Source organism: Leptosomus discolor, chromosome 11 (genome assembly GCF_034619465.1).
Source record: "Leptosomus discolor isolate bLepDis1 chromosome 11, bLepDis1.hap2, whole genome shotgun sequence".
Lineage (NCBI taxonomy): Eukaryota > Metazoa > Chordata > Aves > Leptosomiformes > Leptosomidae > Leptosomus > Leptosomus discolor.
The window spans coordinates 24,073,703-24,187,326 of NC_141401.1; the positions used below are offsets into that span (position 1 = coordinate 24,073,703).

General features: G+C 40.8%; 4 protein-coding genes across 5 annotated transcripts; 2 read left to right on the forward strand and 2 right to left on the reverse strand.

The window, feature by feature from the left end:
• Positions 1-14,745: 14,745 nt before the first annotated feature.
• Positions 14,746-23,874, reverse strand: MCEE (methylmalonyl-CoA epimerase). Of its 2 annotated transcripts, XM_086471672.1 has the most exons (3): positions 23,844-23,874; positions 18,538-18,878; positions 14,746-15,305 (listed from the first exon to the last, which is right to left on the reverse strand). In XM_086471672.1, the coding sequence occupies exons 1-3, from the start codon at positions 23,872-23,874 to the stop codon at positions 15,153-15,155; spliced, it is 525 nt and encodes a 174-aa protein (XP_086327798.1). In that variant the 3' UTR covers positions 14,746-15,152. The 2 variants fall into 2 exon arrangements, 1 of the variants encoding a protein (XP_086327798.1); XR_015183827.1 differs by lacking the exons at positions 18,538-18,878; positions 23,844-23,874 and adding an exon at positions 16,341-16,372 and having other exon boundaries at positions 15,279-15,305.
• Positions 23,875-25,618: 1,744 nt separating this feature from the next.
• Positions 25,619-33,547, forward strand: MPHOSPH10 (M-phase phosphoprotein 10). Its single transcript, XM_086471415.1, has 11 exons — positions 25,619-25,695; positions 26,408-27,056; positions 27,940-28,088; positions 28,504-28,678; positions 28,976-29,117; positions 29,526-29,593; positions 30,313-30,450; positions 30,679-30,789; positions 31,028-31,135; positions 31,683-31,913; positions 33,337-33,547. Exons 1-11 carry the CDS (start codon positions 25,619-25,621, stop codon positions 33,484-33,486), a joined length of 1,998 nt encoding a protein of 665 aa, XP_086327541.1. The 3' UTR covers positions 33,487-33,547.
• Positions 33,548-34,890: 1,343 nt separating this feature from the next.
• FAN1 (FANCD2 and FANCI associated nuclease 1) lies at positions 34,891-61,750 on the forward strand. The gene is made up of 13 exons (XM_086471292.1): positions 34,891-36,233; positions 41,392-41,532; positions 42,566-42,761; positions 47,647-47,880; positions 48,376-48,507; positions 49,758-49,866; positions 50,593-50,712; positions 53,035-53,199; positions 54,153-54,321; positions 57,970-58,073; positions 60,153-60,347; positions 60,548-60,676; positions 61,516-61,750. Exons 1-13 carry the CDS (start codon positions 34,937-34,939, stop codon positions 61,651-61,653), a joined length of 3,129 nt encoding a protein of 1,042 aa, XP_086327418.1. The 5' UTR covers positions 34,891-34,936; the 3' UTR covers positions 61,654-61,750.
• Positions 61,751-62,742: 992 nt separating this feature from the next.
• MTMR10 (myotubularin related protein 10) lies at positions 62,743-105,299 on the reverse strand. Its single transcript, XM_086471293.1, has 16 exons — positions 105,240-105,299; positions 103,733-103,793; positions 90,146-90,282; positions 88,936-89,008; positions 86,880-87,022; positions 76,406-76,496; positions 73,838-74,012; positions 73,345-73,432; positions 73,084-73,172; positions 71,979-72,109; positions 71,787-71,856; positions 71,525-71,595; positions 70,478-70,647; positions 68,959-69,129; positions 67,855-68,037; positions 62,743-67,311 (listed from the first exon to the last, which is right to left on the reverse strand). Exons 1-16 carry the CDS (start codon positions 105,297-105,299, stop codon positions 66,712-66,714), a joined length of 2,313 nt encoding a protein of 770 aa, XP_086327419.1. The 3' UTR covers positions 62,743-66,711.
• Positions 105,300-113,624: the final 8,325 nt, after the last annotated feature.

A 113,624-nucleotide genomic window follows, 5' to 3' on the forward strand; every position in this document is an offset into this window, starting at 1 on the left:
TCTTATCTCCTGGGCCATAACGTGTCAAATACTTCTACATAATTAAAGCCACACTGATTGACTGGCTAAGAATATCACAGTGGTAAGTTTCTTTTTAAAGCTGCCTTATCTCTAATCAAGAGTTGTCTGCCAGTAACACAAGATTTTGCGCCTAAAAGACATTATATATATATCCACACACACATATATATATAAAAATAACATTCTTTTCTCCTCCATAGCCCAGCAATAACCAGAAAATATCATTATACCCTGACTGGCCTTTGTAGTGCTAAATCAGAGACTATGAAGGATGGCAAGAGGCACTTACTCAGGTAGGCAAAATGCACATTTTCGTTAAGTAATTTAACAACTATTTATATTCCTCCCTCGATATAAACCTTTATTGCACTACAGAAAAGAATCTTTCCGTATTTCATTGATTCATCTATCTCAGCTGGTCATGCTGAAGCATGGCCAGCAGGTCGAGGGAGGTGATTCTCCCTCTCTACTCCATTCTCGTGAGACCCCACCTGCAGCGCTGTGTTCAGCTCTGGGGCGCCCAGTGTAAGAAAGACATGGACCTGTTGCAGCGGGTCCATAGGCAAGCCACGAAGATGCTCAGTGGGCTGGAGCACCTCCTCTATGAGGACAGGCTGAGAGCGTTGGGGTTCTTCAGCCTGGAGAAGAGAAGGCTCCAGGGAGACCTTACAGTGCTGAAAGAGGGCTACAGGGAAGGTGGGGAGGGACTCTTGATCAGGGAGTGTAGTGATAGGTCGAGGGGTAACAGTTTCAAACTGAAAGAGGGGAGATTTACATTAGATATAAGGAAGAAAGTCTTCACTATGAGGGTGGTGAGACACTGGCACAGGCTGCTCAGAGAAGCTGTGACTGCCCCCTCCCTGGCAGTGCTCAAGGCCAGGCTGGATGGGGCTGGGAGCAACCTGGTCTGGTGGAAGGTGTCCCTGCCCGTGGCAGGGGGTTGGACTGGATGATCTTTAAGGTCCCTTCCAACCCAAACCATTCTATGATTTGTTATTACGGCGGGGTTTATTTAGGAAAGAAAATTAAAATTTGCTGAGGTCAAAAACACATGAACAAATTGGTGACAAGGCTTACGACTTGTCAGGTTATTTTATATTTTAATGTACTGTTAACAGTTCATTCTTTTTAAATGCAAATCTGTTAAGGGTAAATTTAAATATCAAGGCAAGAAATTCTGGTAGCATGGCAACAACATGCTATGCCGCATAGTAAGAATCTGGAACCGAGGCAAGTCTTTGCTTCTTTCCTATACTGGATCAGTTTATAAGAGTGGAAATATTTGTGTTCTTTGGGTAACTGCTTTTATGACTATTCCTACATTAGTAGCTGTAGTGGTCTTTGAAACTCAGGACAGCACAGCAACCATGTGAAACCTAGTAGCAGTCCGGATGGCCATCCTTTATAGACAGAAAAGCTACAGATTAGAAGAAAACACTAAAAGGAAAAGGAAAATATGCTTAGTAACAGTGTTTAATACAAGACTTCATTCCCAGGAGAGATTTGGTGTGGATACAGCAGCTCTGAAGCAATCTTGCTTCTGAACGAGAAACAAGCAATCCCGTCTCCACGCACTCTCCCTGATGTGTTGAAAAGGCATCTCGCTTGGCTTATTGAGTCTGTGTTTTGAGGGCTATTTTAAAATTTGACTAAACCAAAAAGGTGCACTTACTTCCACTGAAATGATATTTTTGTGGTAGCTGGTATTAGTGATTCTAGAGAGTAATGCCAATTGCTTGATGTCATTTCACCCTTGGTGAGAAGGACAAAAAATAATAAATTAAAATCCTATGTCATTCCAGAACAGAATCTGGTCTGTGCAACACTCATTCTCTTCAGTTTCTCCAGTAACTTCAGGAACAAGGCAGTAGGAATATATTACCATTTTGCTGGGCCAGGAAAAGGCGAAGTTAACTAGCACTTCTGAGATTCCCTAGAAAGCCAGGCTAATCAGTAAAATGCAGCAGACAATCTTCTGATTCTGAAGGGCACAGTGGGTGACAAAGTCCACTCAAGTACCTTAGTTTCTGTCTAGTGCATGAAGGCAGTAAATATGTGGAGGGCTGTGTGGGAATCTTATTTTCTTTCTCCCACATAAAGATCAGCTATTTCACTGAACCTGCAAACTGAATGCCAAACACAACTACTCCTTCTGGGAGGTTCTTAGAATACTGTTTAGATAGGTGCTGTCCTTGTGGAACAGGGGCTTCTCACCCTATGTTACAGCTTGTATAGAAGGGGGAAAAAATGCTGTTTAGAAATACTTGTCTAGATGGTTTTTGAAATAATTAAGCATCAAAAAAAGACAGGCACAGAGCCTGAATTTTCTGGTTTATCCTGAATGCAGACAACACATTGATGACTTCAGAGTCTTGTGTTTCATACAATTTGAGGCAGGTATAACCTTGATGGAATTGCACCTAATGTGGTGCATCCAGGCTCCCTACTTCTACCTAAACATTCACTCTTTGGGAGCTTGCACTACTAAAATCCCTGTCACTTCCTCTTCCTCCTCAGGGAATTTTCATCTACAGGCATACCATTATCACCACCAACAATACAGATGTAGTCTTGTTTCCCCTCCTCCTTCTTTCCTTCCTTCCTCCCACGTTCTCTTCCTTTCTGATACACTAATTATATTTCTCTAATCAGTTTAGAACTCCTAAAGTCTACAGGTCTCTCCCTTATACAGACATGAGCTTTCTCCAAGTTTTATTATCATAACCGCTTCAAAAGCGCCTGCCCTGTCACAAATGTTTTGTGACAAGAGTTGGTTCCACCTGGCTTTTGATGCACTTTGTTTCCTCCTTAGTATGAACTGCTGTAATGACTTAATCTTCCCTGTGACGACTTCTCGGTGCTACAGGGTCACTTTGCATGAGATCAGTAGTCTTTCACATGGCAGGATGCCTAAGGAGTCCCTTCCAGAGACCCTTAAGAGATCTGTCTATGTGATTCTCCCAAAGATTAGCATAGTATGTTTGTGCAGAATTGCAGTGACATTGTCACTGATGGCTGTTGCTAGTTTGTAGTGCAACTAAGGGCTACCTCAACTGTCAGAACGCCAAGATATGCAAGGTCTTCTCCATTTATTCCTATGCTTCCTTCTTCAGCAGCTTATCCAGAGAAGCAGACCACGCAGTGATCCCAGAGGATCATTCTGATGTCTTTCCTAGAACCTCAACTGAATGAAGCTCTTTCTGTGGACTCAGGGGAATGATGAAAGTCTATACATAAAAATATGAATTCTCCATCTCTGTTTATGTGCTAAAATATGAATTTTCTGTTCAATTTTTACTGGAATTACTACTTCACTAAATCCCCCAGAGAACCCTGCAGTGTCATGCTAAGATAATCACTTGGCTGTCACTCACAACAAATCCAAAGTGGAACGACTGGAAAACAGAGATGACTTCTACAGTCACTGCAAGAAAAATACCTTACTGGAGGAAATGGAAATGAACGCAAAAAGCCCCATGTTCCTGTGTGAGACAACATCACTTGCCATTCTGGACTACAGTGGTCAAGCATCTAGATCTGCACACGCACCAGAACAGTGTCGCCACTCATGGTTAGTGTTACAAAACTATTACGTTGGGTTGTGAGCTGTTTATTTGCTGTTTTCTTTTAAGAAGATGTTGCCATACTTGTGACAGTAAGAAGTAACTTGCCTGCTATGACCACATTATGAAATCTTAGCTACATCTAACTACTGCACTCAGGTGAAAGAATTTCACTAAATTCTTCAAGGATTAGATCCTGTGAACTCTTAACACACAAAGACAGATTACATATAAAAGAGAAACTTGCAAGGTGAGGCCTGTCTCTTGTAGAAACATTTCAGGAATAAAGCCATCGGTTTTCACTCCTTGAAAATTATCAGGGTTATGGTACAGTTGACATGGGGAGAGGAACTTCTGCAAAGACTGTAGTTGACAAGTGTGTCTGTGAGGGGGATCTCTCAGAAAGTAAAAGGAAAGACAGAGGTCTGGAAATAATGCTAGCTGGTGACATGCTCACAAATGTTCTTAACATAGGTATACAAAACAAAGTTCAAAAACTACTTTGTTCAATTAATAGAATGGAAATATTGAACCTGCCTTTTAAGTAATAAAACAATGAGTTATTCCTATGTAGCTGAATCTTCATTACTAAGTCTGTAACTAGAAGGGCTATTTTCTGAAGGAAACTTCATCTTAATAATTCAAAATAGACACCTGTAAGAAGATACTCCTCCATGCAGCTCCCACTGGTAGTCATCTGCATTGCAGAAGCACTGCTATTTGAAAATCCTTATCTCGATTCCAAACCTCACACTGGTCATAATTTACATATTTCTCCATTCCAAGACTTTTTGTATACCTTTTGCTAACCTTCCTTTCCTCCTCATTTACTTCTGTTTCAAAAGAAAACTATCCCTTCATGCACAAGTATACTTCAGAGTATGCATCTCGAGCAGTATGTCATGCAAGCTTGTAATCTGAGAACAATGACATTTCTTGTCAACCCTACCTACAGGGTTTTTAGTTCTCCCTCTTTTGCTTAGGTGGTACCTATTAATCCCAGAGTTTTCCATACCAGTCTCTGCTCAGCTCTAACTTACTCCTCTTGAAGTGCAAGTCACCTTCCTCTGCTGCAGCAGGTGAATGAAGACAGTAATTACTGCAACGAAAAACGAAAGGAATGTCATGTAGTCAGATGACAGTAGTACATTTACCTACAAGCATCAGAAACAAACAGTTCACTCCTTATGAGTTTTTACCAGTTGTATAAGACCTTTCTTCTGGAAAACTATATCATTAGCCAAGATGAGACTTAAGTTCAGACAACACTGAGAATTGGAATGAAAGCACTCTTCTCATGGATGCCATGATAAAGCCTAAGCGTGGCATGCTCAGCTCCTGCAGGCAGCACAAGCCTAAAGCACTGAACACTTCAAGAAACACATGGTGCTTTCTTGAGCTGCTTTTCACACAGCTCTCAAGAGAAAATGGGTCCTCAGGAAAAAAAATAATCTTATACTTTAATGCTCTCTCCAGTAGACTAAAAGCATTTCCAAGTATCCAAAGTACTTATAATGAACCTTTGACTCAGCAATTGCATGTTCTGTAGAGCATCTAAAAACTAGTGAATTCTGATTCTGCTTTCAGCTTTTCCTCTTAACTTGTGAATTGCATGTGACTGCACCAGTGCTTTATTTTCTCCAGCTATAAGAACTACCATTATGTCTCTTGCACTAATATTGCAAGGCTTTAATTACTCAGAAGAGTGCCAGAAGATACTATGTAGAAAGGTTCTTGCTTGCAGAACGTATGTTCTTCCTTTTGTTTATTAAAATAAAAATATTTCAAGCAAGTATCTCCTCCTTGGGAGGCTTAGCAAGGTATCACTTTGTAGTAACGCACCGTTACACAGCTAATAGAGGCCAATGTATCACACTGACATTATATTCCATCTTCTCTGAGATGCACAGATTAGCCCTAGAACAGAAGCTCTCGTTCTTTCTAAAAGAATTCTGACTTCTGGAAACATGTCTGCTTCTTGTACCACATACGGATAGGCACAAACATACAGCTGTTCATAGGCTCATAGAACAGTTCAGGTTAGAAAGAATATCGGAGGTCTCTTGTCCAACATCCTGCTCAAACCATCGTCATCAATGAGGCCTGATCAGGTTGCTCAGGGCATCTTCCAGTCTGGTCTTAAAAGCCTCTAAGGATGGAGGCCACACAACCTCTCTGGGCTACCCCTTCCCATGACTGTCGTTGCAGCGCATCCAGTCTGAACCTCTCATTTCAACACTTTCTCTTATTCTCTGCCTCATACCACTGTGATGAGTCTGGCTCCACTTTTCTGAAGACCTCCTTATCAGTACTGGAAGGCTGCTGTTAGGTCCCTCCAAAGCCTCCCCTTCTGCAGGCTGAGCAAGCCCCACTCCCCCTCCTCACAAAGCCTGGCCTCCAGCCCCAACCACTTTGGTGGCCACTGTGGAACTCCAGTTCATTAACATCCTCCAAAAACTGGGCACTATTATAGATGCTGTCTACCGAATGATGAGTAGAGGAGGATAATTACTTCCCTTGATTTACTGGCCGCATTCTTGTTCACATGGATCAGGATGCTCCTGGCTATCTTCATTGCCAGGGTACATGGCTGGTTCATATACAGCTTGCTGTTCACCAGAACTTCTGGGCCGCCTTGGCAGGCCTGCTCCCCAGCCTTCATCATTGCAATGGCTTAAAAGCATGAAAGCATTGCCTTGTTTATTTAAACACAGATTACAAGCGAAATGGATATAAAAAGTCTGCAAAAGCACCTAAAACCTGACGTGTTCAAAGGCCACAAATCAAGATTCTGTTCCGGACAAACCCACGATGTTCCATTCTTCTCTCTGTGAGCTGGTAGCCTGGAACACATCACTTCTTGCTAGATTTCTCTACCTTCAGCACACGAATATATACTGGAAAAGGTTTCAACCATAGTATTTTCACAAATTACTTCTTACCAAACATTCTTATCAAAATGGCTGAAGAGATGGTAAAATTATGCTTCTTGAAGTGGTTTCTCATGTTCACAGCCTTAAGCAAAGGTCACTTTTTAAAGACCTAGCTCTTTTTTAAATTCATACCCAGTCTCCAACCTGAACTGGCATTAACCAAGTAACTGCACACAAAATGTTTTTCGAGATCCTTCCTTAGTCATAGGACTTTGACCAAAAGAGCTGAGCAGCTATGGCCTTTTCAAGAACACTTTCCCTTTACAATCAGAGGATCAAGGGGAAGCAATAATGCAGCAGCTGACAGAGGCCACGCTGCATTTTTTAAAATAGCTTTAGATATTTCCAAGCGCAGATACAGGCTAAACTATCAGGGAATTTAGGTTCAGAAAGCCTGACAATCAAGGTTTACAAGGACAAGTCTGCAGCCTGAAATCCTATGAGCCCACAGTGAAGTAACGACAGTGGCTTCCCCTTCAGTAGTTTAGTACTCATAGAACAACATATGGAAAGAAAATCTCTTTGATCCTTGTCTGTCCCATACAGAAGAGAATCTGGACTATACAGTAATAAATTACAATCTCACACTTTAACATAAACTTCAGTCTTATGCTTTTCAACATACAGATAACCAGCACATACTGTATTTTTACTTAACTGGCAATAAAGAATCACACTAAAATTCCTCCCTTTTAAAATTACCTTATGTAGAAATACTATTGCTTACACACAACTACATAGAACTACTATAGCAGTTGTTTCTGGTTTTCAGTTCTGATGGTTAAGTAATGAAGGATTCTTGGGTAACAGGCATAATACATGAAACGCCTTTTCTGCAAACAGATTTCCCAGTCCCTCCTGGGAGATTATAGGATGGCCTTAACCAGATAATACAACTGAAACACTTTTTTACCCGAACTGGTCACAGTAATTTAAGACTTTTCTTAAACATCACTGCAATGCCCATTATCTCTGTACTATGAACGTTCTATGATCTCTTGTCTTTATTGAAATTTCTTTTTCCGTATGCCCTCACTAGCATGCAACAACCATCAAAACGACACTGAGGTTGCAAAGTATGTAAATCTGAAAGCGCAGACTGCTTTCTTTGCCTTTCCAAGATGCAGCTCCAAATGCAGCATTCCCTTCCTCTCCCCCGCCCCCATCCCTTTTGTTGTGGCAACACAACACCCCCCCCCCCCATATTCGAAAAACTGTTCAAAAAGGGGAAAACAGACCATGCTATAATGCCTCATGCTGTTTGTTGCAACTAAAATCGAGTATTCTTAATTGAGCGGCTTTTTCCCTCCCGACCTCATGATGAGGAGAACGGGAAAAGAGTGGATCAAAAGCTTTGATCCATTTGCTACAGCGGTTGCATGAAATCAGAAACAAATACAAACTCCTGGCGGTGCTGCGTTACATGAGGGCTCCTCTCGCGTTTCTTCTGGCTCTACGAAGACAGGCTCCCACCGACATGATGCATGTGTAGCATCGCCAGTCCCCGCATCCCCGAAAGCGGACGCCAAGGCACGGCCGAGGTGAGGCAGGCGGGCGGGCGGGCCGGAGGGCTGGCGGCGGAGCGGGTGGCGAGCCGGCAGCGCGAGGCACCCGCGCTCCCCATCGGGCAGCCGCTCTGCGGAGACGTCGCCAGCTCTCCGGAGGCTGACAGGAGGCGGTGGCGGCGCGGCTCCTCAGCCGCCGCCTCCCCGCCACAGAGGGCAGAAGAGCAGCTCCGCGCCAGCGGCGACATGTGGGTGTGCGGCAGCCCCCTGTGCCGGAGCCCCCCGCCGCCGCGCCGCCGGCCGCGACCACACCGGCGGCGGCGCCATGCCGCAGGGGCTCCCCTGCACCCCGGCTCCCCGTCCCCGTGCGGTTGCCAGGGGATGGGGACGAGGCGGGGGCAGCTGCTCGCGGGGCGGGCAGCCCCCAGCCCCGATTTCGAGGGGAGCAGCGTCCGCGCTCGCGCGGAGCGGGGTTGGCCGCGGCATCCCCTCAGCGCCCGCCCGGCCCCGCGGGCTCCGCGCTCCCCTGAGGGCACCCGCAGAGATGCTGCCGCCCCACCCCCGGCGGAGCCGCCGGTCCCCGCAACGACACCGGCCGCCGGTCCCCCGCCTTGCGCCCCTGTTCCTTACCCCTGCTGGCAGCAGCGGGGCCGGTCCCCACCCCGCGCCGCGGCGGCGACACGGAGGCAGCCGCAGCCGCTCTTTTGTGTGCCTGCCTCAGCGCCACACACCGAGACGGCTGGGGGCCCGGGAAGCTGCGTGTGAGAATACCGCCGGCCGCCCGGGAACCTGCATGGAGCATAGCCCGGCCACCGCGGAGCCTCAGGCGGGGCCGGGCCGGTGGCGCGCGGAGGGGCGGCCTGGAGTTTCCCGCCTCCCCTCAGCATCGCGTCTGCCCGCCCGCCCCGGGGCGCTGCCCCCACCGTGTAGTTGCCCCGGCCCTGCCTGCCAGCCTTCGTGCCCCGAGGTGCGGGCGTCGCTCTCCGCCCACAGGGTCCTGCTCAGCCTGCTCCCAGCGAGGTTGGAAGAGACAATGGCAGAACTCCCTGAGCTGCCTCACAGAGGGCCGGTGAGGTGATGCCGTGTTTGTACGACCCCGAGTTTCTCACAAAGGGGCACAAAAAGTGGGTGGCTTGGTGATGTGGACTAGCCGGTCAAATACGCTCTTCCACAGACATGGAAGGCCAGCTCTGCACAAGCTTCGTACATGCCCATGGAGGAGCTTGCCCAGAGCTGGACGCTGAGGGGGCTGACTGCAGGGTGCATCACTCCTGCACCCCCAGCCTGCACGGTGGAGCACCCCTTCAGCCTGGCTACCCTTCAGGAGCCCCTCAAGCAGCAGCGGTAAGGAGGTATGGTTACTGGAGGCCTCCCGTCCTGCTGCGAGGCATGGGGAGGCCACCCTCCCCCGGTGGTCTGTACACCTAAGGACCCTGCTTTGGTGTGGGCCATAGCACGTGCTGTTTTCTGTTGAGTCTTAACGTGCCATTTTTCTGTGAAGCGCATTCCTGAATGCTTGCTATGTAATCTTGCTAGTTAATGACCTCAGGTTTCTCTGTTGCTTGAGGTGCTTCAGTGCAACAAAAATTGAATTAAACGCCAAAAGTTTTAATGTTACAGTGGGGGACAGCACAGGACTTGGTCAGAATCCATTATACAGCCAGATTTATGAGAGGAAATCATGATTTTTATGCATGCCCTTGTGCAGATAATACATAGATCCTCCCATAAAGATTAAAAATAGAAGATGTGATGTGTAATATTTAAAAGCTCACTGAAGCGGGTTTCTCCGAGAACGTTTCTTACGGTGAATGATAAACATAGTTGGCTCTTCAGGCCTCTTATTAGAAACTACTAGATCTTTCTACTGCAGCTAGGTGGTGATTATTTTGTATATAAAGGCAAGTGCTCTTAGGCAAATTATGACAGGACTTGCTTATCCAAGTATGCAAATTTGAGACTCATAGCTATTCTTGACTGTAAAAAGTAATCTTTCTCATGACAGCAAAAGTGAAAAGCTATCCTAATGTGATATATTACATTCCAATCAGCTAGATATCAATGTTCACTGTAACAGCTGTGTGCCCAACTTGGTGTGCTTTTGTTTGCCCTGGGGTAGCTATACCAGTTGCACAGCACTGAATCAAATTCCATGCACCTCAAAGGCCCTTCATGCAAAGAGCATTTTGTGGTTTTTTAATTCTTGTTTTTTGTTTATTTGTTAGGATTTCTGTTAAGATTCAATAACTACAGAGGAGCCATTTGCTACTAAGCACCTGTTTTCTGTCACATTTTTCTATGGTGACTTTTCTCCTCTGTCCCTTTCTGTATCATAATTACTTGACTGATTTTGGTTCTCTTTTGTAGATAATGAGAACTCAAACATTACATAAACTGTAATGCATGTATGTTTTACACAGAACTACAGCAAGTTATATATAAACTGTAGATGGGCTGTTCAAACATTTGGCAAATCATGTTTTAATTTATATTATTAATTCTCAAAATTGTTAACTTGATGAAATAGCCTCATGTACATAAGGAAGTTTTCACTTTCTCAATCAATATACCAAAAGCAGTATTCCCAGCTTGATAGGGCAGGTATGTGTTTTCTTTTTGAAGTTACTGCAACTAGAAGTATTGTACTGCAACTGACTTCTCAAAGACTGTAGGGGTCCCAAAGGGAGTGGGATATATTTTTTAACTTCTTAAATTTAAGTTTCTAACAAACATTCTCCCTCCACCTCATTTTGGAGACAGTGACTCAGATCATTATTATAGAAAATTACATAGCAAAATGGAAGGTAAAAATAAGGTGCATAATATCAGTCCAATAATGCACCTCTCTGCTACTCTCCAATTTCTGGAAATAATCTTTTCCATACAAGCCAGCCACAGATGCAGAAGTAGGATATTCCCCCTATTTAATAAAAACTGTGCATCATCACATATGCCTTCAGAGTACTCACAGTTACTTCAGAACTGTTTTTTTTAAACCATGGTTTAAATCCATTACTGAAAAAATGCAATGTTAAAAATAAGTAAAAATCTTCATTAAAAATCTATTTTATAGATTTTAGTACCTATTTGCCATTTTTATGTTAACAAAGCATAACAGTTAAAAGATCAATTTAGATTACACCTAGAAAAGTCATGAGGTGCTTCAAAATGTATTACTTTAAAATGTTTGAGAACTCTTCCTCATTTGTGAGTCTATGCTGTAAACTTTGCAGTTAACAATGCTGTTTAACAATATGCAAGACAGTGCAAATGAACATGAAACTAGATAAATGACATCATTTTATAGAAATTTAAGGATTATACCATCCCAGGAGGCAAACTTCCCTCCTTCACAATAAGATAAATTTACATTTAACAAAATGTTCGAACTGCTTTGAAAATGCTTATCAAAGGTGACAGATTTTGCATTCCTAAGAAGGTGAGGTCTTCCATTTTAAAATGTCCGCATTGGGCCAATTAATTTATATATTGTTGTTAAGTCTCCATTTCCACATTAATCTTGTATGATTGATGTTTCAAGTTTAAACTGTTGGATACCTTTCAGTACCCTTATGAGAAGCACCAGGGCTACCATTTTAGGTATTTCTTCTGTTTCACAGTCTAATAATTTGGCCAACATGACAACTGCTTTGGTAAAATAACTGATTATTTATTGAAACAATTAACTCTTAACTTTTTATCTTAATTAAGAGTTCTTGAGTCCAACAAACCCAAGTCAGATCACTACAGAAAGAACTTGAAAGAATGAAACAAAGCACCAAGGAAATAATGTAGACCACCTACTGTAAGTACCACAACTAGATACTGTAAACATCTGCATGTTTCATGGTCCTTCTCTGAGACTTCCTTGATCACACCAACTTCCATTCACCTATCTCAGCAATAAAGTCCAAATCCAAGGACTGTGCTTAACAATAGACAGCAATGCTTCTGCATGTGCATTAAGAAAGTGTTTAGTGGTTTGTTTGTTTGTTAATACAGGTGAATTAATTGCAGTATAAGCATGACAGGTCCAGAGTTTTTGCAGACTTGCAAAACTCTTTAAGGTTAGCTTTTAAAAGGCATGTAGTTAGTTAATTTCTCAGCTTTTGGAGTTTGCTTCTAGATTTGTCTCATCATACGGAATGGGATTAATTCTGCAGCCTGTTCTCCTCTCACCTAGGAGAGACTTGAGGGTTGCATAGAGGAAGTCAAAAAAGATATTTTTGCATCATTTAATTATGAGCCCTTTAGCTGCCTGAGTAATGTTGATGGAGTCCAGAAAAATGTGTCATCTGCCTTAGACAGCATAAAATGGGAACATGCTTGAGCTCAGAGGGGAAAAAAAGGCACATGGAGAGATTGGAACAGGGAACTTGCACTTGACAAATGACCCATGCATCTTCTGAAAAGCTTGACATTATCAGAAAAGAAGGTTTCACTGTACCTAATAGAAAAAAACCAAACCCAAATAGACATTGTCAAAGCCTAATTCCCTTCAGAGCTAATCAGGCTCCAGTTATCTGAATCACTGTACTTCTTTGCAGAAGTTGTATACTGGTGTAACAGGGGTATATCATTAGGTGTCCCTCCACTGGAAGAAACAAACCACAGTTCTCTATTGCTCCAGTTTCTATCCCTGAATTTTCACTGTTTTTCTTGATGTTATTCTCCTTTTATAATCATGGCAGTGACAAAGGGTAAGGCCCATGTATCTAAACCCCACCCCTTAGAAAGTCAGAAGAAAGGGTAACCGGTGAAAGCTGTCTTAATGTGAAGGACTAGAAGTTTGTTGCAAGTATAGGGGCTGATCCTGATCTCACTGAAGTCTACGGCAGTTAGGCTTATAAACAGGAAAATTCTCTCAATGCGTCTTAGCTGTCTTCAGATTCTTCAGCTGTCCAGCTCTCTTGGCTGTTCCTCCAGAGGTGGAAATTCTCGTATCTTGTAGCACATACCCAAGCAAGTAAGGGGGTCTGATCCCACCAAATGGTAAGAGCTTGTAATAAGCATGCCCCAGTTGTGGGTACTGACTAATTTTGCAGACCTAAACTCTCTTTTTTTGATGGTTTGGGTTTTTTTGTTAATATCTTGACTTCCACCTTAGGAGGAGTCACATTAAATGTATAAACCATGAGGGAGATAGGAGCATGACTTAGTTACGATGAAAAAAACACATCAGCTGACTTAGTGCTAGGCAACCCCACTGCTGTCAGGAAAATTGCTGGTTACTACCTAAAAGCATTTCAAGTCTCTTTCTGCTAATAAGATAGGGAGGACAATGAGGCAAGTGGAGTATTGTTTACTCAAAACCTCCATTCCTTATTACTGTATCAAGCTACTACTCCGAGTGTATTGAAAGATGTCATACACAAAATTCCATCTCCTTCAGACAGGACAAAGAAATGGAATATGAACCTAGGGAGGACTGCCCTGCTTTCTGTTGCACATAAAACTAAGGGTATTAAGTTCAAAGACTTCTGTTCAATTACCTTGACATGTAACCAGCAAGGCTGCTAGTCTTAGCATTCCTGTGCTAGTTTTGCAGAAAAGATGCCTCCCTGTCTTTGAAGGAACAGAAAGACAAAAACAATGGCAGAATGGCAGAATCATATTTCAGGAATATCAAATCATCCTGCTTTTCCATCATAAGCCTTAGGATGTCTAAATGCAAACAATTTGGAATTTAGATCACAAAGTACCCTCTAAACAGTGATTTGATGAAATGCAAGAACACTGCAGAAGACTCTATCTTTCTTAAAATATGATGGAGTATTTATTTTGAGTACAAAACTATCTCATTTAAAAAAAAACACATGGCTTTGAAGAGGTTTTTCAGACATAAAATTAATGAGGAAGCATCAATGTCTTTAAAGCCCTGTTTAAATCTCAAACATGACACAGAACACAAATAATTCCATTTCCATTAAGTAAAAATTCTCCTAGACTAAAGTGAACTTACTTCATATCAAGCTGAAACTAGTCACTGTATATGCAGAGATGTAGGAAAATCTAAAATTCAGATTGTGGTTTGGCTAGGAAAAAATATTACTTTTAAGGATTAAGAAAACTAGAGAAACAAGTCTTCGATTTCTACAGCTGGCATGTCAAAACAAACCTATAAAAGAAAGTATCAGGACAAACACTGCTTGGTTAACGTACACCAGTAAAGTGAAGACTGTCCATGAATAAGTCAACAAACTGTGACTGCAGTCTTATCAGAAATACGAGCATGTTGGCATGCTCTCTAATGTTAAAGACAGTGTACATAAGCAAGACGTAGGTGGCTTATGTTTTCCACTGATTTTGTAAGTCCATTTGCATAGGAAAACCATATTTATAAAGTAAACTAAAAGCTTAATCACTATTTGTTCAGGTCTCTCCCAGATATCTTCCTATGGATAAAGCTTGAAAGATAAATATTCGATACCTGAAAAACTAAGATGTGACAAGTACCTTACAGTCTCAAATATATTTCAGCCAAATAATTTTTCAGGTACTTTTCTCGCATTGCCTGCATAGCCACAGAATCCATAAAACAAGTAAATGACGATTTATGCGTGGTATCGTTACGCCAAGGAAAACTTACTTACTGATTGCAGACATACAATAACATAAGGATTTTTTTATTGCATGAACCAATCAATCAGTGTGAAGCACAGATGGTGAATGGTGAAAACAGAAAATACAATGTTAATTTTTCCTTTATTTTTAAAGGGAATATCTAAGTATATTGTTGTCACTGAGAAGTGGGTCTCTGTTCTGAAATGTGGAACAAAATCATGTGGGTTGACCTAGAAACTGTACAGTTTCTGTGGTTACAGAGGTAAAAATCATGCTGCAAACATGAGGCAACAGAACATAAATTAGTCACATATGTAACTTGGCTCATGTATTTGTCTTTAGAATCACAGAGAATTCAAGAAATGTCAACATATTAATTCTGAAAATCTGATCAACAACGACAAAAAAGAAAACGATCCGAAATCTGTAGCACTATTTCAGTACTCAAAAGCTGTACTTGATCCATGGGAACTACAAGGAACTTGTAAAGACCAAATACCACATCAATATTCCCAGCACCAGTAACTTCACAACTAATCTATTGTTTTATTTATAAGTATTACAGCTCAAGCTTGCTCAAGTTCCACAAGGACTCCATGGCAATCTTTAGGGTGAAGAAAAATCACAGGTTTGCCATGTGCACCTATTTTTGGCTCTTCACTCAATATTCGTATCTTTTTTTTCTTCAGTTCTTTCATAGCTGCTTTTATGTCATCAACCTTATAAAAGAAAAATACGGTTTGCACAAATTAACATATTACACTGTATTATGCAGATTCTACATTTAGGAGCAATAATATAATTCCTTACTGAAATGTTATTTCTAAATTCCAATATAATTCTGAAAATAAATTAAAATTATAAAACAGTTTTAAAACATCTAGTCTTAAAAATAGAAAACCTACAGAAGTTTTATAAGTTTTATTGTTTAAATAGATTGTACTATATTTAAGAAATTATTAAACAAAAATCACTCATGCACAAAGCCCATTGATTGTTTTTATGTTATTACTTTATAAGGACTCCATAAATAATCTAAACTCTGCATTACTATTACTAAGATCATATTGCTTTCAAACTATCAATAACTAAAGAAGAATGCCTCCCTAATTGACAGAACACTGACTCAGATGCTGGTGAAAAGGGAGGGCAATGGACAGAAGGTAAAAGGAAAGTCCCTTTTATATATATATATATTCTCTGTCTGAGTAGGTTAAGCTTCATAAAGTTTCCTAAGAAAAACCTTGGATTTTTCAGAAACATACCCAGAATATGACCTGGTTTTCCTGTTGAACTTAATTATAATAGCCATTAACATAACATTTCAGTACAGTTTCCTGCAGAATACATAACTAACAAAAACATGTCTATGCTGTATAGTGTGATCTTAAGTCTGATGTCATATCATAATAAAATTAGCACTCAGTTTAGCAAATCCAAATCTAGGTCAATAATCAATAAAGACCTAGAATTAAAATAGCAGCATTGCTATTTTTCAAGACAGAGGTATCTGGACCTAACTTGGTGAATAAACTTGCATGATGCCATTGGAGGGAAAAAGGAAATACCGAGCTTAAATTCAGAGGAACAGGCATCAGTTAATTCCTACTCATTTGCAACAGTCTTGTTCATGAAAATTCTGAACTCACTACAGTTCTTCCTACACATAACTACCAGTCTGCAAAAAAAAATAAAACAGAAATGACTGTCAAATTTTATCTACAATAAACCAGCACATGTAATGTGTGCCATACCCCCTCCAGGTTGCTTCCCCAAGGAGAAATGCCACTGCAGCTGCTGCTCCTGTCCTGCAGAGATGGACAGAAGAAGAACCGTGTCTGGGCTCAGCTGGAATGGATTACTGCATCCCCGGGGAAGCAGTGAGAGTAAACAGAGGAAATCCTGTGGGTTTCTCTCTTACTCCACCACTTGTCCAGCGTGCTTTTCATTGCAAGTATTACATGCAATTATAGCTGGTCAGGAATAATGTAATTTCTTCTTAAAACGCTTACTTTTGTCTGAAACAAATTCCCAATCAAAACATGTGTCTAAAATTTTCCTTTGAATAATAAGACGGAAGGAAGAGATTAACAGCATTTTGAAAAACTTGTCAGGCTTCCTCTCCTGTATGGAAAGAATTTTTACAATTCAGCTTTTTGCAACAAAATTGTTCATGGAGATATTTCTACAAAATATTTTTTTAAATTTCAAATAAACAATCAATTTATGCTTAAGTTCTTTTATCATTTTTCTGAAAACTGTTTTTGCTCAACTTCAGAAGATGACATATATTTGAAATTGTAACACCTTCCATTCTGAGAATGGAAAATTGGAGGAGGGAGGTTAATGTCTTTTTGATTGACTATGGTAGTGACCAAATCTGTTTTCAGTCCCACTTCAACAGCAGGACAACACTGCATTGCTTTTTCCTCCATGTAAATTAGTCTATAAGCTTTCATTTGTTTTTTACGTGACAAACATGAGGGACTTAAGACAATCTTTTTCTTGATTTTTTTTTTTTTGGTAGAGAATCTATTAGTGAGTCACAAGACTTCATTTAGGAAAATCTGGCTGCAAGTAGCACAAACTCACCTGTTTAATGGAAATTAACTGCTAGATTATGACTCCTAGCTTGCCTGTCCTACTGTATACATTTACAAATTTTCTTTTTTAACACAACACTTCTACATTGTCCAACATGGTTTAATTGGCATGTCCCATTTTTGTCAATTTTCATAATTAACAGTATGACTTCCCTTGACAGCCATCTTTGCTTTATCTGCAACAAGATCTTCTCTCATACAAAATGAAGATCTACATAGAACAATTCAAGCTGGTAACAAATATTTACTGAAACATCTTAAAATGGATTACATATACTTGAAACCCTTGGGAGTTTTGAGTTCTTTTTGCTGAGAAATGCCTACAACTTCTTTCTCTTGTACCTGTAAGTAAGTACCACTGGTCTTACAGAGGGCTGGAGGTTTTTTCAGTCTTACTGCAAATCACTTCTTACTTCTACACCCCTCATTTCCTAAATTCAGCTGAGGTTTCTATATCAGAACTGCCTAGCAATACAATTTAAATAGAATTAATTTTCTTATTATTGAACATCTGCAAATTGGCAAACTCAATGTAAGAAAAAATTGCAATGCCTGTGTGTACACAAAATTTCTCAATTCTCAATGAAAGCATGCAACTGCGAACTGGTCTTTATAGATGTATCTGAAACAATTATTACATCAGTAATCCCATTACTTTTTATTATTACACTTTGCATGAATAATAAAGCTTGCAAGACTCAGATCTGCAAGATATTAAAAACATATATCATAGCAGCATGAAATTCTGCATCAAACATCTACACTAAAACATGAGTATACTAAATAAGATAACTACTTTACCCAGCACCTTTACATCTTGTGTACTTCCAGATCAATCTGTTTTTGATGGACAAGGAAGAACAGGACAGAAGAAACTCTGGACTCTTTACTGCTGTTTGGTAAGTATGACTGACAATCCTTTTTCACTTCTCTATACGATTACCAACTAAGTATCAAACAGGAAGAAACTACTGAAAATCTAAACTATGCCTTATCTTAAACTTAAAACTCCATCTTTTTCCAGTGTATGTCCTTTCACTGTCAGGAAGTTGACACCTGTCAAATATACTTCACAAGCCTGGGCTTGTCCACCTTCCACACTTAACCCTCCCCTCCCCAATTTTTAATCTTTACAGCATAAAAGAGGAAAAAAATTATCACATCACTCATGAAATTGAACTATGATTTCCAAAACAGAAAAAAAGCACATTTAAGTCTTCTTCTTATGCAATATAAATTCCCAGAAATATGACAGCCTTATATACTCGTTCTTGACAGAGGTCAACCTATGAAAAAATTATGCCTACTTTAATATCTCTATCTTAAATGATATATTGTGTTAAAATACCTCAATGCAGATATGATGCATTCCTCCAGTCTTGTTTTTTTGCAGAAAGCTTTCAATGGGACTTTTCTCTCCTAAAGGATGTAGAAGTTCCAGCTTGGTATTTCCCAGCTCCACAAAAACAGTGTAGACACCATGTTCGGGAAGAGCAACAGTCTCGCTCACCTGTGCTCCTAACACATCTTTATACAAGGACTGAGCTTTCTCCAAATCAGGGACTGCAATTGCTACGTGATTAAGTCGGCCCAGCTTCCACAAACAGCTTGGAATATTTTGTGAAAAGGAATTCGACGATGATAGAGTTCGTACAGTGGGAGCTGATGTCTGCAATCTGGTAAGAAGCCCTGAAAAAAAGGGAATAGCACCAATACAATGCTTTTGAGAAAGTACCAGTATCTGCTCGTTCCCCTTTTAATGGGGCCTAAGTAACTCCTATCTTATAAGCACACAAGTGTGCAAAGCTGAACATAGACTGAGACCAAGGAAAGAATAATTCTGTAGTACTACCAGCTCAATGAAAATTTTTTTCAGAGACTACATAATTATTCAGAAGTATTAAGAAAAAAAAACAAACACAAATATGGTGTAAATGCTTACATATGCCTGCTAAAAAAAAGGAATACATGGCCAAATGTAATGGTCAACTGTATAATGTACCTAACAGTGACTTTTTAAGTTTTCAAAGCTTCTTACAAATTATAGAAATTAGGATATGCCTATATATCTAGAAATTATAACAAACAAACAAGAAAACCCAAACAAAACCGTGGACAGAACTGATACTGCAAGATCCAAAAGAGAAAAGACATGAGCTCTCAGCTCTCAGAACTAACTCCAGAAAGGAAAGAAATGTCATGTTACACCTGAGGTTTAAGGAATCCTAAAATCTCCTGAGTTCGATTTCTTCTTTTCTCTTTCTACAATGATTAAGTCATTTGCCCTTCTTACTTTCCACATGCCCTACAGGTCTTATACTTCGTTTCACTGATCTGTTTCAAGATGCTTAGAAATACTTCAGTTCTAAGTACCGTGAACAGTATCATGTCCAACTGACCAGTAATAATTAGGAAGATTATCTTTAAAAGGTCAAAATCATAATAGCTTTTTTAATGTAACTGGTCCACTGACTTCAGTGTGACTTATAAAGAAAAAGAGTATGATTTGTCTCATCATAAATGAAAAGGTAATTATAAAAAAATCCTGGATGACCATATGACACAAAGATAAGGCTAACAAGTAGACAAAAGATGGAGAAGTCATGGAGGAAATCAGTGTCATGAAAAGCTGCTTAGCTATCTACAGAACTCTTCACTAACTGCTCTGACAAGGCAGTACTGAACTTTGCACTGTCAAATTGCTGTGATGCTCACAAATAGTTCTAGGGTTGCTTGTTTTGTTAAAAAAAATCATGAAAAAAGAAAATGAGGATACTTACAAATGACTTACATTAGAAATTAATCTGTCAGAGTCTAGAACCTGGAGAGGTTGGGGCTAGGGAGAAACTGTGATCCTATCAGTTGTTTCTAGCACCAGAATTAGAATTAGATGAAAGAACATATTCATAAAAATTTTAATTTCATGCCAGTTTGCTTCAGGCCATGTCAGAATGGCCTAATTCCCAATGCCTCAAGGCCAGGCTAGAGGCGTCTCAGCATTTTGGAAGTCTTTGAGGCATTCTTAGCTTTAAATTCACAAATGTGCTATCGTGATAGGAGATTGTGCAAAGGATGCACTGAGATTCTGGAGGCTTTGAAATACACTGAGGACAGCCTGGCTTGCATTTTTTCAGACTCTTTGTACTCTGTAAGGTTAGTGGTAGCTCTAAGGTTGGTAGTAGCTATAATTAATCAGCTGTCTTCACTGTATGAAACTGAGAACTACCATTTCACAGGGATTCAAGACTCTACAGCTATCAGTTAATTTTTCTTCACAAAGACAACTGAGGCAGTCCTTAAATCTAAGCCTTTCTGAGCATTGTGCTGTGATGGAAGTGTTTGTGTGTATGTGAGACTTAAAATTACAATGTGCAACGTACATACTTCCAAAGCCTTAATATCACAAAAGTAAGTCTATTCAGAATCTTGTGATAATACTGAATCAGCACCCTACATTAAGTATTTCCAGAAACTTGTTCAGTTCTGCAAGTAACTGCCCTGGAATATTTCTTGCCAGACTTTCACACAGTAGATGCTGTCATCTCCATCACAGTCAGAAGTTCTGGACAATTCTTTTTCACTTGTTGCCTTCAGGCTATCTTACTGGCATAGTAGAGTAACTCAGTATTTCCAAGTACTTTCAACTTTTTACATGTTAAAAAAAATCCCCTAGGAACTTCTACACAGAAGAAAAAATCTTGGTTTCAAATGTCTATGCTGAAACTATTTCATAGATAGACTTGCCATATATAGACTTGCAGCTGTATCAGGATGAACAAAGCAATTGCCTGAGGAAGCAACACTATGCAATACTTATAAGGTACAAAATAAGAAACATATAGTATCCAGTTGGCATAATTAGAGGCATGGATAATGAACTAGACTAGAGTTTGACCAGATCACCAGAGTAAATAATGTATTAAAAAAATTTTTAAAAAAATCCAAACCTGCCATACAGTCTTTTCTGTCCACCTAAGATTCTACCTAAGTAGCTCTGTTTCCTACAATAATTTACGACCTGATTGAATTCTTGCTGAAGCAAGAATACGCTTCCACTTAGAGGAGGTCAGTATTCTCCAAAAGAGAAAAATCCTTTGAATGGACCAGTTACTGTATCATTTGTTGTCTCCTAGAGCCTTTTATTGTTTCATTCCTTCTTCCAAATATTAACAGACCACAGTTCAGTAGAAGTACTACTAATGTAGATTTTTAAAGCAATATTTACTGGTGGGAAAGGCTAGGATTTTTCCCATTCTTTTTGACATCTCTCATCTGTAATTCTTGCTGTACATCACACAGGGCATGTGACTACATGGTTATTATAATTTAATTTGTATTTTGTTTGTTTTGAGGTAAACGGACAGAAAGTAGACACACTGTTACTCAGCTATTACTGAAGCAATAGCAAAAATAATAGAAAATGCTATTTCTGTTGGGTTCTGCCCAAGAAATGTTTTATTTTTATGGTGTTTCCTGGAAAGATAATAGATTGAAAAAGGGAAGTACATTCCTAGGATTCTTGTAAAGTCAAAGATAGTTAAATGCCCACTCATATGACAATATTATTTATGCATCTCTCACTTACCGGGCTGGGGGTAAACTCTATTTTTCCTATGAGTATGTAGCAGCAGAGGACTCTTCTTCATTCTATGAAGTCTTGTAAATTTTTCGTAGCTCTTGTCATAGGCATATAGAGCTTTAATTTTAAACCCATAACTACCAGTACGAATTGACTGAGATTAATCAAAAAGCATTTGTTTTTCTTGCATTACACAGATTAGTAACTATATAGATCAGTTATTTAAAATTCTAATCTTCTTCTTCTAACCCAATAATCAAAAGATGACCCTACAGTGAAAAAGACAGCTTTTCAGCACACTTCAGTTTAAAATCCCATCACTTCCATGTTTCAGGAAAGAAACACTTATATTTATGCATATATCACAAAACTAGTCCTATTGACTGTTGTGGCTAAATTCTTCAATCACAAAAGCAGTTCCCCACTGACTTACCAAATTATTCAAGTAATTCTTAACTTTCTCCAATGTTAAAAAAAATTACTTTCTCTGCTTCTTTTGAAGTCAGTGGACACTGTGACTAAAGCATCTATCCAAGTATCTGACCTGCTTGAAAAACTTGCACATGCTGACCAAATTCACACATGCAGTTGCTTCTCCTGGTATATACAGCATTTGTCCCTACTGGGGGTTTTTTAAGACGTTATTTTTCAAACACTGACAACCAATCAATTTTTCTACATGTTTTGTCCTTTAGACAAGATTCAGCTGACCTGGCTCTCATACATTATTGCTGGCTTCCTAGCCTCACTGATACTGCAGAATGCATGTCACCTTCTTCAGCTTCATTTGAAGAATATTCAAAAATTGCTCTGTTTGGGTTTTATTCTATTAAAGGTTGACTGATCTACTACTATTATGCACATCAGATTTTAAAGATGTGCAGTTGTACCAATTGAGACTTACATTCTATAACATTATGAACATGAAGTAACAAGTCTGAAGTACCACATAAAACAAGATCCTCATCCTTCAAATGTTTCTTCATAGGCTTGATGCTCCTTATGTGGGTCAGTGTTCATTGACTTACATGGCTAAGTAATCCAGCACAAGCCAAATCCAACTGAATTCAGCCATGTTCTCCATGGGGAGGTTGCAGTAAGAACCACCTTGTCACTGGGCACTGCTCTACTGTCAACCATTTCAGGCTGAGAAAAACTGCCAAGCATGGAGAGGATGCTGTCGCCACAGGGAGTTTGGCGTATAGGGGCTGGGCACTAGCTCTCTGGACCAAATGGAGAAAAAGGGCACAGTCTGTCCATTATAAAATCCCAGCAATTTCGAGGTGGCGTTAGCATCTTGGACACTGCCAGCCAACAAGGCTTGGGTCATCCATAGTGCTGCTCAGCTCTGTGCTGGAGGTGCCTTTTGGGAATCAGATGGGCTCCACAGGTCCTAGAAACTGAGTCTCACTTTGCTGCAGCTCTGATTTCTTCCATCAAAGTGCAATTATACAAAGGTGTTTTCGTTCCCAGTAGCCCACTGATGGATCACTGACACCACTGAGTCTCTCGTTCACTTTTCTCCTGCAGGCTATGGCTACCGAGTAAAATAGTGTGGTTTAGGTAAAGTGAGTTTAACCTGCACTTACTTACTGTTAACAGAGTGAACAGTCCAGATAATTATAATGAACAGGAAATGATTTTGCATTTGACCTCCAAGTTGTACCTTAAAAAGACAAGTTCCTTGCACCTTAAGGCTGGAGTTTGCTGCATAACTTTATTCTAAGCTAGATAATGTCAGTTGTTAATATGTCTGTCATCTGGATCAGAAGACCTTGTTTTCATCTATAAAAGCAGTTCTGCTCTGTTGTGGCATGTAGGGCTCTCACGGAGAGCTTCGGGCCCGCTCCCGCACCCCAGGGCGGGCAGGGGCGGCGCGATCCCTCCTGGCGGCCCGCCCGGCCCCAGCGCGAAGCGGGCCGGCCCGCCGCAGCAGGACAGAAGCTGCAGGCCCGGGCGGGCACCGAGGCCCGCGAGCGCCCCGTGCCGTGCCGTGAGGCCGCCACACTCCTCATCGGCCCCGCCGCCGCCCGCCCCGCCCCGGCCCGCCGCCGGCCCGCCCGGCCCCACGTTACCGGCCGCCGCGCGGCCCAGCGAGGCCGCCATCTCGCCGCCCCGCCGCTCGCATCCAGGCCGGCCACAGGCAGGCGGGGCCTGGCCGCGGGGGAGCGGCCGCCCTCCGCCGTCACCGTGGCAGCGGCCGCCGCCCCCTCGGGCGCGGTGACTGGCCGGGGCTGTCTTTGCAGGACGGGCGCCACCAGGGGGTCTCGGTACGAGGCACCAGCAGTGGCGGTGGCCGTGTCACGCCGAGGGGCTGGTACGCCCTCGCCGGGGCGGGTGGGCGCGGGTGCCCGGGGCCTTTCCCGGAAGGAGGCAGCTCCGTCGGGCAGGGGCGGCCGCGTTGGAGCTGAAGGCTGCGCCTGGCTGCGGGGAGGCAGCCGTGCAGCGAGCCTGAGCCGTGCCGCTGTGGGCTGCGGGCCTCAGTAGGGGCAGTTCAGGGCGCTGTGTTTGAAAAAAACAGTGCAAAAGAGGCCTGCTATAGCAAGGGCATCTGAAGAGAGAGTAAGTTTTCTGACTAAAGCGTTATGCAAAGGAGACTCGGGACAATGAGCAATCTGTCTTCTGGTGCTGCATTCCTGTTGTGTCAGAGGCATAGGACATTGCAGGTTGGGGTGATACATCCCAAATATGTGAACAGCTTGTGCTATTTAAAATCTGATAATATCTGAATAATTAAAAGTGCAGATCAAAATCAGTGGTCAAAATGGGTATTTAAAAGCCCCGATATGTGACACTCTCTGCTTCCAAGCCAGGTTGTAAGGTGCCAGATATGTTTATGATATCCAGGGAAGCACAGATACAGGTCATACTTGTGCCTGTGCTGGCTGGGCCCTGCTCCACACAGAGCTTTTTTGGAGGGTGCAAAAGGCCAGTGAGAGGACACACAGAAGTTGCATAGTAGCGCTTTGTTTTCTGTGCACTGAAAAGACTTCTTTTTGTTGGTAGGTCAGAAACGTGAAAGCAGCAGAGGAACAGCAGAGATAATAGCAAGAACAAAGTTAGAAGGTTGGTCACAGTCTTGGATCCAGGCGCTGAACGGCCTCGGACGGCTGGGAACGGCAGCGGGCAGGGTGAGTGCAGCCCTCGGGGGCAGCCCCTGCTACGGCGGTTTGCAGCATGGGGGAGGAATGGATCGTCTCCAACTGCAGCAGCATCTTCTTCCCACCGGTCTGTGGGTGTAGTGCTTAATTTTGCTTTATAAAATAAGGAAAGTATGTGATGTGAAGTAACAAAACAGTTGAAGAACACTGGGCAGCACTTGCTAATCGTGCAGGCGTGTGAAGGCATGCCTAATGAGCTGGGAGCTTGGAGCCGCCAGAGAGGTAACGTTGGGCATTGTGCTCACTGAATCAGCTGGAAATACGTGGTTCCAAAATAGCCCTTGTATCTAGGTCAGGGAGACAAAACTGCAAAGTAAGATGGCTGTAGCTTTACTGTATTTAGAGGAGGTTTTTCAGTGCCGATGAACATCCCCATCTAGAGCAGCACCACGCTCTTCCAAGGGGAAGAGGCAGCAGCCATCAGGAGATGACTCTGCCACACCCTGCCTAGGAACGCGAGCAGGCCCACCTAAAGAGGCGGGTGGGACATGGATAAACGACGCGGCGCTGTGACAAAAGCACGGGCTGGGAAGCAGAAACGCTCTCGGCTCGGGAGGCGTAAAGCGGGGCGGAACTCCCGTGCGCGGAACCTCGGCGCCGGCCGCGGGAGCCGTCCGGAGGGGGAGGGCTCGGCCAGATGCCTCGGGAGGCGGGGCCAGGGCGCTCCACGCGCCGCGGCCCGGGGGAAGATGGCGGCTGTCAAGGGGCTGGAGACGGGCCTGAGGGTGGCGGGCGCCGCCGCGGCGCGCCCGGAGCGGTTCCTCAGGTACTGCGGGGCTGCGAGTTTCCCGGGGGACCCCCATGCCGGCCTCCGTGCTGGGGGGGGGGGGGGGGGGGGGAGGGGCGGCGACTCGGCCGGCGACCCGCCGCTCTCCGCGGTCGCAGGGCTCTACTGAAACACGCCGTTAACTGTGTCGAGGCCTGGCTGGGGCTTTGGCCAGGGCTGCAGCAGTGCCTTGGCGCCTCCTTCGGCGTTCGGGAGTTAGGAAACGGAGGTGCGTTTCTGCCGGCTCTGCTGGAGCGTTGGAAGCTCTGGAGAAAAAACGGAGGGAAACTACCCAAATACAGAAGCTGAGGAGTAAGGCAGTGGAGGAAAGCAATTCCCTTTGTAAACCTCAGGGTCTGTAGTTTGGGTGTTGGAGGTGTTTAGTGCTATACTGTACTTCCGCAAAGCATCTATCAAGATACAATACGATGCAATTGTAGAAGGGTGGAACGTTCTGTTCAGCTGTGTAATGAATTATAATGTCTTCAATTCTAGGAACGTTTAGTGGCAGTGTTCTAGCAGACGTGTAGAAAGTTAAGCAGCAGCAGTAATTGTTGAAGGGTGCTGTTCTGTGGCACAAAAATACCTGAGTGTGACCACGCGTTGAACTTAATGGAAGGTATAAAATGAGTGAAAGCTAATGAATTCTGCAAAATAGAAAATAAAAAATTAATATTAACTGTTGTGTGCTTTTTTTTTCCCTTACTCTTAGTGTGCAAGATGGACTGGCTGCTGACTTCAGAGCATTAACAAAGACTCTATATGATTTGAATAAAGCTCTGGGAAGTAATATAGTTCGTGGGGGTCCTCTAAAAGAGCTGGTGCTTGAAAATTTTGATGAAGAACAGATTTGGCAACAACTAGAGCTCCAGAACAATGCAGTTCTTGATTTCTTCAAGAAATCCATTGCAAGGGATGCCGAGGATGAAGATCTTTGCCTCCTCTCAGACCAGGAAGAGGATGTCTCTGGTGCAGAGACGAGCAATGACGAGGAGTTGGAAGACAACATGGTGGAAGTAGAAACTGAAGAGAAGAATGTTTGTACAAAAGATAAAACTAAAGCTAAAGAAAAGCAAAGTAAACTCAGAGAAAGCTTAATGCAGAAATACAGTGATGAGGATTCTGATATTGACTTCGATATAGAAGCAGTGGAGCAACAAACTAAAACAACCAAGGAAACCACGTTGAAAAAAATGGGAAGAAAATCTATAGTGGATGACAAGTTTTTCAAGCTGGCTGAGATGGAAGCTTTTTTAGAACATGCAGAGAAGGAAAACAGGGAGGAGGAAAAAGATATTAATTATTTTGAAGACATCATCTCAGATTATGAGGAAGAAGAGTCTGAAGAAGCTGAAGTCAAAGTAAGAATACCAGTAAATTAATTTTCTGATCTCTCTTTTGCTTTAAATCAAGATCCGATATCCATTAGAGTGGCTATAAATTGTTAAAGTCTCAGTAGAAACTACCAAGTTAAATTCAAGTAGATGACTCATGATTACTTCTGAAGCTTTACTTTAGTAATATTTGCCATGAACATCTGAAACCAAAATGTCCTGGTGTAGGAGCATATACCGTCCTGCTATTGCAGTCTGTCTTTAGATGGGTCTTGGGCTTTCGTGTGAATGAAGGAAGAGATAGTATGTCACAAGAAATAGGTGACCTTGTAGAATTGCAGACTAGGTGACCCAGCAAGTGAGAAAGATGTGTTGCTCAGCACTGACATCTGGCAATTGGAGATCACTGAGGTGACTGATGCAGAGCAAAGGGCTTTTGGTAACTTCTTTTTCCAGGGGCATGACTTTGTAATTCTGATTTAACTGAAGTTGCTGAGTGAATGTTTCAAAATAAACCTTTTATTATTTGCTCTTAGCAGAGGTTCTCACTAGCAAGTAAGAGCTATGCTGAGGGTATAAGGGAACACGTATGCATTCCAACGAGTAATCGGTAAAATCTGCTACTCTTTGACTTCTGTGTATGTTGAAGTTGGAAGTGAATTTAGGTGGTGGAATATCTTGAATACTTGTAACACAGATTAGTTTTACTAAGATGCACTTCCACATGTTAATGTTTCACTAAATTGGGCTACTGTTGCACAAGTAGTGCTATTGCCCAGGTGCTAAAAACTTTTTAAAAGACAGGATACCCTTAGGCTTCTGTCCATCTTAACAGTTTTGGTTTGGTTTTGATTTTGTTTTTTTTTGTTTTGTTTTTTTCCCTCTTTCTTCCCCCCCCTCCCCTCCTTAGCCGATTAAAAGCTCTAGAGACTTGACATACAAAGATTTCTTTGATCCGGTCGATGACAATGATGATTTAGTAGCTAATGATGTTGAAGATGATCAGGAAGAGGAAGCAGACAGTGCTATTGAAGAGCAGAATGAAGAAAGCATGTCTGAGTAAGTATGTGTTTGCAGTTAAAATGTCCTTGTAATTTTACACTGAAGTGAAATAGAAAATAAAGTGAGAATTCCAAGCTCACTTTGGTCATGGTTTGCCTTTCTCTGTTATCTGTTGTATGGTCATGGTTTGCATTGTCACCTTATTTAGAAAGTAGTTGATTTAGTTATCTTTTGAGTATTGTCTCCTGATATTTAACTGAATAAATAATTTAATAGCTGTAACTTCAGTTTTTGAAGGTTGTTTTTAATATATAGAAGTTTCCATAGTGTCCCCTGCCTTTAGGTTTCAGTGAAAGCCTATTGTATTTCTTAACTATGGGTTAGTTGTAACAGGTAAATGGCTGAAATATTTTATGTAAAAACTTATAAAGTCTTTTCAACCTTTATTTTATATTAAATTTCAATGTTACAGGGTTGAGGATGTGAATGAAGCGGTAATGGAGAATATGAGAAGTAAAGAAGCCTCTAAAAAAGTTACTTTTAGTTTGCCAGATGACAGTGAAACAGAAGATGTTACTGAGATGCAATTAGAGAAGGGCATCGATCCCAGTGAAATAAAGTCATCTTTTGAGAAGAGACAGGAAAAGGTAATTGTTTTTTTATTTTGCTAACACTTTGAAACAGTGGCCAATTTTTCTTTTCTTTTTTTTTTTTTTTTTTCCTTAAGTGATTGTGTGATGTGTTCAGAGCCTGGCAAATATGAAGAGGCTATTTACAAACTAAGGAAAACAAAGTAGTTTGTCTGCATCAGATATGTATGCAATCATATACTACCTCGTCTTTATATGAGAAGGAGCTAGAAGTGCCCGAAATAACTATTAATTTCTTTCTTTCGGTTTACTTGTGAGCTCTATGTTTGAAACTTAGGAAATTGTGTTTTTCAGATGAGCAAAAAAATAAAAAGTTTAGAGGAAGAGTTGTTAGAGGAGAAACCTTGGCAGCTTAAAGGAGAAGTGACTGGACAAAAACGACCCGAAAACAGTCTTTTGGAGGAAACAGTGCTTTTTGACCATGCAGTCCGAATGGGTAAGTAGCAAGAGAGGGCTTTCTTGAAAGCGTGTTGCATGTCATGTTGGTTTTTCTTCTCTTTGACCTTGCTGAAAGCAAGACTAAGAGCAGGGTAACAAAACAAGTTAAACTACTTGGTGTGTTTTTGAGATTGTGGTGGAAACTACAGGAAACTATCATTTTTTTTGTTCATTTTTAACTTAACTGCAAGTTCATTAATTCGGTGGCAGATTCAGTCATTACGAGCCTTACATAATATGAACAGTCTTCACAATAGAAGAAAATGTTGTTTACTTACTTTGCCTTCAATTACTACATTTTTGTGAAGGCTTTGCTTTCTTTTTCTGTTGTTTATTCTTTAGAGAACAAAAAGTATTCCTTACTGGAGAAACATTAATCTTAAAATTCTTCTCTTTGTCCTCTCAGCACCTGTGATCACAGAAGAAACTACATTTCAGCTTGAAGATATTATTAAACAGAGAATATTGGATGAGGTTAATACTATCTTACTTGTTCCTCTCTATTTTGTTCATAGACTTGATTCACAGGGCTCATTGCAAGGATGAGTTTGAAACTCTTAAAATGTTAGGTGCAGAGTTATTTTAATCTCTGCAGCTGGTGGTTTATTCTTGTGCCTTGATGAATATGCCTTTAGATTTCTAAGGAGGTCTATTTTTGCATGCCTGTTATATGCTAGGTTTAGGTGCATTTCAAAAAAAGTGAGCGTTTGCAGATGAAACTGTAAGGAGTTTGTTTGGAATATAATACCAGTGTGCAAATTTTTGTCTATGACCGTAACTGTAGTGCTCTGAGCATTCTGAATACTAAATGAAACTCAGTTGTTTACATATTTTTTCTTAAAAGCCACTAATAGAAGATTTGTATCCCACAGCTAGTTTGAGGCTTATTTTTAGCTAAATTTAAAAAATTGTTACATACAGGGGAGAAGTATTTAAGTACTTAAAAAAAAATATACATTTGTTATTTGTTATATAATTTTTGCCCTAATCCACTAAAAATAAGCATAGAGCTATAAGTTTCTTATTACTTTTTTTCCCAAATGAAAACGTGAACCTTAATGAGTTTGTGGGAAGCCACATGCATGAAGTAGTTAGTGTGTCAGATAAGTAGTATGAAAAATGTTCTAAATAAGCTGTAGCACCTGTTTATTTGGCTGTGGCTGTATTTGGTCATTAATTTGTTACTTTCACAGGCGTGGGATGATGTAGTACCGAAAGAAAAACCAAAAGAGGAGGCTTTTGAATACAAGAAACGTATCACTTTGGATCATGAAAAGAGTAAACTGAGTCTCGCCGAGATCTATGAGCAAGAATATGTGAAACTTCACCAGGTAACATAAGCGGTGCTTTTCCTTTTGGTTTGAAGTTCACACCACGCAATCATACATGTTTCTCCTTAGAGTGCTAACTCTGCTTTCTGCTTGGTGGAAGTACGTCAGTCTTTCTCTGAGTGTTCACCAGTGAAATGGCTTTGAATTGTGTATTGTGTTGTTACCGGTCTTGCTAAAGCGAAATAGCTTTATGAATGGTGTTGCAGTAACATTGTGTAATTAATGCAGCAAAAGACTGAAGAGGAAGAAAATCCTGAACACAAAGAAATCCAGGAAATGATGGATTCACTCTTCCTGAAGCTGGATGCACTTTGTAACTTCCACTTCACACCCAAACCAGTAAGTGCATGAGTTTCATAAAGTGGGGGTTTTTCCCCCCTCTTTGAACTGGATACTTTAAAATGTATTTGGGAAATGGAAAGTAAAGTAAACATTGATTGTTACTGAGATTATTTGTATTTCATGTTAGATGCACTATAATTGCCTCTAAACAGAACAAAATATTTAGTGTCTTCAGTTAGCTGTAAGCTGCTGTGAGATGATGTGCTCGATCCTGAAAATGTTTCCTTATTTCTAGCCTGTGCCAGAAGTTAAAATAGTTTCGAACCTTCCAGCTATAAGTATGGAAGAAGTAGCACCTGTTGCTGTTAGTGATGCTGCTCTCTTAGCACCGGAGGAGATCAAGGTAAATATGAATAAAAATCATGTAAAGATCTGGAGAGGATCTGTATTGTTGATAGAAGGGCCTACTGGCTGCCAGATCAAGGAGAGAATCCTGCCCCCTCTCACCCTGGCTTCCTCACCTTGTGGACCTTCTTGCCTAGTGTTGGTTATTGTTGGGGTTTTCTGGGGGGAGGAGGTTGGTTTTTGTGGGTTTTAATAACTGGAAGGAGGGGAAAAAGTTAATTTTGATTGGCTACACGAGGCCATAATATTGTGCTTCAATTTTGTTCTTGACTATTATGTGATGGTAATTATTTTCCCAACATATATAGGGGTATTTGCAAGGGGAAAGCTAAATGACAGTAGGGAAGAGCACTTAGTGTGTCTTTGATCAATTGTACAAATCTCACTTCCCAACTTTTGCCAGTTTTTGGCCTTTGCCTTAATGCAGCGTCGCCCTGAGCTGGCTAAACACTTGAAATAATGGAAACGCTAAGGCAGATTTGAGTCCTCTGAAGTGAGTATTTTCTTTTGCATGCTTATGGATCTAGAGATCTTGTTCTCTTTAGGAAAAGAACAAAGCTGGTGATGTAAAAACAGATGCAGAAAAGACTCCCACGGACAAAAAACGAGAACGAAGAAAGAAGAAGCTTCGTAAACGTATGAAGCAAAGGGAAAAGGAGAAACGTCAAAAGCTTCTTGAAAAGATGAAACCAGAACAAGGCACAAAGCTCAGTAAAAAAGCTGCTGCAGCAAAATTAGAACGGCTTACAAAACAAGGCAAAGCATCTCTGCTCAAAGTAAGGCTCTCTTAAGTAGTCCTGTGTAACCTGGAGCTTCCCAGCTAAAGAATGTGAAAATCCCAAGGACAGATAATACTTAGCTGGAGGGCAGAAAGGGAACTTTATCACAAATAATTACAAAGTTTAGGGTTTGTTTCCCTCCCATTCCTCTTAGCGCAACTGCAACTCCTAATCTTTCTCTATCCCCTCAAAAATTCTCGTGGGCAGGTAGTACATCTGCTTACTGCCCAGCCCGTGTTACCTTACTTACGTTGGAGCAGATATAAAAGGTCAGTGTATCTGCTGGAAAGGAAGAAGTGGGAGGGAGATCTGGAAAGGGCAGATGTGTACTTGTCCCCCACCCCTTGCTGTTACTTTCCCGTGTATTCTCTTGAGCTACAGTTTTGAAAAGACTATTCGAATCCATACTTGCAACTGGCTTATGCAAAGGGGTGTTCAAGGGCTTGTTAGTCCTGCTGTTGCTGATGATCCTGACAGCATGATGGCAGCATGGAGGCCTGAAAAAATACAGCTTTGGTTGCATTTTGCGGTGACCCCCTTGTTTATAATGGGTATTTATGTAGATGGTATTGCTTTAATTGTGAATAAGTTACAGCTAAATGGTTGTTGGAACACTTAGCAGCTTACTCAGAGTGTGAAATATATTTGAACTTGTAAGCCAGGTCATCTTCCGATATGGAAAAATGTGAAAAACTGGTATGATAGTTTCTTTATATCAAATTACATTTACAAAGCAGAAATTATTGTTTGCATCCGGTACTACTTTTTAATGTATTTCAAAGTTCACAAGGTGGTGTTCCTGCAAATGCTAAGACTTCTGCTCTTATTTCTTGCATTTGAGATGTTCCACTTTAATCAAGTGGGACTACTTGCCTGCGTAACCGAGGATGAGGTTTCTGTTTAGTTCTTTCTAAGCTTTGAGTAACTTAAGCTATTTCAAAATAGAGTACTCCTATTTAACTTCTGCTTCTTATTGTGGAGCCTTCTTTATAATCTCATCAGATTGATTTTGTTTTGCATGCTAGAAAACAGTAAACTGGTGTGAAGTTTTAAAAATCTCTGAAGTTTTGCGGTATTAGAAACTGTAGGAAAGTGATTACCGCTGCAATGTGCATGCTTACCCTCTCGAAAGGAGAGCGGAACACAAAGTACAGATACGTAGTTGTAGGTCATGAGGTGCAAGGATCAGTTCTCGATGCCTGTTCTTACCTACCGCGTTAATTGCTAATTAGAGAACGTACTCTTCATGTCTCTAGCTAGCAGGCAGGAGTGGTGTAAGAATGCAGTGAGAAATATCCTTTGAAAATCAATTACCAGATCTTTTTTAAATCGGATACCATTATAGGCAAGTAACTAATGGTAGTATAATGGTACCATTCATACAGTTCTTGGTTATAACGAATATTTTGTTCATTGACAGGATGAAGGTAAAGACAAGGTTTTGAAATCATCCCAGGCCTTCTTTTCTCAACTACAAGATCAAGTAAAAATGCAAATCAAAGACACAAGCAAATTAAAGAAGAAACAGAGGAAGCAGAAAACCCTCTCTGTTCATAAACTGAAATTGTAATTTACCTTCTTCTGTCAGTTGCATCTTGTATATATTAAAATGTTTCTACGTGAATGCTGAATTTGAGCAGGTTTTATTCTGTGTTGATCTTTAAAGTGTTCCATGAATTTCTAAGGGGATGCAAAGACGCTTTCCCTTAGGTTTTACTTTTATTTTCTACAATAGAACTCTGATTTTTTTGTCTTTTTATTCCAAAAAGAAAGCTTCTTCCCAGGGGCAGGTACGTAACCATGTAGAATACTTGATACTTAAAGCTTTGGCTGTGCCATTGCTTTAACCTCTAGTCCATGGCTTTTATGTCGGCTGCTGGGCTGGCACTGTCCGTACTGTAGGGACAGCTACGTTGGTGGAAGAACAGCAGGTGTAGCCTGGCACTGTAAAGGGGGTATTATCTTTCAAAAGGGTGCTTGTCAAACAGGGAGGATACACAAGCTTTTTAAGCATGCAGGAACTCGGAGTAAGCAAATGGTATCTTTTAACTTAAATAAATTTTCTCAGGGTAGAAATACTTCGGTATTTGCTCTTTTCTTGGCCGAATGGAAAAAAAAAAAAGTTCCAGCTGCTGCCCTTCTACTTCCTCTTTCTGAAGAAAGCTCACCCCTGCTGTTCACCCGGTGTTGGAAAGGAAAGGGTAGAGATGGTTAAAATAAGATCTGGGTTCGTCCGTGTTCCTCAGAGTGCCGTACCCACGTTCCGCAATCTGCTCCCCAGGTCTGCCAGCCGCCCTCGGCGATGCATTGCTCTGGCCTGCCGGCGGGGCGGGCGAGGAGCCGGCACCTGCGCGCCGCGGGGCGGACACCGATGCTGCGCGGGGCCCTGGCGCGCGCCCGCCCCCCGCGGCGGCCCCGCGCTGCCCTCACGGCCCGGGCCGGCCGAGGCGGAGGGACGCTGGGCTGCGGCGCCGGTGCGTGGGGAAAGCCAGGCCTGGCGGGAGGGCCCCTCGCGCGGGGCGGGGCAGCGGCGGGGCCGGGCGGTAGCAGAATCGGCTTCAGAAACCTGAGGGGCCGCTGTCCGCGTCGGAAGCGCGTCGGGAGGGCGCGCCGAGCCGCCCGCAGCTCCTGCGGCAGCGCGGCCTCCCCGGAGCGGGCCTGGCCGGCGCGGGGCCGGGGCCTGGGACCGTATGCGGCGAGACCCCGCGCCGGGGCCGGGCAGGGGCACGCGGGGTGGGTGTGAGCCGCGAAAGGGGGCACTGTAGTAGCTAAGGATGACTTGACTGTCCCAGTTTTAGGGGTTTGGGTTTTTTCTTCTCCGCTGTTCATCTTGGGTGCGTTTGGTACCTTAGAAGAGCTTTCATTCAATACCTTGTTTTTTTTTTTTTTTCTTTCTTGGAGGCATGTCAGAGGATTATAGGTGGAAAATGCAAAGCCAAGAAAAGTCTTTTTAAGTATTACAGGATAAGGAAATATGGGCTGAAGTTGCCTGTGCCGCATAAATGCTTTGAAGTTTTGTAATGGCAGAAACTAGGTCTGCAGAAGTTAAAAGATCCCGAATAAGTTTGTCGCTCAGTAAAAATAAGCAAAAAGGAACAACAAAAAAAGTGGAAGGTAAAGGAACACCGTCTATACCTTCAGCATCTTCCTCTATTATTTCCTTTTTTAATAACGTTCCCCCTGCCAAAATTACCTGCCCCATGTGTGGGAAGATGGTGCCAAGGTATGGAATAAATGAGCACATGGATGAAACGTGTCAGAGAAACCGTGGTGAGACTGGTGTCATTGATTCAGCACTCAACTCTTTTAGGAATGAGAGTCCCCCAGCTGCAAATGCGAACGACAATTCCAGCTCATATTTTTCAAAAACCCCCTCAAATCTAGAAACAAGCCCTTTCAAAAGCAGTTTATTGAAAACAGAAGGCAGTGCAGCACATATTAGTCCTTACTTTAGCAATAACAGTTCAATCTGTAGTGTTAACAGTGAACCACAGGCTCAAACAGTTAAAATAGTCTCTTTGGGAAGCTTGTCATCTAAACTATCCAAAAGACGACGTATCCAGGGGGGAAGGCAAATCGTGTATAAAGAGATCGAGACTTCACCTCCAGCCGTTCACAGTATGTGCGAAAGCACTGCAGCATGGGATGATAATGATGAGGTTTATGCTGGGGGTAGTTCTCAGGAAGACAATCAGCTGGCTCAGAGAGAGCGCCAGGAACAAAATTTTTCAAAGGAACCTGAATTTCAAGAACAAACAAACAAATGTAATGGAGAAGACCTTGTGGATGTTGTTCCGATATCGTTACCAGCTGATAACATTGATGGCGAAAGGTTACCAGTTGGTACGAGGAGCACCAAAACGGAAAGTAGGACTGAAGGTACAATACCTAGTCCTGATCAAGTTGAAAGACGTCTAGCCATTTATGCTTCAGCAGAGCTGACCAATAGTTTGGAAGTCAAGACTCAACCTCACATGCTGGTTATTCCTTCTTCCAAGCCAGAAGTGAGCTGTGGCACACAAAATTGCTTTAGCAAGGGTGATGTGCAGGTACTTCCTGTGGAAGTTCATGAAGACTTTAAGGATGAGATTAATCATACTTCATCAGAAAGCGTGGAAAAGGTAGAATTTCAAAATTCCATTGGGGACATTTTAGACAAAATAAATGAGGTTACCTCTGTGCACAGCTCTCCTGGGCACCCGTATTACCTCCAGAATTTTCTAGTGGTGCTGCGAGCAGTCTTGGAGAACGAAGATGATGTCAGACTCTTTGATGAGCAAGATATGAACATTATAACCAAGTTCTGCAAATTATCAGGTATCTTTTTTTTTTTTTTTTAAAATGTATTTTCACATTACCTCTTGTAGAGAGAACTGTTACGTAGTTTTATGTGAAGAGTGCTCTATCAATGGGCAATTTAACTTGATAAATTCCTTAAGGGAAGAAGGTCCTTTTTCTCAGGAGACATATGCCTCCGTGGCTTCTTGTAGGTAAACTTTCCTGATGTGACTTTAATGGAAGGTAATGATAAATAGTGGAGACTTGTAAGAAATAAGGAGTCAATGATTATCTATATTCCTCCTTTTTTTGGAATACTCTTTTTACTGTTTGTTTTAGTACTATTTTCTAGAATCTTAAGTCAATGTCCTGCTGCGTTTAAAGATGTTTCCAAGGGAGGAAATTCATAGCATTGAAAAAGAATTATCAGTTAACACCAGGCTTTTGTTGGTTAATACATATGAGTATTCTACAGAATGGGGTTATGAGGAGGCCTGGGCTGGATACATAGACCTTGAAAAAAATACTTCTGATGTGTCATTTTTGAGCTTTGATTCAGCAACACTTTCACGCTTGGTGTGAATCTGAGGTTGTCCCTGTGATTGTTATCCAATGTTTAGAATGCTAGTTACTAATTAACAGTCATTTTTCTTGTAGGTTGCTTAGTACTTTTAACTCATAATTTCAGTAGGAGCCAGAACGTTGGAGAGTTAAACCCTCCATATTTAGACAAGATGCAAAGTGGACATGTTGTCTGAATCCTATACTCATGTAAGTTTTACAGCAAAAGTGTGGCAGAAATGATGCAAGTTAAAACTAACCCTCCAGATTTTTATGTGTGTTTATGTTTTGTCTTAATCTGTAGTTAAGAGTAGTTTTACCAGCACTTGAGCTTCAAACCTGGAGCATCAAAATGGAAATAAGCTTGTAACAACTTCCACAAGAGAATTTGTATCTCAGAGTGTTGCAGACATAACCATTTCGATTTTTCTAAGCTACTGTGGATTACCAGTAATATACAGCTGCCTGACAAAGTATTTTTAGATATATGTTCATATGAGCTCAGTTTATGCATCTGAGCTGAACATACAAAAGTGACAGTTGCATACATACCTGCTGGTAAAAATAATAATTAAAAAAAAAAAATCAGAAGCAGACTGCAGTTGTTAATGTATTGTGTTAATTGAGTTTGGCTTAACTAGGAGGCTGTAAAGTTTATCACACTAAAGAGTAGTATTTCCCTGTGTGAAACAGTCACGTGTTTTGGTCTTCTTCCTCTTTGTGTATTATATTCATTTTTTCTGCACTACCATACAGCAGTCCTTAGACCCTGCAAAGCGGAAGAAAACTGTTACAGCTGATTAGAGCACTTAGTCACTTAATGTTTATTTCTGTAAAGTTCCAAATGATATTGCAGATTGACACCACAGGACATTACAAAAGAGAATATCAAGGTCATGACTTGTGATTAGCAATTATGTGAAATTTTTCCAAGGCCAGTAGGAGGCTTTCAGTAAGTGTTTTTCTAATAACTTGTGTAGATGTGGAGAATAATAACAGAATGAGGTTAGGTTACTGTAGTGTATATGACATCACAAGGTTTTTAATGCCGGATACTGAGTGACAGAAATGGAAGAGTGTTGGCTTGAGCTTTTTAGGAAGAAACATAACCCTCATAAGTAGTTCCTTAAAAACCAAAATTGAGTCAGTGCGTATCCATTTCTCTAGGAAGTACTTAAACTGTGGTCAAACAATCTCAGAAATGTCTTTTTGACTTAAGATCTTTTTCCAAAGTTTAGCAACTGGAAAGGACCATATGGACATTCTTCATTTGCCTTAGTGGAAGAGCCAGCTGAGCTGACTCAAACCACCTTAAGAGATGGTTGCTAAAAAGGTGAAGAAACTCCAGAGGAGGAAGTAGGGCTCTAAACTTACACAGGTGTTTCTCTAGTGGTTACTTGGTCACAGTTAAGCTCTTACAGGTTTTATGGTAATAATTACAATTATGTGGTAACACCAAACATTTTAAAAATTAAATAATAATACTAACATAACTTACAACATTGTAAGTAAGATGAAATCATAACATAGGACTGCATTTGTCAGGGAGCACAGGGAGCAGCAAGAGCAGACTACTCTGCATGGGAAGATAAGCCAGGAGCCAAAGCAGACAGCGGGGCAGGCAGCTCACAAGCCCACATTGCCCAAAGAAGAAGAGCAGAGCGGCCCCAGTGCCAGTACTGCAGTCAGCCATGCTCCAGTGGTGGCAGATCTTCAGGCAAGTAGGCAGTGACAGGACAGGTGCAAGGTGCAGCCAATACAGCAAGGTGTCTGGCCAGGCACTGCACGCCCCAGCAGAGCTTAGGCAAGAGCACAGGCCACCAGCCTGAGCCTAAGTACAGCTCCCGAGTGAAGCAGGGCAGGGCCTGGCAAAGCCCCACGCCGCCGTTCCTCCCAGCAGCCTGAGCCCAGCTTGCACAGCTGCACTGTACGGGAGCTGACCTTAAACACAAGCAGCCAAACCTGGGGGGGCTGGGGTGGGGTTGCAGAGCCTCTTGGTTCACTCGAGGCCATAAGAATATTACAATAGTTAACATTTTCCACCTAAATGTGTATATGGTGACATCTTGGAGCTTGATAATGCCTTGTTTATGTTGTGATAGTTAGAACTGGAATATATAAAGAAAGAATGGAATATAATTGGCAAAACTCTTGTTATTGGCTCTTTTGAGGCAAGCAGTAGATGCGTATCATTTACATCCAAACATGATCTAGGAATAGACTTTCAGTGAGGTCATTAGTGAACACAGGCTTTGGCTATTTTGACAAATACTAAAAGAGACATTCAGGATACAGCTTCCTTATTTCCACACTCCCTTCTCTGGATGAGTACAACACTGATCAGTAATAGTAACTTGTTCTGTTAGTGCTTGTTTCTCTTTCAGCAGTGTGATTTCAGTATTCCCCTCTCACAGGAGTTTGGAATACAGAAAGAATTACTGCAAAGTGGTGTTGATAAATGCATGTCTGTACTGACTGCTGGCGTCACAAAACAGTCTCTGCAGGGCAGGAAGGACTCAGTGATTCAGCTATGACAAGTGATCAGATAGCATTAAGTCAATAGATAATGAATTCTGAACAAGTGACAGATGGGTGTCTTTACCTTCAAGAAATCTTAGACAGAATACTTTAAAAGTTCAGGTAGATGGGTTATCTGTTCCATATTAGAATTTCTACCCAAGCAAAAAAAACTACATATGTGCATAACACTATAAAGTTGCTTAAACATAGGTATTCTCTAGTATTTAATTATTTTCTGCTAAAATGTCTACCATGCCTACCATTCTTCAGTGAATTCTCTCTAATGCTTTTTATGAAAGGAATGGTATTTTTAAAAGCATTAAATTTGAAGCAGTCCTTTCCTGCCCAGTTTCCTCAAAAGTGGATGGCCTTTATGTTTGCTGTAGAGCACTGACAATTTTTTGAGTACTAGAGACAGTAAATAAAAGTAGGGAAAAGCAGTGGTGTGTCCATAACAAGTAATCTGCAGTGTAATGTCAGGCTTTGTGCTCAAGATGAGATCTGTCTGAACTTAGGTGTAAGATTAAATATTTTTTGTATTCTCCATGTCTAATTTCACCACATGTTGCAGTTGGAAGAGTTTAAATGAAGCATATCGTTCTAGTGACACTACTTAATACACTTCCTTAAATCCTCCTTCCAACTTTTATGCGACAGAAAAAATCTATCTGAGAAACACTGATTTATAGTCACCCGTGGAACTGAGGTACAAAAAAATGAACAGAAGTTCACGATGTAATTTTTTTTCCTGTTGCGTAAAACATAGAGGCTGATCTTTTCTAAGATCTTCTGCATCTTTTTGCTGATAATATTTCAACTTAGAGTTAATTTTTTGTTTCAGTGATACACCTGAAACTTTCTTAAGAACCACAAAAGAAAAAAAATCCCCCAAACCTTCAAAGGTAATGTACTGCAGACAGGATGCTTAAGAAGCAATTAATTACTTGCATGATACCTTCTCTTTGTCATTCAGATCCTTTAGAGAGGAAGCAGTCCTCACAGGCCTTTCCTGGATTGCAGCCCCAGTGTGGTTGGTTTCCATGGTCTGCAGAAAGGGTGTTCATGCGTTAACTCGACCTTTTTCTGGGGTTATAAAAACCGTAGACAGACCAAAGACGTTAAAACTCCACAGAGAAAAGGACAGGCTTATGCATCTGAATGTAGTTCTGTCAGTGGATTGATCCTGGAAACATTCTGTTTTTAAAAAAAGGCTGAAAAAGTGTTTTTAAGGACAGGAGAATAGTTAAATAAGCATGTACAAGTTAACTGGCATTTCTTAAATATATCTAGGTCTAGTAGTGTTTCAGTGTCTGTTTTTATTAATGATCAGTTTCAGTTAAGCAGCAGCAGACAGGGATGAAAAAATTAGAAGTTAATGAGGGATGAATTAAGTATTCCAAAGGGTGCTGAATGCTACATTCAGCACGTAGTTACTATAACAAGAGATTATTTTCAGCTAAGATTTAATAAGCTATTTTGTTGGGTTTCAGCATTGTTAGTATTTTAAAAGTGTTTTTACAAGGTACTTTAAGAGAGCACTTCCCTGATAAAAATCAAATTGATAGGAGGGTTTTTTCCCCTTGTTTTCAATAGATATATTAGTAAAATTAAACATATCTTTGGAAAAATAAGAATCTGAAGAGTACTACACAGAGAGGTATTCTGTGATTCTGAAATCATTCTGTCAGACTACAGCTTATTTTGTTCCCCAGCATCAATATTTGGTTATTGAATGAGTGTTAAAGAAAGCAAAAAGACCTACCATCACAATGTGCAGAGTTTGAAAAATGAAGTTGTCTTTTCCTAGAAAATAAATTATTTCTTAAAGTGTAGGCCTGTTCAAAATTAATTTTAGCAAGGTTCATTACCTACAAAACACATTGTAATAATTTTCTACCTACAAAGCTTAAGGATTCTAATGAGCAATAATTACTTGGAAAGGTAAGCCCTGGTATTTTACCAAGTCTGCTCATAGAACGTGGGCGGACTTAAAATCTGTTTTAGAGGATATCTGCACAAAAGTAATTTTTCTGGTTAACATAGTAATTATGCATAGTACTGTGTTTTAGAATTTAATTTTCTTTTTATCCTCCTTTGCTTTAAATAAAATTTGCAGTTGGTGGGCAGAAGTTATATGTGAGACTTTTTCAACGCAAGCTGAACTGGTTAAAGGTGAACAAAATAGAGTATGGAGAGATAAGTATGGATTTGTCACCAATAATTGAAGAACTGGCTGAAGCCGGATTTCTGCAAACAGGTATGGCCAGCATTAATAAATGTTAAAAATATTACAAATAAAATCTGCAGTTGTGTCATGTTAGAGTTTAATGCACTACATGCTTGTCTGTGCCTTGAGATTTAGAGGAGCAGAATAAAGATTTCAGGTAGGTGAGTTTTATTAAATTAATAATAAAAGCAGTTAGTGCAAATTAGATAATAAGGAGAGCTGAATAAATATAAATATCAGGGCTGTGGGTGCAACAATAGTGCTTACCTGCCCTCCCCAGTCTCACCTCAGCCCCTGTCCTGCGCAGCCTTTGCGCGTGGGTCCCGGAGCTCTGTTGAACATCCTTCCGTGCTGCCTGGAGCTGTCTCGCAGGCAGCCTGTCCCTGGCCTTGGCCCTCCCTGGCAGGCTGGGCCTCCAGCCGCTGCAGGTGTTTGTGGCCAGTCTTGCCTGTGGCCATGTCCCGTGGGTGGACCTCAGACGTCAATCATAGTCTTGACTCTGTCTTCTGTCCGGCTCAACTTTTAGTTTGACCCTGGACCTGATTTATTGTCATGCCTTTTCTGGGGCTGCCAGCGAAATCTGTTATCAGGGCGTTTTCTCTGCACCTTCTGTTCGTTTATAGTGGGACTGCACCAGGGTTGGTGAGGACACTGCCAGTGCTCTGGTCCCTGTTGACTCCTGGCTCGTTCCCCCTTGTTGAGCAGCTCTGCTTTTGCTGCTCTCTGGCAGCGCTTTTTCTTTTGCATTGGGCAAAGTTTTAATCATCAGGAAGACAAGTTTTTCTGTTCAGCATTTTGTTTGTTACTCAGCAGAATTTCTTTGTATTTGCTTCTGTTTTGAAGTGGCAAAGGTTGTTTTTTTTAATGATCGTTCCATTCCTTCAAACTGAGCCTGTGATGAAAATTAATTTCAAGCTGAATCAGCTAGCATCAGTAATACGTGTTTGAAGAATCTGAATCATTAGATTCATACTAGGTTATATGAATGTACTATACTTTGAGCTGTTGCTTGAGAGTATATGTATAGCACATTACGAATATATGTGGATCGTTTTACTTTTAGAATCTGAACTGGAAGACCTGTGTGAAGGGTTGGATTTGCTTTCAGCCCCTGAGCTAAAAACATTGGCAAAGATCTTTCACTTGCCAAACCCAGGTGGTCAGAAACAGCAACTTGTGGATGATTTTCTGAGGTTGGCAAAACAACGTTCAGTCTTCAGCAGGAGTCAGGCTGGTATTGGGACAGTGATTTTAAAAAGGTAACTGTTTATAGTTAAATTTGCAGGTGAATGTGTGTATGTTCTGCTTCAGAGGACTCAATCTAGACACTTTTTGAAGAAACGGATGCATTTAGTAAAGTAATGAATAACAAAGGGCTGCATTACATTTTGATTCACAGTGGGTCAAACAGAAGGGTAAATATTAGACTTTTTTTTTAACTATGTCATGCTTTTCAGCTGTGGGCATGATTATCTATCTCCAAAGTTACTCAGTTATACAGAGAAACATTTCTGAATTATTTAAAGCAAAATCAGTGCAGAAAAACATCTAGGAAGATAGAGGGAAAGTCATTGGCTATTAAAACGAGTATCTGATGTTCGTTTGCTGGTAGAACTAGAGGGGAACAATAATCTTTTTTTTTTTGTGATTGTACTTTAGCATAAAGCCTCCTTTTCAGCAGTATTTTAAAGGGAAAAGATTGCTTGACCAAGTGTTTGTTCTTTCCTGTGAAGTTTTTCACTGTGGCTGTTGTAGCTGTGTATATCAGATGCCCTTGATTTGAGGGGTCCAGAGTCAGGTTTAAGGTGTCATTCTGCCCTAATAGCAGTGATTGTAGCATTACCATTCTTGGTGTTTAGGGCTGGATCTGTAGCTATGAACATCCGCAAAAAGTCTAGGAATATGGACTAAAGTTATAGCCAGGGTACAAGTCAGTTCTGGAGTTTATAAGCTTTCTTACGCAGTTGCCTCTCTTAGTAATGGATGCCAAAAAGTAAATGAATAATAATACATATAAACAAAGGTTGCTTGTCTAGCACTTAGCTTGTCTAGTAGGCTGGAGAACTAGGGTCTGAACTCAGTAATTTTGGAATCCTTTCTGTACAAAATGCAGGTTGGGTAGAAAGCTGACAGATACAAGTATGTACTGCCTTTACTTCAGTAACATAATTTGGCTTTCCTCTGGTGTTCTGTTTCAAATGAGAGACAAACAAAGCTTTGTCGAGTTTTGTACAGCTGTGTTTATTGGACAAATATTCCTCCCCAAAATCTATCGTGTGATTCTCCTCGGAATTCCTTGTATAAAAAGAGGCCTAGTATTGGAAGAAGAACTTTAAAATCATCCCTCCATGAAGAATTATTACGTGAATCATAGAATCATAGAATGGTTTGGGTTGGAAGGGACCTCAAAGATCATCTAGTTCCAACCCCACTGCCATGGCAGGGACACCTCCCACCAGACCAGGTTGCTCAAGGCTCCATCCAACCTGGTTTTGAACACTTCCAGGGATGGAACATCCACGACTTGCTTAGGCAACCTGTCTCACCACCCTCAGGGTGAAGAACTTTTTCCTTGTATCTAGTCTAAACCTGCCCTCTCCCAGCTTCCAACCATTCCCCCTCATCCTATCACTGCAGGCCCTTGTAAAAAGTCCCTCCCCAGCCTTATTGTAGGCCCCCTTCAGGACTGAAAGGCCGCTATAAGGTCTCCCTGGAGCCTTTTCTTTTCCAGGCTGACCAAGCCCAACTCTCTTATCCTGTCCTTGTAGGAAAGGTGTTCCAACCCTCTGACCATCTTGGAAGCCCTCCTCTGGACTCGCTCCAACAGCTTCGTGTCTTTCTTGTGTTGGGGGCTCCAGAGCTGGAGTACTACAGGTGGGGTCTCACGAGGGCAGAATAGAGGGGCAGAATCACCTCCCTTGACCTTCTGGCCACACATCTTTTGATGCAGCCCAGGATACGGTTGGCTTTTTGGGCTGAGGGCGCACACTGTTGGCTCGTGTTCATCCTGTCATCCACCAGCACGCCCAAGTCCTTCTCCCCAGGACTGCTCTCTGTCCACTCATTGCCCAGCCTCCATCTGTGCTTGGGATTGCCTTGACCCAGATGCAGGACCTTGCACTTGGCCTTGTTAAACTTCATCAGGTTGTCCTGGGCCCACCTCTCAAGCCTGTCCAGGTCCCTCTGGATGGCATCCCTTCCCTCCAGCGTGTCAGCCTCACCACACAACTTGGTGTTGTTGACAAACTTGCTGAGGGTGCCCTCGATGCCACTGTCCATGTTGCTGACAAAGATGTTAAATAGCACCGGTCCCAGTACTGATCCCAGACGAACGCTTGTCACTGGTCTCCACTCAGATGTTGAGCCACTGATCACAACTCTTTGAGTGCATCCTTCCAGCCAATTTCTTATCCACCAAGTGTTCCATCCATCAAATCCTTGTCTTTCCAATCTGGAGACCAGGATGTTGTGCAGGACAGTGTCAAAGGCTTTGCACAAGTCCAGACAGATGACATCAGTTGCCTTTCCCTTGTCAGTTGATGCTGTAACTCCATCATAAAAGTCCACCAGAACTTGGACGGTGCGGCTAGAGCCCTTGCCAGTGAAGACTGAGGCAAAGAAGTCATTGAGAACCCCGGCCTTCTCCATATCCCTTGTGACCAGTTCTCCTGTTTCCTTCCGGAGAGGGCCCACAGCTTCCCTAGTCTTCCTTTTATCACTGACACACCTATAAATTTTTCTTGTTACCCTTGATGTCCCTGGCCATACTTAATTCTATCTGGGCTTTAGCTTTCTTTACCCGATCACTGCCTGCTCAGACAACTTCTTTGTATTCTTCCCAGTCTACCTGTCCTTTCTTCCACTTTCTGTAAATTCTATTTTTGTCTTTAAGTGTGTCCAGGAGTTCCTTGTTCATCCGCGCAGGCCTGGCATTCTTGCCTGCCTTTCTCTTTTTTGGAACACATTGCTCCTGGACTCAGAGGAGGTGGTCCTTGAATATGGACCAGCTTTCTTGGGGCCCTCTCCCCTTCAGAGCTTCATCCCATGGTACTCCACTAAGCAGATCCCTGAAGAGGTCAAAGTCTGCTCTCTTGAAGTCCAGGGTAGTGAGCTTGCTGCATACTCTCTTTGTTGCCCTGAGGATCTCAAATTCTAACATTTCGTGATCACTGCAGCCCAGGCTTCCCTTGAGCTTCATGTTAGCCGCCAGCCCCTCCTTGTTGGTGAGAACAAGGTCCAGCATGGCACCCCGTCTCGTTGGTTCCTCTACCACCTGAAGAAGGAAATTGTCATCACAGAATCACAGAATGTTTGGGGTTGGAAGGGACTACAAAAGATCATCTAGTCCAACCCCCCCTGCCAGAGCAGGACCACCCAGAGCAGGTCACACAGGAACGCATCCAGGCGGGTTTTGAATGTCTCCAGAGAAGGAGACTCCACCACCTCTCTGGGCAGCCTGTTCCAGGGCTCTGTCACCCTCACAGTGAAAACGTTTTTCCTTATGTTACTGTGGAACCTCCTGTGCTCCAGCTTGCACCTGTTGTCCCTTGTCAGTGCATTCCAGGAACCTCCTGGAGTGCTGGTGCCCTGCTGTGCCTTCCTTCCAACAGATATCTGGGTGACTGAAGTCCCCCTTGAGGACCAGGGCTTGTGAACACGAAGCCACTCCTATCTGTCTGGCTTTTTCTGCTCGGTCATCCTGGTCAGGTGGCCTGTAGCAGACCCCCACTATGATATCACCTTCCCCGGCCTTTCCTCTAACCCCGACCCATAAGCTCTCGGTCAACTCCTCATCCATCCCCAGGCCAAGCTCCGTGGACTCCAGCTGGTCCTTGACATAAAGAGCGACACCCCCTCCTCTTCTCCCCTGCCTGTCTTTCCTAAAGAGCCTCTACCCATCTCTTCCTACACTCCAGTCATAGGAGCTGTCTCACCACGTCTCAGTGGTGCCTGAATCAGTAAGGTCTTCTTTCCTCATGCCAAAAGAGAGGCTTAATGCTGGCTTAGTGCTGGGCTTGTGGAGCTTCACAGCTGGGAGGTTTGCATAGTATGGTTAGCTTCTTTAAAATAGTGCTGTTTGGTCTTTGTCATTTTCAAAATACAATAGGAGCTCTAGTCGTTCCCATTCTGTTAAAAATAGTATTTCACACTAGTGTCATTGTCTCCACTAGCATTGCACTTCATTTGGTCCGGAGGAAAACAGGTGAAGTGATCATAGCCACAGCCATGATTATCTTGTGTTAGAGGATGTTGGGACTTTGTGATAAGTAAGGATGATGTAATTAAAGGAGTTGCAGTTGTTTCCTCATTCTAATCTAGGTATAGAAAATATGTATGAAGATACTTTGTGTCACTTGAGATTTCCTTTTTGCTCTTTGATAGTAGATATTTGAAGTACAGGAGGATGCATGATGCATAATTTATATAAATATCTAACAGAAACAAAATGAAATTTTCAGAATATTGGCTTAAACTATACAAAGGAAGGCTAGAAAAAAAAATGTATTCAGGAAATGGAAAGGAACCTGGGAAAATTAGTTACGTTCCAAAAAAGTCCTTGGCACTGGTTTACTCCGTACTCCAATAAAAGGAGCTGATAATTACTTGCTTGGCCACATCAACTTTGAATATGTAATGCTCTTTGCTGTAGTTGACAGCTGAAATATTAGATCAGAGATCAGAGAAAATCCTGTTTTAAATCTCTGCTGTTCTGTGGACAAGTAACAGAAATCTTGTCTTTTGTGAAAAGGCTGGATGAAGATGTGCTAATGGAGGTACTCTAAAACAAGGGATCTCAAATTGTGGTCTGTAAACATTGCCCTAATAGCAAACCATGTCTTGTTGCTTGTTGGTACTGCCTGGCGTAGCACAGCAGTGGCTGCACCCGAAGGGCAGTTAGTTCCAATTCTATTCTGCTTGAAATTTGGCCCTTAAACTTTTTATTAATTAATGCATTTCTTTGCATCTCTTTACTAGAGGTTGCATGCACTATATAGTTTCTCAAGATGCTTCTTTCAAGGAAAATCAAGTTTACAATTAATTGGCTTGAAAACAAAATTATTCTCATACTTCATTCAGTATATTTGAATTTTTATAAGTGATGGTAAAAACCATTCGTTACAATAATTTTATTTGTCTTTCCAGGGTGAAGGCCCTGGCTGGAAAATCTGTCAGGGTCTGTAAAGGCCCTCGGGCTGTCTTTTCTCGAATTCTGCTGCTGTTTTCACTGTCTGAGTCAATGGAGGATGAAGAAGCTGGTAGTGCTGGTCAAGGCCAGCTCTCCACAGTCCTTATGGTAAACATGGGGCGTATGGTATTCCCCAGTTACACTGTAAATAGGAAAACACCGGTCTTCCAGGACAGAGAAGATCTTATCAGGTAGGGGGAGCTTTGTCAGTTTGGAAATCTCTTTATTTCTGGAAAAGCTTTACTGCAGTACTTGTGTAGGCAAATAAGAATTCATCGTGTAGAACTCCAGATGTAAACTTTTGCAGTGATTTTAAATGCAGTTTTGTATCCAGGTGGGACTTGTCATTCACAGTGGCTTGCATTTCGAAACTAGCATGTTTATATGTGTCATGATCATCTGCTAATTAAAGTCTTTTCTTCATTTGCTGTGATGATTATTAAAATGGCCTCTGGACAAAACAAAAAATACATTCTCTAGTTTGTAAGAAATTTTAAACAACATGTACCCTGCTACTGTAAACTGCTGATCCTTCAAGATTAAGAAATAATGTTGGCTGCATGGTTCAATGTCTTTGGAGACTGAAAGGGAGTTTTTTGAAGTTATCGTATGGAGAGATGTATTTCTATTAACTATACATGCTTTTTGAGCCTAATACTATTATTGTGGGTTTTTTTTCCCCTTAGGTATGCAACTGCTGCTCATTTATCAAATGATATAGCCACTGCAATGGTAAATGGGAACTGGGAAGAAGCTAATCATCTATATACATATGCTAAAGAAACCTGGAACAAACTGAAAAATCACCCCTCTTTGAGGTAGTAAACTGGAAACTAGCCCTCGTGTTCAAACGCAGCTATGAAGTGTATTATCTTACTTTTGGTACTTTTCCTTTTGAGAGAGGCTTATAGACTAGTGATATTATTTAAGCCTGATAAATTTAGAAGTTTTGATGTTTTTGAAAACTTTGAACTTTCTGTTGTTTAGCTTTTCAGTGATTATATGAAAAGGCCTTTTTTATAAAACCTTGGGAATTAATTGGTAGGCATGGATAAAGTACTAAACCATTTCTGTTCTGTGTGCCAATGCAGGAAGACAAGAGCCTTATTTTTCCCTTGTTGTAGTTTGTTTTTAGGATTTTTAGACAAATAGCAATAAGCAGAATTTAAAATTCACTGTGAACAAAAGAATGTTGCAAATGTTAGGGGAAAACATACTGGGTTATTCGCTGCTTCAGACTTCCAAGTGGGTATCATTCAAAAACGTTGCTAAAGATCTGAGAACTGCAGTAACGTGTATTGGTTATGAAGCGTCTTTCATCAGTGTTTCTTTCCATTGTTTTGTTTTCTGGCTTAATGATACGCAGAAAGGTGAAGGCTTATGTTTGGCATTATGTTCATTTTCATAGAATCATAGAATCCTTAGGTTGGAAAAGACCTCTGAGATCATCAAGTCCAACCGTCAACCCAACACAGCCATGCCCACTAATCCATGTACCGAAGTGCCACGTTTATAGAATCATAGAAAGGGCATCTGATTTAAAATAATATTCATGGAGCATCATTTGGAGGTCAATTCCATTTCACACTGAAGACAGTGGAAAAACCTATTTTGATTTCAATAAGACATTCAAAAGACTTTGTCTTGAAACCTAGAGGTGCCTACCCAAAAGGTGTTAGTCTTTTGTGGCAGGAAATGCCTGTTGTAGCCTTTTTCTTTTGCTCAGCTGTGTTTCTAAAATTAACTTATGAAAACAAGTTGGCAGTAACAAAATGTGATGTAATAAATTACTGTTTTGCATCTGATGTAAAATTAGTAACTAATAATTCCACTATTGTTGAAACCAAAATGTACTGTGTGAGTGTAGCTTGCACCTGCTACCTCAGCTAAACTGTTTTCTTACTTCTGGGTTCTTGACTTTGCAGCTGGAATACTCACTTCAGTTCAACTTTGATATATAAAGCATTTAATTTTTCTGAATGCTTGAGTTATAAGTATTCTTAGTAAGAGAATTCTAAGAATGTCAATTGCCATCATTAAATTGATCTGAGCTGCTCTTATCTTTCAGCTATCATAGAGCGTTACCTGAGTATCTGCGACATTTCACAGTTGGCTGGGTGTATACAAGAATCTTTTCTCAAGGTGTTGAAATTTTGCAGAGACTTCACATGTATAAGGTAAAGTGACAAAGTGAATAGGAATACGTGTTTAACGTAGCATTGTACTTCAATTTACATTTCTCACATGGCTAGAAAATGGTGATAGTGTTTGCCAGGACTCGCTACAGTTCTCTTAATGGGAAAAAGAGCCTTTTTTTCTCTTGCCACTTTAGAAAATTTTACATTGTTTTGATTTTGGTTTATGCTTTGGAGTTTTACCTTGTGTGATATACCATAAGACTGTTTCTGGGACATTGTTGCTTCGTTTTTTAAAGATACTTGTGTTTCAGTAGGTTTGGTTTCTGCTTTTAAATAAGAAAATCTTAGAAGAAAAGTCTTCTATGAAATTGTTGCCTCTTCACCTTAGGAGCTAACATCTCCAGAGGCCTCTGACTTACATGTTAGAGCAAACCAGTTATTCTGAAAAAGACTTTGCCTCTGCAAAAAGGTAACAAATAATATTCAGGTCTTTCTTATACACAATAAGGAATACAGAAAGGACAAAAAAGTATTGTATTTTGGCAGCTGACCTTTAAGTTTACATAAAAATATTCTAGACTTTTTAAGATACACCCATGCACTTGAATACATTGGGTGCTGGAGTAAAAATGGCCTTTGAATTCTGCAGAGCCAAAGTTTTGTAGTACCCAGTAATTAGAAGGGAAAGTGACAAGCTAATTATATAATGAAATTGCAAATTGGTTTTCTAACTCAATTGATAAAGATATAATCCTGTTGCTACAGGAAGCGGTGCAGGAGCTGCAGACTCTTCTGTCTCAGGATGTGTATTGTACTGACAGCAGAGGGCGATGGTGGGATCGCCTAGCTCTGAATTTACATCAGCACTTGAAAAACACTAAGAAGGTATTTTCACAACTGCATGCTCTAAAGCAGGAAACACTGCAGTCATTGTCGGAAACCATTTAAAAATATTTCATATGAGAAGAACAGCGGGGTAGGCTCTCCTAAAAATGCAGATATTGGTAGGAATCCCAAGGTCAGGCAGCTAGTTTCTCCTAAGAAATTGAATATTGAGTGTACCCTCATCCTTGGTTGGCCTGCTTTTTTCTGTTGCATAGAAGAACACCTTTTCGAGTGAAGGATTGTATGGAGTTATCAGGCAGCAGCTTCCTTGCTGTTCTGCCTTATAAATTTGCCTAATGTGTGAGATGCAGAGAAATTTCTTGTGGTAAACACTTCTGCTTCTGAACCTGAGTCATGATGAGGCCATATCTGGAATGAAAAAAAGAAACATGATTGGAAGGACGTCTTTTAATGTTTTCAAACAAACAATTAAGTCCTTGACTGACTGTTGCCAGTGGGGAGAAGGTTGTCTTCTGTATCTGTATATTGGTGTGGGGTTTCTACTGTAAGGGCTTAAGCGGTAGACAACGCCATTTCTAGTCTGTTACTTGTACACAGCTCTGGCAGGGGTATCAGTGTTTAACAGCAAATTTAAACTATGTCCATAGTGCTACAGGAGAAACCTTAACTGACTACCGTTAGACTGATAAAGAATAATGTTAATGGTTTTAGATAGCATGTAATACAGCCTGTGTTCATCCTGATCTGTCTAATTCTGTTAGGAGGATAGAGGAGGGGACAAGAAGTTTTGAGGTAATCTTAGCTTTTGCTGAAACTTTGCCCTCTTCCCTTCTGGTAGGACACACACCCCAGCAGGTGTGTTTGTACCAGCAAAACATGTTATTTGTGCAATGGGTAAATTTGCCAGTCTCAAGTCTGATTGATGCAGTTTGGGCTTTTAGAAACACTGTGTACATGGTGAGTGGTCTTTGAGTTTCCTAAGTGATTAGCTGGCATGTAGCCCAATGAGAGAAAAATAACCATTTGGGTATGGCAGGTGTTGTGTGCAGGGATTATTATAAATCTCTGTGCAACTTTCTGGCATCTCTGGAAAGGTTCCTGCAGCAGAATATAAAGGAACCAGAGAAAACTGCAAGCTGCGGTACAGGTTGTGCCTTTGAATTCCTTGTGAGCCAGCACCAGTGTTTCACAGACTTTCTTTTCAAGAGCCACAAGGCATAGAAGCCACTGTCTGACTCATTTTAGGGCTCAGTTGCAGTTCCATGAGTTTTCTGTGCCAGAAACAGCAGGTGATGGTTCTATCAGCTGCTGGTCTGAGGATTTATAAGTACAGGAGATTATGCCCGTTTTTCCTGTCTGTTACATACAAAGGAGAAATACTGTCAGTGATTGAAAATTAAACTCTGTAGGTCACAGTGAAGTCTGGGCAGACTGAAAATTAACTTTTAACTAAAAGACAAAGAAGACCTATCTAATTAAACACACCTAAGATACCTGACTAGTTTGGCAATGAAAAATAGGCCTTAAAAAAAGTTTTACGTTCAGGAACAGTTGCAGTTGTAGAGTTATTTACAATTATCAGAGAATGCCTTTTTTTGTCCTTGGTATTGTTTCCTTGCTCACTAAGGCTGTTGAGAACTGGGATTAAAATGCTTGTATTTTGTGTTGCATTTTAATTCTCTAAGTCCTGTTTAAAGGAAATAATAATCATAGGGTGTCAAGTGTCTGCTGTTGCCTCTTCTGCATCTTATACCCCCATATCAAGCTTTTTCCAGATTTGGAGTTAGAAGTTGTACAAAGGAAGAATTAGTCTCAGTTCCTTATTTATAAATTAGGACCAAGTGCCTTCCTCTAGTCACAGAAAGAGAGCATTTCAGAACCATGATCTGAATTAATTTTTGGAGTCCATATTTAACCCTGGGTGTTCTTCAGTGCAGGAGTGCAGTAGTCTAAAATGTGTTCTGTATGTACATTCTTTCACAACTGATGTGGGCCTTCTGTTTCCATATTACACGCTGTTAAGGATGTCTTAAAAATATTAAACTGATTTACCTTAGAACAAACTCTTTTTTTCTGGTCACTTAGTAGAATTTACCCTTCCTTAATCTTACATTGATCAGTACAAATGGAGAGTAGTTTCTTTTTACTCTACTAGTGCAAATTTGAGTCCAGAAGCCTACTAGTGCAAAATACTACTTACTAGTTAGAGCTTCAGTACATAAGTAAGACAGGTGGCCCTGTCTTACATGCTGCTTTTTGCATTCACATTTTTCTGCTCCTTAAATCACTTGGGCTCAGTGAGAACAGACAGATATGCATAGGTCTTTCTAATTTATTGCTTGTGACCTTGCTCTTTGATAGGCCATTGACTGCATTAGAAAGGGGCTGGCAGACCCATTTGTACGTACTGGGCATCGTCTCTCTCTCTACCAGCGGGCCCTACGGATCAGAGACTCGCCAAGCTGCAGGCAGTTCAGGTGCCTGTTTCATGACCTGCCAGTCATAACTGTGGAGGACGTGACACATGTAAGTAAAGTTGCAAGTGGTTTCCGAGAAATACCAACTCATGAGATCTCGTTTCTTCTGACAAGAAAAAATAATCTGGGAGACTGCTGTTATGTGCTGTGCACCAGCCTCTGACTTTGTGCTGCAGGAAAATGAATACGAATGTGTTTCTAAAACAACAGCCTCTTGGAAACAAATATTTCTCATTTAATAAATAGCTGCATAGCTGAAGTTACTCAGCTGTAGGCTGATTTAATATACATTGCTATGAACTCTGCTAATTTACCAGCAGCACTCTCAGAACCTTTCTGTCTGAAGAGTCTGATCAAATCAGTGGCTTGCCTCTGGTGTCTTCAGGCCACACGTTTGTGTGTAAGAAGAAGTAATAATAGTAACCTTAGCGTGTTGTCAGCATTAGATTAATGGCTCAAAAAAATGCAAGGTTTTTTTAGTAACCTTCGGGAGTTACGCACTCTAAATATGTGCTATGCCAATCTGCAATATGCTGCACTTAGATCATATTGGAATGGATTTTTTTTAACTCATTCTTTTCCCTACTGTTGCGAACAGAATTGTATCTGGGCAAAGTCAGAGCAGAGTCTCGCATTCTCTCTCGGCCTCGTCACCACATATCTCCCTGGAGCCCTTCTTTTTCTCAGTCCAGACTCAGTCTCCTCAGTCACCTGTATTCTTTCTTCCTGGTCCTGCATATAGAAAGAATTCATTCCCATCTGCCCAGCATTATTGCTAGACATTTTTTTTCTGAAAAATTTTCCAGTTTATAAAAGCTAAACAGAATGATTTCAAGGGAATGGCAGGTTAAATTTTATTCAGGTGATTTTTGGAAACAAGTCTAGTTCTGATTTTAAGAACACTGAAGAGAAAGAATGTGGTTTTTAGGAGAGATTCAAATACCTAGGCTAAAGCTTTCTAAATGTGATGCTGGAAAGTAACTAGTTCTTTAACGTCTTTAGGTTACAATCAAAGGAAAGATGTGTCCTCAGATGGGAATGGGAAAATCCGTATTTCTGATGGAGGATATTGGTGATGAAGAAGGAGGTGAAGACGTCAGTGTCTCCACAGTCATGTGCTCAGTTGAGGAGCTGGCGTTAACTCATTACAGGCAGAATGGTTTTGATCAGGGTAACGGCAACTTTTTTTTTTTCTGTACCATAAACTAACTGTGGGAGTAAAGAACCAATTTATTAAGCAGTTTAATTCGTAGAACAGTTTTAGCTGATTTCATTAGACCACTTTTCAGTTTGATTCTGTTTCCTTCCCAGACAGCTCCACCATATAATTTCCTTACCAAAGTACTCTTAATATGTATTTTCCGCCTGACCTGCTTCCTGGCCTTTAATTATTTGCTGCCTTCGTATACCTAAGGTGGTTTTGAAATGTGTTCAGAAAAAAACCAATGTTTCTCCTCTCTCTCCATAGGAAATCACTCACTTTGCCTTTCTTACTAGCAAACAGCTATTTTCTTTGTTAAGGGTAAAATGCTAGCAGTGTCATTTATGGGAGTGTCATTAAGGAAAGGTAAACTTCCACTGATTTTCGGTAGTAGATGAACCTGAAATCAGTGTATACCATAGCAGGACACCTGGCAGCTTCTTTTGAAAAGGCTTTATTTTCAGCTCTTTTAGTAGTTGTTCATATATTTTTACAACTTAAGAGCTGTGCAAAGCCATGGACAAATCACCATATATAGCTCTGTTTTACAGGAAGAAAGCAAAATACAAAAAGGCAGGCAGGTTATATTTTTATATAAAATATATATTTTAATATGATTTTCTATTATTGATATGTTCCCAAATATTGGTGCAGGAAAAGTGGCCTTGTCAGACAAGGATAAATGGGAAGGTGACAATAGTTAGAATTTGGGAGAATTATGCTCAAGTCCCCACCCGATTCCTCGCTCCCGACCACTCACCCTCAGGCTTGGCGCAGTGGCTCAGCACAGATTTGAGCACGCGGTGGCCAGGCGTGATTTAGCGGGAAGCCTGCCGAAGCGGAACGCTCTGGCCAGCGCCACACACGGGTGCTAATGCGTGCACATGCGCAGTCTCTCCCTCCCTCCCCCCCCATACTATGTGTTCTATAGAACATACGGCATATATTCCATTCTCTACATGTATTCTATGTAACATTACATAGGATATGTATAATACATTATACTAATAGGCTAATAACAGCATATCCACCACAGCATGGTTGAGGTTGGCAGGTCCAAACCCCTGCTTGAGCAGGGCCGCAGAGCGCCAACTGCCCAGGACCATGACCAGCTTTCGAGTAGCTCCGAGGATGGAGATGCCACCAGCTCTCCGGGCAACCTGGGCCAACGCTCCATCATCCTCGCAGTGCACAAGTGCTTCCTGCTGTTCCTGTGGCTCTAGCTGTGGCCACAGATACACATGTGTCCCTCTGGTCACATATGTGTATATGTTCATACATGTGTATGGACACATAAATGTATGGACATATGTGTATGTGAGCATAGGGAGAGACATATCTGTATGAACATCTGTGTAGATATAGGAACGTCAGGAAACTTTTTTATTATGAGGGTAACTGAGGACTGGCACAGGTTGCCCAGAGAGGTTGTGAAGTGTGTGTGCGTATATATGGTCATATCAACACACTTCTATATGTACGTTCACATATAGATGTACACATACATGTATGTACGTGTGTCCATACATGTGTTAAATATGATTTAGATAATATATTTTCTAAATATTCCACTATAATACACAATTATGTATTATAAATATATATACAATAAATATAACAACTATATATTATATATTATACAATATGCGAGATCTAATTATATACTATAAATACATATTATGTTTTTACTATATTATATATTATTATCAATATTATACTAATATAGTAATACAGAACATATCTAACGTATAACACGATACAAGATATAATGTGTATTAACTAATTCATATATGAATATATAGTGATGTAGGGCATATATCTTGTAATAGTATAATAATATAGAACATATGTAAATTTAGATACATCACATGTACAATTATATGCTATAAATATATACAACTCTATAATTACTTATGGAATATTTAAATAGTTACATTATTATGGTATACTTTATTATGTACTATATACTATATGTTACATATTAGCTATTATTACTATATCATATGTGACATATCATAAATATGTTTTTATACGTATATGTAGTATATATAGCATATATGATCTATACATTCCTGTACTGGACGTGGCTGGGTGGAGTTAATTTTCTTCACGGCAGCCCACGTGCCGCTGCGGGTGAGGTCGGTGAGCAGCAGCAGGTGCTGCCAGGGGGTGCTCGCACAGCACCCAGGCTTCCTCCGTTCTCCTGGGGGAGAGAGGCTGGGGCGGGCAGGAGGCTGGCGGGGACCCAGCTGGGACAGCTGTCCCAGCGGGCCTTATGGGAAGGCATGTGCCCTACCATGAAATGTCAGGCCCAGCCATAAGGCTGGGTGGGTGTTTTTCCAGAGAAGCTGTGGCTCAGGGGCTGGCTGAGCACTGGTCTGCTGGCGAGGGATTGCTTTTGCATCACCTTTGTTTTCTTTTTTTTAGGTTTTTTCCCCTCCCTGTCACTTACTAAATTGTCTTTATCTCAACCCGTGAGGGTTGTGTTCCTCCTTTCTTTTTCTTCCTCACTTTCTTTTTCTTCCCCATCCATGGCCAACACACCACAATTTTTTTGATCTATAAAAACATGCAGATGTGCATGCACAAGAGGGGGGGGAGGGAGAGAGAGAGGGGAGGGGGAGAGGGAGGGTGGGAGGAGGAGGGAGGAGAGAGAGAGAGATATGCACATATACATATCCTTTTATGCCTGTGCGCATACACATGTATATATACATACTATACCTGTATATGTATGTACACACATAAATGTGTGTGTATGTATACATATTATACATCTCTATATATTAAAAAAAACCGCAAACCCCAAACCCACCTGTCGTGGGCTGATATACACAATTCAGTGAGTGACAGGGATGGAAAAAAAAAAAAAAAAGAACAATGATGCAAAAGCAGTCATTTGTCACCAGCAGGCCAGTGTCAGCCAGTAAGACTCAAAACTGCAATACATTGGTAACAAAATGTTTTTGTATGCATATAAAAATTGTTTTATTACACATACACATACATGTATACATACATCCATATGTGTGTGTATATATACATATATCTGTAAATGTAGTAGAAAATGTTTATATACACAAACTTTTTGTAATTTATGTATTACATTTTAGTACATGGGCTCAGCATTGGTCTGCTGCTGCTGAGTGATCACTTTTTGCAGCGCATACTTCTGTGCATACATGTATACATATGTGTGTATGTATAGCTCCATATAGGTGTTTACATGTAGGTGTGTATGTATAATGTAAAACAGTTGCAGATACAGAAACATTTTGTTACTAATACATTATTCTTTTAGTGTAAAAATTAAAATGAATTGTGTATTACAAATGGTTACAGTTAGAACAGCAAACCTTATTCATGACAGGACATAGTAACTTCGTCCGAAGCTGCAAATGAAGGCCTCTGGCCTGGAAGTAGGAAATATTAGCAAATTGTGGAAGCAATAAACTGCATTTACACCTTGGTGCTGTAATGTTGCTGCATCCTGACTTCAGCTGCGTATAAACCTGAACATAGCCTGTTTCAGTTTCGCATCATGATGATTTGGTACCTCTTCATGTGAGATTGCTGGAGAAATTAATGTTTCCATTTGTGTTAAATTTTGCCCTTTAGGTATTCATGGGGAAGGCTCAACATTTGTTACGCTGTATGGTATTCTCATGTGGGATATCATTTTCCTGGACGACATACCCGACGTTTTCAGAAATGCCTATCAGGTAGTTTTCAAAGGCTTTCTTTAGTTAATTTCTTTACACCTTGCTGTAGACTCTGTAACCACGTTAAAATCTTAATTGGAATTAACATTTTATTCTGAGGGACTTTCCGGACAAATCTTGGTATTTACTTGGGTTTTATTTGTTACATTGGGCTTGTTACTAAAGGGCTCCTTGGGGACTAATTGCTACTAAGTCTGGATTGACTGTCAGGGTGCGATTCATCTGGCTAAATGCCTGTGTCTGTAGCTGAACTCACTGGTCAAAGCATCCTTTATGGTTCAGTGGAGGAATACTGCTACACCACAGCGTTGCTCACCTCATTTGAAGATGACACATTCAATTGAAAAAAAGAAAAAAAAGAGTTGTTTCTTTTCAGTGGCCTTTAAAGGGAAGTTGCATTTTTAAACTCAGGTTTATTAACACCTCCACCTGGTCCACCCCCAACATGTTTATGCTTTTGGGGTCATCCTTCCTTTTTGTCAAAGAAACAAACAACACTACACCCCCACCAGCAACAACTCCCTGCCACACCCTAAGATTAATAACAATTCCAGGTGAATTTGGGGCTACAGTTCCCTCAAGGCCATCCTTACATAGTTCCTCAAGCAAAGGATGTAAAAAACCTAGAGACTTAGTACAATCACTTTAGTAGGCAAATAGGACTAAACGCAAAACTATGAATATGTGAGTCAGTCACTGTCCCACTAATCTGAAGTTTAACCTGGTTTGTGTTGACATGGATTATGAGTCTGTTTACAGTCGTGACTTGAAATAATTTCTTAAGCCATGAGCACTTGATTATAAGTATGTTCTTAGTCATATCCTTGGAGAGCTACTCAGTGATGAAAAGAGGCGACTTACTTACTTACTAACAACAGCTGTTCTTTGCTTTTTGCTACTTGATTCTTGTAGTCATCTGACCAGTTAGGTTTGGGGTTGAATACTATTTGCAGGAACAGCTGAGGTATGGTTGTCTTTCTTTCTTGCTTTGGAATGTTGAGGTGGGCTATGGAGGCACTTGCAGGCTCATAGGACAAGGAAGGGGACTACTGTAGCCACACAGGCCGTACAAATACCAGTAAACGGAATTCATACAAAGAGTTCTTCTTACGGAGTAGCTGCTCTTCTTGTGAGATGCCGTAATTGTATGAAAGTGGTGTTAAAAGTCAGTATTCTTTGTCAGTGCAAACTACCACTTGCTGTAGATCTTGCCTTTCTAAATACATTTCCTTTTATATAATCTTAGATGCAGATTACACATACTTAAAAAAAAAAGAAAACCCCAAACTTGTATGTTTGTAACAAGCCCAGTATTTACAGCTCATTTACAAATTTATATTTTTTTTAACTACATTTTACTTAGTGATGCAGAGCAAAGCTGTCATGAGCCTCAGGTGTGAACGAGGGTGAGCTGCAAGCTTGCAGCCGATTCTCAGTCATTCCTAGCCTGTGTTTGTGTGGGATTAGTGGCGGCAGCAGTTTGTGTAAGGCTGAAGTTCGACATTTTCTAAAAGTGCTCTGCATTTGATTTTGGAAAGCTAGACTGGCACTCAGGTACTACATGATGATAGCTTTTTTCAGCCGTGTTCCAAAGTGAGTGATTGCTGCAGTGACTTCATACACTGGTGTGTCCAGTGCCGTGCACAAGGCTCCCTGCTTTTGGGCAGCTTGAGTGATACACACCAGTTTCATCACTGCTTTGGTCTTTCCACCTCAAACTGCTGCACAGTCCTCACACCGATACCAAAGCCTGACTAGAACGTTACTGCCTGGAGACTTCAGGGAGCACATAGCTCTTTGTTGTCTGGGAAAGGAAATCTCTGTCTAGGAGCCAGAAACCCACAGAGCACAGGCTAAGATGTGGCCAGCATTGGTTGCACTGGCATTGGGTGTTAAAATATATGCAGATCTTCTCCCATTTAATAAAGGTTTATGTGGTGGACATGTATGAGGTAAGTCAACTCAGTGTTTGAGTGAATTTGTAGTTGTGATAAGAAAAATATGAAGCAGGGCATTGTCATTCGTGGAATCGCTGCTTTGCTGGTAGCTCCTCAGAGCTGTATTTACCTTTTGATACAGACGTTCCCCTTGGATTTATACACTGACAGCTTCTATGAGAACAGGAGGGATGTCATTGAGGCCAGACTCCAGCAGCTTCATACAGCTTCCACAGAGACACTGGCAAAGTTGATCGCTGACATCTGGACCCCTCACGAGGGAAAAGCGGCAGCGCTAGTCAGCTGGGGGCGTTTTACTTCCCTCCAGCAAGTCCAGGCAAGTACCTGTTGTCCAGAATGGGACCCCATTCGGTCAGGCTTGCTGGTAAATCACACAAGGCCTTAGCGTGCCCCCAGTTTGTACTGAGGCGCTGAGCCAAGCATGATGGTGAGTGGTGGGACGGAGGAATTGAGTAGGGACCTCAGCCCAGTTCTCCCTAATCCCAAGTACTGTTACTACCAAAACTTCTCTTACAGAGCCTTGTGTCTTGCCTTGGAGGAATGTTTCTGAGCGGTGTTTTTAGACGACTTTCCAAAGATCTACGTCATTGCAGAGGGGGACTTCCTGACCTGGTTGTGTGGCGTACTCACACTAATCAGTTTAAGGTATATTGGGAGATCACGGAAATGCTCAGTGCTCAGCCTGTCTTACCCTTAAGTATAAAACGTTCCACTTGTCAGCCCATACAAACTATTTTCTTGTTGTGGTGGAGTTAAACCTGCTGCTCATCTGCCCAGCGGCCATGGCAAGTAGTGGGTGATGGTTTCTCTGCTATTCCATCCCATTTTGCTCTGGCTTTCATGGGTCTAAGGAGGAACACTGGGAGGTGGCTAGGTATCGTTATAGAATAGGTCTTCGGTTAAAATTACCGTAAAGCAACTGTTACCAAACAGTCATGCACATTCTGCCTGGTGTTAGCAAGGGGTGCTAGTGTCACCACTTACACAAACACTTTAGTACATAAGGCTACAACTATGTCTGGCTGTGCTACAGAAATTGAGTAAACCATCATGGTTGGTCTTGAACATAGGTGCAATAGGTACTAGATGACCACTGCGCACCTCAGCTGCTCAAGCAACTTGTAACATGTTTATAAAACAGCTGAAAAGCAGAAATTAGTTCTCTAGAACATCTGACTGAGTTGCTGGCAGTAGCAGCTGGAACAGGAGAGGGTGCAGATGTTCAGGTTTTGAGTATGTGGTATCTTCATTCACCAGTATCTGCGTTTTGGTGGATATTTACTATATAAAAATCTCATTCTCTTGCAGTTAAACTTTGAAACACGGGTTAATAATTTAGCACACAGCGGGCCTTCCATTGTGCTAAATCTGTATTATTTTTGTTGCAAGTAACAGCCATAAAAGAACACTTAGATTAGTCTGGGAGCCACTGATCTTTCAGTTCCTCCACAGGCACACTACTGATCATCCCCCTTTCTTTATAGCTGGTGGAAGTGAAAGGCCCCAACGACCGCCTGTCCCCCAAGCAGATGCTCTGGCTGAGTGAACTGAAGAAGCTGGGTGCTGCTGTGGAAGTTTGCCACGTGCAGGCAGTTGGAGGCAAGAGTAAACGCCTCAGTTGACCCCAGAGGTCCTGATCACACAGGTAACGTGGGGTGTTGTTGAAGGAACTGGCATGACACACACTACCAGCTGCTGCTTATTAAAAGTAGTTTCTTATAAAATACTGGTTTCTTGGAACATTACTGTAGTCATTTTTAGCACAAAACATCCAAAAAAATACTTTGAGAAGGCTGTCAGTATGATTTACTGTGTGTTCAGAAGCACAAAGCTTTTCTCTTCTATACACAGTTCAGAACTTCCTCTATGAAAGGTCAGCCGGGGATTTTCCCCAGTGAAGAGAAACAACTGCAATCACACCGGTACCACCTGAGAACATCCTCTACAATAAAAAAATGTGGTGCATCAAGTCCTGATCATTTTCATGCTGCCTGTGTAGCCCGAGTTCATTGTGTTGGGCAAGTTTCCTTGCAAGGTGCAAGTTTAGCGCCTTTCCAGGATTGTCAGGACCAGCTTGGTTTCTCACTGCCCCCACTTTGTATTTCAGTTTTTCACTTTAACATAGAAGAACACAGCTGGTCAATGATGGCAGAGGGTAAGGCACCAAACTATTTTTTTAAATGCTGTTTTAATGTGCTGCTATGTATGAAAGGATGATTTACTGAGCAGCTCCTTCTGCTGTGAGTATCTGTATTATCAGTAGAAAGGAAATACTCTGGTAGCAGCCTGGAGTTGTTAGTGCCAAGATCACTGCACTCACTTGTAGTGTGTCATTCATTATAGTCAGTTTTGCCCCACATAAACTGATGTTTTCTCATTCAGAAGTCAGTCAGTCCATGCAAATGGAAGCAAAAGGATGAGTTCTCTTTTAAGACAGCAAAATCCTGTGTGTTTGCCTCAATTTTAACACACAGCCAACACCTTTTCTCTGGAGTCTTCATTCTTATACTGAGTAAGTTTGCCTGAGACCAGAAATTCTGCTCACCATACAAACAGCGGTCACTGTAACAGAACATAGCAAGAAATTAAGATCATTTGCACATCATCTTTATTAATCATCTTTCTACAGCACAGTGTCCCTGCTTTTCTTGGAAAAACACCCCCCCACACTTTTTTTGTTGTTAGAGGAAGCAAAAGAAAACCGCCTGAAGTTCGCTGTGGAAAGGTATGAACTTTTATTTAGTCTAATTTACTTCACATTCACAGCTCAGCATCAGGATTTTATAAGCTTCCTGGCACTGCTACTTTACTCAATAAATCATTATCAGGCACAAAGGTTTTAGTTTCAGTTGAAATAGTGAACTCTAAACCATCACAGCAACAGCATTAGAAACCTACTGCCTAGAGCAATTTGAGGTACAGATTTCTGTCTCTTTATGTTAGAGGCAAATTTAAGATTTCGTCCTTTGCTTAAATATATGCTGGATTTTTTTTGGTTTTATTGTCCTTCCATCCGAGAGTAAGCCAAAACCTTTGCCCCACTTGCTACATTTTCATTAGAAGTACAAGGCAGTTAATACCAAAGTAGTATTGCAGGCGAGCGGACATTAAACCCACATGCAGGCCTGGGAACACACACACACACACACACACTTCTCAATGGATTGCTGGAACGGAAAGGATTTCTGTGATACACGGCAATAAACAGCGAATAAAGTTGTGCTACCATGATCACTAAGTCTACAAGAAGCTCCACCTCGCAGCAATTAATGACACTGGCAGTACACTTTTAACCATTCCAACCAGTGTTTCGTATTTCCCCCAGCGTGGTTTACAGTGTAGTACAGAAGTCATGATACAACAGCCAGTAACAGCCAAAATAGTGCACGTTTTCTAGAAACGGACAAAAAAAAAATAAGCTTCTTGGTAGTTTTTCTACTCTCACAACACCAAAATGGCAGTAACAGTATCTTGTTTTAAATTGTGATCAGAAATTAAAATTGGAAAATGTGTACATATATACACACACACATATATATACACACACTTGTACGTCATATTCTGTACACAGAAGTTAGCAATACGTACTCACACCCCAAAATTGCTTTTGAAAGTTATTGAAGATGTTCAGAGCAGTCCCTACTGACTATTGATAAGGCAGCTGTGCTGAGGGGAGAGTATTTTGAAATTAACATTTAGTACCTCTCTTTCAAAAGTAAATTAAAAAAGTTAAGACGTTTAACTTAGGAGGAAGAAACCACAGACTCTGTCCCACGCACAGACAGGCAGCAGTGGTTCAGACCCCTCGGAGGGCAAGGCCCGCATGAACACGAGGTAGCAGAACCTCGTCCACAGTCGCAGGGAAACGGGGCAGCTCCCCTTCCTCCCAGCAGGAGGGCCCCAGCTCTCCTCATCCCTGCTTGCCTCACGCCCCTTTCTGAACTGCCTAAAATTTCTTCTGAAGTCTGTTTGGCAAATAGATATTTAGACAGGTTTTGTTTGTTATCAAGGCATACTATTTCTAACCCCCTCCCGTGCTATACATATAAAATACAAACACCATCTGCAGCATCTGTACACACCTTAGAACTGAAATGTAAAAATGTCTGAAATCTCCTTATAAAAGACAATCCTGTTTAAATATAGTACCCATTTTTTCCCCCAGCGGGTACTAGCCTAAACTTTTTTTTTTTTAATTCCACCAGCTGCCTGTGTGGAATAATTTATTTACACGTTTTTGGTACCTTTAAAACAAAAAGGTTATACTTTTAAGGAAAAAAAAAAAAAAGACACCATAGTTTTAACTAATTTTAAAAACAAAAAAAAACTGGTACCAAAAGACACTAAGCACACAGGTTGAGGTCTTTTATGTCAAGTATCAGGCCAGGGAAAGCAGTAAGGTAATGAGAAAAAAAAGAAACCCCAAAGCAAACTAATACAAACATTTGAATAATGAATTAACAAGTTAGGTGACTGCTCCAGCAAGCTTGTAAATAAAGATAACTGGTTTGTGGACCATTTAACATGCTCAGACCAACTTGCAGCATAATCAGGCAATTGAGGTGAATACACGTTTTTTCCTCACAAACAGTTGACCAGAACCAATCTGGCATGAAGTCCTAACATGCGTGTGCGTGTCCGCACGCCAGCGCACACACACGTGTGCACACACACACACTCGGCTTCTTTGCATAAAAACAGGTTTTTGGGGGTTTGGTTAGTTAAAAAAAGGAAGTCTGCTCCCGCCGCCTGCCCCCCCAAAGCTCACCTTTACAATGAAACTTCCTGCTTATCCCCACACCAAACCAAAGGCAATGCGAGGACACAGCATCCCCAGAGCCCTCACCAGCTTTGTACCACTTCTAGCCAGGGGAAAACAGGGTCCTGTATGCACTGGACTTTTCTAGCGCAAAGCTTGCACCCATAAGGCCACTCCAGATGCTTATTCTCTAAAATAAATACTTGAGCAATCTTAGACATCCAAAACCCAGATTGTGATTTTAGACCGTGCTGAAGACCAGTTTGGTTTTACAAACAAATGAAGAGCTCCAAATCCTGCCCATCCCTGCCTTTTTTTAACAGTAACGTACTGTGTATTATCATCACACAGCTTTTCTTTTTCCTCCCCAGTAACTGAGAAGAGCTTCTAGTCTATCATAGAAGGCCTTCAGTGCCTTAACTCATGAGTCAACACCTGAAGAGAGGCTCAGGGTTGGTTCAACAGCGCTTGTGTCATACAAAGGAATGCGTTAATATAAAATACAGCCTCGCCGTTAAGAGAAGGTAGTTGACAGACGCCTTAACCTATGGGAATGACACATTACTGTTCCTCCACCCTCCCAGCATGCTTCACTCTCTTGCTTTTCTCCCTGTGAAAGCTGAGGCTTTTTCTGGCACAGCACCCAGGGGAGAGGTACAATTTAAAAGGTTTTAGAGCGAAGAGGCGGTTGCTGCGTTAAGCAGAGGGAGGCTGTTGGATGTAATTCCCTCAAGCAGCGCTTGTCTCTCGCACTGTCTGTGGGGACACGCGTGTACGTAAAAAGGTGGCACCACTAACCACTCTTCTGCCAGCACCTGCTTCCACGGGACCATGGCACTCGCACCGCTCGTGGATATGGCCGCTCGGAGCACGTCCTCCTTTCTGGACCCCTGTAGGGCCCAAGTACAAACTCTGCTGAAAGCTACTTCATCCTGCGGCAGGGCGAGGAGGGGGTCAGCAGGGATCAGGCTCTGTGCAGGGACATAACACTGAGCATCGGAGGTGTTTGTATGAAAAAGCAAGGCTCTCACGAGATGTCTAAACAGGCTCAAGCGTCACACTGTCTCTGGAGCTGGCCTTCTGCTATTTCCAGAAACGGAGGGGGCGGGCAGGGGATGGAACAAGAACTTACCACAACAATCTGTTGTAAGAAGCTGGGGCAGGATCAGCGGCATTAGAGTAATCTGCTACTGGTTCCTCCCCATTGAAGGCACTTCTAAGCTACTACAATACCATATCTACAGTCAAGGTTAACAGTGCATCGTCCTGAAGTAGATTCCTATAGTCTGAAGTCAAGCCCATGACAGAGAGCACAAATCTGACTAACGGTTAATGAATACGTTTTGGGGAGAGAAAGAAAAAGGTACAGCCCTCCCCCCGTGGTACACACTGCATTAACACGTATGTAGGGTGAGCAAGTCACAGAACGTTCGTATGTACATATGTATGTAGGCTTGCAAGTGTTCTTCCTGAAGAGGCAATCTGAAAAAACAAATTTGTTCCCAGATTTCAGCTGTCGGTCTGCGTCCACTGCACCTAACTTCTCTGACTTGCCAGGCTGTTTTAAACACAAGAGTCACTTCAGTCACTATCTGGGAAAAATATTTCAAGCAGAACCCTTATTAATGACTGCACCCAGCCTTTCAATTAGCTAATGAAATGCTCCATCGCCTCTAATGAGCCAATCCACCAAAATACAGAAGGAATCGGGGACCAGAAGCCCTGGCAGATGAAAACTACTGAAGACAAAATTGTGCGATTTGAAGCATGACTCGCTTTGCATTTAAATATTTGTGCAAAACTTACGTAATTTTTGTATATAAACATGATTACAGCTTCCAATGTTGCATTTAGCAGTGTTACCTTAGGAAAAACAAAATGATATGCTGTTCTCCCCAAACCTTTAAACCATCACATCACCTTAGTCTTCATTTGCAAGCGTCTCAGTGGACAGCCAGATTTTGGCACCACTTAAAAATTTGCTTAAAGGTGTTCCCAGAATGCTCCTTCGGCATAGGTTCCCTACAGGAGAGAACGGGAATGAGGAAGAGAGAAAGTCTGGGGCTGGAGAGGTGTCATTTAAACCATTTGCTCTGAAGTACATCCTGCTCTGATTCAGTTCTGAGCAGCTGCCCTGCAGAGAAGAGCTGCTTTTGTACTGCCGAAGATTCCGGTTTAACATGTCTACTTCATCTGCCAGCAAAGAGACTTTGTGGAAAGCAGTGATGAAGCCACCGTGATTAATCTGGGCCTCGGGAACCCAGCGGAAGTAGCACAGTTTCCACAGTTTTATTTGTGTTCCAGAGGTACGGGGCAGAATTATGCCGTGCAAGTCAACGGGCTTCGCAAACCAGTCTCTGAAGTACTGTTCCATACCGCTACCCTGACTCTCTGCTGGCTGTAAAAAGTCCGGTTTCAGTTTTAGTATCAGAGAGTTTCTTCTTGGAAGGAAATCTTGCTCACTGATGATTCCGTTTTTTAATGCTGGGGGGACACCTCGCAATGTGGAGCTGTAGTTTTTCTGCAGAAAATAAATACTGGTAATTTTCCTGTTTTATGCTCATTTGCATAGCAGATTTCCCTGAGCTGCTAGGATGCATCATCCAGAGAAATGATATGACCTTTGAACAGTTCTGAGCTTGTGAGTCTACTGCATGGCTCACAGGGCAAACAGTGTGGCCACCTGTGGCCTTTAAAAAGAAATAGGTATGTTTTCTAGACTTTCTAAAACAGTGAATGATTGAATTAATCAGTATTCACTGAAAAAATCGAACACCCTGGGGGGGAAAAAAGTGGCATCTCATCACTTTTCCACAGGTGAAATAATGCAAATGTTGTCAGTGAGCTCAGTAATACCAGGAAACGTCCTGGAACACAAAGCTCAACAATTTACATCTTCACTGCTACAGCAAATAATTTCATTAGGCTGGGAAGCTAAGAGAATTAATGCTCCTGTTGCTAAACTGAAGGTGTAAAACACCGTATAACTTACATTTTTTGGCATTAACACCTTAAGGTTAAGCACAGAAACAGTCCACTCACAGACAGACGTCACTATAGTTACCTTTGAGCGTTTAAAAGTTTTCACAGCTCCATTCTGTACACACGGTGCACTCTTTCCAATATACAAAGGGTTGTGAAAGAGCAGGCGATCCCTGCTTGTAAACTGAAGAGACCAGTCCCAAACACAAGGAAATCTGAGGCCTTTCTCATCACCCAGCTGAATATTTTTGCTTATGGCAAATTCCTGCAAGAAGTTAACATTCAGGTATATTAAAAATGAAAGAAATAGGTTTATTCACAGATCTGAATTATAAACCAGTGTAGAACTACTGGGCAACGAGCAAGGATATAATTTAGAGGTTGCTGCAGACCAAAGCAACAGAGCAGCAAGACAGGCTGCTGCTGGAGAAAACAGCTGTACCCTGCTTTTCATTTGTGCAACGAAGAGGCAGGACTAATGCTTACGTAGCAAAAAAATTACTTTTCAATGGTGTTAAATTGTTTGTTTACTCTTAAACCCCCCAAACTTATTCTGAGAATACACTAATGGTCTCTCAATGCTCTACTTCTCTGTAAGGTTGCTACCTACAACTTTAAAGGGAAAACATTTAACAAAATAAGTAGATTTTACTTTTATTCGGCATCAAATGTTTTCTCCACACAGTTCTGATAAGCTCCAGTTTTCAAAAACAAATTTAAGTGTTTGGTTTTCTAAATACCTTCACTGCGCGTCACTATCTGAACTTCGCGCGGTCTTTTCCAACTATGTAAACAACTATGTCAAAAGATTTCAAAAGTTTGCCTGAAGCGTGGAATTCTGTTTATTGCCTGTCATTCTACTTTATCAGTTCCAGATACAAGTGTGTTTCCTAGAGGAATACAGATAATAATGTACAATAATAATGTGTTTCTAGGAAAAAAAAAAACAAAACCAAAAAAGAAATTCAATAGACTTTCTTCTTGAATAGTTAGTTACTGTCTATGCAAAGATCACCTGAAAGGACATTCTGATCATACTCATCTGGGGAGCTGAACAGCTTGCACTGAACAGAGTGTGACATTTTGAAAAGCAGAAAGGAACACCATTTAGTTGGGACGATGGTATTTCTGGAACAGCACGCTGAAGTCTCTAATTTGAAAAGTAGGTGTAATGCTTCATACTCACAGTGCTCTCCTTTACTCGCTGGTGAGGACAATTGAAAAGGAAAGTGCCAAACAGTGAGATACGTGCACTGTCGTACAACATGGTCAAGTACACTTCAGAAAACTCGAAGGCTGCTGGGTATTGTTCTAGCAGCTGCCAAACACAGTCAAGAAACATCAAGAACAAAGGAGACTGGGAAAAGAAACAGAGAAATATTAGAATTAACATAAGCTTTTCTCAAGTCATACCAATTTCTTTGCCGTTGGTGCTACATGAGGGTATTTAGCTACACCTCTGGTACAGTCTTCAACAGGGTAAACTACTTGCAGTGTTGTATTTTTTATGATTTTAGGCAACCATAATACCCTGCATTCCTGTTTAGCCACTTCCACAAGCACTATGTCAACTGGCTTTCTCAGTGTTACCTTTCCACAGCCTTCCCTTCTCTCTAAGAAGCCGGTCAGTTTTTTCCTGGGCTCTCTCCATACTCATGTAGCTGCAAAAATGCTGTCTGCCATCTTGTACGTCCCTCATAACCTCCAATCAGTGCTTGCATGAGCCTTCCTTATTACTTGGCTTTATTTTCTTAATGTATATACTTCCTTCTTGTTTGAAAGAAGAGGAAGCTTATGATTCAGCCACATTAAATTCTCACTACACTTTCTAGCTCCTTCCACAGTGGCCCATGAATGGCAAAAGTATTAACTACAATTTATATAAAGCTTTATTTTCTTCTTCCCAGTTTCACTCTTCTGCATATCCTTTCCTAGGGTCAAAATTCCCGCTTTCTCATTATTCTCCCCTTGGTATTTCAGTTTCTTTACCCCCTCATGCATTTTCTCTGCCTAGTGCTCAGTGTCCTCAGTTTATCTGTTGGCTCCACTCTCTGGGAATACTGTTGTCTAGTATCTTTGGGCACTGTCCCTGGAAGAGGCTGCTAACCTAGGGCCCTCTGGTTTTCCAACTGCAATTTCAAGTCTCTCCTTTGCAATGACAAAGCCAAATAAGCTCAGCTGGAAATACTGAAAAATCAAGCACCGTGCTACCCTCTCCTCATCTGTTCAACAGCTGTGCATCAGTTCATAAAGCTGCAGTGCTTCTCCATCAGCTCAGTACTCTGAGAAGTACTGCATGTCGGTATGACTGAGTTCACAGGAATGGGGATGAAAACAGATATCCTTGGTAAAAGAGGCAAAACAAACGACCCCCTCCGACGCCACTCCTAACCCCCTTCATTTCAATTTAAAACGTGGGTTGTGCTAGCATTTGTAACGGTGGGACCTTTTCGTGTGTAACAGTGAAGCAACATAGAAAGGCAGCAGCATTTGGTTGCACCTGATGTTCCCCTGATTCTCACAGGGCTAGAGGATAAAGAAAATGTATCTCTATCCTGGACAAAGACTCATTTTCTCTGACATTAGTTTCATGAGATTTGAAAGTATTAAAAAATATTTTTACTTTTAGATTTCTGTATGAAGCAATTTTCAGGCTGATACTAAACCAGACACAGTTAGCACATACAAATACAATTCATTTTTACCTCTTTGTCAGATCTCTTTAAGTGGTTACACCTATCCAAAAACTGGTATCCTGCCATGACCCACTCCTTCTGTATTAAGCTTTGAAATCCAACAATTGTTCGAAAATAGGGATCCAGCATGACTTGAATGAGAGAAGCAGCAAGACAGCTCAGGTCCCGTCCCTCTTCCTCTGTGAATAACACACAGAACGTATGAAATACATGATGTATATGTGCACATATACAGAATTAGATCTCAAAGAGCAAACGAGGTCTGGTGGTTTTCTTTGGATTTCGTTTAAAACATGCTTTTTGCTGCTGTAATTGTTCTCAGTTTCAAAAACAACTAGGAGAAGAAAACATTTTTTAACTGAGACTAATACCATGGAAGAGGTTCCTGCATTATCCACCACAACAATGCATTCATCAAGAATATATAATAAATATATAAAAAATACCCACACAAACACCTGATATTTAAACCAAGATGTGCTGAGAAGGAAAAGTGCTCATGTTGCTGGAAATTTTCAACAATTTTCCACCCTGAAGCAGTTTTTGGAAGGCCATTGTATGGGCAGAGTGGGATATACCTGTTGAACGGGTCTTGCAAAAACTTGTAAAAATAACAAACTACTGATCTTGATATGAGCAAGTTTTCCAGTGTCTGTCTTTTCTCAAATATCTGCTTGAACTTACACAACAGCAGCCAGTGTCAGTGAAATACTTTTGTATACAGGACCTCTGAATAAAACTGACATTGCTTATGCAAGGAGTATTAGCCCAATTAACACAGTACAAAAGTTCCCCCTAAAATTTTTGATTCTATCATGTCATTATCAGAGTAAAGACCACAAAGACTCAAAGTGAAACACTCCTTTGATGCTAAGGACTATACTACAGTTCAGATACATATCAAAATTATTTTCCTTTCTAGGTTCCTCAAATGCCTAACATACATGGAAACAACGGGGTTTACACACAGAGATTACAGTTGATTTTATCTAAATGTGTTTATCTACATTATCGCACTAATGCCAAGTATTACAGCGTGCTATACGGTTGTATTACCTTGTAGAACTACAGAAACATGCTTACACTCCATCATATATACAAGCTCAGCAGAATGCTTAAGAAACAATCTAGACAGGAAAAGAAAGGGATACAACAGTTAATACAACAAATTCACACCCTGGAAGAAAAAAATATTTGGGAAATCTATTTACCTAACCCGTATATTGAAACAGAGAATCCTTCAACTGATTTACTGCTTATTTACACTGGTGAAAGTTTTCCACATCTCATTAACCATCATTTTGTTACTGGTACAAACCTAATATACTCTAACCAGCGAGTATTTTCCAGTGAGGATAGCCACTTCTCTTCAGTTTCTTCAAAAGGCTCTGCAACAAGGAAAGTAATTACATTGCAGAACAACTTCAAAGAACGATTCCTGTTAGCCAGATCTATTAGAATTTGTGGTATTTCAAGAAATTAACCACCATGAAAGGGCAGTCCAGCATACCATTAACACACAGCTGTTTTAGTTTGGTATGTGCAGCCTGAATTTCCTGGATGTTGGGGAGACACTTGTCCAGATCAGATTTGTAAACATCACTTCTCAGGGGATGGCTTCGAGTTATTGCATTACAAATCCTAAGTGAGAAAAAGAATCAGCCATTTTATTATTGGAAAGGAGAGAAATGGTCTTTCAAGAAACATGCCACAGTCTTTATCCACAAACAACTAAACCGACATAGAACAGGCACCTTATTTAAAAGAAAGTTTTCTAGTTTATGTTCAGATGTATTGCTCCTGCCACAAAGCTACTGACTCAAATATTTTTAGTATCTGCTACAAAACAAAAAAAATGGAAGTGCTGGATCATTAAAATATGTTTGGGAAATGAAAATCTGAGGCTGACTTATGGTTAAATAGCTCTATTAAATTCTTAATTTTCCACCATTTTTAATAAGACTTACCTATGCTAAATAAACAGAACATGTATAAAGTTTATAAAGCCAGGAAATCTCACAGTGTTTCCAGCCTAACACACACAATGCAAGTGTTTGTACTACTACAAAGTCACCCTACGAATTAAACCAAAGAACAAATGCCAAGCTAGCAAACTACTTATGTGAGGCTCTAAATGCCTTCATCTTTCATCAAGGACAGTGAATGACAAATATTTCACAGAAATACTGTGTGAATTGTGGCACTAAATCTACAGAACTGCATTTCCCAATGTCACAAATAAATTAAGACATTTTTATTGTGTCTTGCTGAAGCAGGTAAGAAAATCTCCACCAACATACACAGTATACAGTAACACCAATAGAAGAGATTAAGCCTGACCCTTTTATCAATACATTCTGTCATCTGAATGACTAGCTGCCTAAAAAAATAAACATCCCTTAAAATTTGAAAAATTATTCGGTACTGAAACCGAAGTGGACCTTGAACAGAAATTCTGCCAGAACTATATTCAGAGCACAGTTTCTCAAAAGCTGCCGCACTACATTACAAAGCAAGTAGCTTCTCAATTACCCATTGCTGCCGTATGTTACACACAGTCACCACTTGTGTTATCCCACACATCTGATTAAAGAACAACGTAACTAATCATTTACCTTTGATCAATTCTTCTTTGTTGCAATACATCTTTAATGCTGGCCATTCTTACAAGGGCACTCCCATTAGGGTGATTCCAGGACCATAACTAACACGGGGAAAAAAAACACAAAAGTAACAGCAAAATAATGCAGGTTAGTATTACTCCATAGAAGTTTCTTCCTAAATGCTACACATGAAACTGTTAATTGGCATACATATTTTTAAGATTAATACTGTACAATGCTCAAGAACAGTAACAGAATAAAGACTATACTTACTGGCATTCGTCTCCCAATAAATGAGTAGGAGTACAGCTTAAGGTCTTGATCTGCTAAGGAAGATGGAACCACAAAATATTCTGGAAGGCTTGGGGAAAAAATGTGATACAACAGGTTACTTTTCCCTATGTATTCTACCAGCTTTTCTCTTGTTGCAATGCTGTCTTACCAACTCAAACTATAATGCACTGGCCCCTAATACCGCAGTGTTAACTGGTTGTCCTGTATGTCTGCATGGCCTTACGTATCACTGGTATAGCTCAGATGTATTTGCCTAGAAATGTGCGTGTTTCAGAAGGAAGTACAAAAGCACGAAAGCGACAGATGCCAAAATATGATGTTTCCTTTCATGACAGCACTTGCAGGATCTTTCAACTAAGGGCCCCTCCAGAGAGCGGCACATTTTAGAGGTGAACTGCACAGTTAGGTAGAGACAGGGAAAGACAGTACAATTGCCTTGTTTTCTGCTACTGGCATTGTAAGAGACACTTACCAAGTAGATATCATATAACCTTCATTGACTGAACAAACTCTCCACTCTGATGCACCTGTCCTTTTGATTTCTCTATCCCAATCAGAGTAAGTCTCAAACAAAGGTGTCTGCTGGCCACTGGCATTGCTGATGCCACCACCACCACCTCCTGGGTCTATTCCGTTCACCTTCTTTGCTAGGAAAAGAAAATTCATCAATGCACATTAAAAAAAAAAATAAAATAAAATAAAATAAAATCTTCACTTTCCTAATTACAAGAATGAGCCACTAGCATCAGAACTAATGTTACCTATTTTTGTGTTACAACAGATCAGTGGCTGAATGACAGCTTGGCAATACCTGAAGATGTAAATGTGTTTTTTCCTGCAATTTTGACCAAGAAGCAACATAAAATCGGTATGTTGTGCTGCTTAATAGAAAGCAAGATCTACTAACACTCAGGAATGAATGTTATCTTCAGTCACAGGACTTCTCCACTCAACATACCGAAGTCAGCGACATTTTAAAAACATGAACCCTTTATAATCTACCCTTTAATTATGTACCTTATGAGGAAAGCAAAATAAAAATCATATAATTTCAACAGCAAGTGAAATAAATTGAAGGCCAGTCTTAAATATATATATTTTTTTAAATCCACACAAAAAGATGGCCTACCATTTTGTGGCTAGGGACCAAGAAGATTATACAGTCCGTTACTAATACAGAAGGCTCTCCTTTGCTGGTCGTTCTTTAGGTGCCAAGGAGGCAACCAGCTGGGTCAAAGGAGACCACGTTTTGTTTCCTGATACTTGCACATAAATTTTTAGATGAATTACCTCCCTATTACCTCCCCCATGAAAGCTCCTAGCTTTAGCAAGCCTGTAAAGATCCAAGTGCCTGCTCAAACAAAGCAGAATACAGCATTATGGCTCTGCTGATCTCTCGGTGACTGTGTAATTTCTACTTTCTCTATCTATCAATTTCATTCTTGCACAAATACTCAGGCAACTTATGTTTATTTCAGAAGAAAACTGGACTAAAACCAGAATGTAGTAGTTGTTCAAAGACAGCATATAGAGGAATATGATAATTACAAAAAAAATGTTATAATTTTACTTTTCAATAGCAGCATACAATTATCAAATATAGCCTGGGAAAAAATGATGTACATGTACACCAGAGAAACACAGGCTTTTTATGTTCCTCAAGAAGCACAAAGACAGTATTTCAACTTTTACTTTACTGGGACTAGCAGGGATAGAGAGCCATAAAACACAGTGCTGGAACTGTAAGAACAGAGCCAGAGATCTATGCTACAGACACCAGGGTTCACAACAACAAAAAAACCTCAACCCAAACCAAAAGTATTTCCAACTGTTTTCTCCAGCAACTGCAGCATAGCAGAACAACTATCTTTTGCCATTCTGGTCTGCTGCTCCAGAGGAACAACATTTTTTTACCCACCTTATGCAATTCTTCCACTAGGTATTTTTCCATACAGCAAAAGGTATTTTAAGGACAGAACAAAGGCAATTTTGTGACAGACTAACATTTTGTTCACACTCCACTTCAACATTTTATTGTCATTTTATCTGCAAATTGGCTTCCTCCCTAGTACTTTGTAACACTTAAATACATGGACTTTAATAACCGCTCCAGTTTCATCAGGTAAGAAATTGTCTGTCTAATTATGTGTGCAACATAATCACATGCAGACTCCTTGTGCATGCACAGGGCAGTCATGTAGGCACCTGCATGAAAAACATGCATTTTTGTGCAAATTTGAAGGCCTGAGTTCATAATTCCACAACATTCAAATTTTGTAGCAGGTGGATCAGTGATTTCTAATGCCAGCTGCTGAGTAAATATTTCAGTACCACAAAATTACATCAATGGCACTTTATTTGGAGGCTTGTTACGCTAGAACTGATGGTCTTCAGCTGTGTATTGGCTGGGGAACACTAAGCAGTGACCGCACAGCATTACACTAGAAATCAAGTTCCAAAGGCATCTTTTTCAGGCTTACCTAACTGACAAGGTTCAGTTGGAGATTGGCCTTGAGCAGAGAGGGTGTGCTCCAACTCAGCAGGGGTGGTGGAGGTTTTGAGCGGTAAGAACTGCCTAGTAAGCCTCTACGAAAGAAGGCATGGTGTCCCAAGTTGCACAAATCCTCCTGCAATACCACCAGAAGAGAAACTTATTCCTAAAAGAAGGGCAGGTGTACAAGCCTGCCTGATGGGAGATTAGCTAGGTACCTAGGGTACCAATATAGACATACAATAGGAGGATCGAAGCGTGAATTGAGAAATATGAGTATTCATGCTGATGTAAGTGCTGATGTAGGTAGTTTTGTTTGGTTTCAGACAGGAAAGACATTTCTTTCAATTTTGTTCGTTAATGTCTTATCACAATGAATAACTTAAAACCAAAAGTAAGAGGTTGCGTGCAGGACAAGCCAATTTTATTACCCCTGGAGAAAGCCTCAAATGCTTTTTGCCACTGCTTCTAGGCAGAAGTCTGACTAAAATTACGTATTATGAAATATGAAAAAAAAAAAGAAAGTAATCAAAATAGTTTCATACTTACCTGGATTATGATACATTTCCCCAACATACTCAAATGCAAAGAGAAGCTGAAGATCTGTTGGCTGAGAATAATGAGCTATTGCAAGGCACACCTAGGAAAGAAACATTTATTACTGTTATTTATAGACATAAAATTTATTGCCCTTAATTATGACAGTGTGAAACATGCAGACCAAAAGTTAAGTCAGTCTTCTGATGTTTTATTTCCATATTTTGAGAGGAGTGAATTATACAGTTAAACATACTTGTATTTGCCGAGAAACAATTACCATAATCACAGTTCATGACCATCTATCAAGAGTGATTAACTGATAAGCATGGACTAAGTTTTCTCAAGAAAGGTCAGACTGCAACAGGCATCCCTAAACATGATTCTCTGTATCAACAAAGTCCCCAGGCAGGGTCTTGGAGCTACCGTGCTGTGCCTGCCCACCTGCATATAGAAGAAAGGAGGAGAACAGAAAAAGAAAAGAGCACAATACACACAGGTAGAGAGCACAGTACAGCAAAATCTCATTTGTCATTAGTCTTTTGACAAATAACTTTTTTTTTTTTTTTTTTTTTTAATAAATAAAGAATACTTATCAACGTAGCAGAAGAACATAAGAATGAGCATACTGAGTCAGTTCAAAAGGTCCAACCTAGCACTCTGTTCCTGACAGCGGTCAGCAATCGATGCTTAGGGAAGAGGGTAAAAAACAGAGAAAGCACATAATGAAATTTTACCAGGATGCTTTTCAGCTGTTCATAGTTCAGGCACTTCCTGAACTAAAACGTGGTATCAGTATTCAACAGCATTTGACAGATATCTCTTCTACAAAGTTGTCGGTTTGTCCAAGAGTTTTTTGAAGCATGACTTCCCTCTACAAAGGCCCTGTTGGTTCCTCCCTAAAGTATCATACCTAACCAAAAGTTTGTATCTAATTAAATTTTTTATCTTTTCCACTAATTCACCCTATATAGGCATCAGGCTTACTACTCTGTGATACTCAAAACTCCATCTTCAAAAATTTGTGCTCTTGGAAGGGAAAACAAGAGGTTGCTCTTCAAAGACTGCTAGGACCTATTTCAACTCTGCATCTCATCAGTTGTATTCCAAAATTATGAAGGGCATTGATGAATATAAATGAAAAGCAAATTGTCTGGTAATAAAGAGCAGCTTTTCCCCCCAAGTTCCTTGGAAGTAAGTTATTCACGGTGGGAGATGTTTTCTTCATGTTTGTCACTTGCAGTTTGTTTGTCAGCTGAATGGCGGGCCAAAGATGCTCCACCAATCTCCGATTTCAATAAAAAGTGAGTTCTTTGGGTAGATCTTTTTGCCAAGCAAGGGGGATCTACAGTTAAACATGCCAGTAATCACCCCCTTCCCAGTCCCCAACCAATCCTGAGCACTGAAATATCAGCCAAACATTCTGAAGGTAACAAGATGTCACCTTCATTAAATTTTGGCATAGCCCTTCTAAGTTCTGAGGATGATGGGATTTCATTCACAGAAGAAATCCACCCATAACTTCTAGATGCCTGCAGGTTCATAGCAAGCTCCAACACTGTCTCTAACCATGTGAGCCATTAATTAGGTTTAACCAGGCTGAGTCACAAGCCCTGCCCTGGAAAAGGAAATTCAGCAGAGATTTAAAATGAGATATGCATCCTCAGAACAGCTGAGGTTAACTTGGGGAATATGGAAGAGTCTTCCCTAAGTCATCGCATTCTTTGCGACAGTCTTGGGACCAGCATCACATAAGCAACCTGTCCATATAAATTGTTCATTTTGGTAGAACCCTAAGATTATGAAAATTAAGAGTGCAGAAAATCATTTAGGATTAGACACTAGACTTCAAATGCAGTCAGGCTGTGCTAGCCTTTATCTCTTTAAATGTGGCTATTCTCTAATGAATACAAAGGATTTGACAAAATCCCTAATATGTAGAAGAATCAAATTCAGGAAGAAAAAAACCTTTCAAGTAGAGCTTGGCACTGTTGTTCTCCAAATTTCAAGACCTGATATGGAATCTTTAGCTTTGCCTTCTTCCCTCAGCATTTGCTTCTCCATTTTACTAAAATACACTTGCCTTATCTCTAAAGAAAGTATTTGATGAAAAGGAGGTTATAAGACACAAAACTCTATTCTACATGTTCAGATACAGAAATTCCATGTGATGAAGTTCTTCATCAGGAACAAAGACATAGCGTAAGTCCACATTATTAACACCTAAAATTCTTCCTTTCCCTTTTCTTCCTTCCCCTCAACTCTCCATGACTTTTTATACTTGGCAACGTGTGGACACAATTCATTCACTATTTAGCAGTTTTGGATATTATTTTTGAAAAACTTCTGTGCCTCCAAGAAATTGTTTTCTGTTACTGAAGGAAAGTTTTCTTATTGTCAGACATAAACAGGTAGATTTGTATGACACACAACTGAAGTAATACTACTACTGGCAGCACTGTGCCAAGGAAAAAAACTTAAGAGCTCACTTATGCTAATTTCTGCACAGAGAAAGTTATTGTACTTTTACTAGCTTGTATGTGACATACATGGCATTATGGAACCTTCCTCATTTTTATTTACTTTGGCTTTTGATAAGGACATGCTTCATGATTTACAAAATCAGTAATGACTGCAGACCACTTGAGTTGCAAATGGTTTTTCACAAACACTCCCCAACAAGATAATTCCTATCAAGTTGTAGGACAGTTGCTTTAACTTTTCTCCCCAGACTTTCAGTTCCACAACAAAACTGCAAAAGAAAATAGAGGACACGACATTCCAAGGCGGGGGGAATGGACCTCCAAAACAGTAAAAGTGTCACTGGGAAATAGTCGAGCATGACTTTTTCAAATGAACATTTATAAGCTCATTTCCAGGATTTGGCAAAACTTCTAATAACTGGAAGCCACATGCATTTTATTAAATCTTGCGATTTCCGTGTACCAATCAAAGCTGAAGTAGCCAGCTATTCCATAATACTCGGGCTCTTCAACAGACTGCTTTTGCCTATCATTCACAATGAAACAAAACTGAAATCTGTGTGCACACGCATTTTGACTTCCATTTGAGTATGTAACTTTTCACTACAGTAACAAATATTAACAGAGCTACTCCTCATCTTCATTTACGGGAGTGAAGGATGAAAGCCTTTTATTATACTGATCTACGCTCAAGGCTTGAGGATGAATTGCAAGACAACAAAAAATTCCATTGTGCTGCCAAACAACACAACAGAAATACAGTAAAACCTATTTTTAAAAGCAGCAGCTGAAATCTGTCATTTACTTTCCACATCTGAGAAAGAGAGTATGTGGATGCTGTGTTAAGAGGGGTAAAACTGAAGGGCGCAGAGCAGGCATGTGTGGCAGGGTGGTGAGATGGTAAGCATTCAGATCTGGTTCCCAAAAAAAATATGAGACCATAGCTGTGCTTTTGAACCCAGCAGCTGAAAAACACTCCTAGGTGTTCCTCAAGATAGATGTAACTCACAATATCACAGTACTAGGTATTATATGGGTGAAACAGTCCACCTGCAGATTACAATACAGGTTCAGGGCCTCTATTCCTATTATTAAAAAATGTATTTAACCTGCTACTGTCTTCATTTTTACTTTTTAGACAAATTCCACTCATATATACACTACAAAAGTAGTAAAGACATCCCTATTTTTAGTTTATTCCTCACTAAATCCATTTAGTAGTTTTATTGTCTGAATGTTTCAGAAGACAAGCACATTCCACAGATCTCAGCAGATTACCACCATAAGTAGAAAGCCCTTAAATTGGAAGACAAACATGTTTTACAGGAAATGTTCTCATATCAAACTGAAAAATGTTTGGTATTCTTGCCAATTTACAATTGTGTAAAGATGAAGATATTTAGGCTCAGTCAAATAACAAGAGAATAGGCTGCTTGTTGGAAAGTTCATTTATTAAAAGCAGTAAACACAATGGCTGCAATTATTTCATAGTACAAAGGCCATTTCCCTATGCCAGTGTCCCCTGCTCAACCCCTATCTAAGAAAAATAAACGATACTTTCAGGGCAAGCCCTCCTCTTCAACAGGAATTTTATCAAGGAGGAAAGCTTCAAAATATTGCTAATGCTCTTAGAAAAGTGTTTTGAACAGTCATACTTAAGATATGCTAAAGTTAGCATAGCCCTGCATTCCACCTCCTCACCTAAGCCAAGCTACCAGTCTTACAAACTCACTGGAAGGACACTATCTTCCCTTGCTACTTCCTATTCAGGGTAGACACTTGTAGCAGAAAGTCGTGCAACCAGGACCAGATCAAGTCCCACAGACAGAATTTGTTAAACCCTCCCAGGCAGGAAGCCTTCTTGGGAAAATAAGCTTCCAGGTAACAAGACCTTTAGCCCTAACCATTGTGCACATTCTCTTAGCTGCTAAGCTATGAATCGTTTAATTGAGAATTGCTTTTTTTCCCTTCTATAAGAATTCCGATGCCAGCTATACATAATACCTACTTTGGTTTGAGTACAAGTAATCTACACGAGAGGAAACAGTACAAGGATTTCAGAAGCTGAAGTAACTGTTTCTGTATCAGAATCCTTGTTTGTACAAGAACGCATTTGAATTCTAAGTACAGTTTTCCTTTCCTAAGCTTTAAGAGAAATATTAAAATATATTGCTATTTTTTAATATACCTTTCAGTAAGTTTACTTCTGAAAAAAGTTTTCTTCACCCCCTCCAATCACCATAAAGATAATAATATCTTCTCATGCATTCCCAGTGTCTTGAGGTATTACCAATTTTGTGATCTGCATAAACAATTAAAGCAAGGTAATACAGAAGTTTGGAAGAAAAAAAACACACGTCAGAAAGGGTCATAACCATTAGTCCAAAACCCTCCGTTTCATACTATTCTTCATAACAATTAGGAAAAAAACTGTTACACTTCATCCCAAGTATTATGACATGTGAAAAGGCTAGTTTTGATTGCACGGGAAACAAGATTGGAGAGAAATAATTTTCCTTCTGTTTTGATTAAACATGTGTTTCTGAAACTGCTCTTACACTCATTTTAAAAAGCTTCCCAAAGGAAAAGAACTGAGGGAGTTCCAGAAGAGAAAGGGACTGAGAAAATGGAGATATATTTAGGAAACAGGAGATTATAGGGTGTGCGCCATTCTGGTGCACTGCCAAAATTTGTACACGTGGTGAAGCAACACACTATCCATCATTTAACAGTCACAAACTCTGAAGCCTCACCTTTTCATAGATTTTAACTTCTTAGTCTAATGTCAAGTACTGTAGTGGCTAAAAATTAGCAGGAGTTTTCAGTTTAACTGTTTGTTATGATTTTTGGAACAAAATCATTCCTTTTCCTTTAAGCAATGTGAAACACTGCTTCTTTCACACTGCCTAACTTAAGACTTCCCCAACTTGCTTACCCTTGCTTCCCCATCCTCCACTTCCTCCCACACCCATCTGGCTTTCCTTCCTTTGGAGACTATAGCTTTATTTTAGAGACAAACCAGAATCAAACCACTAAACAGTGATGAATGCACGTTTCCATTCCCTCTATTATTTCTTAACTCTTGTGTCTCAAATGTCCATTAATGAAAATGAGGAAGAAAATATTTACTTCACTGATTAATGCTGAGACAGTATTTTATTACCATGTATCGGCTGCAAGTAATGTTGAAGGTATCTTCCTAATAGAACAGATTTTTAAGTTTCTTCATTTGCTCCAAAATAAATGAATTCACCTCAAAATTCAGTGTGGTCTTCCAATTTGTTTGTGCTTTAAGATAGAGAAAAACACGTCTGAAAGTTCTACCAATATTACCCACGCATCATGTCTCTATGTGATCAAGTCAGTCAGACTGTCCACATCTGAAGCCTGACTGCTTTCAAACTTGGATCCTTCTTTTCACACTTACTACCAAAAAAGACTCAGAATACTCCCTATTCTAGTAAGGCAGCTGAATCAGGAAGGGTTATTCTCCCTCATGCTCTGTTCAGCAAATACAGACACTTCCTTAGGAACAAAGTACCTTCTCTTTGCCAACACCAGTTTATGTAACTGAGTGCTGTTGAGCATTTCCATTACATTCAAAGAACTATGCATAAAACAAATTACTTAACTGTATGAAGTTAGTACCTGTTCTCCTTGTAACTATTCCATGTATTTAACGCTCATTTTTAAATACTAATTATCAAGTGTATTGTTTTTATTTGTTTAACCATTGCTCTAAACAGAACATTTCCTAGCATCCGGCAGCAAGTTATAGACATTTATACTCACATAGTGTGAAGCATATATTTTAGCAGGCAGATATTTAATTTGACCTACCAGTGCTTTATTCATAGTATGATACTCCTCTGTATTATTGGTATGACACTTAGTTAGAAATCTCCCTGCTCTGATATGTATAGCTGACTGCATTTATGTAAAGTTTGCTTAAGGAAGCCATTTATGATTTACAAAGCACTAACATGCAGGTCTCTTGCTTTACAGAACAGAGATTGTAATACTAACTGTGACATCACCTTCTCTTCTGCTTATTTTAAAAACAAGTGGAAAAAACCTTATTTGAAAAAACTTCAGTCATACATACTTCAGACATGATTTTAGTTATGGCCTGCACAATTCACTGATGCCAACAGAAATTCTGAGTTCCATAGTTTCTCAACACTAAGCATCCTAGAAAACCTTCATAAAACACTTAAGCATGATTTATCCAGTTCATTTTTTACTCAGGAGGTCTTCATATTTAGCTCCAAAATGAGAACGAGCAAATTTGTGAGGCAAAAATATATCTGACAGTTACTTTGATTTTTCTCAAAGAAATGTTGATTGCCCAGAGAGGTAGTGGAAGCCCCATCCCTGGAGACATTCAAGGTCAGGCTTGACGGGGTTCTGAGCAACCTGACCTCGTTAGAGATGTCCCTGCTTATTGTAGGGGGGTTGGACTAGACTGCCTTTAGAGGTCCCTTCCAACCCCATACATTCTATGATTCTATGCCTGGAGATTAGGCTCCCAGGTCAAAAGGAAAGAGAAGCTGGATAGGGTCCAGTAGTGAGCTACTGAGATGACTACGGTCCCGAAGTACATCTTCTGAAGAAACTGGGTTTCTATAGCAATACCGAGACAGCAGGAAACCACTATCAGGAAGGTAGTTACAGACTCAGTCTTGCCAGATGACATAACGGGCAGCAGCCAGAAACTCATCTTGGGACATTCAAGCTGGACATCAGGAAAAACACACAGCACTGCAACAAGCTACCCACAGAGGGAGACGGCTCTCCATCCTTGGTGGTTTTCAAGATACGACTGGACAAATCCACAGCTGACCTCACCTAATAGTGGCAACTCTGAAGAGAAAGGTGGACCTGGTGATCTCCACAGACCTCTCCCATCCAGCACTTCTGACTCCATGGTCAGTTCTCTACTATAACATTCTCTCAGTCAGAGGACAATGATAGCACACTCAGCCCAGGCAAAGAGCAGGAATTCCCTCACACCAAAACTCAGTTATACTTTAAGTCTTGGTCCTCCCTACAAAAGGTATGAACACACAATTATTTCCAAGTAGACAGCTACCAGTGTTTTCATGCACAAATAGTTGGATGTAAATATGTATTAAGATGCCCTTCAGAACTATAAGGAGGCCTGACCACCTTCCTCTGTTTTTAAACATCAGGAGAACCTTGCTAGTACGTACTACTTGAAGGGCAGAACAGAAACCAGATAAAAATCTTTCGAGAGTGCACTGCTAGCATGCCATTTAAATACCGGAAAGAACAAAATAACTGCATTCAATATGCTGTGTAAGACCACTCTAGTGTTCACAGCATCCCAAAATAGTTTAAGCAAAATCCTGATATAAGAAACCTGATCTAAGGACTTGATGATTTTAGATATTTATATTTCAGTGCTAACAGAATAATGTTATTATGGAAACATTAGATTAGATTAACAGAACCTTATCTCCCTTCAGTAAAAGTTTGCTTCTGTGATACACCCATACAAAGTTGCAGTAACCTCCTCGAGCATTACAACTGATGTTTTAGTAACCACACAGCAGATACTACAATTTGTACAAGTTTCCTTTCACTTCCCTAGTAAGCGTATTCTGATATTTGAAGTGGCAACTGTTATACTTTTGGTTGCCATCAGTACTAACTTTATAACCACATATATTCAGACCCTTCTGGATCTCCAGGACTAGCTGTTCTTCCTACCAAAAGAAATCACGCTAGACCATGTACTTATCAATTTATAAAGTAAGCACCTTCATAAAAAGGTTTAACTTTTTGCTCTTGTGTAAGTAAATGCAACACAAAAAGTGTTAATGAGATGCTGAGTTAATGCTCTGTTCCTTGCTCCTCCAGGCTAATGACTTCTTCTGTGACAGCCAATTAGAAACAGTAGCTATAAAGATATCGCAGGACACAGACTGCTCCAGGGAGATTTCAGAGAAGCTATGAAAGGGGACTTGGCTGCTGAAAGGTTGCCAATCAGGAAAGGTTACAAACAGCAAAGGCAGCAGGCAGGGAGGAACCTAAAACAGCAGCAAGGAAAGAACAGCCTGCTTCCTTACTGGGCTTCTGCCCATGGATCTCTGACAGGGTAAAAGGTGAAGAAGTGATTAACTGGTTCACCAGTTACTCAGTTGATAACTGGAAACAGACTTACATCTGGGCAGATGGTTCTTAGGACTTAGAGGGTTAAGCTCAAACTTTATCCTACCGAGAAGGGAAATTCTTAAGCTCTGTGAGCAAACTGGGTCATTCCTTATGAAAGGATTGCTGTGCCCCGCCTGCCCATGAAGTGGTGCCATGGAGGTCAGAGGAGCTGTAACTCAACCTATGGCACTGATCCAGAACAAGGAAGCTGGTGAGCTAGTTCTGTTATGTAGACTAATCATCTCTGATTACAGAATCACAGAACGGCAGGGGTCGGAAGGGACCTCTGGAGATCATCTAGTCCAACTCCCCTGCCAAAGCAGGGTCACCTACAACAGGTTGCGCAGGATCGCATCCAGGTGGGTTTTGAACATCTCCAGAAAAGGAGACTCCACAAGCTCCCTAGGCAGTCTGTGCCAGGGCTCTGTCACTCTCAATGTAAAGTTTCTCCTCATGTTCAGATGGAACTTCCTGTGCCCCAGTTTGTGCCCACTGCCCCTTGTCCTGTCACTGGGCACCACTGAAAAGAGCCTGGCCCCATCCTTGTGACACCTGCCCTTTAGATATTTAAAAGTGTTGATAAGGTCCCCTCTCAGTCCTCTCTTCTCCAGGCTAAACAGACCCAGGCCTCTCCTCAAAAGAGAGACACTCCAGCCCCCTCATCATCTCCGTAGCCCTCTGCTGGACTCCCTGCAGTAGTTCCTTGTCTCTCTTGAACTGGGGAGCCCAGAACTGGACGCAGTACTGCAAGTGTGACCTCACCAGGGCAGAGCAGAGGGGGAGGAGAACCTCCCTCGACCTGCTGGCCACACTCTTCTTAATGCACCCCAGGATGCCATTGGCCTTCTTGGCCACAAGGGCACATTGCTGGCTCATGGTCAACTTGCTGTCCACCAGGACTCCCAGGTCCTTCTCCGCAGAGCTGCTCTCCAGCACATTGACCCCCAGCCTGTACTGGTGTGTGGGGTTATTCCTCCCTCAGTGCAGGACCCTACACTTGCCATTGCTGAACTTCATCAGGTTGCTCTCCACCCAACTCTCCAGATCTCGCTGAATGGCAGCACACCCCTTTGGTGTATCGGCCACTCCTCTCAGCTTCATGTCATCAGCAAACTTGCTGAGGGCGCACTCTGTCCCTTCATCCAGGTCGCTGATATTGAACAAGACCAGACCCAGTACTGACCCCTGGGGAACAGCACTAGCCACAGGCCTCCAGCTGGACTCTGCACCGCTGATCACAACCCTCTGAGCTCTGTCCTTCAGCTGGTTCTCAATCCACCTCCCTGTCCACTCATCTATCCCACACTTCCTAAGCTCACCCATGAGGGTGTTGTGGGAGACAGTGTCAGAAGCCTTGCTGAAGTCGAGGCAGACAACATCCACTGCTCTCCCCTCATCTACCCAGCCAGTCATGCCATCATAGAAGGCTCTCAGATTGGTCAAGCATGATTCCCCCTTGGTGAATCCATGCTGACTACTCTGAAAAACGTATCAAAGTTTTGAACATTTTCCATAAAACTGCAAACATCTGTTGTACAGCTGCAATGCAGTATTCCAATTTCAGTCTTTAAAGAGATTTGTTTAATAAATTAGTAATTTTTAAAAGTACAAATATGACAAGAAATAGAGGTTTATCTTATATGAAAAGAAATAGTTAATACATCACATTGATTTTCTTATCTAATAATTCTGACCCTTAAAATCTAGATATTCTCCTGTAACAGAATAATTCATTTGCAATTCATAATATAAATCAAAATGGTCTTAACAGAGCTGTTGATACCCATAATGACTGCAAGGCAAGATTTAATAGGAAGATATAATACCTTTTTTGCACTTTCAGGACCTGCTTCATCAAAACGAAATCTGACAATACGGAAGTCTTTGCAATAAATTATTAATTCAGTTGGATTAAATTTAAGTTTTTGGTTGGGCCCAAGGACCTTCTGCTTCCTCTTGGTGTCGTTCACTGTAAAGAAAAGACAAAGTTACTGGACTGTGCTTTGCAAGTATACAACACAAGACTGGCTCAAGCAGATACAGTAATTCTCCTACCAGCAGTTTCTCATTTAATAGTACATTTCACTTGTTCAATTGAGGTAGAAAATCTATAGGTCCTCCTGTTGATCAAACTCCTTTCAAACAAGCAGCTGAATTACCGTTTCCTATATGCCCATATTATTTGTGTCCATCAACAACTTCACACAGAAGCAATTAACATGCAGTATTCCCGAGAGCAATTTTCACTCCCAGGCAGTTATTTGTGTATGCTGCAAAGCTCTTCTGACGCACAGTAATTGGCATATATGCTGATTTTTTTTTTTATTTTTTTTTTTTTTACTTTGATATATTAAAAAAGTGCTGGAGTTAAGACTAAGATTAACTCCTTATTTCTTACAGAAAACTCAAGAATGTAAGTATAGTAAATTGCCAGCTGGTCTAGACCTGCATAAACAGGCTGTCTCTCTTGGCCTATGTATCTCCTTTTCAAACAGAGAAAGTTAAGCTATATGCATCACAGAAGCCACAGAGATTGTATTTGTGGTAACTGGGAAAACTGGGGCTCGTAGCTGTTGAGCGTTGAATTGACATAGCTGCCTGGTTGCAGGCATCTTCTGGGTTAAACTGAAGTACTTCCAGGGAACTCCAGACTAGTGCTTTAGGACACCTTCAGCTATTTGCCTTCAATAGAACAACTGTTGAGCAACCTCTTCTGCAGCTGCAGCTGAAAACCTCCCCTTAATTCCTGTTACTGAAAGCTTATGCTTCACTAAATTTAGGGTAAATCTGCATAACAGAAGAACAAAGAATAATCTCCTCAAGTGGCATGGAAAAGCTGAACAAAAAGGATTCCTAGAGAACTTCTACCACCCTTCTAATGAAACTGCAAATGTTCATGCTGTTTGACAGTTTGGGGAAACATGCACAGAAGAGTAATCTAGAAACTGGGAGCCCTCAAGTTTCAAAATAAAAGCTATCTGTCCTCTCCCATTTATGAACAACACATTTCATGTGAGAGAGGACATAATTAATAGAACAATTTTTCAAGACTGGCTGACTTTTCCCCCCATTTAGCAGGAAAAGCATTTCTTCATAATGTTCTTCCTCAGATACACAGTGATTACAACCAGCTTCCAGAGTGGAAATGGCTTACTGCATAACTTTGGGCACTGAAAACCTACAATCAGAAAACCAAGTATTTAATTGCCCATGCTATAATAAAAATTTGAAAAACTATCAATTTTTCATAAAATATCAAAAAATATACAAAATTCTTCAACTACAAGACAAAAAACATTCTTCTTACAGGTTAGCCTAAAGTACCCACCAAATCAAAAACTGGTTCTTCAAGATAATAATTTTATAAGTTATTTCTTTAGATTAAGATGTCTATTGTCATTTGCAGATTTTTGAGGACCTTTAGCTACTAACTTGCTAAGAATTAGACAAGATTGAAAACTCGAGCATTTATGTTGTCAGATATCCCAGCTACGTGTAAATTGTATAAGTGATGTGCTTTTTGCAAGCTAGTGTATTTACATGGAAGAGAATCAGATGCTTGAATATAAAAAAGTTGCCAGCAAAATGGTGTCTTGCTATAACAGGTGTCTATCCTAGAACACCTCTTGATTCAGTATTGCAGTTAAATTTAAAACCAATATAAACATCTAACTAAATATGTCTCCTGCATGGCACTTCAAATTTTATTCAGCTTTTAAGGCTTTTATCCTAATTTTAAATAAACCAAATTCTTCAAATCAGGGAAGATTAATGACATAAAACCTTAAGCGTCAACAATTCTGCACAGCCTAACAAGCAATTAACAGTTTTTAACTGAGTAAATTTAAAGCCTGTCATCATATTTAACCATTTTTGACATACCTGTGACAATCTGCTCAATGCACGTTAGTGGGACATCATGTTCACCAAGAAGGAGGTTTTTATAATGGAATTTCTGAAACACACAAACTCATAGCCATTAATTGCAGTTCTGCAGTTCATAACCAGATATACAGCACAACTTTGAAGAAATTATGATAAAAATCAGGCATGCCTAGACTTTTCTGACACATACCACCCTTGCCTATTCACAGGCAACTACAAGTTGTGGAAATAGTTCTCTTGTGCTGGTGAACGCACACCGAACTGTTTAGAAACCCCAGTGGAGTACTCAAAATAACCCTACTATTTGCACTGAATTTACTAGCCTCAAAAACTGCTGGTAGAGATTCAATACAATCTAAAGAGTAAAAAAAAAATAAATATATATATATGATATTAAAAAAAAATCTCAAACTATTACTGCAACCATGCAAAGAAAAAATATTAATTCAGCTTTCAGAAATAAGTTCTGACAATTACTTCATGTCAAAAATTAGCTTTTTGAAACAGCTGTGGTCAAACCTACTAAAATTACTGAATAAGTATATCTGCTTTCAGAGCTTTACACATGCCTAGTTAATGGAGCGCTTCTTTTAAAAGCCTAAAACGAAAATGAAAACTCTACTGAAAACAACATACAGCTCACAACTTGGATTTCCAAACAGCACTGTATGCTGTACTGTTCAAAAACTGACCGAGGTTTTGAATACCACATGTTCTGCTTTGATAAAGGCTTGGTTTCTTTCTCCCCTTTTCTTGTTGCTTCATCTACAATGAAAACTCATTTCATGGTTACTTTGTCCTCCCTCAATAATACAAATCGAATTTGGACACATTAAAGGCTTTGCTGATCTGACATTTGTCTAGTCCAAGGAACATTTGCAATTACCTTCTTTAAGGAAGAACGTGTTTTTACCCAATCCTTGCTTTGCCTTTTGTAAAACCACTTCCCAATGAAACCTGCATAACCAGAGGTACATAGAGCTGGCTGTACTTCCACACCAAACTTGTTCTGTTCTGGTAGTTCTCAATGAGGGGACGGAAAAGCCACACATTCAGAACAGGACAGTGGAACCTCATCATTTAGCCTGTTTTGTTTTAGAAGGCATTGTATTTATAGCAGATACGGCACAGATTCACTGTATTCTAATTAATCCATTTTACCTATCGCATTTGCTGTCATGATGTAGCGATGTGAGCAATAACAAACCTGTAGTGGCATTGGGTCATCTGTAATAAAGGAAATCTTGAAGTTAGTGCAAACCAATTTGCCCCACAGATCATATTGACTTGTATCTGTTGCGATGCATTTTCTTACAAAATTTACTTCATTTACCACAATTTCACCTAAAACAGAAAAAGGGGAGGGGAAAAGAGAAGCCTATATAAATCCTGTAGGTACAACAATTCTAAGTCCGCAGCTCCAAGAAACCCCTAACCCCTTACCTGTTTCAAGTTATATCTCTTCTGGGTAAACCTGGAGTTTAACTATCACCACTCCAGGGCAAAAAAGAAAACTACCATTCCAAAATAGACAATATTGTGCATCAGTTAAAAGAAAAAACCAAGCGAACAACAACAAAAAATAACCTCGTGGGTTTTTGGGGGTTTTTTGTGGGTTTTTTTGTTTGTTTGTTTTGTTTTTTGTAAAAACACAACCACTTCCCTTATACCCAGAGATCAAAATCTGCAATTCTTCACTACTAAAAATTCATTGGTTTGGACAAAACTGTCCTTTAAACAAAGGCAAACATCCATGTACTTCAGCTAGTACTTATTTTAAAAACTGAAGTTAGCTGGCTATTGTTAAGTACAATTATTGTTAAGTATTGTTCAGTAAGAGTTTTATGAACTTCATGAATTCAGAACAATCAGTCCGTATCTAGTTTTGCATTTATAAACAGATTTTCAGATGATTTCATAAAAGAAAAACCAAGAACACAAACACATTAAACACTCCTCACCATTTCAAAGTTTCTACTGTGACCACAATGAAGGAGACTGACCATTTCCTTTTGCAAAACAGAAGATCCATATAAAGAAAAAAAAGAAAAGCTAAATCATCTGGGATAAACTATGAAATAATTAAAAAAAGCATACAGGCAAGTGAGACTGAGGATCATTTAAAAAAGTAGTAGTAAATTGCTACACATAATGTTACTTTTTAGTTCCACAACAGAGGCTTCTGAAAGCTAAACCAATTTCATTCTTACCTCAGGAAATGAACTTGGCCATTTATTTTACTTCTGTATAGGGCTCTCCCTTCTGACATCAGATCAACCACCTCCTGCTGCTGCTGTCTACCATAAATAGCATGGGAGAGGAAGTGCGTTCAAGAAAAGTGCAATTTTGCACTAGCTGTAAGTCTTTGTTTAAAAAAGCCTAAGAACCAAAGATTGCTAAACCCTAATTTGCTCGTAACAGGTTGGGCATATTTAGTCCCAGTTGCCCAAAGTGTCATCTCACAAGTGTCCTATGCTTTGCAGTTCTTTGGGTGTCTATAACAACAGTAATCAGCTACCTGTCTGCCCAATGAGCACACCTACAGCTTTGAGAAAGTCTCCCATCTGTCTCCTGATCTAGAGAAGGTATTTTCCTCAGCTAGTTATCACTGCACCCAAGTAACCCCACACTCAAAGAACTGTCTTTAGCACTCCAAACTCTGGAGCAGAAATGCTCCTTTTTCTAGCCTTGTGATCCAGTCTCTCTGCACATGCTCTTCATCCTAAGCTATTTAGCTGAGCTGCCCTGCTAGCTCCCTTGCCCCTAATATGATTAGGCATCAGCCTGGAAGTCACTAAAAGTAGCAGCAGGGTCCCTGCTTTTAGTTCAGTTGTAACAAACAGCTACAAAAATTTCTTGGGCTAAGTCTGGGGCCTTGAGCTGGCAGAATTACACTGGGTATTCTGGAACCATTTGAAGATGGAAGAGGACAAGTTTCACTGTCCTGTGGTTATCATATACATGCATTATCTATGCCAGAAATGGCAAGAGCTGTAAAAATGCTCTATAGACAGATGTGCTGGAGCTTTAAAGTCTTCTCAAACTTTACTAAACTATAGTTAAATAAGCTTCTGAATTTGAAAAAAAATAATCTGATTGACAGCTTCAGTACAAATAGTTAAAAGTTCAGCCAAGTCCACAGCAACTGAAAACAATCTCTTGTAACAGGGTACATGAGAATGACAAGCCCTACTTCTGTTAAACACTGTAATGAACATGTTTCAATACTTTTAGCAGAGTCTGGCCTGAAACTTCTCAATGCCCAGCATTTTTTCTAATACTATTTATTCAAGTAACTGCAAAAGCCCAAACTGTGTATTGAAGTAATTCCTTCTCACAGTTGCCGTTAATCTTCAACTACTCAATGTCAAGTTCTCAGTCACATTCTGCCTGTGAAGATTCCCCTCTCCACAAAGTCAGTTTTCTAAACCTAAATGGTTTTTATTCTTCCATCTCTCAGTACCTCTAGCATGTCACTGTATTTCTAATACAAAGCTACGGAGAGTCAAATACATCCTGAAATGAAGTGCAACTTCCATTGTTTTTTCCCCCATATAACATTCTCTTTATCTGCTATGCAATGTCGTATTTTTAGCATCACACAGGAGACACCTCTTGCTAAAAAGCACAAATTGCTATTACCAAACTATTTCAGTACTTCATGTCTTTGATGCTACAAAACAGTGGAGAAGTAAGAGATCCTTGCAAACTTCTTCAGTTTGAATCTACTACAGTTTAAAACATGCCTGCTGTATCATTCTCTTCAACATGCCAGTCCTTTTACTTCCCTTCTCCATTCCTCGTAACTGTGTGGCTTCACTACAACGTGTTAACACTAACCCTATTTTAGTGCAACTTCATTTATTCTTGTTTCATCCAACTGGATTTTTTGGCCTAGGTTCTCCTTTGCACCTAAGTTTACAGCCCTAACACAGAACTGTCAGTTTTGAACCTGAGCATTATAGTACGGCAAGACAGAGTGCATACATTCAAATTTCAACCGAAGGCTTTAAACATTACAATGAAGCATGACAAAGTTTGCAATGCAAATTTAATTGACACAGTTTTCAAAAGCCTCCAGAAAATGAACTACTATTTATTTTTTTTGAAAATGCAGGTTTGGAATTTTACATTGACCTGGCTTTTATCCCCCATTTAGATGTCTATAATGAGCAATATAAAAAGGCGCAAACCTTCCAAACTTAACTCAAATTTAGGAAAGTAGATAAACAACATAAGTAGTACGTGTTGGTCTTGCACAATGAACCCTTCTTGTACTTGTATTTGAGTAGGTGATTCTTCTATACAAGTGTCAACAACGGAGCTATTCAGAGATATTACACTGCATATTTTTACAGCGTAGCTGCTGCTTTTTTCCAGTAAACAGTCACAAGCTGTTCCAGACACGGAACAGCAGTCAACACTTCCATGTGACTTGAACAGTCAAAGAATGATCTCAGGAGACAAGAGCAGTTTGTTTAAACTCTGACAGGAAACCAGAAGAAAAATTACAGGTTGCCACCCTTATATATAAAGCCTAATCATGTTTAATAAAAATATTTCTACAATAAATACATGAATCACAAAAATAACACAAGAGACTGAAGGATCTACCTAGCTACACCTTCCACTTATCACACAGCCTCAAAAACTTAAAACTTTGGAAAAATTGTGCTAAATCTCCGAAAAGCACATGCAATTTGACACTTTCATATTTTGGATGTTAAGAGAATTCATGGTATACATCTAATCTGCCATAATGCATAATCCACTCACTACAACCCCAATAAAATTCAGAAAGCAGGGCATGCATGCCCTGGAATTGGGAACAACAGAGGCACGACTGCAAATGCTCAAATCAGTGATCAGCAGGAGGAGTGATCAATAGGTATCACAGCTGTTGTGCAACAGCACCAGTTTGGTCTCCCCAGCCTACATTCACGCTAAGTGAGTCTGGTCTAGGCTTCAGGGCCATTTATTTCTGTAAAATTTGAAAACACAATCCCTAATGAGTAACATCCTAAAGTAAAGGATGTTCTGCACCATTTTGCCTACTACTGAACAATATTTTTGTCATTTTTGGTGCCATGGCCCATAGGATCAAGCTTAATTTTTTTCGTTTCTCTTATGAAGGTACTAATTTGTAACTTACTATCAGGAACTCCGGATCTAATAACCTGCATAATGCAGATCACACAAAATATCTAAAAAACATTCTTAGCTTTTTTGTGTATTTTGTGTCAGTTTTATCACCATTTGTTATCAATAACAGGGCAATCAGACAATAAGTAAATCTGATAGATCTGAAAAACTAAGGAAAAAACCGCTAGAATTACCACTGCATTAGAACTCATTTGGAAATTTCTGTATTTTCTCTAGAGACAAGGGTCTGGATTATTTACAGCAGTGGGAGATGCATAAGTAATACTCCTTCACCTACATAGTTGGTTCTCATGTCTGTTATTTTAAGATTCTTTATTATCCTAGCTTAAAGTTCAACAAAGAAAAGATCAAGTAATTTCCAGGTTTTTTCAGTTGCTCACTGAAGCAGTTGCCAAACCCTTTCATCCAAAAGTTTCTAGCACAGTTTTGCTGCCTATAAATACAGAAGGAACACAGCAGAACAGCCTATCTTAAAACCTTAGTTTTCAGGGAAGAAAGCTGATTGAATAGCATGTAGGACCACAACCTTATTAATATATGAGGTGAAACAGTCTAAACAGTATTCAACACATCTAATCACACTGACTGATTACGGAAGTTCTGCACAATGAAATACAGTAACTCAGCAGTTTACAAAGCAATGCATTTATGCTGTATTGTGTGTGTATATATATACATCCACCCTAGAATCACAGAACAGTCCGGGCTGGAAGAGACCTTAAAGACCATCTAGTCCCAACCCCCTGCCCTGGGCAGGGACACCTTCCACCAGACCAGGTTGCTCCCACCCCCATCCAGCCTGGCCTTGAACACTGCCAGGGAGGGGGCAGCCACAGCCTCTCTGGGCAGCCACTTCCAGTGCCTCACCGCCCTCACAGTAAACTTTTTTCTTTCTTCTAATCTAAATCTACTCTTTCAGTTTAAAGCCATTAGCCCCTTGTCCTATCACTACACCCCCTTGTAAAAAGTCTTTCTCCAGCTTTCTTGTATATACTGATATAGATCAATACATACACAGAGACACAGAGCACACATGCATATATACATGTTAAAATGCTAACACACAGTATTTCTAGATCATTAAGAACCTGATACTTGCTAAAAGCAATGAATGGCTGAAATCAGACTCCATAAACAAATAATGCAAACCCTACAGTCTCAAGAAGGTTGCAGGTACCCTACATACTGTTAAGTGAACTTTTTCAATGCTGTACTAGAAGCATAAGAATAGACTTACTAGTATAAACTTCCTTTAATGGGCACTGAAGTTCTAAATCAAAATCTGAATATGTTTAGTGTATGCTCAGCTTGTTCCTCATTTATAATGCTGACAGTGATTATATCAAATTAAGACAACTGAAAAATCACTTGTTTGTGTGAAAGGTAGTCTAAAAAAGTTCACAATAGAAAACCTAAAATTCAAGGAGCCATTTAACCATTAAAAATGCACATGAATGAGTTCACTTGTATTTAGAAAGATCCAAGTTTAAAACCACTCCAAAATGTTCGACAAATAATTAACTTCCGTAAGTTTCTGAGTAAGAATTCCCAATAAAAACTTCATTAATAAGTAACTGCAATCTAGACCATCTTCACCCATTTAGCTGTCTTTTCTTAGCTGTTCTCTTGTAGAGAGAATACCAAAATTGTACGAGTTTATTAGTATGCACTAAGCATTTGGATGTAAACGTCTAAGCCACTTCTAAATGACTCTTCTGTTCAGTGTGCTCAGTCACCTCCAAACTTAAGAAAAAAAGTATTTGTAAGCCCATGAAATAATTGTCTTTTATCTCTTTCCTAGTTTTCACGAGGTCTTATAATGTATTTAAGGTACATGAAGACCAAAAAGCTGCACACTATTATAGATATCACCCATCTTTCCCTGCCCCCCTGCCCCCTCCCCCATCTTCCAGTACTTTCACAACTAAAAAACACATTACATTTAATTTTCTGTACATCTCCAGAAAGAAAAAAAATAAAGTAAAAATGTTGTTCTAAAAGGACTGCAATTGTTGGGAAATGAAAAACAATTTGGATACACTCTAAATGCATTAATTTTTAATAGGAGAACCTGGGATTTCTGTCAAAAACAAGTCTAACCACTGCTTGGAGAGTGGTGTGTTTTAAATGCACAGTACCAAGCGAGCTTGGCTCTGCCAATCTGATTAGAAAAAATTGTATTAAAATATCATATACGAATATTGTACAGTTTCTCTAGTGTGCTAACAAGCCAAAAGAGAAGGAACATGACAAAAGCTTAGCTAAATTTTAGAAATGCTCAGTCAAGGAATAAGAGCAGCAAAAAAAGTAAAGACTTTTGGTAAAAGTCTTCAAAGAACAACTATTCTTTCCCCATGCACAGTAACAAGCTTACAATCAGTATTTCTCCAATAATGGCTACTTTTTGTGAATGCTGCAAAACAAACTGACCACAGAAGGGATCTGAAAAGATAATTGCTTTTCTGAACTAGGATGGGATGCTCCACTAAAGCTTCCCCCACACCTCAGAAACGCAGTGAAAGACACCAGAATGTAGAGCAGGCAACCAACAAGAGTCCACAAGGCAAGAAGGGAACATCCATCACGAACAAGGTTCTCATTACCAACTAGATCCAAAACAAAGTATTGCAGTAGATTAAAAAGTTGATCATGCTTACACAGTTGCTCTAATCCAGCAACGTGTATTACCCATAAAATGGAAACAGGTCCATATTCAACATTCATTCCCACCTCAACCCTTGTGCTGGCACCGCCATTTGTGAAAGACTTGATTGGTCACATCAGAAAATTGATTCTAACCATGTATTTTTCTTCCTTTTTTGTCAGTCCTGATATCATCTGAATTAACTCTCTTTGGTTGCACAAAAAAGTGTCAGCATCAAGCAGCTAAAAGGAACACACACCTGTGATGAGAAAAATGAAATAATAAACAGGTCCTCTTGGCATCAGTATGTATTTTTAGGCCAAATTAAAATAACCATTAGCAGCAACACCCCACTCCCCCACCAAAAAAAGAAGATTTAGCAATGATTTGGTCAGAGTTCTGTAACATGAACAGTGAGGAGGGAAAGTGTTTTGTTTTGCATATTGTCAGTCTGGCTACATAAACTACAGATTCCCAAAGCCTGACTTTGCCTAAACAACATAATCAGTAACAATTTGAGAGGACTGTGGTTTTCAGCCTGTTATTTTACAACTATGTCACCAATACAAGTTACAGATTATGTTCTGAACTTGTATTACTGGTTCTAGCTTAAATTAACCAGATTTGGCTTAATAAATAAATAAATGCAGAAACACATGTTCCTTAGAAAGTTTGCTGAAGAGTTACTTCATTGGTAGCAAATATAATTGTCAGGAGACAAAAACCCCAGTAGTTTGGTCAGCTGACAATTCAGAATCTACACTGAGATTTTTATCCCCTTTCTGGACTCTAATGACTCGTGGCATTAAATATTCATGGGTCAGATTGGGCAGAAACCAATTACTTTGGAACAGTTTTGCAGAATGCACATGCATTAACATATTTAACTTTAAAGCACATTCATCCTTCTACCTTTAAAGAATTATTTCCACACTGCCCTATAGCAAATCTACTGCAAATCAGAAAGTATTTTTGTAAATATTTACAATTCCTTAAAATACATTACTGGTCAGAAACCTTAAGAAATGCCCTCTATGTACTCATAATAAAGAGGGTAGAACAAACTGACTCCATCCAGTAAAATCCACTTTTAAGACTGTATCTGGAACTTAAGATTCTACATGCAGGCTTCCTTCACAGTACTTATATCATGCCAATCCTTAAAAAAGGCAAAACCAAAAGCAAAACAAGTAGTTAAGTGAACCCAAAGCATGCTTAGAGTCAAACAAACAAAAAAAGCCATAATAGAAAAGAGTATTTACTATGTACTTACTGTAAGTGATGCCTCATTTATTCTAAATATAAGGCAAATGCTTGGTTCAGTTTTAAACTTCTTGCAGTATGAAAGATTAGTTTGCAGTGAACTGCTGTTTGTTTGAAACTCTCACAACTTTTTAAATAAAAATTTCAGTAGTCTTCATGATGTAGTCCAAAATAGAAAAACACACCCTACTTTAGAAAAACTTCAGGGGATTGTATTACTTTCCCAGTTGCCATTCTGATTTTCTGATCTGCCCATTCTGAAATGTCTGATCCCTGAAAACAAGTTGAAATTACAAAGCTATTGCACGTGTCTAATACGATAAACTAACTTTAAAAACAAACTTTCACAGTAACAGTTCGATTTCAAATAAGAAACACAGTGCAGGGAAAAACCCCGAGCCCTACAATATGATGTCTTAATCAGCTGTGCAATGAGTAAGAGAGCCTTGGCTAGCACACCACCACACTGGGAACAAGAACCAACAACCGAATATGCTTTAGCAACAACCAGAAACTGACTTCACAGAAGTTCTGTTCAGTTATTATCAGCACCAATAGGCTATTACTACTCACCATCAACAGATGAATGTCCTTAACAGAGCAAGCAATACCTACTTAAATATCAACAACTCATTACAGAAATGTACTTGGAAAAAGGCACTGACAGTGACAACATTAGTACCTGTACCAAGCAATTAAACAGCCCCAGTTTCCCCTTTGAGGTGTTAAACCAAAATGATTCCTCATACACAAGAAAAGTAGACCTGAAAAAATCTGGGGTTATGCATTAACCTCACTAACTTGGTCCCTACTTCTTACACACACTCCCACACCCCCTGCCCCGGTCACTCACACTGCAATGCCATGACCTCTGTTCTCCAGCCCTGGGACACACAAACCAAACGAAAATGCCAGGGAAGAGGTGCAGGGGTTTAAAGAAGTCAGAAGTGAACATACCTGGGGTACTAACACAGAAGGGTGCCTCACCAAAAAGGGTATTTTCCCTTGCCTATCACAAGATGTGCTGCAGCTGCTCTGGAACACATGACTTAATGTATTAACGATTTGCAGAAAGTAAGAAAAAAAAGTAGAAAAAGAGCTGGGAGCTAACTTGTAAGAGTATCACACACTCCTAAAAGATTAAAATTTTCCATGATACATTTTTAGAAACCTTCCGCAATTAAATTTCTACAGTCAGCTGCCTATTTAAGGGCACACGTATACAAAAAAGCAAACCAAAATTAAAAAAGCAGGTGTTAAAGCCAATTAGATTGGCATTATCAGATAAAAGCTGAAAACAACCAGTGGCAAAAATCCTGAACACAATATGCAATTCCACCTCAACAAGAACGCAGCACAACTGGAAAATATTCAGAGGTAATCAAAAGCATCATTAAAGATATGGAAAGCACCCTTCTTAGGACCAAATAAGACAACAAAACTAGAGGGAAGCAAAACTGAGTGGACATACAACACAGGTTTGAAAATCACGAATCACATGAAATGGGGGGAATACGGCTTGATGTTTGCTGTGTCATACAAGAACTAGGACTTATCCAAAGAAACTAGATGGTGGTAAATTCAGAACAAACAAATAAAGGCAGTTTGTAACAGTATATAATTAAATTGCTGAACTTCTTAGCAGATGAAGCTGTAGGTGATAGCTTACATGGCTACAGAAAGCAATCCGATAAATTCATGTAAGAAAAATCCAGCAATTGGAATTAAATATCATAGCACTGTCTGTATGATACTCTAACTCCTCACTTGGATCTCCCCGCCACGTTACTCTCAGAGGAAATTCCCCATGTGGCACATCGAAGGAAGCAGGGAGGGCAGAACACGCAGCTGGGAGCGCTGCTTGTCCTGTTCTTTCTTCTTCCTACCTGCCTGATGGTGGCCACAGTCAGCAAAAGGTGACATCTGACCTGGTCCAGCCGTACTTATGACCTGTTTATAAACCCACCACGGGTGTCATCGCACACCAGTGGTGGCACCGAAGTTGACTTCTACGATCTGTCCATGCAACGTGGTGCAGACACAAGAGACTATGACTAATTGCTTTGCAACAGCAGCTTACCAATAAATATTCCTTTAACTTAACATGAGCAAGTCTTAAAGATAAAAAAAATTACTACCCTAACTCAGTTTACTTCTATCATTTTACCATATAAACTTTTAAAAACAAAGCCAACCAAACCATTTCTAGGTGTTTTGTAACAACTTGCAGCTAACAACTACTAACTTAATCTACTAGCAAATTGGCATACTGAGCAGCACTTGAAAATAACTATCACAAGTGGGTATTAAGACTCAGGAGGAACAATCCTTTTCTCACACTTAATCAGATGTTCCATTAGTTACATAATCTCCTGCAGAACATCCTGTGTGAGCAACGGTGCAGGCCTTTTCGCCTGATCTTGCCTAAACCACAGTGCGGCACTGCTTACAGCACAAATGCTGGACTGGTTCATCATCCATCCATGTATTGCACCTCTCTGCACACTGCTTTGCCATTTAAATCACCAAAAATACACCACATTGTGTTCCAGTTACGTTGTACAATTTTTGAATGCTTAAGTTGGAGTCTCATAAACGCACAGACATTGTTGTGGAAAATCAGCTACAACTGATTACCAGAACAAAACACACCGTCAAGCTTAGTAACTGCGACGTCATTCTCTCCTGCAGTACACAAGCTAATTTCCTACCAGGCAGGCAATGCACTTTAACAGGCTGACTGGTAGACTACCTGCTATTTCTCTTCCTTGACGTGCTTATAAAACAAGCTATGCAAACAAAGGGAAAAAAACACAAACCTGAAACTGTTACACAGGCCAACTCTTCAACTAACTTTGCAAAAACTCTTGGTCAAAGAGCTACACTAGGAGAACAGAATAGCAGAAAGAAAAAGAAACTTTTTATAACTCCATCTTAAACCTGTATCAGGTGCTTTGGAATTAAATTATACCAAATTCTATAAAATTATTTGCTTTTACCTACTGCAGTACCAGTGTTGCCATTTACAACCAAGGCTTTTACTTGTTTTAAATTATGTTTACTGCTTTTCCTAATACACCACCCTCCCAGGGCACACCGTTCCATGAGAACATAGGCTTTTGTTCCAAAAGCTGAAGAGATGTGTCTATACTCCTCTGGGCACCAGATGAAACATTAAAACCAAACTCTAGAGGTTAAAAGAGGATTCCAATGTGAATTCCAATTTTTTTTTTTTTTTTTTCAGATAAACACCTCATTTTGTCACCTGACTCATGTTCTTTCCACGTCTGGAACTCCTCTCCTAACCTCCACTGCACAGAAATACAAGTTACAGTAGGGTATTTAGCTACTTCGGAATTTCAGTTTTTACTAAGCTACTCCCTCAAAGTGACTACGTTTTAGGAATCAAAAGCTTAATACTACTATTTGCAGCTTTTCCAGATTACTAAAGTGAGTAATTGCTCGTGCTAATATAATTTAATTCCAAAAGAATTCCTTAAAAACTCCACCAATCAAAGCTACATAATAAATATTCATCCGCTCAGGTTGAACTCTGTTCCTGAGAGCAAAAGCATTTTCACACAACTATTAAGAACAGGATATCAGGAATACTATATTCAAACTGTACGTGCAAGGGAGTACAAGTCAGCCTTACTATAATCAAGTTGGAATTTGGCCAGAAACTTGGGTTATGACAAATCCAAAAGCCAGTCTATTCAACAGTACAATGTGTACTTGTTTATACACTTTTGTTTCTGTCATCAAATTGTGCAGCAGAAAAAAAAGAAGTGTGTTTAGGCTGGTGCTTAACTTTAGTCAGGAAGGGTTTCACTTAAAGTAAGTCAGTTCTAACCCCCTCACCCCACCCCCCAATGCTCACAGAAATGAAAGTATTTTGTCAGAGCTACTCAGTGGCTGTACAGAGCAGGGAATTTTATTATGAAATAATTCAAAATAACACCTTAGAATGATACAGAGTTGGAAATCTTAGTTCTGTGGCAAGTCATACCCTTTCAATCGGTTTCTATACAACCTGGGGCAACTTAGTGCAAATGTCCCAAAAGCCATCAAATGCTGATTTCAAAGATGGTGCAGACAAGGCAAATGATGAAAACATGGGATAACTATAAAGCAGCTGAGAAAAACAAACACAGTCAGCACCATTTTAAGTGTACTTCGGAGTTTCACAAATAAAAAATGAAACACACTGCAAAACAATTACTGCACAGAACTTGTTTTCTATAACTGCTCGTGCATGTGTCCCACAGTAAAGGCAAGATGTGTTAGATTTTGAGAAAAGCCTTCTCATACTGCCTTGCATTTTCTGTGGAATGTCTCAGAGAAGAATATGCAGTCACTTCCTTGTGAGTCAAAGACCTTGGATGAATATCAACTGCAACATAACCAGCAGTTAAGCAGTTGAGTGCTAAGCAGAAGTCTTGCAAGCACAAAAATATAACTGTATTTCAAACACCGAGCATCTTAGCAATGTATTTTAAGGTATTTTTGCCTCAAGCAAAATCTGTAGTATTTTATTTCGTGAAGAGTGTCAGTCAGTTATTTACTCTCAGATGAACCTCTTCCACAATATTTCAGCCTCTTAAGGTACCTCACTGGACCATATCCCATATCAATTAGTACTGCTTAATTAACACCAGTCCCATACAAAGCAGTAATAGAAATAATTTTTTAAGAGTAACTTGTTTATTCTATTGATCACTTTGAAACTTAACAGGCTTTATCAACTTAGACAATATGATAGCAATAGCTTCCTACATTAGTATGTGTGTGTAAATTCGTATTTGTTAACATATAATCTGAATGCTAAGAAAAAAATGCAGTATACCATTGCTGTAAACACAAAATTACCCTTAGAAACAGCAAGCCAAATTTACTACTGTGATGCACGCTTCGCAATGAAAGTAATCTTGATATTAGATTGTTCCTTTGGTACTTGAAAAAGGCTTTTAGAAATGCTCATTGATCAAAATGTCATTTACCAAAGATGATTTCCTATTTAAAATATGGAAGTCATGAATATCCTACATTTTCATAAATACGTAATTATGAAAAATTATGAACAATAATAAAAACATTGCTGTTCTCATCCACACACTAAAAGCATTATTCTGAATAGGTCTACAGATGCTTACAAACTCCGAAATTACATGACATCTGCATATTCAAGAAGAGTAAATGCATAAAGATGGCATTAGAAGTTTTCCAATACTGAAGTCATTCATACCTACCTACTGGAAATTCTGTGAATATTTTCCTTTAAAATAAAGGAAGACTACATTTTGGGGTGGGGGGTTCCACGCACAGGTAAATGTCTAACTCTCTGACAAAAATATAATTATTAGTAGTCTTCCAAAAGGTGTCATAAATGTTACACAACTTACAACAGCTTCATTTCAATTACTCCCAATAAAACCAAGATATTATTCTACGCATACTAAAGCATTACACAGACAAAATTGCCTATGTATTTGTTTAGTGTTTCAGGCAGGTTAGAACAATTTTCTACAGACACAAATATTGTTAGATTTTCCAACTTGGAAGGTATACTCCCTCAAGAAGTATGCCAAAATTAAAATACACTAAAACCAATAATCACAGTAAAATAAGAAAAACTATTTAGATCTCACCAATTCTGTCAGAATAAACAAAAGGCTTAATGATATCCTTGTCAAGGTATCTGTCAAATTCCTGATTTATGCCTACCTGGCAAAAGAACTGGTTCCAGTTTTTTAATCCTTGGTTCTGACGCTATATGGTCTTCAGCCTGAAGAAAAAAAAAATTAAAATGAGAATTTACTTACAAATCAGAACTTTACAGTCAGACACAAATCTGACCTATTTGGGCAAAGGAGAATGTTCTTTTAACTTCAAAAGCTGATCCTAAAGACCTAGCAACAGTTTTCTGTAAAGATATGAACATTTTTGTGTACATTTAGCTTTGTACCAGAAGAATAATGTAATATTTAAAGTGCTAATGTTTAACTAATTGTGTAACCTAGGCTGTAACAAGACACAAGACAAACAAAAAACAATTTGGCTTGACATTCCATAAAGGCTCAAGTCCTACAACAAGCCTTACACAGATACAGACACTCAGGTTTTTACAAAACTCTCTACCAACTTTCAACATGCATGACTTTCCAAAAAGTTTCCAAAAATTTCCAAAAAAACCCAAGGCCCAGAACACATTATGTGTCTACTTACATTCTAATTTCAAATCTTAAGGATAAAAAAACTTCTCCAAAAAGGCTGGAACCTTCAGTGAAATAACCTTAATGTCTACAGGTCCTACACTGACAGTGATATCGCCATTTCCCAGGACTAGGAACATCCAGAACCACGTTCCATCAACACTTCACTTTTACCAAGAAATTGTGAAAAAGCAAAAACGAGCCAACACACCAAATACGTTGCTAGAAGAGGTCTTGCCTTGTCTAAAACAAATAAAAACCACGCTCTGGCAAGTGCACACCCAGACCACTCAAAAAATCTTGGTGGTTCTACTAGATACACTTGGCATTACATCCACCAGGTACAGCGTTCTACTCGATTTTGTTATTTACGGCATCAGCCGAGCTTTAAATGCGAAGCGATAGCTACGGCGAAGGTTTAATTATTTGCATAACAGACAAGCACCAGCTGTTTTCTCCGCAAAGTATTCCACAGTGCGAATGCGGATAACACTGATCCCACCCAGCGCAAAGCGAGTCCAAACACCTGAAGCATTATTAACAACTTCCCAAAACACCCTCACACTGGCCGGTTTTAGGCAACGGAAGCCTTTATTCTGATAAAAGTTCTGCTCTTCGGCCGAAGTTTGGGCTCGCCACGGCACAAGCTCGCTTTCTATTTGTGTGCGACTTCAAAGACCGAGAGGCCGACCGAGAGGCCAACCGACTGCGCTCCCAAACGGCCGCACAGCTTTTGTTTCCCTGTGCGACGGAGGATTTCCAGGAGCCCTTCGGAAGCCCCTCCAGAGACGCACAGGTGCTGGTTTACGACCCCGCCAGGCCAGCAGCCCTGAGGCGAGCGGTGGCGAAGCTCCGGGCAGAGCCCCGGGCGCCCCGCGGGCCCCGCTCCGCCGCCGCGCCGGGAGGGAGGGAGGGCGGGAGGGCAGTCCCGCCGGCGGCACCTCGGCCGGGGCCAAGGCCAGGGCCAGGGCAGGGAGGGGGAGACGCGCGGGTCGCTAGCGGAAATAAAAGGCTGTTACCTGAGGCAGCGGCAGAAGGTAGGACTTGAAGGTGGGTTTGGGCTGCTTGAGAGAAAACATTGTCGCTGCCGGCTGGGACCCCAGCGGGCAGGCAGGGAGCGGCGGGCCGGGCCGGGCCCAGGAGGCCCCGTCCCGCGGGGGCAGGCTGCCGACGCCCGCCGGCTCAGGCCCGGCGCCCCGCAGCCACTTGGGGCTGCGCGCTCCCAGTCACACGGCGGCGGCCCCGGCGGGCGGAGGCGGTCCCAGCGCACCCTCCTTCCCCAAGGGAGGAGTCAGCCGCCTGGGCAGGCCCGGCCTGGGGCTGCCGCAACCCCTCATGGAGCCTCCCGCGACTCCCTCCGCCTCCCGCGAGGGCGGCCCAACGCCTCTCTACCGCCGGCGGCGGGCGGGCGGCAGCGGCCCCGGCGGGCGGCAGACTGAAGCGGGCGCTGCCGGGGCGGCCATATTGAGGGGGCGGGGGGAGCGGCCTCCGTACGGCGGCGCGGAGGACCCAAGCGGCCGCGGTGCGGCGGGGCCGTCAGCCCGCGCCAGCAGCCGGGTGATTGACGTCTTGTCCGCTTTTAATGGACGCTTCCCTCAGGGCAGCTCCAGCCTGCACTGTTAGTTCTGACCGGACCGGCAGCAGGTTTAGGTCACCGAACCTTACCGAGTCCCCGGGAGACATCGCTCAGGCCCCGTCCCGTCTCGGGGGTGGAGCCTCCCGAGCGCAGGCCGGGACCCCGCGGGTGGCAGCTTTCGCTCGGCGCTGCCTCGGGGCAAGTGTCGAGAACTTGCCTCCTTCTGGCCTTCACGAGAGAAAAGCAATCGCACGTACAGGGGCCTGGGGCGGGGCGGGGTGTTAAAATGAGGACTGAAGCATAGTATTTCTACAGTTTGTCCTCTGAGCCCCTTGGAGACTGTGAGACCTCGGCATGGGGCCTGCAAAGGCAGGTTTTTGTTGCGACCCAGGGTTATCTCAGATCAGCAGTAAAAATCCAGTTCCAGCATGAATGAACTGCCGTCGAGTTCTTCTTGCTGCCACCTTTTATACCAGACGTACCATGTTACAGCCTTGGAATGTGCGTGACCTGCGGGCGAAGCCTCCAGGCTGCTGCTGCACAGTCACCCCTCCTGCTGGCTGCTGCAGCTGGATGCAGTTCTAACATCCGTGTAATTCCCTTTCCTTAAGCTTTCCAGGCACTTACAGATTGCTCGCTTGAGCTTTTCTAGATCATGGAAATAAGCAGTTGTCCACCTAAACTGTGCTAAACTGCCAAAATCTTAACACTGCTATCTCTTTCAATAAGTGGGAAACTGAGTAACTACGCACATTTGTTTAGTGGCCCTTGGCACCCTTAAAGGTCCATGTTGCAGGTATTTGTGAGCACTGACTGCAATGAACTTGGCCTCTGCAGGGGAAATGCCTCTTACAAAAAGCAACAGTTTGGAAGGAAATGTGGTTTAATCAAGAGCTCCAGAGTGGGACTGCACAGGTCTGTCAGCTGTCAGACCTAAGGAAGGAGGAGAGTCTGGGTTCTCCTGCTGGTGGTCCAAGCACAAAGGAATTGGGTGAGGCCAACTGGCCAGGCCTCTCCAGAGTCTGAAGCGAGGTCGCATGCATCAGGTAGGGTAAGAAGGGCTGCTGGTTCCTGTGCCTGCTGGTGCTCCCCCCACAGCACTGTAGCGATGGTTCCAGCTACAAGCCAAGCATAGTTCACTGCAAGGCCCATGGTTTATGGGCAAGAGTTGAAGGCCAGGAGCTGCCAAGCTAGCTGCTGGTATTTGGGCACTGCAGCCTCACCTGATTAAAGAGCATGGTTTTGGTCAGCATGCTGTCATTTTCCTGCAACAGCTCACATGCAAGATAACATAATTAAAAGCCTGCTACAGCATAGTAGTGTTGTAATATCACCAGGGCATAAAGATAGTAAAGAACTAGAAGACACCAGGGAAACAGACACATTTTAAGACACAAAATGACACATGCAGCACCCAGCATCAGCTGCAGGGTCAAAGGTCTTCCCTTACTATCATTAATAGGAAGCACGTTACATTGTATTATAGCCACTGGGATATTTTTGGTGAGGTCAGGGGGTGGCTGTTCAATGAAAGAACAAACTTTAGGGCACAATCTATTCCTCGACTTAGATGAGGTGCCCCACTGATGGCAGTAGGGAGGGAGGTTTGAAGAGTGAGGAGGAAACCAACCCACCGGCACCTGCCTAGACTGAAGAAAGAAGTATGTGTGCATGCATTTTAAGCTCTTCAGCAACCCAGGGAGAACACGAGCAAGCACCTCTGTAAGAAAGGAGATGAAACCAATCCCATTGTGCAGGTTTTTTAAAAGAAGTACACCTCCTTGCACACGGGTCCTGTCTTACTTGGTGTTGGCAGACAGTTCACTTTATCCTGCATTTTCACATACAAGATTTTTATTTTGTGCTGCAAACATCATTGTCTAAGTGGCATTATTCACATGGCATGGTCTCAGGCTCAGCCCCTGTCCATTTTAGAGAGAGTGCACTGTGCTGCAGAAGCTGCTGGTGGTGTAATACTAAGTGCTTGACAGTGCTGCAAGAGCAAACCACAGCTCCTCCTCTCCTGCTGATGACTTACTCCTTTCACAAGGTAAATCTCTTGGGTGTTTGATAAGGGAGAAATACTTCTTGAAAGTTTTTTGTTCATATTCAGAGCATTGTTGAAAGGAAATTAAAATCAGAAAAGGGGGAAGAGAAAATGAAGGGCAAGGAAGGCAGAAACTGCGCAAATCAGCTAGGCTTGCAATTGGATGTAACGAATTTGCCAGTGATATTAAAAATGGCGTTTATACTGCATCAGAATTACAAGAGTGTTTCTCCATCAGCACAGAGCCTTCTGAGGAGCGCCTGCAAATGCAATCTTACTCTTGAGGGAACGAGCATAGGATAGCACAAATTTCCATTAAGGACCACGCTGACACATTTAAATTGCAGTGCTGTTCTGAAAAGGAACAAACAAAATCAAAACTAAGATCTCAGTAAACATAAGATCACAAGATTTGTGAGGATTGCTGTTGGAACTGGTCAGCAGTTGCCACTGGAAGAGTTTTATGCCAGTGATTTTACAGAAGCGAGTCTTTTCGAGGAGCAAGTTAATTCAGTCACAACTTGCAGTGAGACACAAGCAAGCAGTGCCGACAGGCAGAGCAGGACAGGGTAGGCAGGCAGGGCAGACAAGGCAGGTAGAGCAGGTCAGACTAGGCAGGCAGGCTAGGTGGATGGGGGAGGAGGGGCAGGGGTAGGGCAGGCAGGACAGGAGGGAAATCCTCTGGATACCCTCACTACTTTTTGGCAATGCACTCAATTGCCTGCGCACTTCCAGCCATCCCAGCTTGCCTCACTTGGTCTCTTTTTTCAAACAGCCCTGCTAAACTAGAGGTTTCTAAGAATGCCTTTGTTCTATGAGAACAGTCTTGAAAGAATGGTGGGAAGCTAGGTACGCAACAAAGCCAGCTGAACTGAAAAGACTACACGTCTATTTTCATTCCCATTAATTTGAAAACCACTATTTTTTACAAAGCACAGTTATTTTCCTTGCCTTGACATTAAGTTACTCAGTGGTACCTCCTGTGTGCTAGACTGACCAGGACCCTTACACTTGTCCATGTCATGGCCCTCCCAGAACCAGCTTGGCCGGCTCTCCTGGTGGTATCACACCCCACATGCTGTGTGGCAGTTTCCTGGGCCCTCTTTTCACATACAGTGCCAATTGTTTGTAACAAGAAGATAATCAGCTGCTTCGCTATGGCTGTGGTGCAGAGTCTGCCGTATTTACTGCATGTCAGATTAGGTGTCTTCCCAAAAGTTCTGGTACAACCTTGCAAGTCATGTCTGTGGTTGGGGTAGTGCTTTGGCTTGTGCAATGCGCGAGGGCTGGGGTTAAATCAGAACAGATTTTCACAATGGTCCCTTTTGATCTCTCAGCAGATTAGGGAATGGCTTTCATTAGAAACGTTCAAGAACAGGTTAGACCACCATCTGCCGCTGATGCTATTGACATTGCTGAACTTGCCTCAGTGTAGATGGTCTCTTCCAGGCCTGTATTTCTATGGCAACTTATGGGTTTTCATAGCTTTCTGAGGAATGGTTCAATTATTGGTTTGAACTCCAAAACACAAAGACATACGTGTTGTCTGATTTCATAGCTGTGCGATGTGCCCAGAGCTACAGCAAGTATGTGGCAAGTCTGAAAAGTCAGGGATTCACTGATGAAAGTCTGTTCTATTTTTCTCTGCAAGCGTTATGGTTTATTACTTTACCTGGACACCTCCTTACTCAGGCACTCAATAGTTTGCACACCCAAGTTGCCTCAGCCTGCACTCAGAAGTGTGGGACTTCTGCTGGGGACTCATGAGGAAGCCAACCCTACATTATACCTTAAATTTATTAGGCAATTGAACAAAAAAAATCTGTTTCCTGAGTGTCCTTGATGAAGATCCAGCAGAAGAACATTTAAAATGTGATTATTTACATAAACCAGCAACTTTGGTAGTCTTGGCCAAAGATATACAAAAGATGTAACACCTATGCAAAGGTTTTAGTTTCTTGAGATATCTCAGGAAAGAAGCCTTCTTTTCAAGGCACACCTGCAAAGTGGAGGTGGTATTCTCAGAGTGGAGATTTAATGGTGGTGAACCATTATGTGTTACATAATGATACTTTTCTCATTAATCATGTAGGTATTACTTGCCTAGAGTTATCTGGAGCTATTAATTAGTACAATCTTCCACATTGGCTTGGGCTGTTTTACATAGATCTTGTGATAGCGACTGTCAGATTACCAGTGCTCCTAAACTGGAATCCAGTCTTTTTCCATGGCCATTTCTGAAAGCTGTTGGTCTGCTCAGATAATAGCTTGTCGAGCATAGCAGTCCAGTTAATGCAAGAAAAGGGAGATGCTTGCATCTAGAATCATGCAGCATGAAGCACTGTGGTTTCATGGGGATTTTAATGTTGTAGAGACAAAAGAGGAGCAGGCAGATGAAATTATGCAACTCCTTTTTCATTAACACCAAGCAAAAGGTGAGTGCAGGCACTTAAAATATTTTGGCTGAACAACTGCAAAGAATAATGTAAAGCTTATTATCAAGACATACCTTACATCCATTGTAAAGATATAAGGCATCAACCATAAAGCATCACTGCCATATCAAGTTTTGTTTCTGCAAATAAGGCTAAAAGTTGAAAAAAGCAAAAGAAGATTGCGGTTTTAAGGAAATCTGTAGTTCTTGTCTCACCTCTCCCAAGGCTTGTGCTTTGTCAGCCTGCAATCCAAACTACTGCTGTGTACTGTTTTTTGACTACCCCAACCGCCCTGAACCCTGGCACCAGTTGAAATGGGCATTAAATGGCCATATCAACCAGGTCCTTACATCTGTTTTGCCTTTCTGTCTGATGCTGGATCCCAATGGGGGAACAAAATCCACAATAAGACTGAAATACTCAGCTCGGGTGACCCCTGCATGCAGTAGAGCATTTATCTGCAGTGGCAGTAGTGAGAGGAAAACACCTCCAGGGCTAATGTAGCCTTGTAGCTCAGTAGAGTATTGTCACTGCTAGTACCAGGCCACAGGCTTTCTGCTGACTTTGTAAGGCCTCAGGACTGAGGCTTGTCAGGATTGCTTTGTCTGAACTTGCCTTAACCTGCCTCCAGCTGTCCCTTCGTTTGTTTAGCTGTGAAAGCAATTTTTCTAATGACTAGGAAATCAGGTGTAATTGTAGGATTTGAAGTCCAATGAAGTGAAACAAGATATAAAGTTGGGAGCAAACACAAAAGCACCCCTAAACAAGCAAAAAATAAGGAAAAAGAAACAAACAACATCAACATCATGGTCATCCTAGCAAAGGACCTGGGATGCTGACAGCTGGCAACATTTCCTCAACTACCCCCATTGCAACCACTGACTGTTAGACCCAGAGGACCAGTGCAAGTGTAAGCATAATGTCAAAAAAAGGGGTAGATAGTAGGAAGTATGCATATATCAATTTTACCTTATTGGGTTTTTTTCCTGTAGTAGTGTAGTTGTATTCTTTTCTCACCTCTCGTCTCTCCTCTCGTAATTAGATCTAGACTAATAATAATTCAAATGCTAGACTGTTAAAATTTACACTAACAATAAATTCCTGACTTTACATACAAGGTGTGTCTCCTTTTTGCTTATAACAAGCTTTTGAGTGTAACACTAGTTCAACTAGAAATGACCAGTGAGACAGGACAGTAGTGCAGAAGTTACATTCTGGCATTGCTACTACTAGGTGGGACCCCAGCAACCTGTCCAAGTGCTCCTGTCCCTCTGAAAACTCACCTCCTTCATAGCAAGTGCTTGGCAGCAAGCTGGCTTTCTGTCAGTGGGTTAACTACCCAGAGCACCTGTAACAGGGCACAATCCCTTGCATTTTGCAGAAATAATCCTGCTGACATACTTGGTCATGCTCCCTCCTCATGTTCCTGTTTTCTGAGAAGGCCTTACAGATACTTCTATTCTTTTAATTTTATTTAAAAGGACAGATATACATTTTACCAAAGATGATTGTCAAGCCCAGGACCTAGGAAAGCATCCAAAGAAGCAGTATGGAGAAACCATAGCTGGAAGGTTTCAATGGTTACTTTAATTCATTTCTAAATAATATGGAAAATGGACTTTCTTGGTACTCAGGTATCGGAGTCCAGTGTCTAAAATGGAAAGCACAACCCCTCTACAAGAGAGGCTTGCAAGAGCAAAGTCAAGCTAGTCCCTAAATGATGCAATGTAAAAAGGGGTAATTCGTGGAATCAGCTGGTGTAGTTAAGAACTTGCCTATGTGAATATTACAATTAGTCACTGTGTTTAAAACATTTGCCTTGAGGGAGAGGGAAATGTCTGTATTGCAAGATACTGTAAGGTGAACAAACTTAAATTACCTCAGTGTAATGTCTCTGTGTAGACATAGCCTTAGAGCACATACTCTTTAGGCTTGACCTAGTTCAGTATAGGTCAAGCACATAATGAAAAATGCTAAGTGGAATTCACAGTGACACTGCTGTGGAGTAGCAGGGGTATGTCTTCCTGAAAAGCACCATTAAACATGCCCCTTCAGAAATGCAAATTCTGTGCTTGCCTCCTTTCAGGCAGTGTTCAAGAACGCATGTAGGCAGACATGCAAATGTGTTGATCGTTATTCTGCTTAATGTGCTCCAAATCTATTATTGGTCTTCTGTGCACATACAGAGCCATATTTAAATCTTATTAAAATGGCTGTATGTCAACAATAACTCTGCTAAAGTCAGTGTAGTTACTTCACATTTAATGGCAGAGAGGTTATCATTTCAGTTCACGCTATGCAGGACCACAGAAAACATCCAAGCCTTATAAAGTCATCACTGTATAGAGAACTTCATGGAAAAATTACTGGCAAATGTTAAAAAAGAAACTTTGCTTAGAAAATGTTCAGCCCATGCACTGTATAATAAGAAACAGGTAAGTTAAGTGTTTGGATATCATTATAGTGAAAAATTTGTTATACTGAGTTCATTTCACATCTTTTTCATGTGTTTCTTTATAAATATTTTTACACAGAGGAAGTAAATAAACACAAAGGTAAAATGTTTTTGTTTGAAATCTACATGCTATCTCATAAATTTGCAATGCAAGTACTAAAAAAATAACTGGTCGAACAGAGCGTGATTTAACACACATTTTATAAAGACAATGTAACAAGAGGTATGCAACACACTGTATTCCATTCCACAATGCATACTGCTTGTTCAGCAAAGTGCTGAAAGCTGCATCCCTTTGTATTCATTAATGAACCAGTTTCTGGTGAGTGTGTAGGCAAACAATAAAAAGGCATTGGCAAATTGGAGGCTATTTTAACCACACATACAAAATGGCTATGTAGGTGCATAGAATGGTAACACAGAAGTAAACATGGAAGTGAAATAATTTCAAATGTCAATGTGTTTTTACAAAATGTCAGGTTCCCTAAAGCTGAATAAAAGAGAAGCCCACATGAAAAGCAGAATGTCAACACTGTTTTGACGACAGTGAAACCAGTAAACCTGCTAATAAGACCAAGCCAGCAAAAATCCATAGTAAATGATGACTGAACTTTCAGAAAGGTGTATGCACTTACCGTGATCATTCAGTACAGTAACAGTACTTCAAGGTATAAGTATGGATGGAGTAGGAAAATATAATACAAACAATAAAAAGCTGATGCCATCAATGCATTTGTAGAGTCTTCCATCAATCTCTGCATTTCAAAATGCTGCAATCAGCATTATCAAGAAAGATACTGAGACCTACATACTATGGAGCTGATGGTGGGGGAAAAGAAGAAATTCTGTCTTTTCAAAATAGGATATGAGTAAGTCCTGATGGCTCATGGC

Excerpts from the sequence above, each read along its gene's own strand:
- MCEE (XM_086471672.1), bottom strand. The coding sequence starts at position 23,874 with ATGGCGGCCTCGCTGGGCCGCGCGGCGGCCG. Across the intron at positions 18,879-23,843 it reads GCTGGGCCGCGCGGCGGCCG|GGCTTCTTACCAGATTGCAG; the intron begins GTAACGTGGGGC and ends CCTTTTTTTCAG. Across the intron at positions 15,306-18,537 it reads TGCATCATATCTGCATTGAG|GTTGATGACATAAAAGCAGC; the intron begins GTATTTTAACAC and ends TTCTTTTATAAG.
- MPHOSPH10 (XM_086471415.1), top strand. The coding sequence starts at position 25,619 with ATGGCGGCTGTCAAGGGGCTGGAGACGGGCCTGAGGGTGGCGGGCGCC. Across the intron at positions 25,696-26,407 it reads CGCCCGGAGCGGTTCCTCAG|TGTGCAAGATGGACTGGCTG; the intron begins GTACTGCGGGGC and ends CCTTACTCTTAG. Across the intron at positions 28,089-28,503 it reads AATGAAGAAAGCATGTCTGA|GGTTGAGGATGTGAATGAAG; the intron begins GTAAGTATGTGT and ends TCAATGTTACAG.
- FAN1 (XM_086471292.1), top strand. The coding sequence starts at position 34,937 with ATGGCAGAAACTAGGTCTGCAGAAGTTAAAAGATCCCGAATAAGTTTG. Across the intron at positions 47,881-48,375 it reads GACAGAGAAGATCTTATCAG|GTATGCAACTGCTGCTCATT; the intron begins GTAGGGGGAGCT and ends TTTTCCCCTTAG. Across the intron at positions 49,867-50,592 it reads AGAGACTTCACATGTATAAG|GAAGCGGTGCAGGAGCTGCA; the intron begins GTAAAGTGACAA and ends CTGTTGCTACAG.
- MTMR10 (XM_086471293.1), bottom strand. The coding sequence starts at position 105,299 with ATGTTTTCTCTCAAGCAGCCCAAACCCACCTTCAAGTCCTACCTTCTG. Across the intron at positions 89,009-90,145 it reads ATGACCCAATGCCACTACAG|AAATTCCATTATAAAAACCT; the intron begins GTTTGTTATTGC and ends TGTGTGTTTCAG. Across the intron at positions 68,038-68,958 it reads AGCGAGTAAAGGAGAGCACT|GAATTTGCCATAAGCAAAAA; the intron begins GTGAGTATGAAG and ends AACTTCTTGCAG.